Source organism: Neoarius graeffei, chromosome 13, assembly GCF_027579695.1.
Source record: "Neoarius graeffei isolate fNeoGra1 chromosome 13, fNeoGra1.pri, whole genome shotgun sequence".
Classification (NCBI taxonomy): Eukaryota; Metazoa; Chordata; class Actinopteri; order Siluriformes; family Ariidae; genus Neoarius; species Neoarius graeffei.
The window spans coordinates 57,461,300-57,589,199 of NC_083581.1; the positions used below are offsets into that span (position 1 = coordinate 57,461,300).

Genomic DNA, 127,900 nt, shown 5'->3' on the forward strand with positions numbered 1-127,900 from the left:
ATTATTATTATTGTTGTTGCTGCTGCTGCTTCCATGTTGTTTTTGCTTCGATATTCACGCCAAGGTTTATGCAAACGTAGCGACGTAACTGATGTATACAACGACTTAATGACATGGCTTCCCTTAGCACCGCGAGCTATGGAAAAGCAAACTGGTTCTCAGCTGGCTCGCAAGTTGAACGAGTTGTGAACCAGCACCAGCCCCGAACCAGCCCTGGAACTGATTTGGTGGAAAAGGGGTATATAGACAAACATTCACACCTACGGTCAATTTAGAGTCACCAGTTATCCTAACCTGAATGTCTTTGGACTGTGGGGGAAACCAGTGCACCTGGAGGAAACCCAAGCGGACACGGGGAGAACATGCAAACTCCAAACAGAAAGGCCCTCGCCGGCCGCTGGGCTCGAACCCGGACCTTCTTGCTGGGAGGCGACAGCGCTAACCACTACACCACCGTGCCGCCCTATTCGGGACCAATTTCATTTTTTTTCATCTCATCTCATCTCATTATCTCTAGCCGCTTTATCCTGTTCTACAGGGTCGCAGGCAAGCTGGAGCCTATCCCAGCTGACTACGGGCGAAAGGCGGGGTACACCCTGGACAAGTCGCCAGGTCATCACAGGGCTGACACATAGACACAGACAATCATTCACATTCACACCTACGGTCAATTTAGAGTCACCAGTTAACCTAACCTGCATGTCTTTGGACTGTGGGGGAAACCGGAGCACCCGGAGGAAACCCACGCGGACACGGGGAGAACATGCAAACTCCGCACAGAAAGGCCCTCGCCGGCCACGGGGCTCAAACCCGGACCTTCTTGCTGTGAGGCGACAGCGCTAACCACTACACCACCGTGCCGCCCTCGTTTTTTATATATATATATATATATATATATATATATATATATATATATGAAAGTATGTCCCTTTATACACTCGTCCAGAAGGGTAATTTTGCACAAGGCCATCTGTCTACAGCAGAAAAAAATAAAATAAGAAAACGCGTCTGGAAAAATCCCAAGGGAGCCTGGAGCCAGATTGATCCAGATTCGTGACCTCACGTGCGGCTCTGCCAGCAGGCTGAGACACCCTGCATGGACACTTTTTGTGTGTGTGTGTGAATAAATAACATTATCCGTGTACCACACAAACACAGGAGCACCTAATTTAGAGTGTGGTCTCTCTTATTTCTTACCCTGGCAACAGTCAACTTGTGAATTGCCGATTTTCTTGGTCTTTTTCTCGGCTCTGCTTGGTCCTCGGCTTCGAGGGCCTCAGTGGATATGACACTTCGCCTTCTGTCAGGGAAGACGAACACCTTTGGTGATGCTGACACAGATGGAGACGGGGTTGCTTTGGGCGTTCTAACAGATGGAACTGCGTCTTTTTTCAGATCAAGTTGCTTCTTGAAGCCCATTTCCCACTGCAAATAATGCTCAAAGTTGTCGGGCTTTATGAAGGTAGCCCTACATATGATGCTGTGGTCTGTTGCATGTTGCCAGTTTTTCCGTGTGCCTCGCACGAAGCGCTCCCATTTCTCTCTCATTGTCCGGTCTTTTGGAAAACAGTGAGTGCTAATCCCATCAAGATTGGTGTTGCTACACCCTCCTACGATACATCTGTTAACTATTTTAATAATTACATGATAACATTGAAAAAGGCGGCACGGTAGTTAGCGCTGTCGCCTCACAGCAAGAAGGTCCTGGGTTCGAGCCCAGCGGCCGGCGAGGGCCTTTCTGTGCGGAGTTTGCATGTTCTCCCCGTGTCCGCGTGGGTTTCCTCCGGGTGCTCCGGTTTCCCCCACAGTCCAAAGACATGCAGGTTAGGTTAACTGGTGACTCTAACTTGACCGTAGGTGTGAGTGTGAATGGTTGTCTGTGTCTATGTGTCAGCCCTGTGATGACCTGGCGACTTGTCCAGGGTGTACCCCGCCTTTCGCCCGTAGTCAGCTGGGATAGGCTCCAGCTTGCCTGCGACCCTGTAGAAGGATAAAGCGGCTAGAGATAATGAGATGAGATGAGATAACATTGAAAAAATTTGCAGAAAACCACCAGGTCGTTTTCTCATAAACAAACCAGAGCTGACCTGGGATTCAGAGGGAGGCGTCCCACACATGACGTCACGAAAATCAATGTTTGCCGGGAAATCCAAATGCCAAGTTTTTTCAGAGGCGGGCCAATTCACCTCAAATGGCTTGATTTCAACTGAATTTTTCTGGTATTGCGCAAGGTAAAAATATTGCACAAAATGCAAAATGTGACAAATTTTACCAAAGTTTAATATAAAATAAGAGAATTACATTGATCCTGCTCCTAAATATACCCAATATGTGCATTTTAAGCTTCTTTCAGGGACTCTCCCATTCAAAGTGATTTGGCGTCCTATAAGGACTGGAACTGTTCATGCACAGTGGTGCTTGAAAGTTTGTGAATGCTTTAGAATTTTCTCTATTTCTACATAAATGTGACCAAAAACATCATCAGATTTTCACACAAGTCCTAAAAGTAGATAAAGAGAACCCAGTTAAACAAATAAGACAAAAATATTATACTCGGTCATTTATTTATTGAGGAAAATGATCCAATATTACATATCTGTGAGTGGCAAAAGAATGTGAACCTTTGCTTTCAGTATCTGATGTGACCCCCTTGTGCAGCAATAACTGCAACTAAACGTTTCCGGTAACTGTTGATCAGTCCTGCACACCGGCTTGGAGGAATTTTAGCCCATTCCTCCGTACAGAACAGCTTCAACTCTGGGAAGTTGGTGGGTTTCCTCATATGAACTGCTTGCTTCAGGTCCGTCCACAACATTTTGATTGGATTAAGGTCAGGACTTTGACTTGGCCATTCCTAAACATTAACTTTATTCTTCTTTAATCATTCTTTGGTAGAATGACTTGTGTGCTTAGGGTCGTTGTCTTGCAGCATGACCCACCTTCTCTTGAGATTCAGTTCATGGACAGATGTCCAGACATTTGCCTTTAGAATTCGCTGGTATAATTCAGAATTCATTGTTCCATCAATAATGGCAAGCCGTCCTGGCCCAGATGCAGCAAAACAGGCCCAAACCATGATACTACCACCACCATGTTTCACAGATGGGATAAGGTTCTTATGCTGGAATGCAGTGTTTTCCTTTCTCCAAACATAACGCTTCTCATTTAAACCAAAAAGTTCTATTTTGGTCTCATCCGTCCACAAAACATTTTTCCAATAGCCTTCTGGCTTGTCCACATGATCTTTAGCAAACTGCAGACAAGCAGCAGTGTTCTTTTTGGAGAGCAGTGGCTTTCTCCTTGCAACCCTGCTATGCACACCATTGTTGTTCGGTGTTCTCCTGATGGTGGACTCATGAACATTAACATTAGCCAATGTGAGAGAGGCCTTCAGTTGCTTAGAAGTTACCCTGGGGTCCTTTGTGACCTTGCTAACTATTAAATGCCTTGCTCTTGGAGTGATCTTTGTTGGTCAATCACTCCTGGGGAGGGTAACAATGGTCTTGAATTTCCTCCATTTGTACACGATCTGTCTGACTGTGGATTGGTGGAGTCCAAACTCTTTAGAGATGGTTTTGTAACCTTTTCCAGCCTGATAAGCATCAACAACGCTTTTTCTGAGGTCCTCAGAAATCTCCTTTCTTCGTGCCATGATACACTTCCACAAAAGTGTTGTGAAGATCAGACTTTGATAGATCCCTGTTCTTTAAATAAAACAGGGTGCCCACTCACACCTGATTGTCATCCCATTGATTGAAAACACCCGACTCTAATTTCACCTTCAAATTAACTGCTAATCCTAGAGGTTCACATACTTTTGCCACTCACAGATATGTAATATTGGATCATTTTCCTCAATAAATAAATAACCATGTATAATGTTTTTGTCTCATTTGTTTAACTGGGTTCTCTTTATCTACTTTTAGGACTTGTGTGAAAATCTGATGTTGTTTTAGGTCATATTTATGCAGAAATATAGAAAATTCTAAAGGGTTCACAAACTTTCAAGCACCACTGTATTGTGACCAAGCACACAGACATTAAATATGAGTTTCTTTTTTTTCAAAATTAAATTTTTATTTTTTTTCAATAATAAACTTATAAATGTCATCATAAAATTCTTTATGTAAAAGGAAATTTTTAATATTAATTTCTAGTTGTTTATTTCTCATTTTTTGAACAATTTTATCATGAAAGTCTGGATATTTGATACAATCTAGAAGCATTTTATTTGACACCACAAGTTATACATTGATTGGAGGTTATTTTAAGAAATTTTGTATCATTAAGTAGACATTTTCCAAAACTAAGTCTTGTAATTATCCTTTGTTTGTTTCTGTTTTTGTCAGAATATGTGGTATGTGTTGTAATCTTTGGTTCAAGTTGATAGAAGAATCTACCAGTTTGGGAATTTTCCCATCTGTCTTGCCATATTGTAAAAACAACATCTTTTGATATGTTTTGTGATATCAGAAGTGGTAAAAGGGTAATAAATACCATAACAGGTTTTATTTACTGATCTTTTGGCCAATTTATCAGCTATTTCATTTCCTTTAATACCCACATGAGCTGGAATCCAACAAAAAACAACCTTACCACCCATAAGATAAAGCTGGTACATACGATATCGGAAATCTAATAATTCTATGTAATTATCTTCCTTTTGAATTTTTTGTAAGACAGACAAGGAATCAGAAAATATCACACTTTGAAAGGGAGGTTTATCAATAAGAAGTTCCAAAGCCTTTGTAATTGCTAGTAACTCAGCTCTAAAAATAGTACCATTTGAGATTTTATAATCTTTTTGAATGTTTAGACTTGGAATTACAATGCCAGATGCACAATCAAAATCTTTTTTTGAACCATCAGTAAATACCATATATGTACAGTGGGGCAAAAAAGTATTTAGTCAGCCACCAATTGTGGAAGTTCTCCCACTTAAAAAGATGAGAGAGGCCTGTAATTTTCATCATAGGTACACTTCAACTATGAGAGACAGAATGGGGGGAAAGAATCCAGGAAATCACATTGTAGGATTTTTAATGAATTAATTGGTAAATTCCTCGGTAAAATAAGTATTTGGTCACCTACAAACAAGCAAGATTTCTGGCTCTCACAGACCTGTAACTTCTTCTTTAAGAGGCTCCTCTGTCCTCCACTCATTACCTGTATTAATGGCACCTGTTTGAACTCGTTATCAGTATAAAAGACACCTGTCCACAACCTCAAACAGTCACACTCCAAACTCCACTATGGCCAAGACCAAAGAGCTGTCAAAGGACACCAGAAACAAAATTGTAGACCTGCACCAGGCTGGGAAGACTGAATCTGCAATAGGTAAGCAGCTTGGTGTAAAGAAATCAACTGTGGGAGCAATTATTAGAAAATGGAAGACATACAAGACCACTGATAATCTCCCTCGATCTGGGGCTCCACGCAAGATCTCACCCCGTGGGGTCAAAATGATCACAAGAACGGTGAGCAAAAATCCCAGAACCACACGGGGGGACCTAGTGAATGACCTGCAGAGAGCTGGGACCAAAGTAACAAAGGCTACCATCAGTAACACACTACACCGCCAGGGACTCAAATCCTGCAGTGCCAGACGTGTCCCCCTGCTTAAGCCAGTACATGTCCAGGCCCGTCTGAAGTTTGCTAGAGAGCATTTGGATGATCCAGAAGAGGATTGGGAGAATGTCATATGGTCAGATGAAACCAAAATAGAACTTTTTGGTAAAAACTCAACTTGTCATGTTTGGAGGAGAAAGAATGCTGAGTTGCATCCAAAGAACACCATACCTACTGTGAAGCATGGGGGTGGAAACATCATGCTTTGGGGCTGTTTTTCTGCAAAGGGACCAGGACGACTGATCCGTGTAAAGGAAAGAATGAATGGGGCCATGTATCGTGAGATTTTGAGTGAAAACCTCCTTCCATCAGCAAGGGCATTGAAGATGAAATGTGGCTGGGTCTTTCAGCATGACAATAATCCCAAACACACCGCCCGGGCAACGAAGGAGTGGCTTCGTAAGAAGCATTTCAAGGTCCTGGAGTGGCCTAGCCAGTCTCCAGATCTCAACCCCATAGAAAATCTTTGGAGGGAGTTGAAAGTCCGTGTTGCCCAGCGACAGCCCCAAAACATCATTGCTCTAGAGGAGATCTGCATGGAGGAATGGGCCAAAATACCAGCAACAGTGTGTGAAAACCTTGTGAAGACTTACAGAAAACGTTTGACCTCTGTCATTGCCAACAAAGGGAATGTAACAAAGTATTAAGATGAACTTTTGTTATTGACCAAATACTTATTTTCCACCATAATTTGCAAATAAATTCTTTAAAAATCAGACAATGTGATTTTCTGGATTTTTTTTTTCTCATTTTGTCTCTCATAGTTGAAGTATACCTATGATGAAAATTACAGGCCTCTCTCATCTTTTTAAGTGGGAGAACTTGCACAATTGGTGACTGACTAAATACTTTTTTGCCCCACTGTAAGTGTTGATTGTATTTGAGTTGAATGTGTTCTAATGCCGACTGCAACATGTAGCAACTACTATCCTCTTGTTTAGAGATTTTAGGGACTAAATCAAAACCAATACACTACATGTTTCCCTTCACTAACTTTCCATCATCATGATTAACATTGTACAATATCTTGTATTATTATACATACAGGACACTTTTTTGATGGAATAAAAACATGTATTCTTTTCCCTTCGAGCAGGTTTCATTCATTTAGTTTGATAGAAGAAACCTTTATTTGTCATATGCACACTCCAGCCATCCGCTTATCCTCTTCTACAGGGTTGCAGGCAAGCTGGAGCCTATCCCAGCTGACTATGGGCGAGAGGTGGGGTACACCCTGGACAAGTCACCAGGTTGTCACAGGGCTGACACAAAGACAAACAACCATTCACACCTACGGTCAATTTAGAGCCACCAATTAACCTAACCTGCATTTCTTTGGACGGTGGGGGAAACCAGAGCAAACCCATGCAGACATTGGGAGAAAATGCAAACTCTGGGCTCGAATCTGGACCTTCTTGCTGTGAGGTAACAGTGCTAACCACTACACCACTGTGCTGCCCTCATATGCACACTCAAGCACAGTGAAATTCTTCCTGTGCATTTAACCTATCTGAAGCAGTACACACACACACACACACACACACACACACACACACACACACACACAGAGCAGTGGGCAGCTATGCTACAGCACCCAGGGAGCAGTTGGAGGTTAGGTGCCTTGCTCAAGGGCACTTCAGCCCAAGGCTGGCCCATGTTAACCTACCCACATGTCTTTGAACTGTGGGGGAAACCGGAGCACCCATGCAGACACGGGGAGAACATGCAAACTCCACACACAAGAGCCTGTTGGCTGCTGGGCTCGAACCCAGAACCATCTTGCTGTGAGGCGACAGTGCTGAGAGCATGTAATACTGTTAGCATATCGCTTATCCTACATGTATTACGTCACTCTACTCTACCCAGTGGAGAATGAGCATTGAATACGGTTTACGATTTTGCATGGTTGTCAAACCAACATGACGTCACACGTCGGAGCTGATGCAAATATTCAATGAGAGTTTTCTGCTGCGCATGCGCAGAAGCCTTTCTGTGTTCACTGGCGGCGCCTGCAGTAAACTGTCGCAGTGAATTGAAAATGCCAAAAGATACATATTACGCGTAAAATTTCCACGCTAGCGAGCAACTGTGACAATTTGTATACCCTGTTATTTTTTTGTAAAATCTATAATTTTTCCATCGAATGTGTATTATAATAATAATAATAATAATAATAATAATAATAAAATGTACTGTTTTTTGTGGTATATCAGATATATTCCATTCAGCTAGCATGATACTGAACTTGTCTTCAACTCGTTCAATAACATGTGAGCTGTATGGAATATATCTGATATACCACGAAAAAAGCCAGCCAATATTATTTTAATATTCTGAAAGCTGTGATAAAATACACAAATTCCTTACTGTTCTAAAAGTCTTGTTAAAGTATACCTAAAGTATAGGCAAACCTTGTGGCCGACCAGGTCCTTTCTGTGTGGTGTTTGCATGTTCTCTCTGCGCCTGCGTGGGTTTCTTCCAGGTGCTCCGGTTTCCTCCCACAGTCCAGAGACATGCGAATTAGATCAACTGGCTACTCTAAATTGCCCATAGGTGTGAATGTGAATGGTTGTTTGTCTCTGTGTTAGCCCTGTGGTAGACTGGTGACCTGCCCAGGGTGTACCCCTGTGATAGATTGGCTCCAGGTTCTCCCATGACCCTGACATTTAAGCAGTATAGTCTTGAATGTATGTATGGATGGATAAAGTATAGGCTAGCTATGAGACTACTCGGTGATTGACACATACAATTCATGCATACTCCATTCATACAATGTGCTTGTGTTGAGAATGTAATCAGGATATGTGTGTGTGTGTGTGTGTGTGTGTATGAGAGGAGAGCATCTCTGTGGTCATATGCACATTCGGGGAAGTTTAGAGGTGTGCTTTAGGTGTTTCCATGATAGCATGAGTTTGGGTCAGTTTTAGTATAGGTATCTAGGTATAAGTGTATGTAAACTATTTCAATGTGAAAATAATCCACCCTGAACTAATTGCATATTAATCTTTATAATTGACATCTGCTCTTCAGTTGTGTCCAAGATGCCTTAATTTATTATAATTCATTCATTTTCTATACCACTTATCCATTGTGAGGTGGGGCACACCCTAGGCAGGTTGCCAGATTATCACAGGGATCACACAGAGAGACAGCCATTCACACCTACTGTATGAGCAATTTAGAGTAACCACTTGACTTAATCCACATGTTTTTGGACTGTGGGAGGAAACCCATGCAAAATCCACACAGAAACGCCCCACTCGACCAGCAGGTTTGACCCTGGAACATGCTTGCTGTGAGGTGACAGTGCTAACCCCTGCACCATCCTGCCACCCCAAGAAGATTTATTTCATAATTTCATTCTGAGTTGACTTTTGTAGTTTCAATGTGTTTCATTGACATGTCGGTCTGTTTACTTTGGTTAATGGTTTCTCACATGACCAACAATATCATTCAAATGCCCACTTATTCTTGTTCTGTATTCGACTAGATGGTAACTTGGATATTTCCAAAGAAAAAAGTCCCCTCAACTCAGAAAGCTGAGAAGATCTCATCTACTCATTCAATGCACTTTGTTCAGACACAACGGGTATCAACTTTCATGCTAATACAGCTGTTCACTATCAGGCTTCTAATCTCATAGATTGCTCAGTCGCTGAATCTCTGCTGTAACTTGGTGTATAGCTGCATTGTATTCTGTAACTTTGAATTCAATATTTACTCTTTCTATGTTGGATTTCTTATTAATATGATATTAAACATCCCTACTGAAAATCACTGGTGAGTAAAGAAGATCATGCTCTTTTGTTTTTAGGAGCTAACAGTCAAATCTGACCATTATGATTTATGTTTGAAATTGTAATTCCCTCTGATTAAACTCCATTGTAACTTCACTGGCAATGTCCCTGTGTGACATCAGCGCAGCACAACCACTAACTTCTCACTGAAATAATAAAAAATACAGCACTAACAAGCACCAGAATTGGCAAGCACATCACAAACACTTCAACATAAACACATGTAATGTGTGTCAGGAAGTGCATTTCCTTTAAAATTGAGACCTTGGAATTATAAAGTTCATCCAGCCATCATCTGTAGCCACTTATCCTGTTCTGACAAGTCGCCAGGTCATTGCAGGGCCGACACAGAGACAAACAACCATTCACACTCACATTCACACCTACGGTCAATTCAGAGCCACCAATTAACCTAACTTGCATGTCTTTGGACTGTGAGGGAAACCGGAGCACTTGGAGGAAACCCACGCAGACACGGGGAGAACGTGCAAACTCCACACAGAAAGGTCCTCGTTGGCCGCTGGGCTCTCACTCAGGACCTTCTTGCTGTGAGGCGACAAGTGCTAACCACCACATACCCTTATAAAGGTCATGTCTTTTTTTTTTAATTTGTTGTATGTTATGTACATGCCACTGAATATATGCAATGTATTTTACTCCAGGTTATTTCTTAAAAGTTTAAAACATTTACAGTTCGTGGTAGAAAAGTTGCCTATTTTTTGACCTTACAGAGAGTTAAAACTTTATAATAAACATCACAGAATTGTCTGGTATAACTTTATCCCGCAATGTTATACTACAGATAAATAATTAATCAAATGGATACACAACGCCCAACACCCAAACCGAGGCAACAGTTCAAAGGTCTTTGACGTGAAATCTACATACATGGCAACACGTCCTCACACACACCGCCACAGAGCTACTGCGCTGCTCATGACGTCACGCGCACCCAGGAAACGACCAGAAGCGCGCTCCCGCAGCCACAACACCCAACACGCAGACTGAAGTCCAAATATCTCCAGATTTGATATATAATTAACTAGCTGTGGTATTTATACACTATATGCGTAGTGCACATATACAAGAGAGTATGTTTCTTTTATTCATTAGCAAGCTAAACTTTTTACAGCATATTTCATGAGCCTTAAAAGACGCAGTTAGAGTTGTAGGAAGTTTATCCATAGGCTATAACTCAAAAGACTTCTACACTGATTTTTTTGTCCTTTAAATTCCAGTGATACAACAAGACTTATCCAAATAGCAACCTTATGTAAATATGTAAAAATAAATGTCAAAACTGTTAGGAGTTAAAGTAGAACATTAATTTTAGATTTGTGTTCAAAAATACAAGTAGCTGGATTTGAAAGTTTACACACGAATAAAAGTAGTGATGGAGGGGCGCCATCTTGTGGTAAACCTTGAGTATTAACGCGCTTCAGTCCCTCCAGTCCGAAAGGGGGCGCCAAAGTGCTGTTTTAAGAAAACACGTCCCAGTGGTGTCCATGGGAAGTGTTATATTCAACATTATAAGCAGGGTTGCTACACTTCAGCTGAATCTAACATAAAGGTCTTAGATGTACTGCAAGCTCAGGCTTTGAGGATCTGTAGTGGATCCTTTAAAACATCCCCTGTACCTGCAATGCAGGTGGAAATGGGTGAGATGCCACTAAGGATTAGAAGAATACAACTTATGTTAACATACTGGGTTAACCTTAGAGGGCAATAGATCATCCAGCCAAAATTATTTTAAATAACTGTTGGGAGCATAACAAGGCCAACTTTCGAAGCTTTGGGTGGATAGGTGATGCTAAAGCAGAGAGTGTAGGGCTGCATCAGTTGCAGTACAGTCCTGTTGTACCTTTATCCTCTATTCAGCCATGGTTTTTCCCATTACCTTCTGTAGACCTGGAAAGAAACCAAAAGAGATGGCAGTAGAAACCATAGTGCAGAATTATTTAGAGTTACATTTTTCATGCGGGTGGCACGGTGGTGTAGTGGTTAGCGCTGTCGCCTCACAGCAAGAAGGTCGTGGGTTTGAGCCCCGGGGCCGGCGAGGGCCTTTCTGTGTGGAGTTTGCATGTTCTCCCCGTGTCCGCGTGGGTTTCCTCCAGGTGCTCCGGTTTCCCCCACAGTCCAAAGACATGCAGGTTAGGTTAACTGGTGACTCTAAATTGACCGTAGGTGTGAATGTGGATGGTTGTCTGTGTCTATGTGTCAGCCCTGTGATGACCTGGCGACTTGTCCAGGGTGTACCCCGCCTTTCGCCCGTAGTCAGCTGGGATAGGCTCCAGCTTGCCTGCGACCCTGTAGAAGGATAAAGTGGCTAGAGATAATGAGATGAGAGATGAGACATTTTTCATGCCATACATTCATATTCACAGATGGATCAAAAGATCCAGAAAGAGAGTGTGCTGGTTCAGCAGTACACATTCCAGCAAATGGTGTGAGCATTTTGAAAAGAATAGATGGCAACGTATCTGTTTACACTACAGAGTTAGTAGCGATCTGGTTGGCCCTGGAATGGATAAAAGAAAACAAAATTCACAATACTGTTATCGTCTCAGATAGTTATTCAGCTCTACAAAGCATACAGTCAGATAGCTCATTCAGGGGCGACCTCATCAATGAAGTATACAGTACATTATTCCATCTAGAAGCAGTAGGAATAGTAACTAATTTTCTTTGGGTACCGGCACATGCTGGTGTTGAGGGTAATGAGCAGGTGGACAAGTTAGTCAAACAAACACTCAAGCATAAAGAGGTAGATTTACTAATCCCTGTGAGTAAGGCGGAGGCTAAGGTCCTTATAAAGAATCATGCCAAATCAATCTGGCAGGATTACTGGGATGACAATGAAAAGGGCAGACTTCTGTACAACATCCAAAAACAGGTGGACAAAGGAAGAATGGAAGGTAGAAGTAGGAAAGATGAGAGCATGAGAACCCGTCTAAGAACTGGTCACACAGGGCTTAACGGTACACTAAAAATAATAAGTAAACATCACACAGGAAACTGTGATTACTGTAGCCAGCTGGAAACAGTAGAGCATGTTTTATTTCACTGCAAACAGTATGAGGAAGAAAGAAGAAACCTTTGTCAGTCATTAAGCACAGTGAAACACAGCAGTTTTAATCTACTTGGCATCTTGGGTAAGGCATCTAGCTATATATATCATTTTGTTCTCAGATTTCTTAAAGAAACTGGGCTAGCCCAGAGGATATAAGTTTTTTTTTTTTTTAAATCCAATATCTACCTGCTCCACACTCCAGCCCAGTTGGTGGCGGTAATGCTCCTTTAAGTTGGTTGCCAACCGCCATAAAACCCTAAAGAAGAAGAAGGGTTGCTGCATGGTGACTAGCTACACAGCTTTATCAACTATTAGTAGGTAATTTGGATGAACAAGCATATTATTCTGCGTGCATAAATGGGTTCCATTCGAGGCACAGATACAGTGCTGAAAATGGGACTGGTAAATGGAAATGTTTAGCGAAATGTCTGTTGAACATAGCAACTCTTAGCTAAACAACTTTTTTTTTTTAATATTTATTCCTCGGGATTTCCTCATGTCTTCTCTTCGCGCATTAACAAAAGTTTCCTATCAAATCCTGTGTGCACTTATATTTAAAATTTCACGCATTAATATCCCTTGGTTAATAGGTTTTCTCTCTTTAGGTCTCTTTATAAATCATTTATGGCCACGGAAACTAATACAGAAGAACAAGTGATGAGTGAAACCTCATGGATATCAGTGAGTCCTAGTGGTCTTTGGGAGGTACACAGAAGGTGGAAGGGGGAAAGAAAGCGAGGAGACGACACTCCTCTATTAGGGTCTATATGCAAAATCAGAGTGCGTCTCAAGAACTCCACAGAAGTTAATATCCAGCCTCTGAGTTCGAATGAAACCGAGCCGGCAGTGAGTGACGGTCCTGTGCAGGTTACAGAGTATCCTCGCTCACAGGAGTCAGTGCTGCAGGTTCCACTGGACACGTGGATGATGCTGCGTATGGGAGAGGGACAGTGTGACATTATAGAGGGCTGTTTGGAGGGAATGAGGGCTGGAGAAACCTGTGAGGTAAGTGTCAGGTTGCAGTTTGTCTCTCTCAGTGAATAATTCTCACCATTTTTTCTTCTCAGTTGCTTGCACATGCATTCATTGACGAACATCTCATGTAACCACTTTTTAAGTTACAGTATATAGCAGACCACTAAAGTTTTTAATGCTGTTAGTACAGTAAACTTTTTTTGTTCATTCATTCATTCATTCATTCATTCGTCTAAGTATTTTATCCTGGTCAGGGTCATAGTGGTTTTGGGGCCTCTCCCAGGAACACTGGGCATGAGGCAGGAATATATCTTCAGGTTGGTACATTTTATAATTTATTTGACATCAAAAAGAGTTCAGAATCAAACCAGGTGGTGCAGTAGGTAGCTTTAGTGCCTCAGAAATCCAGGGTCTTGTACGGTGGCAAAGTTGCTCTGCTGCATCATGATCTCATCTCATTATCTGTAGCCGCTTTATCCTGTTCTACAGGGTCGCAGGCAAGCTGGAGCCTATCCCAGCTGACTACGGGCGAAAGGCGGGGTACACCCTGGACAAGTCGCCAGGTCATCACAGGGCTCTGCATCATGTTGTCTAAAACTAATTTTACTTTCGCCATTTAACACTAAATTAACTATAAATGTATCTTTTGCTTGTTTACTATTTATGTAAAGAGAATTTGAGAATTGTGCTCGTGCAGGCAAAAGAGAATTTTAAAAAGTCATGCAATTCTAAAAGTATTAATAATTGGTTATATTGTATACTTTATTGTGATAACACTAAAATACAGAAATAATCACTTAATATGCAGACAGAATAGTTTGTGGAGATATTATTTAATAGAAACTTTAGAAAATTCAGTAGGTATAGCTCAGTTTTATACTTAGGGCTCTAATAAGAGTAGTGCTTTTTTGTAATTACAAATTATACTAGAAGAAAACTGCATTAAAAAAAATCGACACCTATTCCACTAACAGTGTGTATATATATATATATATATATATATATATATATATATATATATATATATATATATATAAAGTAATACATTGATACTTCATAATGCTGAATCTGTTTCCTTTAGTTCACAGTAAGGCCTCATCAACAGCATCTGAAAATGGCATCCAGTGATATTCATGCTGCCCAGTTAGAGAGAACAGGAGAGGAGAAACAGGTGAAAAGTGAGTGTTTTTCTCTGCAGCTCCACTCCTTCACTCCAGGGAAGGAGTCCTGGCAGATGCTCCCTGCAGAGAAGTGGATCTGGGTGCTGTCTCATAAGCAGCGAGGCAGCCAGCGGTTCAGCAAGGGAGACATTTGGGGAGCAATGCATTCTTACTGTTGTGCTGTTAAGCTGCTCATCACTTTAAAAGGACAAACCAGAGGGAAAGATGGGGTTCCGAACGTTGATGGAAGCAGGGCCTGTGATAAGGAAAGGGACTTTGAAACACAAGCAGTAAATAGAGAGACAGAAACCAAAAGCACTCGCATCCAAACTGAAGCGGAGTATAGAACTATGAAAGCTGAACTCCACTCTAATCTTTCACTGTGCCAACTCAGGCTTGGCCAGCCAGCAAAAGCCAAGGACAGCAGCAGCAAAGCCACTGCACTGGATCCAGCGAACATTAAAGCCTGGTATCGCTTTGGCCAGGCCTGCCTGCAGTTGGAAGACTTTGTAGAAGCACGCCAAGCTTTTGGCAAAGTCTTAGAACTCCAACCAAGTTCTGCCTCTGCCCAAAATGCCTTGAAACAAGTAAATGCAAAAGCAAAAGAGTTTGATAGTAAGCTTGGACAAAGGCTAAGCAAAATGTTTACCTAAGAATTTGCAGACAAACCAGGATCTGCATAAGTGTGAATATGAATCAATATATTAAAGATAATTAGGAATATATTAACAGCCCACAGCACTTAAATGTAGCTTATCAAAAATATTCAACATTACAAGAGCCCATGAAGCTTGTGTGGTAATGTGAAACTGTTAACAGGGGATTATAATATAAGAAATATTGTTGTTTGCATGGTGGTGGTGGTATTGTGGTTGTATGCTGAACAAATGCCAATAAAACTACTTATAAACATGAAATGCTGTTACTGTGTTTTTGCATTGTTTTAAATATTTAAAACAAAGTGAACTGAAAAATGGTGCATAGCCACTTTATTTCTCTAGTATATCTAACAATGTGAGAATTATGTAGAGCATCTTATATATTAATTTAAATTTTACTACTAATAAGAGGAGGAAGAAAAGGTCCTTAGAAAACTCATTATGGTTTAGCAATTCAAATTTAAGTCGAACATGCGTCTAATATACGTAAGAAAAATTGGCTTAGAACCGTTCTTTGAGTTACTGACTAGAAAATTGAACAGTAGCTAATTGAGTCCATTTAACATTTTACAATAATGACTCAATGTGGTTCCATATACTGACATTAGTTGAACTTGTGCGCATAAATTCATAATGCGAATAGCGTGTCTGGCTGTTTGTTTCTATTGTAGTCATAGTTCTCATCATAATTTACTTAAATTCAGGCTTCTGTTGTTTCCAGACGATATAATCTGATGAGATTTTAGTCTTGGTTTTATATCAAACAAAACTGTCAGATCAAGTATTTGTCCAGATTGTTTTGTTTAGACCCAGTGTGCGTTTTTTGACCAGTAGATGGTACGATTTCTTTATTTGGTACTCTGTGGCAGTCTAAACATCAAATTGTCCATAGCACAACCTTGTTATACAAGTCTCTGTGGCGCAATCGGTTAGCGCGTTCGGCTGTTAACCGAAAGGTTGGTGGTTCGAGCCCACCCAGGGACGAATCTTTTTTTTTTTTCCACTGGACAAACACATGTATTTGAAAAATATACAAGTCGCATTCATTTTCACTGAATAAATTATGCTGCTCAACATGGTAGAAGGTTTAAGTAATGTCACAGCCAATCGCTACACTTCTCTCCAATCTCTCAATGTGCTTTATCTGATAGTCTGTTTCTATGAGTCCAATCTCTCCAATGTCACAGCCAATCGCTACGCTTCTCTCTAATCTCACAAGCCAATCGCTACGCTTCTCTCCAATCTCACATTGGATTCTCCAATCTCACAAGCCAATCGCTACGCTTCTCTCCAATCTCACATTGGATTCTCCAATCTCACAAGCCAATCGCTACACTTCTCTCCAATCTCTCAATGTGCTTTATCTGATAGTCTGTTTCTATGAGTCCAATCTCTCCAATGTCACAGCCAATCGCTACGCTTCTCTCTAATCTCACAAGCCAATCGCTACGCTTCTCTCCAATCTCACATTGGATTCTCCAATCTCACAAGCCAATCGCTACGCTTCTCTCCAATCTCACATTGGATTCTCCAATCTCACAAGCCAATCGCTACGCTTCTCTCCAATCTCACATTGGATTGTGCGTACCTTGCAACGGAGAGTCTTCGCTCAGTTCACTTTTTTCAGCGGCTGTCGTCATCAATCCAGCAATACTAAAAGTAAGACCATATTATGAATAAAAGTTTTCTGTAAAAACTTTGTGTAAATTCAGCAACGAACAAACGATTGTCAGATAAGTTTACTGTCTTGCTAACGTTTAATACCTGTGGAAAATGATCATATATCAATTCAATGGCATGTCAGCGTTTTTGCGAAATTACTGTTATTGACGTAAAGAAAGCAAATATGATGATCAAAAGGCATAGATTTACATATGAATGATGTTAGCATAATATTAACGTAAGGATGGACATTATATTTAACCTATGCTACGATGATAATTTTGTGGTTGGACATTAACTTCTGCCACGATGGTAATATGATGGTTGATTATAAACGTGCGTTAGGCTATTTATCTTGACTCAGTGTTGATATTCAATGATAAACCAACAATAGTTTGAATTTGTTTAGCATTTTGTTTGTTAGCATTCTCTTGTAATGTTACCTCAATATGGCTTGTTTACAGTAAGTGTGCACCAGTCCCAGCATTAGTGTAAGAATATGGCTTGTTTACAGTAAGTGTGCACCAGTCCCAGCATCAGTGTAAGAATAAAGGGTGTTAATGTGTGTATCCAAGCTATTTCTCTATCGTTATATACATGGAAATTGTGATCACTGTCTTTATTTTTACGTTTTCTTCATTCAGATGAGTAAGAGCCATAAAGGCATGGGGGAGGGGGAGTGGATGGCGAGATTGAGAACTTTTGCCTCCAGTGGAGTTTGGCCCTCTGGCTCTGGTAACAGACCAGCGCTAAGGCAAAAAAAATGGCACGACCTCTATCAAAAGGTAAAGTAGGAAGACAGTACTGACTGCTTAACAGAGATTAGTATGTTGAACACTGAGTAACTCATTCTTGACTGAGCGATAATGATGTCATTGTAGATAGAGAAATGCCCCCTCCAGACACGTGGGCAGGCAACACTTTTTGGTGGGCCCACAGGCTGCACTTGTGGTTTCCATACCACAAAGGTGAGCTATGTTATGTGCTGACTGATTCTTCAAGCTTTTGTGGTACTAAAACATGCTCATCTGCTGCTAACTATCTCTTCCCATTCTGTAATTCCATTTTAGCAGCCTGCCACACAGTCATCAGCGGCAGGAGAGCCAGCGCCAGCCAGTCAGGGATCTGTGGCCCCTGCAGCTGCTCAGAAGACTTTCTTGCGGCCTCCTCCAAGCCTGTCAGCGGTGAATATGATTTATACTGATTGCTTTGAATGATGCCGTCCCACTTGAGCTTTAAGTGTTCTGTGTCTGTTTTCATTGAAGTCTTACTGAATGTTAACTGCTTTCAGTTCACCAAGCAACGTTTTGGCGGGGTGCAGTCAGCCTCTTTGAAGCCACATCTAGTGGCCAGAAGGACCCCAAGCCCCACTCCTCTTCCTCCCTCTGCTACATCCTCCGTGAGGACCCCAAGCCCTGCTCCCTCTGCTGCATCCTCCGTGAGGACCCCAAGCCCTGCTCCCTCTGCTGCATCCTCCGTGAGGACCCCAAGCCCTGCTCCCTCTGCTGCATCCTCCGTGAGGACCCCAAGCCCTGCTCCTCTTCCCTCCTCCTGCATGTCCACATGGCGATACCCACACCAGCAGCCTGGCAGGAATAACACACTACAGAAGTCACACAGATTACTTGAGTGTGTCTGTGTGTGTGTGTGTGTGTTTATGTGTGCATGCATATGTGTGTGTCTGCATTTTATTTGCTGAGTTTTAACTTGTATTCATGCATAAAACTAATTCTTATTTTATCTTCAACCTATCAGGATGAAGCAGGAGATGGAGCTTCATTTTGGCTGCCAGGGGAGTTGAAGAAGACGATCCCCACACAGGACCAGCGCTGGATTGCCAACACCATATTCCAGTCTGGCAGACTACGAGCGGATCTGAAGTTGTGGTATGAGCCCCCAGTCCCAGCACTCATTTACCACCAGACCCCAACTCCAGACCGCTTTTTCACACACAGGCTGATGGTGTGGATGCCCTACCACCTGTGGAAAGTGAGAGTTTTCTGCCTCTCCTGTGGAAAGCAGCTGACTGGATATGGTGTCCATAAAAGGGCCCGTAAAGTCCTGGACATTGACAGGTATTACCTGATGCTGACCGAAACCCTCAGGTGCACGGTCTGTTCCCTGAATTACTTGTCGACCAGTCAAGCTGTCCGGGAGCAGCTGGACGTGCCGCACGCCCAGATGTTCAGGCTTATCCTGACCCGCAAGTGAGTAAAGCTGAAGCAAACTGGTGAATGCTGTTCATTAATTGTGAATATTACAGTGCCATTAATTCACTGTTTAATTATATGAATTAAAAAAAGTGTAGGACTCCTCCTTAAAGGTACAGTCTGTGATTTGTTGTTCTTGTTTGGGGGCAGGCTGCAGACTGTTTGTTTGCACTAGAGAGGAGCTGTTGTTGTTTTGAATGTGTAAATATGTTCTGTTATTTTTTGGGGGGACACGCTGCCCCAACTCTTTGTGTGATCTTGAATAAATGTGAAATATGTTTCTATGAATAAATGTGAAATAAATTTTTTTGAAATATATCAAAATGGGTCTTTTTGTGACTTAAGCACTTTCATATATATATATATATATATATATTTTTTTTAAATTAAGGTTTTTATAATAAGGATTCTACAAAAGCTCCATCCAGTGGGAATAATTGTGGCAATAATATAATACAATCTTTGAAGAATATACCTTTAACACCACATGGATAGCAAAAACACTTTGGATGAAAATATGAGGCAAATGTCTATTTTAATCAGTGTTAACATGTTATATAACGTAATCTGATGTGATTCAGAAGACACTTGTCAGTCTTTACACTAGCTGTCACTCAATCAAAAACCTTTAACAACCAAAAACCTTAAAAAAAAGCCAACAGTACTTGATGGAACATGTTTAATATCAATATTAATAAAAGATGATGAAATATTACAATTGTACTGAATGTCAAATTGTTTCGCCGGAGGTGGGATTCGAACCGGCGATGCCAAAGTCAAATATATTTATGGGAAAATAGAAAAATTATTTTTTTAAATTATTCACAAATAATGTTTACCATGGTTCAATACTTAAAAATCATAAAAATTATAAGCTGAGCCCTTAATAATCTTTTCTCTTCCCTTTCCCTCTTTTTTTCCCTCCTTTCTTCCCCCTTCCCTCCTTTCTTCCCCCCCCCCTTAACAGACTAGTCTGTTTCTATGAGTCCAATCTCTCCAATGTCACAGCCAATCGCTACGCTTCTCTCCAATCTCACAAGCCAATCGCTACGCTTCTCTCCAATCTCACAAGCCAATCGCTACGCTTCTCTCCAATCTCACATTGGATTCTCCAATCTCACAAGCCAATCGCTACGCTTCTCTCCAATCTCACATTGGATTGTGCGTACCTTGCAACGGAGAGTCTTCGCTCAGTTCACTTTTTTCAGCGGCTGTCATCAATCCAGCAATACTAAAAGTAAGACCATATTATGAATAAAAGTTTTCTGTAAAAACTTTCTGTGTAAATTCAGCAACGAACAAACGATTGTCAGAACAGATAATTGTGTAGACGCCTTATATTTTTATTCGTCATATATCATCATAACGTCAGATAAGTTTACTGTCTTGCTAACGTTTAATACCTGTGGAAAATGATCATATATCAATTCAATGGCATGTCAGCGTTTGCAAAATTACTGGTATTGACGTAAAGAAAGCAAATATGATGATCAAAAGGCATAGATTTACATATGAATGATATTAGCTTTCTGGAACGTAAGGATGGACATTATATTTAACCTATGCTACGATGGTAATTTTGTGGTTGGACATTAAGTTTAACTTCTGCCAGGATGGTAATATGATGGTTGATTAGGTACGCAGGCAGAAGCTAGCAACGCAATCCAATGTGAGATTGGAAAGCAGCGTAGCGATTGGCTTGTGAGACTGGACAGAAGCGTAGCGATTGGCTTGTGAGATTGGACAGAAGCGTAGTGATTGGCTTGTGAGACTGGACAGAAGCGTAGCGATTGGCTGTGACATTGGAGAGATTGGAGTTTGAGATTGGACCCAGAGACTTTCACGCACGATAAAAGTAAAATGACGTAATTTTAGAACGCTACGACCACCTACATTGTTTGATCACAGATTTGCTTAAATTGGTCAAATGTCTCACCCGAGCCAACAAGCCACTTCAGATGTATATTCTTTGCTGCTTTTGCAGTTTTACAGACGCTGGGATATTTGGTCATGTGATAACCAACGTGAGCAAAATGGAATTTTCCCATTCAACCTTAGATGCTGCACAGCCGGCTGCAATGACACTGTTGCGCCTGTAGGGGGACTCATTTACCAAGGCTTACCTTCAGAACTTCATTTGGTTTACTACATTGAAAGAAGTACATCTCTGGACAGTTTGAAAAATAGTATGTGTACACTTTATTTTTAAATAAATAAATAAAATTCTGAAGCCTTGGTAAATGAGTCCCTCTACAGGCGCAATAGGATCATTGCAGTCAGCTGTGGAGCATTTAAGGTGGACCAAAAAAATTAAACAAGGCAATGCAGAGAAGGAGCTTTCAGCTTTGTATACTCAAGAATAGCTGAAACTAATAGAGCTGAATTTAAAACAAAAACAAAACACAGAACGGTTGCGGCGGAAATTTGGGATGAAATTGAGGACTGAATGTGGCGGGTCTTCAGTATTATGCTGTATGCAAATTATGTTTTGAAACATATAATAGCTACTGTATATTGTGAAAAATAACGCGAAAATTAGAAATGAACAAAAAGAGCTTAGTGAGGAAAATAAATGGATCGCCCAACGTGGGGCTCGAACCCACGACCCTGAGATTAAGAGTCTCATGCTCTACCGACTGAGCTAGCCGGGCTTGTCTTAAATTGTATTTATTAGCTATTCAAAAAGTATACGTACATATAATGGTAAAATTATCTTTGTATCGTACATAGTTACTTCGCTAAAACAGGTTTTTATTTTTAATTTTTTTTTTGGTGGAGGGTGTTTTGTTTTATAGGGCAGCGTTTCATTGTCTTCATGGAGAGTCTTGAGCAGGGGTGGGCAATTATTTTTTCCATGGGGCCACATGAGAAACAGAAAATTTTGTGGAGGGCCGGACCAAAAGGCTGAACTAAATTCTGCAAATATTAATTGTATTTCTTTATATAAAGCAATAAATAACATTGTTTTTACAAGCTGCTAAGACTGGTAAGAGTATGGAAAAAACGAGGTTGCCTTACAAAAAGTAATTTATTCAATCAAATTTCCCAAAACAATGGTTAACAAAATGTGAGCGTTTGTACCATTTTTTTTTAGTCACATTCACCCCAAAACACAATAAAGACATCACAATATTGTCTTTCTACTCCAAATATCAAGCAAGATACATCCTATTATAATAATGATGCCCACATTTGTAGTCTAATCACCTCATTTGGTGTTTTTCGGTTTTTTATTTGTTCAGTGAGAGAAATCTAGTCTCTGTTGGTCTTTAATGAGTGCATCAGAGTCAGGTTGAATGTCTGAGGTGGAGATGCGAAGCACAGCTGACAGATGATCATCAGTCGATTCGGTGTAGGAATCAGATCTTTTTTTTTAAATTAAATTCAAACATAAACAGAATTATTTTATATTACAACATAAAATCACACCTCCTCTGAAAATACAATCTAAAAAGAAAACTTATAAAATACATATATTTACAATATATGTAAAATGGAAAAAAACAAGGGGTTTATTAAAGGTTAACTTCTGCTATGAATGTGTACAGTATATTTGCATGAGGATTGTTTATATATTTCAGACATTTTTGTAACAAGGACAGTTCATTCTTAAGAGCAGGCCATGAAGGGGGGGATTTGGCATATCGACACTTGTGTATGTAATGTTTTGTAAAAATAATGAGATTATTCACCAAAAAGTAGGAATCGGATCTACAGATGGGCTCCGGCGCCTGCTGGTGACGTCACACTATGTGATTGGCTGGACCGTTTGAAGGATGACGTGCAGGTTTGTGGTTGGTCTGGACAAATTACGGAAGTAGTTATCGCGGAATTAGGTTTCGTGGGATTTCATGTCATGTTCATGTCGCGCGCATTGCGTTTTTGTTGAGCACAACTTCAAAATAAAAGCAATGCACATTCAGTCCATGCATGAGGTAAAATTAGAAAATACGTTTATTTTGTAATTTCTAATTAACCTTACGCGGGCCGGTCAGAATGAACCAAAGGGCCGGATGCGGCCGGCGGGCCGTAAAATGCCCAGGTCTGGTGAGGGTTGTATTCTCCAGAAAAGGCTTACACTTTGGGGCATGAATAACAAAAGGAATGTCTTGCTAAACTCAAACTACGTTAAAACCCTTTAAGGTTCTGCGCAACCATTTGGTCGACCACACTTTGAGTCACAATATCTCATTGAAAAATGCATTCAGCTTAACTCAACCTGAATGAGCCATCTCTGCCACTTGGTTTAGTTGTGCTATGCTAAAAAAATCCACTAGAAGGCACTGTGTCTTTCAGCAATATGCTTTGTCAGCATTCCTTCAAACAGGAAGTGAAACCGAGAAAATAGCATCGTCACATGAGGACAGATTTTAGCAGAATTTTCAAAGGTAAGAATTTTTTTTTGACACATTATCATTTCAGAGATGTTATTAAACAGAATTATGCAACTTAATGCTGCAAAAGTAAGTCTTATAAGAGTCAAATAATTTTTTAAAAACGTGCTCTACCAAATGGTTGAAATGTCATTTTATGCTAATGTCATATGTCATAAATGTCATATGACTAATAGCACATGTCATATAAATCATTTTCTTTCTGCTTTACACATGATAGATGGACACCAAATCATTCTATGGTGCACGACCACGCACTTTTCTGGCCCTTGTGCCTGAAAATCCCCAGGATTCAGACGCAGACCTTAGTGATGATGACCCTACGAATGATCCAGATTATCTGCCCATACCAGCAGATGATAGTGCGGACACTTCTTTCGATTCTATGGATGAGGAGGACATTGCCTCAACGAGCTCATCCTCTAAACCACCATCCAAGAAGAGGAGAAAGGGGAAAAACTCCCTCAAAACAGTTTCCTTGGCAGAGCTAGGGGACAAGCCTGACCCTAAATCACCCCCACGTACAAAGGAAGGCGCAAGAAGACTGTGGCGTTATGAAGACATTGAGGCATTCCAGGTTCCAGGCTCAAGTTTTAACCCCCCCGATGCCATAAAGACACCCTTTCAGTATTTCAAAACACTCTTCACTGATGAGATGATTGAACATATCTCTCGGCACACAAATCTTTACTCTGCCCAGAAACTGGGTGATCCAATCAAGACCAGCCCTGAAGAGATTGAAAAGTTCCTGTCTATCTTACTTTTCATGGGAGTTTTCAACTTCCCAGCCATGGATGACTATTGGCACCATGAATCACGGTTCAGTGTGATAGCTGATATAATGCCAAGGAGAAGATTCAAGCTGTTACGCCGGTTCCTTCACTTCAATGATAATCAGCAGTGCCATGGCAGTCCAGACCGGTTCTACAAAATTCGCCCCCTTTTTGATATGCTTCGTCAGCAGTGTCTTCTGATCCCATCCACTTACCAGCACAGTGTGGATGAGGTCATGGTAGCATATAAAGGCACAAGAGCTGGCTCTCTCCGCCAGTACATCGCCAACAAGCCAGACAAGGGCCAGTTCATCTGGCATCATTCATGACCTGCTGCTGTATCAGGGTGCGTCCACATTCTTCAACATTACTCTAACTGAGCAGGAGGAGGCGCTACGTCTCGGGGCCAAACTGGTGACAACGTTGTGCAAAACTATAACACTGCCACGTCTTTCAGTTGTCTACTGTGACAACTACTTCACCAGTTTTGACTTGATCCAGAACCTGCATGAAAACCTGGGTGTCAGGTGCATTGGCACTGTCCGACCAAACCGCATGGGTGGAGCAACCTTGAAGACGGACAAAGAGCTGATGAAGGAAGGACGTGGAGCTTTTGACTACCGGTCTGCTGAAGGGCTGTTAGCAGTGAAATGGTTTGACAATAAATGTGTTAACCTGCTTAGCAATGCCTGTGGGATCGCACCCCTTTCCTCTGTCAAACAGTGGAGCAAAGAGGCCAACACAAAGATTGCCATCCCGTGCCCATCACTCATCCCTGCCTACAATCAGCATATGGGAGGCATTGATCTCTCTGACATGCTGGTGCACATGTACAAGACCCCAGTCAAATCAAGGCGATGGTACTTTCCCCTTTTTGGATACATTCTTGACCTTTGCATCTCAAATGCCTGGCTCATCTACAAGAGGGACTGCGGCCTCCTGAACGAAACACCGCAGCCTCTCAAAAGGTTCCGTCTGGCAGTCGCCCACACTTTGGCACAAGTCAACAAGCCACCATCCAAAGTTGGCCGACCACCATCGTCCTCTCCACCATGCATGCCATCTCAGAAAAAATCAAACACCCCAAGACCCTCACAGCCACAACCAGATGTGAAATATGACAACTGTGGACATTGGCCGCATCATTCTGACAAGCGGGGGAGGTGCACCCTCTGTCCAAAGGGAGTATCGAGATGGAAATGCCAGAAATGCAATGTATTCCTGTGTTTGAATGGAAAACAGGAATGCTTCACAACATACCATCAGAAATAATAAAAGAAGAAAAGTACTGTTGCACCCCTGACCATAATCATTAGTGCGGTTGCAAAAAGGTCAAAAGCCATTTGTGCTGTTGCACAACCTTCAAAAACATTTGTAGTGTTGCCATTAATGGCATTGGCAAATTATATTCATTTGTTGAAAGAAATTAGCAGTTTATTTGACTTGTTCTCAATGTTTTTTGTATGCATAAAGATATCTGACACGTTTACTATGAACAGACTTCTCAACTGTTTGGTAGAGGCCTATATCTAAAAAACTGCAGGGTCTGATTTTTGGAAAACAATTGATTTTTGTTATTGCTATCCTAAGTAATTAAAAAATGCAAAAAAATAATTTTTCCATTGCTTTTTCCTTGGTGTGGACCTTAAAGGGTTTAAAGTGACCACATAGAATGCACTTCAATACTTCAAAGTGATTTGACCATCATGAATATAATCTTTTTTTTTTTTTTGGGGGGGGGGGCTGTAGTTCTTGGTCTTCATAAAGTGTAGTTTGCAAAAGATTTTCACTTTGGCAGCATTTAACAATAAATTTCAAAAACCGTGCGTCAAACTGCCTCCCATTACTCATTTATTTATGTTCTCCGTACCATACATTTCCTATGAACATAATAAATCAATCGGTTAGCGCGTTTGGCTATTAACCGAAAGGTTGGTCGTTCGAGCCCACCCAGGGACGAAGACTTTTCAGGGTTTTTTTTTGTATTTAAAGAAAATTTTTTTGGTTATGTTTACATTAAGTATGATAATCATGAGGAAGCTAAGCTACTATGTACATATCTCCGGAGATCATAATTCCCTAGAGAGACATGTCCAAGAAGGAGGAGGTGAAGACAGATGCTCCAGAGGCAGACAAAGGCTAACACAAATGGATAACATCTGGAAGTGGACTGGCCTCGCTCCACAAGAGGCAAAAAGAAAGACAGCTGACAGGTCTAAATGGAGGAAAACAGTCTCCGAAGCTTGAGAAGAGATGATGAGGTTATGTTTACTTGCAAAGTGTCTGCAGCAGTCGTCCCAGTCCAAGTAATAATAGTGGTATGTTTTTGTTGTAAACTATTTCTTAATTAGGGATTTGCTTTTCTCTGAATAAGTTTACTTCACTTAAAGGTTGGCTTTCTCTCTCTTTTTTTCGCTGTGAGATGAAGATACCTCAACAAAAGGTGGATTTTTTTCTAACCCTTTTGACTAATCTTTAGAAGGGATGCCAATAATTGTGGAGCGCACTGTATTTATGCGCGTCTGTGTGTAAAAAATATATAAATTTTACACACACACAGACACACACACTGATCAGCCATAACATTATGACCACTGACAGGTGAAGTGAATAACGGATTATCTCATTACAATGGCACCTGTCACGGGGTGGGATATATTAGGCAGTAAAAGAACAGTCAGTTCTTGAAGCTGATGTGTTGGAAGCAGGAAAAATGGGCAAGCGTACGGCTATGGTCACACTACAGCTCACGATGCTTTGTGATGGGTTATTGATGAAAATGAGCCGTTTGGTGGTGATGCTACCCCGAGCTGAGACCTTTCTGTTTTAGCCAGCATCAATCTTTTCGGCAGTTTGTGCTACAGTAGCTCTTCTGTGGGATTTGGACCATACGGGCTAGCCTTCGTTCCCCATGCGAATCAATGAGCCTTTGAGACCTATGACCCTGTTATCGGTTCACTGGTTGTCCTTCCTTGGCCCACTTTTGGAAGGTTCTAACCACTGCATACCAGGAACACCTCACAAGATATACCATTTTGGAGATGCTCAGACCCAGTCTAGCCATCACAATTTGGCCCTTATCAAAGCTGCTCAGATACTTACGCGTGCCCACTTTTCCTGCTTCCTTACCCATCTTTCTTGCTGACTAATATATCCCACCCCTGACAAGTGCCACTGTAATGAGATGTTATTACCTCACCTGGGACAGATTCCACCAGGGGGCGAGGTATTGTTTTCAGTGGGGTTTCTTTGTTTTTTTGTTAACAATATTACGGGAAAGGCTGGACCAATCTTCATGAAATGTTCAGGATAGATGGGCATTGGTCTCAAATAGAACCTCCAACATTTTGAGGGTCATCTGGTCAAGGTCACCAAAAAGGTCAAAATCATTTTTGTTGTGGCTACTGCCTCATATAGAGGCGCTAGCCACTATGTCATCGTGCTGTAAGAATGTAAGAGTGTAACAATCGCACACTGCACATCCACGTGTTCCAATTAAAATGGCCTAAAATTGCACATACAATCTGGTTCACCATTTGAAATAAATGGACTAAAGGAATCGCTTTCAGACATGTTTATGCTTATTACAGAGGAAAAGTGCGTTCCACTGAGCTCTAGCACTGGGCCATTTCTGGGAAATAAGAGTTTGGGTCATGGCGACAGCGTGCTTATGTCAGCCTTAGCTTGGAGGTTTCAGTTCTGAAAACTGTTAAGAGGTAAGAATAGAATAATATAAAGTACAGACACTTAGTATATTTTACTTCCAGGCCTTGGTTCGCCGTGGGTGATGCCTGTGCTCCTAGCAATGGACTGCAGTGAGCTCATTGCTCATTTTAACATTGTGGTTGTCCAGTGCTCTGTGCTTTAGTGCTTGGCGTGGTGTTCCGAGCGATGTTGCTCGGTAGCGTCGCAGCGGCTGTGCAGGGAGTTTGGGACGTACCAACGCTCTGCGAGGCGGTGCTTCTGTGCTTGCTTTGTGGATCCATGGCGTGGTGTTCCGAGTGATGTTGCCTGGTGGCGGCTGTGCTGGCGGTGTGGGACTTGTTTTCGTGCGCCTTTTGGTGGGACTGTAGCTGCTACACCATTGGAATGACATCCTGGCCTCTATTTGGTGGACTTTCTTTCTTTCCTATAACTGTAAAGCCACCTTGGGTTTTCTGAAAGGCCCTATATAAATTGAAATTATTATTATTATTTATCTTTCAAAAACCAAGGGTTACATTAATAATAATAGAAAATGAATGCTAAATGAGTAATGCCAATTATTTATAGATAGACTATTGGACTTATTCTTAATGAAACGCTTCAAAATGCCGAAACCCGGGATCGAACCAGGGACCTTTAGATCTTCAGTCTAACGCTCTCCCAACTGAGCTATTTCGGCGATGGACAATAATTCAAAGGCACGCCTCTAGTCCTTAGCCAAAGGGCTCTGTTACTACATTGGGCACCATATTCACAGTAACTCACCTATAAAATCATTTTCCATGTCATTTTACATCTACCTTACCATCTATGCAAAATAACATGGAAAAAAAACCCCGTGATTTTAAAGTCAACAACAAGACTCCTTCTCACTAACACACAAATAATTTCCCAAACAGCTATCACTTAGTTGCCCTTCCACACTACACCTTTCACAACTATTTTCTTTGCTCGCATACTAATGTTTTTAAAGGCCTAGAACCATTAACCTTTAACAGTACTGCAATATTCAGCAGAAACTCAACTGATACACGTTACCTCAGTGTTCTGTCGCTTGATGCAGGAAATGGGCTCTGAATGTCATTTACGCCTTATTTCTTCCTTTCTTCTTCTTTTTTTACACTGTGAAAAGGTTTGTCCCTCTGGGGTGCTTTGTTACAGGTTATGTGTAAAGCCCATATCGCAGTGTCCTTTAGAAAGCTCTGAATGAAGAAAAATATTTGTACGTGTCTATCTCTTAATCCTGTTTTTAAAGCAACACAACATCCGAATCCCTGACTCTCTCACACACACACGACTGCTCAGATTGTATAAATTGAATTAAATTCCCAATAATTTACACCTAAGAGCATATAAAGTGACAGTTGTTATTACGGTTTATTAACAGAGACTTCCGCCTCCATTTGTAAGGTTACATGAGGCGTTCATGAAGAAATAAGGCGAAAATTAAGACTATATGCCTACAGGGCCTCTGGTTAATGTTAGCTGTTGAGCTAACGGTTAGCTGATTAGAAGTCGCAAATTGCAATTAAAATTTATGCCTCATTTATTCAGGTCACACACAGCATTTCCAGTAATAGTTAAATTTTGGAGATTTATGTTCGTTCCAGTACAGAAGTTAAAAAGTTAAAACAAATGAGCAGAGGGTTAACATAAGACAGTTTAACTTGGAAGTTACAGAATAGCTAACAAGCTAACGGGCTAAGCTAGTGCATGCAAGTCATTTAACCATGCATAAACGAAGGTACAAGTATTATATTATCGTGTAGTTATTGTGAAATTCAATCCGGTATATATCATTTGCTCACTTTCGGGATGAAAACGTGAAATTTTCCATCTTTCACCTTCAACTCACCACCACACTTCACTGCTCTGTGTGGAAAATACTCATTATGGCGGCTCGTTTCGGTGAATCAAATCCCAAACCGATTTACCTCCCTTTTCTTTTTTTTCCGTTTATTTATTTTATTTTATTTTTTTGCACTGGGCTTTTATTAAGAAAAATAAAACAGCACACATCTGATCAAATACTGTGAGCACGACAGCATTCATTAATGGAAATGTTTTGACCTGAAAACGTTGAAATCATGAAATTGCTAAAAGCAAGAATTGCTAACTATTTAATTTATGCTGATCCATTCACTGATTTCCCAAAAAAACATTCAAAGTTCTCAAACTTTTTGCATCCAGGAACCCCTTTTTACTGTTAAAGAAAAAAAAATCCACAGCACAAATATATTTTATGAGTTATTATATAAACATTAAGCTCTTTATGCACATGGACACAATAATATACTTGCAAGTTATCAGTTTTCTCTTCCTGAAACTTCCACCAGGTCCAGGTTGACATTTATAGGCCTATTTATTACCACTTAAGAAAAATACCTTTGCTATAAGAACTCAGTAATACATACAACTCTGATAACAGTGAGTTGTGATTTACACCACCATCACAGACCCACTTTGAGAACCAGTGCACTACACATTGGAACTGTACATCTGTGATAAAGTGCAGTTACACAACAGTCATAACTCACCATTGTGTTTGGTGTGTTAGTGTAGTCAAGGGATTTTCCTTGCAAAAATGTAGCTGAAATAAATAAATAAATAACTTTTACGCTTGATAAATGACAGTTGTGCTATGTACTGTATTCCAGTGATCACATATATGATGGTTCTTTTCCTGCTGGATGATGCAAAGTTGGGCTACCAAAGTGTTGGCATACAGTTAGAAATGGTGTTACTGTCTACAAACAGCAAATATATGGTAGAAGTATCTGATGAAAAGGCCAGTAAGTGTACATGCAAGGCAGGTGTACTCAATGAAGTGATTAAGGGTTTACCTTGAGAAAAGGTACCTTTTTAGTACCGGTGTGTGTGTGTGTGTGTGTGTGTGTTTTTAAGTACTTATTGTAAGTAACTCTTTTCATAGTTATTTGTGTACATTGTTTAGGCTAGGAGGAATGGTATTTCATTCGACTGTACAAAAGTGTGGGAAATAATGACAAACATATCTTCAATTTTGAATCTTAGGAAAAAGTATTTGGCATGATGACTACAGTATTTGGAACTATTTAGAGGCTGTCAATTCATTACGGTCTCCTTTTCAAAATGGCACATTAAATATTTTTCTACTATCATTTATTTAAAAACAAACAAACAAAAAAAAAAACCCAACCCTTTGATCGCCAAAACAGGTTAGTGTTTTTTTTTTTTTTTTAATATGAAAGAACACTTAAAAACACCACTCCATGCAGGTGAAAGAAAATTTAGGTTTAATCTTATGAAAGCAAAAAATCCAACTAAACACTTTGTAGGGTTGTGTATACCTATAGTGTTATGAATAAGATAAAATAACCACAATTACTGTACATTCAAATGTCACCAGAACGGTGCACAGTAATTTATTACCTTTTCTAAACTTTCTTCCCCAGCTATTTCATCTTTTGTTTGGGAACTGTTTTGTCTGCCAAAGCTTGGGTGCTACTCAACTGGAACCAGGAGTCCATAATAAGAATAAAAGGGATCACAATCCATAGGACGTTCATGAAGACAAAGTAGAACCAGAAATAGATGGGGTGTCCATACTCGCTGTGCATATACCCATCTCTGTGCTCAGTGAAGAAGTAGAGCACTGCTCCATACAGCTGCCCTATGGACAGAGAAGATTGTTCATCAGGGCTGATATAATTATTCAAACCAAGTTTCTCATTTGACATAAATAATTCAAAAAAACATGATTAAAACGACACTATAGTTAAACACTGTTGTACGTATGTTTATACCCAAGATTCCTCAAAAACTACCACTTCATCTTGAGTTCATCTGTCAGATTTCTTATCCAACACTGGTGTATTACTTTGTTTCTTCTGTCTAGTTTGGCATATTTAGATTGTACAGGGCCAAGTTCAGGGAAGGCAAGGTCATTATTTTAAGTTTTAAACTGTACACCTTCACAAGACAACTTACTGTATCTACTTACGTATAAAGTATGATGTTGAAATATCAGTGCTTCTAATATTGTCTACAGTTAATAAATAGTTTTACAAACATTTGTTGAGAATTAATCCATTTTATGATCCTGAGGTACAACTTTCTTCACTTCATTTCATGATCTTTGCCACAGCAAATATAACATTTAAAAAGTTGTGATTTGACTTGAATATTTAAGTAATCATAATCATCATCATCTCCATCATCGCCTCCTTTAGGTCATGTGCTTCATGCATTCTTACCAATAAGTGATGACAAAAAAAAAAGAAAAAAAAGTCACTGTGTTATAAACATTTTGATCTTTTGTGTGTCTTCAGATTCAAACTTAGATGCCCTTGCTCTGGGTGATAATTGTATAGGATTTCTATTGAAATCCAACTAAATTAAAAAAGATCACATGTCTATATAACCCTATACATATAACATATATGTTTATATACATGTTAGGAGTAAGAAAACATCTCACCTAAAGATACAATAAGCTGCAAAACTAATCTGTAGGAATGATTATACAAGAAAGCCACAACAATCCAGAGACTGAAAGGTCCCCACAGACACGCAGTCACTGTCTCCATGCACACAGTGAAATTATCTGCTCTAGGAAAAAAAAAAAAGATACATGATGAAAATTGTGAAAAAGATGCACCTGGCATGAACAGCACAACATACATAACACCACAAGTTATATTTACAACTTACATGACATATCTGCTGTCACCTTTTGAATATTCCTTCCCTGTGGAAGAAAAAGGAAGTGAATACAGACAGGAAGTACAATATTATCTGAGTACACAGAACCTCATTCTCATCTCATTATCTCTAGCCGCTTTATCCTTCTACAGGGTCGCAGGCAAGCTGGAGCCTATCCCAGCTGACTACGGGCGAAAGGCGGGGTACACCCTGGACAAGTCGCCAGGTCATCACAGAGTACACAGAACCACTGTTGCGAAATTTCTTTAGGTAAATTCATCATTTCTAGCTAAAAATTACAAGTTCACAGGCCATAATGGGTGGGGGGGGGGGAGGAGTGAGGTACAGACTGAAATTTGTTTAAGAGGAGGTTTTCCACAGTCTCAACACAACTACGCTGCATGCCTGAGCTTTTTTTTTTTTAAGTCACTATCTTAAACACACCTAGTATTAACATGTGTCCTGGGTGTTCAGGCAGCTCTAAGTACAGGTGTGAATGGGGTCAAATGTACATTGGGATCTGATCACTCAGCCCACATGCTGAAGTGGTCCAGTCCACCTATGGCAGACATGAATATGTCCTGGGCCACATGAAGGACTGCCTACTCAACATAATCATTCAGCACAAACTGCATTATTTTAAATTACAATACAGATAACATCAACAGGCAAAATGGATCCTCAGCGCGCATAAGCTGGCTTTGTCCATGACCTCTGAAAATTTTGAAACGCTCATACAGCTATATTACAAAGTTCAAACATCTTGGGTAATTTGGTTTGATTGGAACACAGCAAGTTTTGAGTTGTTCTTTTCATTTCCAGCACACTAGGCACGGGAAGTACAATTAAAAATGTTGCCGCATTTGGTCTTTGCAAACAAACAAATGTACATGTTTATTTACATAGAGAGTAAGAAAGACTTTTGCACTCCTTGTATGTCACTCTGGATAAGAACATCTGCTTAAATGCCACGTAATGTAATGAAAGTGAGATACAAATCACCAGTGGTCATTCAAAACATGTGGAGACACAATAAATGCCAGGTGTGAACTTAGAGCTGTCCTGTTCACCCAGGACACATGATAATACCAGGTGTGAACAGGACCAAAGGTACTGATTATCTATTAATGTTTGTTGGAGTCATTCTTTAAGACTTTGCCTTAAATGGATTACCTGGATGGTCATAAGGATCACAAGCAATCAAAGGGAACACTACAACCAAGCAGATCCCATTATATACAGTTCAATTCCAATTTAGAACGCAAAACAATGAGGGTCCTGAACCATTGAATCCAGAGGCAACAAGCCATATATCATTGAGTGTCTAGTGCAGGGGTTTCCAAATTAGGGGTCAATTTATAAATAGGATTGTGACAGAAACTTACATTACAGGTATTTAGCAGACACTCTTATCTAGAGTGACATACAACTTACCCAGAGCAGCCTGGGGAGCATTTGAGAGTTAGATGCCTTGCTCAAGGGCACTTCAGCCATTCCTGCTTGTCCAGGGAACCAAATCAGCAACCTTGAGCCCAAAGCTACATCTCTAACCATTAAGCCATGGCTTCCACAATGTTTTGTTTTATTCATTATTTTACAAATTAATGGACCAATTAACTATGAAAAAGTCTTCTCACTGTCCTGACATGCAGCAATAGCAACAGAATTCAGTGATAAATTAGACAAATTTCTCTCTCCATCTACACCTGCTAAACAAACTAGCCTTGTGTCTCAAATTGCCTACTTAGTGTTCCCGTTACCATAATGAAGTCATGAAACCGCTAAACATTTTACAGTTCGCCTTGGAAAAGATGGACAGGAATGTTTTTTCTTCTGACATTTTAACTACAGAGGATGTGGCTTTTTTCCAGATGTGTAAAAGTTAAGCAGGTTAGTGTCTAAACAATGATCCTTGTGCTACTGCTTCTGGACACAAACTCAAAGTCATACTTTGTGTCTGGCTCTATCACACCACCCTGGTGTGGATTATTTTTCCATAACACACCCATCTTTTTTTTCCTTATGCATCATTCAAAGCTGGATGTGACAGCAAAAAGCTGGAGAGAGAAATATGTGAAAAACACCTCTCCTGACTTTCTGAAAAGCCATCAAAGTTAACACTTCCCACTAGATGGTAAGCCAGCTCAAGTAACATTCCTCTGGTTTTTAGTTACTTACGTTGCCCATATGTTACTGACAATAGTATATTCAAATGTTACAGCAGTTCCAAATTGTAGGCTACAATTGCTGGAAGGTGGTCAAGGCTTGGGTTTGCAGAACATATAGGAAGCCCTGGTCTCATTGCAATAAGCCAAAGCCATCTAGACTCAGGCTTTAAAGTGCCATTCCACCATTGGATGTATTCTTTGGCATAAAATACAATATATTTTATGACAACATGACTAGACAGAGAAATCTTTTAGCTTCAAAATGATATATCAAACAATTTTTTGACAACGACAAGTATATTAATTTTGCGACCAAAGTCACCTACCCTTTTAATTTCCGCGCTGTAGTGAAACGTGATGTCATCGGCAGGTTCCCCTTCTTGTGTACCACGTGTCGGTCTATTTTTAGACCAGGAAACCCCCAAAGTGAGAGAGTCATTTCTCCTCGTATATGGGGGCCAAAAAAATTGCGAAAAATTTTGAGTTAATCTTTCAGTTAGCTAGATTTATTGGTATTAGCTAGATTTATTGGTATTATTTTTATCGCGCTCTATCCACCATTGCTGATAATATGTGCCACATCACACGTCACGTGGTACACAAGAAGGGGAACCTGCCGATGACATCACGCGCGGAAATTAAAAGGGTAGGTGACTTTGGTCGCAAAATTAATATACTTGTCGTTGTCAAAAAATTATGTTTGATATATCATTTTGAAGCTAAAAGATTTCTCTATCTAGTGACACCATTTATATATGTTGTCAAAATATATTGTATTTTATGCCAAAGAATACATCCAGTGGTGGAATGGCACTTTAAGATATTTTTCCAGTCATCTGCAGGGATTCTTTGGTCCTGAACTTTCCGATCATTAGTTTATAATCCCTGTTGATTACATGGCCACTTTACACTGAATGTGTAAAAGACTATTAATGCTTTAATGTTCACTCACAAAGTTGAGAAAGGAAGCTCTGGTCTGCTGGAATGATGGTGTAGTAGAGAGAGAACCAGCCCTCGATGACACCATGGATGAAGCCACAGACAGTAAACCAGCAAAGTGCTAACCTTCTCCAGATGCTCAGTCTTCCTCCTCCAACGTTCTTTCCCGTCAGAGTCCAGGCAAACATCATCAACAGTCCCGACACAGAGAACAGGAAAGTGACAATCTCCAACATGGAGCGCTCATTTTCTGTGTAGTTTGGGATGGACAGGTTTCTGGGCCAGTATGGGTGACTTACAGGTTCAGCTGCCACCTTTGACATCTACAAAGGCACAGAGTCTCTCAATCTCAGTGCAACAGCAACTGTACACCAGTCACAAATGCACAAAATAAACAGAGGTGAAAAGGGAAAATAAATGAACACTCCTGTTATTTAGCTAGTCATGATATTCAGCTATATACAAAAATTACACAAGTAAGTTAACTATTAAACAAAGAAGACCATGTTGCCTGTATGCAGGACAAGCATACATTTGTTTTCTAAAGAAGCATTAATTTGCATATAGATAACAAATTATTTAATGGTCACCTTTTTTTTTGAAAGTCGGTCCAATTGTTTCTCCTTACCTTGAATTATAAAGAGGAATATTAAATTGTTTCTCCTTACCTTGAATTATAAAGAGGAATATTAGCCTGCAAACATGCACAAAAGAGATAAAGAGAAAGCAGACTAAAAATAATGAAAACACTAAAGGAAATAAGGGAATGTCCCCTGACCGCAAAACAAACTTTATTAACTGAGCATGCCATAAATGACAGCAAACCTATAAAACCACATCGCACGACAAAGTTCCATCCCACCCCAACACCACATGACCAATAACCACTCCTGACGCCATGCAGCCAGCCAGCCTCAAGAAGCGCACTCACCATTTTACTGGGCGGTAAACTCGGAACACGGCTGACGTCACTCGCAACGGAGAAACGTGATTGGCTGTAAACCCACAGACCGGGCAATGCTGAAGTAATGAACCCTGGAAGCTTTCTTCCCCCAAGTTAAGTTGTGAAAAGCACTTACTGTAAATTTTACTTTACTTTTTAAAACATTCGACGGACACCTTGTTTGTGCTGTTTTTACCCGACCTCATCAAAATGTCCCACTGTATTGCGCATGTATACGTCATTAAAAGTCAATACTGCCAAATAGTACGGTATCTCAGTCTTATCACTGAGAGCTTTTAACCCTTTGATGCAAAACATGGGTCAAAAGTGACCCGGCTGAGTTTTTATCTTCTATATCTTTGCAATAAATTAATTCCATCATTCAGTATTCAAGGTATTCCTCAATTAACGTGTTTTTGATCATCATACATCCTTATTTTTTTCCTTTCTTACTTTTTGAATAAAAACCCTTTTTGTATCACTACCCTTCTAATGCACATGGGTCAAAAACGACCTGCATTCATTTTCCAGGTTATTTCATGTATGGCTGAGTGTTTCTGTGATATACTTTTGAAATAAATTCATTTTGTCATTTACTTTTCCAAATATGCAGTAAATATCTTGTTTTTGTTTAGCACAAATCATCATTTTTATTTTTCCTTTCTTAAGTTATGAACAAGCACAGCTTTTGTAATTCTACATCAAGTTTACACACATGGGTCAGAAACGACCCGCATGCATTTACTCCAGCGTTTGGTGGGAACTGTGAATTGTGCTTGTGTCAGACATTTCATAGCTCAGCACAGCGCCCTTTACCCATCTAATACATGTAAGTAATGTTTTTCAATTGTTCTAACATTACCTTAGAAAAAAATTGATTATGTTACCTTGAGAGTGAGTAGATTACTTGTCAGAAAGTTACAAGTAATTAATATTAGCTACCTAGCTGTTGACATATTCTACTTTAGTTAGCTTAGCTAACTACATAGTTAATAAATAAATAACTGGCCCCATTCACTGCTAAAGTAATTACTTGAAACAAATTATTATTATAGTATTAAGACATTTAATTTTAAATCACACTTGGATGACCCATGTGTAGTAATATAAAAAGTATTTTTGTTCATAAAGTAGGAAAGAAAAAATTAAATTAATGATTTGTGGTAATTAAAAACAAGATATTTAAAGAATACTGGGAATATTCAATCATAAAATAAATTGATTTCAAAATAGAGCAAAGAGAAACTCAGTCAGCATGAAATAACCTGGAAAATGCATGCGGGTCATTTTTGACCCATGTTGTGCATTAGAAGGGGTGTGCATATGTTTTGCATCAAAGGGTTAAAATAAGGCTTCAGCTAGAGATGGTCAAATGAAGATTACTGAACCACTGAAATGTTGCCATTTGTGTTGAGAAGTGGTTAATTTCCCGAGGCTTCACTTGCTCACTAGTGACACCTGCTGGTCAAATGAATAATCGTAATCATACATAGGTTGGTGCACAACAGGTCATCAAACCCGTGTTATATAAATAATAAATTTGTAAATATATTCTAAATATTTATATTCTGAATATAACTTAGAAATTCAATTAGTATATCCAATATATTTTAGCATATAGAATTAGTATATGGCAGCATGGTGGTGTAGTGGTTAGTGCTGTCGCCTCACAGCAAGAAGGTCCTGGGTTTGAGCCCCGGGGCTGGCGAGGGCCTTTCTGTGTGGACTTTGCATGTTCTCCCCGTGTCTGCGTGGGTTTCCTCCGGGTGCTCCGGTTTCCCCCAAAGACATGCAGGTTAGGTTAACTGGTGACTCTAAATTGACCGTAGGTGTGAATGGTTGTCTGTGTCTATGTGTCAGCCCTGTGATGACCTGGCGACTTGTCCAGGGTGTACCCCGCCTTTCGCCCGTAGTCGGCTGGGATGGGCTCCAGCTTGCCTGTGACCCTGTAGAGGGATAAAGCGGCTGGAGATAATGAGATGAGATGAGAATTAGTACATTTCATATATTTCAAAGTTTTGTCATATTAAGCAACGTAATAAATCATAATGGTATTGCTGTGCTTAGTGAGTAGTAGGAAGCAATGTGCTTGTGGGGTTGCTGTTTTTGGGACTTATGTGCTTGTGGGACTGATAATTATGTTGGATTTATGTGCTTGTGGGACTGGACTGAAAAATCGTATTAAGGAATATGATTTGTTTTACAGTGTTGAGGTTAAGACATTTAAAAAAAAAACTTCATCCGTGGTGGCACGATGATGTAGTGGTTAGCACTGTCACCTCCCAGCGAGCAGGTTCCAGGTTTGAGCCCAGTGGCCAATGGGGGCCTTTCTGTGTGGAGTTTGTATGTTCTCCCTGTGTCTACATGGGTTTCCTCCAGGTACTCTGGTTTCCCCCACAGTTCAAAGACATGTAGTTAGGTTAACAAGGGCTGAAGTGCCCTTGAGCAAGGCACCTAACCCCCAACTGCTCCCTGGGCATTGTAGCATAGCTGCCCACTCTGGATGTGTGTATGCTCATTGCTCACTTGTGTGCGTGCATGCGTGTGTTCACTGCTTTAGATGGATTAAATGCAGAGGATGAATTTCACTGTGCTTGAGTGTGACAAATAAAGTCTTCTCTCTCTGAGTGTGTATGTTCATGGCTTCAGATTGAGTTAAATGCAGAGGAGGAATTTTGCTGTGTTTAAGTTTACATGAGACAACAATAAAAAAAAAAGGCTTCCTCTTAATTTACCCACAAATGTATTTATTTATTCCCCTTGAAAAGTGTATGGCAAAGCACCTACTGGATCTGGGAAACTATTAGCCTGGCTAACGCAACAAAGCTCTCCGAGCTATTGGTCTGGCCAAGATATTAAGCCCAACCGTTTCCCAGAGCCCGTGGTTGACCCGCCTCCCTGAAATGCCTCAGTTTGCTACTGGTCGAAGCCAGAAAAGGCTGTGACGAAGCTTAAACCAATCACATCACTCTTTCCTCTGACGTATACGACGTGACGGGGCTAACTGGTAGATTAAACTCTTACCGAAGCCGGTCGGGAGCAAGGCGAAAACGTCCTTCCTTTCAATAAATACCTCCAGGGCTGCTCTTTGCTCCGTTTTCAATGAGAACTTCCCGTTGAATGCTTTCAATACAGCATCTATGCGTAATAGATGCGGAAGCGTGAATGAAGCGCTTCCGGCATAGATTCTGTAAACAATCTATGGCTTCCGGTCGCAGTTCTACTACGTCAGTGCCTTGAACACGCCTCTACCCAGGGCCGTTGGAGATGCTCAAAGTTGATTGGTTCCCGATTTTTCGGGAGCTTGGAAGAGCTGTAGATAGCTTGCCTGGCCAGACTAGGAAACTATGACATCCTGAACTATTTAGTATTTGGGACTTCTAAATACACCAGAGATGCTAAAGGCAGACAAAAGTACAGATGCCTACTAATATTTCTAGGCAGGTTTCGTGCATGCTGGGTTGTTATGGGAAATTCCCAATAAAGAAAAATACCTTATTATGACAAAGACAAGCTCAAACATGGACTTCTATTAGTAATAAACAAGGCAGGGCCTAGATCTAGCATATTTTATGGTGTTTGTCCTTGTCTACATTATCAGTACATAACAAACATGCTGCTTGCTGAGCCAAGCATTAGGTCTAATAAAATATATTGCATGCCCACATCCAAAGCCCACATCTAGATATACATTTTAACGTTGCACAGAGCTTTCACATTAACCTGATGTAAAATGTTCTCCACACACACAGGAATACTTTGTTGGCATCTAATCTTCCTGTTTAACTGCAGTTCACCATTTTTCTGATCTTTCTGGGTTTGCCGGGAAGCGATGAAAAGTTAAACCAGGCTTATCTCCACTTCTGTTATTACATCCAAAAGCACTACAGGTCTCTGGCATTATTCTTTTAGCTGTAACTTCTATAAGTTTATCTGTAGATGTTTACTGAATTGGGCTTACAATCACTCGTGTACACTTGTGCTGGTTGTTGTCAAACACAAAGCATGGCTGGATAAACAAATCCGCAGTTACAATGACGTCATGTGAAAGGCCTCATAACTCCATACTTGCTACGTGGAGCTGAGCCCATGCATCCTAAGGCTAAGATAGCTAAGCACTAGCTAGAATGATTTAGTTATCTGTCCAGAAAAATGACATGTTGCACTCACTAGGCAGACTTTCCTTTTCTTTTCCACTGGCTTTTAGCATGCGGGAGAGCAGAGTCCGCCATGTTTGTCCATGCCAACTTGTTTTGGTTAAAAGTAGGTCAAACACGCCCCATGGTGGTAACATGATATTGCTGCTCGCTTGCGTCGGCAATTTTCAGAATCGTAAAATGCGGGATGCATTTTATCTTGACAAAACAGTGACACATAGGGTACATGGTGTGTGCAGCATCACAACATCTCGAAACTCCAACAGCTATAGCCATAGAATACTTTGCCGAGAATTCAACTTTACAGTCAGCACCTTTAAGTAGTCCAAGTAATAAACATTGCATTTTTTAAATATTCAATTCTAATAAATTGTAAATAAATAAAACAGCTGAATATACTGCTGTGGCAAATAAACTATTTGATGTAGGTTTCCACTTTTTTCCTATGGTAAAAAGCATTTGAAAGCCTCTGTAAATATATATTTAATCAGGTGGAGTAAACAGTAGATCCCAAATGAAACTACTGACTGCATGGGAAGGTGTCTCATACTTTGACCATTTACTTTTTCTTGTTTAAATAAATTTCAGTGATTGTATGGGGAAGGAGAAGGGGAAAAAAACCTGGCTCCGGCTCTATAAAATGGCGTCCAGGTGTTAACTTTGGCCCCTATAGAGTGCACTGCTCGCAGCTCACTGTAAATGGAGGAGCCTTCAGAGAGAATAGAGCATAATTTTTATGATCACTGAAGTCAGAAGCTTTGCTTTGATTTTTTAGTATCCAAATGCAAACGTTGTCCCAACGAAATGTGATACGGCAGTGAAAATATATACTTAAGTTTTAATAAAAGTGTGTAGAAAAAAGAAAAGAACTCGCCCCTTTTATTTTTGCCGTGACCCGGATTCGAACCGGGGTTGCTGCGGCCACAACGCAGAGTACTAACCACTATACGATCACGGCAAGCTACAGAGGCGCTGAGAAAAAACTTGAAGGTTCCCCTAAAGAGCACGTCGACTAGCTCTGTCCTCTAGTTATTGTTTCTGATTTAATTGACAGTTAATGTACATTATTTGTGTATTTATTTGCATATTTCTGTGTGTAAACGCGAGCTAAACCGGAATTTCTCTCCTCCACTATCCTGCACAATGTCAAGTTTCCCAGCTCAAAAACACACCAGATAAAATTTATTATAGAGGGCTTGATAATCAGCTCAATTTCAAGATAACATATGGAGCTAATGATTTTCTAACTTAATGTAAAGTTTTCCCCGCTCCAAACATACTAGAACTGAATCAGGAGCTGAGAAATCCCGAGCTAGAAGAAAATGTCCGGGTTCCTGCTGCACATTTTACTACTTTTCCTACTATAACACGCCAAAGTTAACTAAAGAAGGTTTGTTTAATTACCTGTTTAGTTGAATGAGGCGTGTTGGAATCAGGGAAAAGATAAAATGTTCAGAATAGCGGGTTGGGACCCTGTGAGCGAAGGTGAAAAATAGTTAATAGCTAGATCCTCGAAACTAGAACGTTATTTGTGTAAATTACGTTTTAGCAAACGAAAAATTTACTATTCATTTCACAATTAACAGGAACATGCGTGCCAGATCATATCATTATAAGAACAAACGTGAAGTGTGCTCTCAAGTCCCATATGGTCTAGCGGTTAGGATTCCTGGTTTTCACCCAGGCGGCCCGGGTTCGACTCCCGGTATGGGAATATAGCTTTTATTATTATTTCTTTACCTGTAATATTAACATTTATACATTCATTTAATTTTGGTGTAAGAACGCTTTGTAAAAAGAAATAGTGCCCAATAGAGAACATGCGTACGTTGTATTTACACTTTACCATGTAGCAAATATACAGTTCACTAACATTCAGTTTTAGTTGAAATCGATGACGTGCATATAAATGACGTTTAGTCTAACACTAGAAAATCAGACACGATCGAATCTAATACCTTGTCAAGTCACTGGATAGTGGTTTACTGTATGTCCAAGATAACATCTTTTGTATGGTTGACTTGTTTTAAATAGTCTGTAAACGTAGCCACAGTTCACAGACACAGAAACCCGGAAATGTCATCATCAGCTATCAGCTGACTCTTACTGACGGGGTAGAAGGAAACGAGGACGTCGACATATTGGCAAACAGTTCCTCTGCAAATCCCATCATGTAAAGCTGAGACATAAACCATCATTAAAAGTCAAACAGAAAAAGTATAGCAGGAGTACTGGGACACCAGTGATACAGGAAGACATCTCTACAATATACAAAAGCATGTGGGTGTTGGGAGAAAGGTGGGAAGAAACAGAAGAGAAGAAACCATCATCACTCGTCTAAGAATAGGCCATACAGCACTCAACAAGACACTTCATATAACAGGAAAACATCCAACTGGGTTATGCAGACATTGCAATCAGCCAGAATCAGTGCAGCATGTGATTTATATAAGAAGAAGAAACCTTTATTTGTCACATGCACACTTCAAGCACAGTGAAATTCATCCTCTGGATTTAACTCAGCTGAAGCAGCAAGCACCCACCCAGTGGGCAGCCAGGGAGTAGTTAGGTACCTTGCTCAAGGGCACTTCAGCCCAAGACCACCCCACATTAACACAGTCTTTGGAGGAAACCAGAGCAGAACATACAAACTCCACACAGAAAGGCCCTCACCAACCACTGGATTCAAACCAGAACCTTCTTGGTGGAAGGCACCCATGCTAACCACTACACCACCATGTAGCCCGGAGGTGGGCATAGATAGATAGATTCTTTATTGTCATTGCACATTACTATACAACGAAACACTGTTTGAGGGCTCAGATCACAGCAACATATCAATAAATAAATTATATATAACCTTTTAAAAAGCAGCATAATGGCATATAAGCAGCAGTATAAATTGCAGTATGTGATTATTCAATGAAACACAGTAAAGTGCAGAGTGTGAGTCCAAGTCCGGGTCAGGCCTCCAGCAGAGCTTTTACAGCCCTGGGGAAGAAGCTATTTTGGTGTCTTGCTGTTTGTGACTTTCTGACCCTAAGCCTGCCAGAGGGAAGGGTGTCAAAAAGACATTGTCTGGGGTGAGTGCAGTCAGTCCTAATCTTTGTGGCTCTGTTTCTCAGCCTGGCAGAGTAGATCTGTTCCAGGGATTGGACCGGGGTACCAATAATTTTTGATGCAGTCCTGATGATCTGCTGCATATCTTTCCTCTTCTTTGAGGTGCAGTTAGAGAACCACTGCATCCATAGCTCAGAACACTTTAAGGAAGAGAGAAAGAAACTAAGTGAAGTACTTCAAGAAATAAAGTTTAACTTCACACTGCAGAACCTCTTAGGTAAGGCATTAGGACACATATATGGCCAACTAATAACATTTTTAAAAGAAACAGGTATAATAGAGGAAATTTAGGGTTGTTTTTTCCCCCCTGCCAATCTTCTGTTCCACACTCCAATCCAGTAGGTGGCGGTAATGCACCTTTAAGTTGGCATGCCAACCACCATTAAACCCAAAAGAAGAAGAAGAAGACGTGCTGTCATATGACCTACGACGGCGAAGCAGTGAATGGAGAGGCTTACATGCAATAAAGGCGCACAAATATCGACGCTTTATCACAGTCTTTGAGTCATTGTGTTATATTGCACGACGCTGATTGTGTCTGTTTGAAAAATATTGATTTTTGTTGCGCCTCAGCTGTGAATCACACGTGTAGAAGAAATGGGTCTAGATCCTGCTTCTCTACACTTAGACCAACAGTTACTTCATTTTATGGATCAGCTTGAGATTTTGGAGGAGAAAAGACAAAAACTTAACATGCTCATAGAAGAGGTAAGAAATTATAACTGGTACTGTGAATGTATTTTAGTTGAATACACTTTGTGTTCTCTTGATCGTTTTAAAACAGTCTGATTTGTCTTTCCACAGGGATGGTTTAACATTTCCAAGGCCCGTTACTCAATGGGGAACAAGCAGGTCTCAGCCCTGCAGTATGCCAGTGAGATGGAGGCACTTGTACATGTTTATGCCAGGTGCTTCTACGTATTTCTGAAGTTACTGCATTGTACTTAAGTAATGTGGGAAAATGTGGAATGGGACTTTGTTTGTTTGTTTGTTTGTGGTAGAAAAAAATTAAGATGCAAATTGCTTCATGAAGTGAAGGTCCTAAGCATAGGACTTCACATACTGGTACAGTGGATGAAGCATTTTTAATTTTTTTTAAATTTGGAAAGTCTGTGTGTTGGCTGTCGTTATTTACAACCACTCTATATGCATTATATACACTGCTATTTACCTTTTATAGGATTTAGTTTGAGTTTTACAGTATGAAAAGTAATTACAGTAATTGAGAGCATTTTGTCCTTCAATACTTACTTGTATACATCTGTGTTAATCTGAAATGCAGCTGGTCAGAAAATGGTGAGGTGGAGTTCAAATGTAAGCGAATAGATGATGAAGCAGAAGAACTAAAAGAAAGTAATACAGTAGAGACCATAGGACCAACAGAGGGAGGTAGGGCGAGTAAATGGATCATAAATCAGAATAATAGTGCATGCTCTTTCTAAAAATTATGAAATGTACAGAAAGTTGAATTTTAACAACAGTGGACTTTTTTTTCCAGTCACATTTAAAAAAAAAAAAAAAGCAAAACACTCTTATTTGCAGGCCTCAGAAGGCGAGTGACTGTTAAAAAGAAAGAAAATGAGGAAGAAAAAGACATTTCCAAAGACCAATGTGAGAAGGAACCTCAATTTAATTCTAAGAGTGAGAAATCTCCAAGTCAGCACCAAGATCCACTGAAATGGTTTGGGATCCTTGTCCCACAAAACCTTAAGCAAACTCAGGCAGCTTTTAAAGAAGGTAAGTGTAAAACTCAAGTCTATACAACCATAGTGGCCTGCAAATGCATGTCTGCTTTTTTAATGAAAACAATTTGTTTAAATTTGGTGTTTAATTGGCTGTTTTTACTTATTTGTTAGGCATTATAGGCATGTTTTTGAAAATCTTAGGTGGTTGTTATAATTATTTTAAATCAGGTTAGGCAAACTTATTAGGTTATGAGGCATTCTTTGAACAGTGCACTTGTCTGTATTCCATACGTAATATGTAATATAAACTACAATCCAGTGTTTTATTGCTCCTGGACATTACTTTTGCTCGATATAGAGGTTGTTTGTTTTTTTTTTTTTTTTGGTAAAGGTGTTTAAACCTTCACTTTTTCAGCAGCTTTTTAACCACTTTGTTTTATTGTGTTGGGGTCAATATGAACAAGATGTTTATACAAATTTTCGAAAAACTGGAGTAAATGGTAAACTGTGCTTTGACACAGCTATTTTTTTTAACCTTTTTATATAATAAATTTCACATTGTGGAACAATCTCATTCATCTCATTATCTCTAGCTGCTTTATCCTGTTCTACAGGGTCATAGGCAAGCTGGAGCCTATCCCAGCTGACTACAGGCGAGGTACACCCTGGACAAGTCACCAGGTCATCGCAGGGCTGACACATAGACACAGACAACCATTCACGGTCAATTTAGAGTCACCAGTTAACCTAACCTGCATGTCTTTGGACTGTGGGGGAAACCCACGCAGACAACATGCAAACTCCGCACAGAAAGGCCCTCGCCGGCCACAGGGCTCGAACCCAGACCTTCTTGCTGTGAGGCGACAGCGCTAACCACTACACCACCGTGCTGCCCATTGTGGAACAATGTTTTCTCAAAATCTTTCTTTATTTGTTAATTCTTGAGAAATTCTAAACCTTTTTAACTCATCTTTAGGTTATTTTATTCTTTAAAATAGCAGCATAGTGGTTAGCACTGTCGCCTCACGGCAAGAAGGTCCTGGGTTTGAGCCCAGTGGCTGACAGGGGGCCTTTCTGTATGGAGTTGACATGTTCTCCCCATGTCTGCGTGGGTTTCCTCCGGGTGCTCCAGTTTCCCCCACATTTCAAAGACCATGCAGTTAGGTTGACATGGGGTGGCCTTGGGCTGAAGTGCCCTTGAGCAAGGTACCTAACTCCTAACTGCTCCCCGGGTGCTGTAGTATGGCTGCCTATTGCTCTGGGTGTGTGTGTGTGTTCGTGTTAACTGCAGAGGATGAGTTTCACTGTGCTTGAGTGTGCATGTGACGAATAAAGGCTGCTTCTTTAATAATGATTGCATGCAGATGCAATAGTTTTATTGTGATTATGATGAGCTTTTTATCTGGTAAATGGCTGATGTGCATTTGGAAGTAGAGTATTGAGTTTTCTGCTTCTTTTATTTTCCACTGAAACACATTTAGACAGATTCTGTTTTATGAAGCCAACCAATTAAAGAAAATCCATGCCCAGCATTTTGTATTGTTCTAGTACTGTGGCCTTACTTATTTATTATTATTTTTTAAATGTAATCATCTGAACAATGTTCTTTCTTGAAGCAAAGATGAAGGGACAAAATTCTGTAAGAAATGAACTTATGGGATTTTTTTTTTTGGTGGTCCATTTGTAAAATTATTAATGCTAATGTTTTTTTATTTCTATTTTTCTGCGCATTCATATTAACTTAAGTTTTATTTTTGTTGTTTTGCAGTCATTACTCTAGCAGCTGAGATCTCAACCCTGCAGAGCGCAATTGTGAAAACGAGATCAGAGATGCAGACTCAGATGAAGGATAAACAGAAGATTGTCTCTGAATTGAAAGAATAATGCATCACACATGAGTGTTTGTTTAGATTTTTCTGAACTTTATTTATTTCTCTGATGTTGTACCAGTCCATTTTATATACTACAATGTGAGTGATTCTTAACTCAGGAGTAAATAAAATGGTTATAAATGGTGTGGTTAACAAATGCATGTTTCCACAGCACTGAAAAATAATAATAAATCTCAAGTTCATACATTTTTTTTTTCATATTTAATTTTGCTAATTGTTACATATTAAATGAGGGTTTCTAAAATGTTCCTAACCTGTTGGATATTTCTATATGGAATTTCTGGCAAATGGCCAAAAAATTATTTATAGTTGAGTTCTCACTGTATATAACGTGAAAAGATTTACTATTAAATGGTGTTTAAACTTGTCTAGGCTTGCTTTAGGAACAAGTTCCAGAATTTGAGTAGTAAAAACCACTTACATGGCTAACAGAAACTTTGCTAGCAAACCTTAGGTAAAGGCCAAGTCTGTCAATCTTTTTTTACTTTAAATATTTGCTTGACAAAAATTTTAGAAATTACTGCAAACTACAGTAATTCTTTTAGATGCTGTTTAATTTTAGCTGTTAAAATATAGAATGCTTATATTTTTAAAGACGGATAGTTATTTTATCAGTGTTTTGATTAATAAAAGTAAAATGATTATTAGTGTTATTAAAGACAATGAAATATTGGTTTTCTGGTCAGGAGAAAAATCATGACTATGATTGGAGATCACTTAAACACTTGAAGTCGAATCGTGTTAAAAAAATTAACAGTAGAACTCATGGCTATGTTTAGTAGTGAAAGTAAGAGCATTTCTACATGCACAATGGGATGAGAACTTACGATTGGGACTAAACAGCTGTATGGCCCTACAAACCTTACTTGGTAGTAAGGCTAATCAGAAGAAAAGGCTTCAATTTTCTCGGAAGCAATGGAAAAAGGTCATGTGGTCTGATGAGTCCAGATTTACCCTATTTCAGAGTGATGGGCATGTCAGAGTAAGAAGGGAAGTGCATGAAAGCATGTGAAGTGGCCACTGTACAAGCCTCTGGAGGCAGTGTTATGATCTGGGGTTGCTTCAGGTGGTCAGGTCTGGGCTCAGAAACATTGTGGCAATAAAATGTCAGCTGAATGAAAGAAAGCACAACTTTATTCATCACACACTTGGGAAATTCCTCTCTGCATTTAACCCATCTGAAGCAGTGAACACACACATGTGCACACACGTGAGCAGTGAGCACACACACCCAGAGCAGTGGGCAGCCATGCGAAAAGTGCCCGGGGAGCAGTTGGGAGTTAGGTGCCTCGCTCAAGGGCACCTCAGCCCAAGGCCGTACCATATTAACCTAAACGCATGTGTTTGGACTGTGGGGGAAGCCCACGCAGACACGGGGAGAACATGCAAACTCCACACAGAAAGGCCCTCGCCAGCCACTGGGCTCGAACCCAGAACCTTCTTGCTGTGACCAGATTATACCATCAAAGGATTCGTTCTTCCCTGATGGCACAGGCATAAACTGTGAAAGAGTAATTCAGGAAGCATGAGGAATCATTTTCACACAGAGTCCTGACCCAATTGAAAGTCCTTGGGATGTGCCGGAGAAGACTTTACTGAGTCGTTTACCTCTCCTGTCACCAAGACAAGATCTCAGTGAAAAATTAATGTAACTCTGGACGGAAATAAACATTGTGATATTGCATAAGGTTGTTAAAACAGTGCCACATTACAGTGTGCGACTCTTTTTAGTGGGCAGCATGGTGGTGTAATGGTTAGCGCTGTCGCCTCACAGCAAGAAAGTCTGGGTTCGAGCCCTGTGGCTGGTGAGGGCTTTTCTGTGTGGAGTTGGCATGTTGTCTGGGTGTTCTGGTTTCCCCCACAGTACAAAGACATGCAGGTTAGGTTAACTAGTGACTCGAATTGACTGTAGGTGTGAATGGTTGTCTGTGTCTATGTGTCAGCCCTGTGATGACCTGGCGACTTGTCCATGGTGTACCCTGCCTTTTGCCCGTAGTCAACTGAGATAGGCTTGCCTGTGACCCTGTAGAACAGGAAAAAGCGGCTAGAGATGATGAGATGAGATGAGACTCTTTTTGGCCAGGCAGTGTATGTAAAACGTTTCAGGGTGGACTTTCCCTTTAACTTCCCTTATTGACTTTATGCTGCCCAATCATAATGGCAGGCCTGTTGTCCATTGTCCAATCAGAACAATCTATCCTAAAGAAAGCCCACCCTTCATATACATGTTGAAACAAGAAGTCCTTCAATAAATCTACAAACTTTCACCAATAAACAATTAATTAAAAACAAGTGAAATGCGTTATCAGCTATTTTTGTTTGTTTAGTTAATGAGTTGAAGGATAGAAATATAAGGATTTCACGTAACGTTTTCCGTTTTGCACTTTTGTTTAAAATGTGAACCTGACAGTGTGTATTTCTATTTCAGCGGCTTCACAGGACAAAAACAACGAGCTAGAAAAGTTAGGTTGTTGTTTTTTTTAACGTAATGATAATGGATAAGTTTCTTAAGTGAACGAAAACTAATTACCAAGAGAACCGTTTAGCCACACAATATCGTAAAGAAAACTGTTTTTAAAAATAATAAAACCCGAGTCAAATACATTTTACATCTTGAATGCATCTCTTTCCCCCCCCTCCTGTAGGTGGAAGTGGAAATGGCGGAGTGGGTGGGAGGAGGAACCCTCCCCTTTATCCTGGGTACTTCCTGCTATCCAAAACACTCGCGAGACAGCGTATAGACGCACGTTAGCCTTGGCGTGTTTATTGATTTTGGTACTGGACCGTGAACACAGCGTTTTGTAGGCTAACTGCATACATTTTGCCATAATGCGTAAATGATACGTTTACTGTAACGTCAGCACTTGCAGATGACAAGCGTGTTGTGATGTAGGACAACAGTGAAGATACAGAAGAGCAGCAGCAGCAGCAGAATCATCACAGGCTATTGAACCGGAACGCCATCAGGAATTGTGCACAGCAGATAGCTATCGACTGGTGAAGGTGTAAAGGTGTCTCTTTGCTTCAGTCTTGGAGGATTTCACATTCACAGATGGCGTCAAATTCTCGAGTGTCTATTCTGGATTACTTCAATATTGTCTTCGAGGGCGAAAATGGCAAAATTGAATCTAACTGCAAAGCTTGTGGCACAAGAATACAGGCAAAGCGAACAGTTACCTCTAACTTCGTTACACATTTAAAGGTATCTGACTTAGTGTCTGCATTTCCTGGGCTTTATTCAATTTGGTCAGATGCTTATTAGAAAATGTTATAGGCCTGTATTCAGACGTGTTTTTGCAGTTGCATTCCCTTTATAAGAACATATATAGAACAGTTTTTGTCTGTTTAGATGTGGTGTAGCTGTGGTTTGTCTTGTCTTATGTGTTTTATTGTAATGTAATTTTTTAGCCGCCTATCTTGGCCAGGACTCCCTGGAAGAAGAGTTATTGTAACTCAATGGGACCATTCTTAAAGAAAGGTTAAAAAAAAAAAAAATATATATATATATACTTCAAATCCAGCTGTAGGATGTGTTTACTTTTACTGTCCGACAGGCACTGTGGATCTTTTGATGCAATGTGTTTTGGACTTCAAATAATAATCGTGAAGGGGATTTAGTACTCCTATATTTAGGTTGATCCATCCATCCATCCATCCATCTCTCTTCCTTGTAGCCACTTTATCCTGGTCAGAGTGGGAGTGGATCCAGGCCTGATCTTGAGAACACTGGGTGTGAGGTGGGAACTTGGCTGAATGGGAAACCAGACTATCACAGGGCAGGATTTATACCAGCCTTTCTCAACCAGGGTGCCATCTGGCTTCGTTAGGGGTGCCGTCAAAAAATTATATATTCTAACATTGAAATAAATAAATAAATACAGAGCGGCACGGTGGTGTAGTGGTTAGCGCTGTCGCCTCACAGCAAGAAGGTCCGGGTTCGAGCCCCGTGGCCGACGGGGGCCTTTCTGTGCGGAGTTTGCGTGTTGTCCGCGTGGGTTTCCTCCGGGTGCTCCGGTTTCCCCCACAGTCCAAAGACATGCAGGTTAGGTTAAATGGTGACTCTAAATTGACCGTAGGTGTGAATGGTTGTCTGTGTCTATGTGTCAGCCCTGTGATGACCTGGCGACTTGTCCAGGGTGTACCCCGCCTTTCGCCCGTAGTCAGCTGGGATAGGCTCCAGCTTGCCTGCGACCCTGTAGAACAGGATAAAGCGGCTAGAGATAATGAGATGAGATGAAATAAATAAAATGAATTAAAACGATAGTTACGCTAATGCAGATCATCGCTGCCTCATGCATCATCAAAATTTGTCTCACGGCCCCCTTTCCCATGTCACAATGTCACTGCTGGGGTGATCGTACGGTCAGCGTGACTGCGTGTATTTTATATGGGGGGTGCCTTGAGAATTTGCATACTTCTGAAGGGTGCCGTGACTGAAAAAAGGTTGAGAAACGCTGATTTATACAATCATTTACACCTAAGAGCAATTTTCCATGGCCAGTCCAACTACTGGCATGTTTTTGAAAGGTGGGAGGAAACCCATATGACACTGGGAGAACTCCATACAGACAGTAACCAGAGACCCTGGTGTTTTGAGGCAGCACTTAAAGGGCATATCACGGGTAAATTCAGGAGCAAGATCAATGTAATTCTCCTATTTTATATTAAACTTTAATATCTGTAACATTCTGCATTCTCTGCAATTTTTTGTACCTTGTGCAATACCAGAAAAATTCAGTTGAAATCAAGCCATTTGAGGCGAATTGGTCCGTCTCTGAAAAGCTTTGCATTTGAATTTCCTGGGAAACATTGATTTTCGTGATGTCATGTGAGGGACGCCTCCCTCTGAATCCTACATCAGCGCTGGTTTGTTTATGAGAAAGCGACCTGGTGGTTTTCTGCAAATTTCTTCAACGTTATCATGCAATTATTAAAGTGGTTAACAGATGTATTGTAGGAGGGTGTAGCAACACCAATCATGATGGGATTAGTACTCATCGTTTTCCAAAAGGCCGGACAATGAGAGAGAAATGGGAGCGCTTTGTCTACACAGGCTGTGTACTGAAACTGCGCAAGCTCGCGCGGCCTGCTGGCACTTCTGCAGATAACGTCACGATTCTGGCTCCAGACTCCCTTGGGGTTTTTCAGACACATTTTTTATTTTTTTCTGCTGTAGACAGATGGCCTTGTGCAAAATTACCCTTCTGGATGAGTGTGTAAAGGGACATACTTTTCATATTCAAAAAAAAAAAAACGAAATTGGTCCAGAATATGCCCTTTTAAATTTGATTTCTTCTTTTTCTGCCTGAAGGGATATTTGGATTTTTGGCAGGGTGGAAGAGTTTGTGATAAACAACAACATAAGTGACCCTGATACAAACTGGCATCAAGTTCATAGGCTTGGGGTTGGAGGTTTCCAAGTCCAGTTCAGTGTACTAAAAGCTTCCTGATGACCAGTCAAGTTTAACATTAAAACCACACTGTTTCCCTAAATAACTGATTCCCAAAGGATCCCAAAATGTTCTCTTATTACTACATATATTGCCATAAAATCTCTCAAGTGGTCTGCCCTTTGGCAGGTCCTGTACATGAGTATAGTTGCCATTGTTGCCTATTCTGGGCCCTCCTCTTTACTGAGTGGAAGCTCCTCCCTTTCCTGATATCATCCAGCATCATGATTCTTCTTCTCCCTATTGGTCACTTCCCCTCCATTTTACCTTCAATCACATCAATTAACAACCCTTCTCCTCTCATAACCTGTCCAATCCATTTTGCTTTTCTCTTCCAGATGGTATTCATTAGCGTCCTCTTCTCTCCAACTCTTCTAAGCACCTCTTCATTACTGATCATCTCTGTCCAACTGATCTTCTCCATACGTCTCCAAAACCACATCTCACAACTTTCCAGTCTCTTCCTGTCAGTCTTCATTGTCCAAGTTTCTGAGCCATACAGGAGCACACTCCAAACCAGACTCTTGACTAGTTTCTTCTTCAATCTCCTGTTCAATCCTTTTGTGAGCAGCATTTTGTGTTTGTTGAAAGCATCTTTTGCCATGGTAATTCTTGTTCTTATTTCTTTTTCACTTTTCCATCGTCCGTTATTAGGTTTCCCAGGTACTTAAATTGGTAGACTTGTTCCAATTCAGCTCCATTGATGGCAATATGGAGTCTGTCTTGGTTGTTCCTTCCAATTTTCATTACAATAAATGCCATAAATATCTTTGTTAAAATGAGTAAACCAAAACAATGATAATAGCTTCAGTGAACATAGTCTGTTGTTTTGTTTCCTGTATTTCATTTATTGCAGTGACCTACCTTTTTTCTACTGATACACCATTTCACCGGTCACTGCCGAGTTTCCCCAAAAGCATCATAGTACAAAGATCATTGTTAAACGGTAGAGCGAGCAGCACAATGAACGCACACACTCCTAGTTAAGAGGCTTTTGGGAAACCCAGCCCACGTCCCTACATTTAATCATAATCATAGCCCACATGCATGTGTAATAGAATATGCAATTGTGGTGTACATAGAATAAAATCCTCCACTTTACCTAGTTTGCAGGGGAGAACTGTCAGTTGTGCACAGGCATTGTTTTTCTTCAGTATCATACACACGCATTTCATTGACGGGGCCACATTGTTGTTTTATGAAAATACAAAAGCACACAGGATTGCAACAGAGTTATTTTTGGACGAGTTGCAATGTAAGGAAGAAAACACAATATCACACAAAGGAATTGCTCTTACTTTTTCAATTTTTCTGAATCGTTTCTGATAAGATATTGAAAATGAAATGTCAAATGGACTTGGATTTTATATTTTGGCAGCCATTATACATTATGCAAAAATGCAAATGCATGTTTTGCAATTGAATTTGAATAATGACTCAAATTATGCAGCACGTTAATAAGGGCAATGCAACTGCAGATACATGTTTGAATTAGCATTCTGTAATTAGCACTTGAATGAAGTCTGGAAATGCTGTCATAGTGATGGACAATTGATTTATATAAATTTAAAAGGGTTGTTGGTTTTCTGTAGCAGAAAGGGTTCAAATTAGAACCTCTATATGGAGTAAGATTCCGTTTGTGTACTTTTAAGCAGTGTCTATTACAAAACTCAGGCTTTAAACTTTTTAAATAACTAGCACACCTTTCATGATTAAGAGCTTTGAAACACAGTTTGAATGGAGTCTAAAAATTAAGCCCTTAACTATTCAAAGAACCCATGAGGAATCTTTTGTATATGTACACATAAAGGAATATACTTTGTCTTTATTATAGCAGGGAATGATGAGCAACAAAGAACACATTTGGTGTTTTTATTTGAAAATGTTCAACAAACACTAACAGCCATCCTCTTTCCCACTTTCAGCGTAAACATCAAGCAATGTACAATGAGTTTTTGAGGAAAAAAGATGTCAAAAGAGAGGCCTATTCTTCTGCGGCGGTGCAGTCTTACACACCCATAAGCGGGGCCAGTCGAATAGCTTCTCACAGTGCAGCAGGAACAACCAAATTTGACCGGAGTGATCCACGACAGTCCCTCATTTCTGAAACAATTGCCAAAATGATCATCCGTGACCTGCAACCTGTGCAAATTGTAGAGAATGAGGGCTTCTGTGAGCTACTTAAGCTCCTTGAGCCTCGTTATGTCCCAGAGCCAAGCCATTACATACAACAGCAGCTTCTCCCGGCTTACAGCTACCAAGTACAGCTAGCGACCAAGCTGGCGCTCTCAGGAGTTGAGTCCTGCAGTATCACCTTGGACCTGTGTAGGAGCAATGCTGTGTCTGTCAACAACTGTTCTGGCTACCTGGGAGTGACATGCCATTTCATAACCCCAGACTGGCAGATCAAATCCACGCTGTTATCATGTATTCCTCTCCAAAATGTTAAGGACACTCAGCGCATGCTCACGGAGTTTGATGAGATTTGTCATGTTCATGATATCTCCGGTAAGGTGTTTCGCATTGTTGTTGATCCCTCCCCTTGTGAAAGCCGATCTACCTTCCGCCTGCCTGGTTTTTATCTCCATGATAATGGTGTTGTGGAAGACGAGGAGGAAGATTGTAGCGATGAAGAAATTCGTGCAGGCGAAGGTAAGGATACTGTTGGTGGAGAAGAAGAGCAGAATTCTTTAAATCAGTGCCTGGGTCAGTGTAGGATAGACTGCTTTGCCCATTCATTGGGTCGGTGCATACGAGAAGGGATCTGTTCTTCCTCTCAGCTATCCATAACCCTCACTAAAGTGGCTTGCTTTTACAACTATGTTGTTGCTACAGTGAGTCCTGAAAAACTTAGTAAAGTGTTTGGTCCTGGCAGAGTAGGAAATGGACAGCGTCCATCAGCTTTGGACGGGCACTGGAACACCCAACTAAAGACAATGCGACAAATGCTTGAATCCTTGGATTTTTTGGAGGACATTGTGGACAGAAATGACTTGGCTCTCAACAGTGTTGAAAAAGCAACACTGCAAGAACTGGTTGAGATCTTGGAACCTTTTGAGGAAGCTACAGATATGGTCCAGGGAGACAAACATGTGTCTATCAGTCTTGCTCTCCCCAGCGTCCTGGGCCTACGTAAGCATCTGGCAGAAGTTGTGACACATCAGTGTGCAGGACTGGTAACAGGATTGACTTATGCACTGGACCAGAAATTATCTGGCATCCTGGAAGATCCTCTATTTGTGACAGCCACTACCCTGGACCCTCAGTTCAAGCTTTCTTGGAGCAGTGACCGGGACTGGCACAAGCAGGTTCTCCTGGAAGAGATGGGAAAGCACACCCAGGCTGTGAGTCCACCAGAGCCCAATTCAGATGCTCAGCCATCCCCATCTAAACGCAGCAGACTATTCTCTTTCATCAAAGAAAGGCCATCCACACAGGCCAAGAGTATGGAACAGGAGCTGGCTGCATACCTGCATGAGGAGCCCACAGATGAAGATCCCCTGCAGTACTGGAAGCGCAAGTCTATTGATTTTCCTTTACTTTCACTAGTGGCCAAGAAAGTGTTTACAGTGCCAGCTACAAGAACAGCAGTGGAAAGGATATTCTGCTTTGTGGGCAAAACCGTAAGACCCAAACACTGCCGACTCCTTCCAAAAAACCTAGATACACTGATTTATTTGAAGGCCAACTACAGCATATTGTGGTCTTAACTGCTTTAAAAAGGCGTATTTACAGGACACTGGCAGAAGCTTTAGAGTACATGGTGTTTTTTTTTTTTTTTTTTTTTTTAAATCAAAGGATGCCTCAAACCCTGACTCTACCCCAAATTAACTGCAGAATCACCCAAAGTAACGTTAACTCCTTTAGTCTGTATACAGGTACTGAGACATTTACTGAATCAATCAAATAGCATGTTTCACACATGTAACCCCTTGTTATTTCTACTTGGCTTTTACATGAATTGTATTTACGTTTACATTTCTTTCATTTATCAGATTCTCACGCAGAGTAATCCATGCATGGAGTTGAGCAGTTGAGGAATGTGAACTTAATCAGGGACACAACAGTGGCCCTCTTGCAGTCCTGAAAGTGAACACTTGCTAGTTCAGAACCTTAGCTGACCTATGACGACCCCTGCTATCAAATCCAAATAATTGATTGAACTTAACAACAATAATAAAGTTCCTCCTTGATACAATTGATTCTTAATAGACATGAAAACGCAGAATCTGGGCTCCCATGTGGTACAGTATTAGTATTATGCCCTATCATCAGGACATAATGAGTTTGAATTCTGACCATGCCATAGCCATATGTGGTAAAGTTGGGGAGGAAATGGGGGAAAAAAATGAAGAAAATACAACCCCGATTCCAAAAAAGTTGGGACAAAGTACAAATTGTAAATAAAAACGGAATGCAATAATTTACAAATCTCAAAAACTGATATTGTATTCACAATAGAACATAGACAACATATCAAATGTCGAAAGTGAGACATTTTGAAATTTCATGCCAAATATTGGCTCATTTGAAATTTCATGATAGCAACACATCTCAAAGTTGGGACAGGGGCAATAAGAGGCTGGAAAAGTTAAAGGTACAAAAAAGGAACAGCTGGAGGACCAAATTGCAACTCATTAGGTCAATTGGCAATAGGTCATTAACATGACTGGGTATAAAAAGAGCATCTTGGAGTGGCAGCGGCTCTCAGAAGTAAAGATGGGAAGAGGATCACCAATCCCCCTAATTCTGCGCCGACAAATAGTGGAGCAATATCAGAAAAGAGTTCGACAGTGTAAAACTGCAAAGAGTTTGAACAGATCATCATCTACAGTGCATAATATCATCAAAAGATTCAGAGAATCTGGAAGAATCTCTGTGCGTAAGGGTCAAGGCCAGAAAACCATACTGGGTGCCCGTGATCTTCGGGCCCTTAGACGGCACTGCATCACAAACAGGCATGCTTCTGTATTGGAAATCACAAAATGGGCTCAGGAATATTTCCAGAGAACATCATCTGTGAACACAATTCACCGTGCCATCCGCCGTTGCCAGCTAAAACTCTATAGTTCAAAGAAGAAGCCGTATCTAAACATGATCCAGAAGCGCAGACGTCTTCTCTGGGCCAAGGCTCATTTAAAATGGACTGTGGCAAAGTGGAAAACTGGTCTGTGGTCAGACGAATCAAAATTTGAAGTTCTTTATGGAAATCAGGGACGCCGTGTCATTCGGACGAAAGAGGAGAAGGACAACCCAAGTTGTTATCAGCGCTCAGTTCAGAAGCCTGCATCTCTGATAGTATGGGGTTGCATTAGTGCGTGTGGCATGGGCAGCTTCCACATCTGGAAAGACACCATCAATGCTGAAAGGTATATCCAGGTTCTAGAGCAACATATGCTCCCATCCAGACGACGTCTCTTTCAGGGAAGACCTTGCATTTTCCAACATGACAATGCCAAACCACATACTGCATCAATTACAGCATCACGGCTGCGTAGAAGAAGGGTCCGGGTACTGAACTGGCCAGCCTGCAGTCCAGATCTTTCACCCATAGAAAACATTTGGCGCATCATAAAACGGAAGATACGACAAAAAAGACCTAAGACAGTTGAGCAACTAGAATCCTACATTAGACAAGAATGGGTTAACATTCCTATCCCTAAACTTGAGCAACTTGTCTCCTCAGTCCCCAGACGTTTACAGACTGTTGTAAAGAGAAAAGGGGATGTCTCACAGTGGTAAACATGGCCTTGTCCCAACTTTTTTGAGATGTGTTGTTGTCATGAAATTTAAACTCACCTAATTTTTCTCTTTAAATGATACATTTTCTCAGTTTAAACATTTGATATGTCATCTATGTTCTATTCTGAATAAAATATGGAATTTTGTAACTTCCACATCATTGCATTCCGCTTTTATTTACAATTTGTACTTTGTCCCAACTTTTTTGGAATCGGGGTTGTATAAAATCTGGTTTCCAAAGACACAACCTAGTTCTTAAAGCTCTAAAATGTCTTCAATTTCACATAATTTATCACCTATGGCTTAAGATGCCGTCGCACAGTGGAATATTGATGGACGTAAAAATGGCGACTCACTACTTGGCGCAGAGGCTTCTGGGAAGGGTGAGCCGGTCCCTTTAATCTAATTCATGCTGGATGTCTGTCACAAACAGCAGTTATGGTTTATACTTGATGGGTCCATGTGGCCAAATGTACAACATTGACAGAAATGCTCCCGTGTGAGGACTCCATGCTGCTGTCGATGTTGTGCAGTGTTAACGTGAACAGGACAGGGCAAAAATAGACTTTTGAAACATTCTGGTGGTGTTATCATTCATCCATGAGAGAACAATAAGATTACATCTATATGGTGCATTGGCATTGCATAAAAAGTTATACTTTCCTGTCTCTCACTTCCCTTTTCTCTGTTTTCCCCCATAAAAGTAACATACAATACAACTCAATTAATTCCTTGATGCAGTCCATAACTACATTATCATGGTCAGACTCGTGATGGACCCAGAGCCTGTCCTGGGAACACAGGGCACAAGGTGGGAATGTATCTTGGGTGGGATGCCACAGCTATCCGTGGCCAGGAGCCAAGGTAGCAAAACTGACCATGTTGCCTGGGAATATTCTCTCTTTTGTCAATCACAGCGACACTAGTCAATTGTTAGTAGATTTAGCACTTTCCTTACTGCCATAGAGCAAGTATATGGCAACATGTTTTTCAAATTCATACACTAATTAGGAAATGCTCATTCAAACGTGTGCACAATTTAAGACGTAATTCAGATTCATTTGCAAAACATGTTTTAAGAACAATGTACACTGGCTGCCAAAATTCAAATGCAAAGCTTATTTGACATTTCATTTTTAGTATTTAACAAGGTGTGGTGCCATCTTATTAAAAACAGTACTTTCTGTTTGCACTTTTGGTGAGGACACATCACTTGAAACTGAATTTCTCATGTTTCAGGCTAAAGTGATCCTTGACTGACTGAGAGTATGTGTGACTGTCATGAAAAATATTAATGAAGTTGTCTGTGGGTGTTGGGTGGAAAAATGCCGGGGCATCCAGAGGACCAGGATGCTCGCTCATGTGCCCACTCGCTCATTCATTTTCATATCTGCTTTATCCTGGTCAGGGTCATGGTAGATCCATAGCCTATCCCAGAAACAGTGGGTGTAAAGCCAGAGCACACTCCACATGGGATGCCAGTAAATCACAAAGCACCATGCACACATCAATTCAATTTTATTTGTACAGTATATCACTTTTAACAATGCAGCTTTGGAGAAATATATCAATTCTATCTACAGTACCAGTCAAAAGATTGAACAAGCCTTCGAATTCAATGTTTTGGATTTTTTGTTAATTAAAAGACACTTCATGTATTAAAGTAATGATGGATGTCGTTTCTGTTTACTTAGTTGAGCAGTTTTTGACATGGATTATTACAGTTGTGGAATAGGGCTATTTACTGCATTTTTATTATTTACTATTTACTGTTTGATCTCAAATGCATTAAGAAGGCAAGAAATTGCACTAATTAACTTTTGACAAGGCACACCTGTTAATTGAAAAGCATTCCAGGTGACTACCTCATGAAGCTGGTTAAGATAATGCCAATAGTGTACAAAGCGTCATCAAGGTAAATAGTGGCTCCCTTGAAGAATCTAAAATATGAAACTTTTTTAAACATTTTTTGTTTACCACATAATTCCATTTATTATATAGACATGAGTGTTTAACTGGGAAATACACCACTCGTGTTTTCATATGAACTACATCCAGGACATTGAGTAACATATTTAGATAATATTGGCTGGCTTCGGGGTGGCATGGTGGTGTAGTGGTTAGCACTGTTGCCTCACAGCAAGAAGGTCCTAGGTTCGAGCCCAGCGGCCGGCGAGGGCCTTTCTGTGTGGAGTTTGCATGCTCTCCCCGTGTCTGCGTGGGTTTCCTCCGGGTGCTCCGGTTTCCCCCACAGTCCAAAGGCATGCAGGTTAGGCTAATTGGTGGCTCTAAATTGACCGTAGGTGTGAGGTGTGAATGGTTGTTTGTGTCTATGTGTTAGCCTGGCGACTTGTCCAGGGTGTATCCTGCTTCTCGCCCATAGTCAGCGATAGGATCCAGCTTGCCTGCGACTCTGTAGGACAGGATAAGCGGCTACAGATAATGGATGGCTTTGAGTGGTCTATCAGATATATTCCATTCAGCTAGCATGATATTGAATGAGTCGAAGACAAGTTCAGTATCATGCTAGCTGAATGGAATATATCTGATAGACCACGAAAAAAAGCCAGCCAATATTATTATTATACATACACGCTCTTCATATCAACATTCTCAAAGGCCGACGCTAGCATACCCACAACTCGGTGCTGTTAGCGTGGCAGTCCGGTTAGCTTCCAGCCAGCGTAGCAGTAGCGTTAGCGAAGGCCGATGTGAGCTTATTCGTAACTCGGTGCTGTTAGCCTGGCAGTCCAGTTACCTTCTAGCTGGTGTAGTGTTACCGCAGGCCAATGCTAGCGCAGTCAAGCCAAATATTATTATTATTTTCCCTGTGTAATTTACTTAGTTACTTTTAAAATCAACATTGACAACTACACACAACAGAGCAACCTGGCAGCCAAACTTCTCTCAAAATCTTCCACTTTTAAAGAAGCAAACCTCGCAGCCATGTTTGTTTACAAACTGTCACAGTCACTTGCTAGCGTGGCAATGTTACATCTCCGACGTGTCTCTTTTCCAGTTTTTCGATGTCCGTTGGCATGTTTTTCTCTTGTAAATATGCGTGAAGAATATATAATGATGTTTTGATAGCATTTCGGGTGTTCAGCGCATCCTTAGTTTCAGTTTATTTATTTAGTGCTTAAACCAAGTACTGGATTAGCCTCGTCTTTCCTCTTTCCCGGCTGCCAAAGAAATGATTCTATGCATGTGCAGCAGAAAAGTTTTGTCATTGGATCTTCGCATGAGCTCTGACGTGTGACATCGAGTTGTCTTGACAATGTGCAATATTATAATAATATTGCACGCTCATTCTCCATTGGGGAGAGTAGCGTAATACATGGACGATAAGCGATACAAGAACAATATCGCATGCCATTAATAAACTTACTAGAATGGAATAGAATACATCTTTTTATTCCATGGAAAAAGTGGCCTGTATGTATAATAATTAAATAATATTGGCTGGCATTGAGTGGTATATCAGATATATTCCTTTCAGCTAGCATGATATTGCACAAGTCGAAGATGAGTCAAAAGCTTGTTATTCGAAGACCTGCTCAGTTCTAATAGTTGTAACTATTAGAATTGAGCAGGTCTTCGGAGTTAACCATGCATAGAAGACTGGATGAGCATGGAGTAAGGTAGGTTAAACAACAATCAAATATTTTTTACTGGTGCAAACAGATTTTTTTTTCTTTTGTGAATACAACCTACCAGTTAACTTCTATTTAGTCAAAAGCAAAACATTTTGACAGCTAATTAATGAACTGTCCACTCTTGTACCGATGGTTTGCTCAAACTTTTGAATTAGCATCTTTTAATTAGTCTTTGAATTTGTCTAACATGCTGCTATATTTCTCAATTTTGAACACTTTTTAAAAATGGCAGCCACTGTTCACATTGTGTGTCTGCTGACGAATGTATAAATAAGATGAAATAAAAAAAAGAACAGCGAAAAGGCAAAGACTGTACATAATATGCATGTTTCCTGTGAACTTAATACATATAGTGTATAACCTAGGCTACATGTGTATTTGATACAGGCTTCGATGTACCTTGTCTCGACTATCAGTGAAAGCAGCCAGCAAATAGAGACATTGAAAAGACCGCTGTCAAGTCGAATAATTTCTTCCTTTATTTTTAAATTTAATATTTCAGCCCCTATGGCCAATGGGGGCCTTTCTGTGTGGAGTTTGCATGTTCTCCCCGTGTCTGCGTGGGTTTCCTCCCACAATCCAAAGACGTGGTTAGGTTAACATGGGGCAGCCATGGCCTGAAGGTTGGGCTGAAGTGCCCTTGAGCAAAGCCCAACTGCTCCCCGGGCACTGTAGCAATGGCTGCCCACTGCTCTGGGTACGTGTGTGTGCTCATTGCTCACTTGTGTGTGCATGTGTGTGTTCATTGCTTCAGATGGGTTAAATTCAGAGGAGGAATTTCATTGTGCTTAGGTGCTGTGTTGTATACATTGTGCTGTACTTGTGATAAATAAAGGCTTCAGCAGGTCGAAAACACGTGACAGACTGGTTTCACATGTCTTGGTGGAAGCTTGTGTTGGCATTCACCCTGCCCAGGTGGTGGTAGTTGTATGATAGAGGAGAGGTGGGTGGGAATTGGCAGGTTTCTTTGTTCAAAAGTTTAACAATGAAAAATACACTACCGTTCAAAAGTTTGGGGTCACTTTGAAATTTCCTTATTTTTGAAAGAAAAGCACTGTTCTTTTCAATGAAGCTCACTTTAAACTAATCAGAAATACACTCTATAAATTGCTAATGTGGTAAATTACTATTCTAGCTAAATTCTACTAAATGTCTGGTTTTTGGTGCAATATCTCCATAGGTGTATAGAGGCCCATTTCCAGCAACTCTCACTCCAGTGTTCTAATGGTACAATGTGTTTGCTCATTGCCTCAGAAGGCTAATGGATGATTAGAAAACCCTTGTACAATCATGTTAGCACAGCTGAAAACAGTTTAGCTCTTTAGAGAAGCTATAAAACTGACCTTCCTTTGAGCAGATTGAGTTTCTGGAGCATCACATTTGTGGGGTCGATTAAATGCTCAAAATGGCCAGAAAAATGTCTTGACTATATTTTCTATTCATTTTACAACTTATGGTGGTAAATAAAAGTGTGACTTTTCATGGAAAACACAAAATTGTCTGGGTGACCCCAAACTTTTGAACGGTAGTGTATTCTTGATCAAATTCCCTGAACAGTTGAAGAAAATAAATGGGATAGGAGACACTGGGAGAAGGAATTAAAATGAAGCACTCTTACATTTATAAATGCAACTTGTTGCATGAAGGAGCCTATAGAAGTGGTTCTTCAAATTCAATTTCCCTCTGCTCACTGAGTAATTTCCAAGTCAGTGGCAGCAGGTGGGCAATTTCTAACCTAACTGAATAATGATGAGTCATTGTGTTGTTTTGATGTTCCTCCCAACCAGAAAATCTCCAGCAAAGGTTGTGCTGTATACATACACAAAATCTGATATGCTCATGGTTACAGATTTATGCTACCCTTAAAATAACACCATGTGTGATGAACTTAACTATAATAATTTTCCTCCATTAAAATATCAAAAGAAAAAAAATCCCTGAGGTTACATTAGCACTTTTTCTCTGCATGTCATTTGAAAAAAAAAAGTTTATGGTTATATTTTACCTTGATTGAAACAAATAGATGTGATGGAATGAGCAATGTTGACAAAGCAGTTTCACTAAACACAGCTTGTTGCCATGTTGCTGAGTGGGAGATTATCTTCCATTAACACCACATTATAAAACTGCTTGGTGATCCTGCAGTGCAGCAAATGCATTATAACAGAACCAAGGCTTTTATCCTGTATGTATAATAATTACTGTACCTAATGCACGCAATGATTTATTGAAGAGAAAGCTAGAATACCTGTTAAGGAAGAAGACTGTTCTGATAATAATATTTATTTTCTGTTTAAAATGTATCATGGATACTTGATTTGGCTTGACTAATGTACCCCACTTCCAGGACTTCACTGACCTTTAGTTGGCCTTGATATGGGGCCATGATGGCTTAGAGTTTAGTATGTGGCAGTATCTGAAGGGACTGACTCACACTGGACACACTGCCAAAAATGTTTATTAATAAACTGAGTTGTTGGTGTGTAGACAAGTTTAACATCCAGCAGAATGGGGGAGTCAAACACATATGTCTGATTACGTACAAGTATACTATGAAGAACAACAACCTCATCTTTGAATTTCAATTGAAAAAGAAAGAAAGGGCTAGAAATGACACTTATTCACAGAAATAATGTCACTGGTACTGATCCCATTGACGTGGAGGGTTCAAAATAACAGAATGTATGTCAACCTACCCTCCGTATTATCCTAGGTTCTTTTTATAGCATGTGAACAGGAGAGAGCAGCTGCCCCTCTATTTCCTGAGGACATTCACTTGCTCCATGCTCTCTGTAGACTGAGCTCGCCTCGACGCACTCCCTCCCAGACTTTAGTCCCTATAGCTCTCTCCCTGGCTTACTGACATAAATTACACTCCTGCATTCTCCGACCTCAGCTAGGTACTGATCTCAGTCATGGCAGACAGAAAGGCCACCAGCAGGGTAAGCACAGTAAAAAGGAAAGAGAAGAGCATGGAGAGCAAGGCTGAAAAAGAGATGGAGAGAAAATTGGAAAAGAACGCAGAGACCGACAAACAGAAGGAAAAAGAAGAAGTGAAAAAGAAGCCAGAGTCAGAGGATGAGAAGCCAAAGGGAAATGGGGAGACAGTCCAAGGGGCTCAAGGAGGTGATGAGGATGGAGAATTTCAACTGGAGCCTATTGAGCTGCCTCCATTTGAGATCATTGTAGGGTAAGTGTAAGTCACATAATTAATCCAGTCACTTTTGCTATGCTCTTTAATCATTGATTAATTAATTAATCTCAAGGGTGTTTTTTTTTCCTACACAAAAATATAGAACTACCGATATTTATCGTAGCATACAAGTCACCTTCGTTTTATAAGGTTCTGTTTGGGTTAAGACCAAGTGGAAGGTCATATGAATTTACAAAGTCTGCTGCTTAATACTTGGCTTATAATTATGTAAAAGCCAATAATAGATAAAGTAGGTTCTATTTCAGGAGTTGTGTGGTAAAGTAGAATACTGTTTGGTATAACGTAATGTGACATGATTAATATAACATATGATTTACTGAAATACCTGCTTCCATCACAGCTTGTAGGCTTGACTTATGACACTTCATCCAGTGTTGCTTTATTTCAGGTTTTGCACATCATTCTCAAAAGTTCACCAATGTTGTTTAATGAGGTTAGAGCTTAAATTAACGAGTACAGCATAAGCATTTGTTCACTGCCAGTGTAACCATAATAGGCATATTAAACTTTCATTTTTTGCAGTAAATATGAAACCATTTACCGTACCAGGGTTTATAAACACTAATATCTAATTATTACCTTTATCCTTTTTACTTTATAAAAACAAAATTAATGTGTCAGCTGACTAGCTATCTAGTTAGAATGTTACATATTTTGCCTGACAGGTCGCATTAGATCTGCAAGCTTCATTTATGCAAATGACTTCTGGCAATTTACAAAGAACAATCTCATCTCGCAGGCAAGCTGGAGCCTATCCCAGCTGACTACGGGCGAAAGGCGGGGTACACCCTGGACAAGTTGCCAGGTCATCACAGGGCTGACACAGACACAGACAACCATTCACACTCACACCTATGGTCAATTTAGAGTCGCCAGTTAACCTAACCTGCATGTCTTTGGACTGTGGGGGAAACCGGAGCACCCGGAGGAAACCCACGCGGACACGGGGAGAACATGCAAACTCCACACAGAAAGGCCCTCGCCGGCCACGAGGCTCGAACCCGGACCTTCTTGCTGTGAGGCGACAGCGCTAACCACTACACCACCGTGCCGCCCACAAAGAACAATATTACTTAATATAATAGACAATAAAATATTAGCTCACTTGTCCAGGGTGTACCCCACCTCTCGCCCATAGTCAGCTGGGATAGGCTCCAGCTTATCTGCAACCCTGTACAGGATAAGCGGCTACAGATAATGGATGGATGGATGTTAGCTCCAAGTCAGGTGGGTAAACTACATTTGTAAACATCATTCAAGTCAGTGAGAGACCTGTCCAACATGTCTTTTCAAAATCTTATTGAACATTGAAATGATTTTGCTGAGGATATCTTCAATATTGTTCAAAATAAGATACCTGTGAAGACTGGTTACAAAACCAAAGTTGAACATGATTACCTCAAGTAGGACAGGTTCCTGGATTAACATCCCTTTGTCATCAGTGTGAACCTGTTCTTCTGCTCAAACCTTAGCTACTTGAAAATTCCCTCCAGAACACACCACTCGCAAAGCTATTGCCTGGCTCTGGATTTCCATTTCTAAAATTAAGCAAAACTTGGTTTTGTTTTTGAAAAATATTGAAACATTGGTAATATATGGTGGCAGTCAACCCTTTAACCCCAAAGAAGCATTCTTTTTTTTTTTGAAGATTTTTTTGGGGCTTTTTTCACCTTTATTGGATAGGACAGTGTAGAGACAGGAAATGAGCGGGAGAGAGAGACGGGGAGGGATCGGGAAATGACCTCGGGTTGGAATAGAACCCGCGTCCCTGGATTTATGGTATGGCACCCTATCCCTCCAAAGAAGCATTCTTAGTAGCCAGTATACATAGTGCACTAATGTAGGTAGGCATGAATACAAAATACAAATACAGTGGTCCTCGTTTAAACTAATAATAAAATTGATGAAACATATATACTTTCAGTGAATCAAGGATTTTGTCCAATGTACATGAACTGAAATGCAGAGCAACGCAATAGCTTCCTGTTTGGAAATTGATCAATACATCTACAGAGTTTTTTTTCAAGCATCCCAGGAGTGGAAGAAGGAGGAGGCACACTGATGAATTCAGATGACTGTGACTGTTTTAAATACATATTGCTTCAGGAAGAACATAGGATGTTGATGCTCTACTTGAAGAAATCACTGCTAGCAGAATGAACATCTTTTAATTTTGGCAGGATGAAAATCAGTGATAATATTTTCCATCACATGAACAATTTAGAAAAGTCATATAATCATATATAACTGATTATGCTGTAAAGTGAAGAATTGTGGATTACCATTCTTATCTTTACCGTCCCAGAGATCGTCTTAACCCATCCTTCTTCAAGTTCCAGTTCAAAAATGTGGAGTACTCTTCAGGCCGAAACAAGACCTTCCTGTGCTATCAAGTGGACATAAAGGGCGATGCAGCACAACCTGATAGTCTTCAAGGGTACTTAGAGGACGAGCACTCAGGTGCTCATGCTGAGGAGGCCTTCTTCCAGCAGGTGTTACCGCAATATAACAAATCGCTGCAATACACAGTCACCTGGTATATATCAGCCAGTCCCTGTGTGGCATGCGCCGCTAAATTAGGAGAGATCCTGAAGGCCCGAAAAACGCTGCGCCTCAACCTTCACTGCTCCCGCCTCTTCCTTTGGGAGGAGCCTGAAATACAGGCAGGGCTAAAAGCTTTGGCAAAAGCAGGGTGCAAACTACGGATGATGAGGCCAGTGGACTTCAGCTACGTATGGTCCACTTTTGTGGAAAATGAGGAAGACAGTTTTACACCATGGGAGGACTGTCAAGAAAGCTATGAGTACTACGATGAGAAGCTGACCAACATTCTGCAGTAGGGTAGGTGCATCATTGAACAAGTAATCAGGAGCTGTGCCTGGTCTCTCATAGCCAAGAGTGCATAAAAGCTTGATGTCAGTTTCAAAACTAGTCATCACTTAATGCTTGCTCAAATCTGAAGTAGAATTTTTCCCAGACAAAGGGTGTTTCAGTAGCACTAGTGGATTCAACCTGAGCCAGATTTTTTATTAGAATTCTGTCATTTTTCTTCATTCACTGAAACTTCCAAAAACTAAACAACTTTTCTTTTTTCACCCTAGGATTGAACTCTTAAAGGATTGCATCTGCACCTTTTATCTGCTAGAATCCACTGTCTGTCCAACACAGAACCACAATTATGTATCGGAATTGTCCTTAAACTTTATGGATAGTAATGGAGTACAAATAACATCTGGCTGTAATTAACTACTACCTTCTATTGTTTGTATATTACTCTATTATTTACACTTTGGGAATTGTACTCTTATTTACATTAAATGGAATTTAATTTAGACAGTACATTGTAACATTAATGAATTCATATGTTGTACATTTTAAAGATTAATTTACACAATTCATTTAAGGGACATTACATATAGTATAAACATTACACATTTGCTTTTGATACTAAATAGATATAAATACGCTAACATTTTAACAAAGGTGCATATTTGATTGTCATAACTTAGTTTTCAGGGAGTTTCTGAGGTTATTAAAATTATTCATGCGAATTAATTCTTTCACCACTGAGCCAATCCGTGTGAAATCGCTGGAGGCTCCCTGATTGACCACCTCAGCTTGCGAAAAATTTCAGGCATGTATCTGCATTAGCTTCTGACATATAAGGGCTTTAAATGGGAGGTGTGGCCCCAAAACAAGTATAACGGAAAAAGTTACAACAAAAGTCGTTACTTTTCATTCATACACTAGATTTTTCTGCTTTGGCCCTCTCTATCACCACAATAGATGATAAATCAGGTAACAATTTTCATGTCTATTACTTACTATTACATATACTTCTTTTTTTTATAGGAAGTATATGTTTGAAGGAAATTAAACTCTCTTATTTATAAGCTGTTAAAAATGAAAAATTTGCATCTATATTTCTAATGCATTACCACTCAAAAGAGCATGTTTTAATGAGCAAAGGCACAAAATATGAAGTTGGTACCTTGAAAATTATATTAAGGTGTTTTACTACAAATGGAAATGCTGTTTTAAGGCATATACTATGGGACTACCTGTCTGTCTATAAAATGTATATAAATTAAACCTAGTAATGCAAACTCCATTTCCAGAAAAGTTGGAATATTTTTCAAAATGCAGTAAAAACAAAAATCTTTGATTTGTTAATTCTTATTCCAAAAAATGTTCAGGCCACCTTCCGGTGTATTATTGAACTTGCATTTGGTGCAGGTTAATTATCAAAATTTATTTTTTTCGCGGTCCAAATCCTGCGCTCTGTTTGGCTGGCGAGAAGGTCTGTATCCTACGGTACGGACCCCGGTTATGGACCTCTGGCGACTCGCTTGTTCACAACAAACATAGTAGCATTTTTTTGTCAACATTTATCTTTTTTTAATGAGATTTATTTATAAAATTATCAAAAATCTTATACATTTTTGCCAGCATTTCTCAGGAGAATAGCATTAATTTTACAGCATGGATAGCGATAATGACAGTGTGCACAGCGAAAGCGAGTTTTACTACCCTGAGGAAGAAGAAATAAAATTAAAGCCGCAAGCGGCCTCGACGGGCCCTCGCGCCAGCGGCCAAGGGGGGCGGGGGCATGCGTCCCCGCGAAAGACTTTCCACAGCTTCCTCGGCAAGAGACATTACTCCCACAATGGCGACAAAGCACAGAATTGGACACATGGCAACAATAGGGTCTCGCACTGTACGGTGCTCGGGGCCTAATAATAAAAATAATAATAATAATCCTTCAAAAACAATAGGGTCTTGCACTGGACGGTGCTCGGGCCCTAATAATAATAATAATAACTAGAAACTATATGCCAAGCAGGCACTTTAATGCGAGAGGCAAAAATCACAACACGTTAGGGGGCGCTATAGAGGCCCTGAGGCCCGCCTGGATCTGGGCTTCTGGTTCTCAGTAGCGGTGGCAGTCTAAGAAAAAGGAGCCAAATCTCGTGCGTTGTCGACCATGGCAAGCGCCCCAATAAGGGTCTTGTAAAGAGTTTGCTTGCCAAGTTTGACAAATCAGAAGCTGCAATATCATTTTTGCCATAACCAGCACCCCCAGGGGCGAAAGTGCACAAAATTTGGCGTATATGTCAGGTGAGCTATGAAGAGTTTGCGTATGAAGTTTGATGACAAGTGAGTAAATAGAAGATGAGATATAGATTTTTCAAGAATAAATATTTTGGTTTTTCCCATGTCAGTAGGTGGCGCTATGCTGTACATGAGTGATTATGAGTTGGAAAAATAAGTGTCTACAACAGCAACGTACTATCACAAGGTAGTGGTGTGAAGGAAAAGAGGAAAGATTGGATTTTTTTCCCAAAAATAGCGCCCCCAGTGGCGAAATATCACAGAAATTGGGTAACATGTCAGAAGCCCAATGAGGGATTTGCGTGTGAAGTATGAGCAGTTTTGAACAATTCGAAGATTTGTTATGAATTGTTAAGCATGTAAAATTTTGCATTGAAAGTTGATTGACGTATAACTTCTGAACGGTTTATGCTACGTGAAACGTATTAAGTACCTTTTGGCAGCCATGCCTGTAGATGATGTGTATCAATTTTGGTGACATTCCTATGAACGGTCTAGGAGGAGTTGCGCCGTCTTCGTGGCCATGCATTTCGCACAAGAGTGAAATTACCTCACTTCCTGTTGGGCGTGGCTAATGCATTGGCATTACATTTTTGTCCGGCTTAGTGAGATACATATGCGTACCAAATGGCATGCCACTACTACAAACTACATGGCAACCAGGCACCTTAATGCGGGAGGCCAAAATCACAACGAGTTAGGGGGCGCTATAGAGGCCCTGAGGCCCGCCTGGATCTGGGCTTCTGGTTCTCAGTAGCGGTGGCAGTCTAAGAAAAAGGAGCCAAATTTCGTGCGTTGTCGACCATGGCAAGCGCCCCAATAAGGGTCTTGTAAAGAGTTTGCTTGCCAAGTTTGACAAATCAGAAGCTGCAATATTATTTCTGCCATAACCAGCACCCCCAGGGGCGAAAGTGCACAAAATTTGGCGTACATGTCAGGTGAGCTATGAAGAGTTTGCGTATGAAATTTGATGACAATTGAGTAAATAGAAGATGAGATATAGATTTTTGAAGAATAAATGTTTTGGTTTTTCCCATGTCAGAAGGTGGCGCTATGCTGTACATGAGCGATTATGAGTTGGAAAAATAAGCGTCTACAACAGCAACGTACTATCACAAGGTAGTGGTGTGAAGGAAAAGCATTATGGAATTATTTACCAAAAACCCGTTTTGCAGCAATTGCGTCGGCCAAAAACAGCGCCCCCCATGGACGAAAATTCCCAAAATGTGGTATACATGACATGGGAGGTAGTAAGAGGGTGGCCGTGAAGTTTGACCAAATTTGAGGAAAGATTGGATTTTTTGCCCAAAAATAGCGCCCCCAGTGGCGAAATATCACAGATATTGGGTAACATGTCAGAAGCCCAATGAGTGATTTGCGTGTGAAGTATGAGCAGTTTTGAGCAATCAGAAGATTTGTTATGAATTTTTAAGCATGTAAAATTTTGCATCGAAAATTGATTGACGTATAACTTCTGAACGGTTTATCCAACGTGAAACGTATTTAGTAACTTTTGTCAGCCATGTCTGTAGATGATGTGTATCAATTTTGGTGACATTCCTATGAACGGTCTAGGAGGAGTTGCGCCGTCTTCGTGGCCATGCATTTCGCACAAAAGTGAAAGTACCTCACTTCCTGTTGGGCGTGGCTAATGCAGTGGCATTACATTTTTGTCCGGCTTAGTGAGATACATATGCGTACCAAATGGCATGCCACTACTACTAACTACATGGCAACCAGGCACCTTAATGCGGGAGACCAAAATCACAACGACTTAGGGGGCGCTATAGAGGCCCTGAGCCCCGGACAAGTTTGGGCTTTTGGGGCTGAGTAGCGGTGGCAATTCTCGGAACTGGCGCCAAATTTCGTGCGTTTTCGCCCATGGCAAGTGCCCCGAAAATGGCCCAACAGCGGAGAAAAATAAAGAAGACGGAAGAATAATTAAAGCCGCAAGCGGCCTCGACGGGCCCTCGCGCCAGCGGCCAAGGGGGGCGGGGGCATGCGTCCCCGCGAAATAACTTCCACAGCTTCTTCGGCAAGACACATTACTCCCACAATGGCGACAAAGCACAGAATTGGACACATGGCAACAATAGGGTCTCGCACTGTACGGTGCTCGGGGGGCGCTATATAGGCCCTGAGGCCCGCCTGGATCTGGGCTTCTGGTTCTCAGTAGCGGTGGCAGTCTAAGAAGAAGGAGCCAAATTTCGTGCGTTGTCGACCATGGCAAGCGCCCCAATAAGGGTCTTGTAAAGAGTTTGCTTGCCAAGTTTGACAAATCAGAAGCTGCAATATCGTTTTGCCATAACCAGCACCCCCAGGGGCGAAAGTGCACAAAATTTGGCGTATATGTCAGGTGAGCTATGAAGAGTTTGCGTATGAAGTTTGATGACAATTGAGTAAATAGAAGATGAGATATAGATTTTTGAAGAATACATTTTAGGGTTTTCCCATGTCAGTAGGCGGCGCTATGCTGTACATGAGCGATTATGAGTTGGAAAAATAAGTGTCTACAACAGCAATGCACTATCACAAGGTAGTGGTGTGAAGGAAAAGCATTATGGAATAATTTACCAAAAACCCGTTTTGGAGCAATTGCGTCGGCCAAAAACAGCGCCCCCCATGGACGAAAATTCCCAAAATGTGGTATACATGACATGGGAGGAAGTGAGAGGGTGGCCGTGAAGTTTGACCAAATTTGAGGAAAGATTGGATTTTTTGCCCAAAAATAGCGCCCCCAGTGGCGAAAGTGCACAAAATTTGGCGTATATGTCAGGTGAGCTATGAAGAGTTTGCGTATCAAGTTTGATGACAATTGAGTAAATAGAAGATGAGATATAGATTTTTGAAGAATAAATTTTTTGGTTTTTCCCATGTCAGTAGGTGGCGCAATGCTGTACATGAGCGATTAAGAGTTGGAAAAACAAGTGTCTACAACAGCAACGTACTTTCACAAGGAAGTGGTGTGAAGGAAAAGCATTATGGAATAATTTACCAAAAACCCGTTTTGGAGCAATTTCGTCGGCCAAAAACAGCGCCCCCCATGGACGAAAATTCCCAAAATGTGGTATACATGACATGGGAGGCAGTAAGAGGGTGGCCGCGAAGTTTGACCAAATTTGAGGAAAGATTGGATTTTTTGCCCAAAAATAGCGCCCCCAGTGGCGAAAAATCACAGAAATTGGGTAACATGTCAGAAGCCCAATGAGTGATTTGCGTGTGAAGAATGAGCAGTTTTGAGCAATCAGAAGATTTGTTATGAATTTTTAAGCATGTAAAATTTTGAAGTGAAAATTGATTGACGTACAACTTATGAACGGTTTAACCTACGTGAAACGTATTTAGCAACATTTGTCAGCCATGTCTGTAGATGATGTGTATCAATTTTGGTGATGTTCCTATGAACGGTCTAGGAGGAGTTGCGCCGTCTTCGTGGCCATGCATTTCGCACAAAAGTGAAATTACCTCACTTCCTGTTGGGCGTGGCTAATGCATTGGCATTACATTTTTGTCCGGCTTAGTGAGATACATATGCGTACCAAAGGGCATGCCACTACTACAAACTACATGGCAACCAGGCACCTTAAAGCGAGAGGCAAAAATCACAACACGTTAGGGGGCGCTATAGAGGCCCCGAGGCCCGGCTGGATCTGGGCTTCTGGTTCTCAGTAGCGGTGGCAGTCCAAGAAAAAGGGGCAAAATTTTGAGCGTTGTCGACCATGGCAAGCGCCCCAATAAGGGTCTTGTAAAGAGTGTGCCTGCCAAGTTTGACAAATCAGAAGCTGCAATATCATTTTTGCCATAACCAGCACCCCCAGTGGCGAAAGTGCACAAAATTTGGCGTATATGTCAGGTGAGCTATGAAGAGTTTGCGTATGAAGTTTGATGACAATTGAGCAAATAGAAGATGAGATATAGATTTTTGAAGAATAAATTTTTTGGTTTTTCCCATGTCAGTAGGTGGCGCTATGCTGTACATGAGCGATTATGAGATGGAAAAATAAGTGTTCACAACAGCAACGTACTATCACAAGGTAGTGGTGTGAAGGAAAAGCATTATGGAATTATTTACCAAAAACCCGTTTTGGAGAAATTGCGTCGGCAAAAAACAGCGCCCCCCATGGACGAAAATTCCCAAAATGTGGTATACATGACATGGGAGGTAGTAAGAGGGTGGCCGTGAAGTTTGACCAAATTTGAGGAAAGATTGGATTTTTTGCCCAAAAATAGCGCCCCCAGTGGCGAAATATCACAGAAATTGGGTAACATGTCAGAAGCCCAATGAGTGATTAGCGTGTGAAGTATGAGCAGTGTTGAGCAATTAGAAGATTTGTTATGAATTTTTAAGCATGTAAAATTTTGAAGTGAAAATTGATTGACGTATAACTTCTGAACGGTTTATGCTACGTGAAACGTATTTAGTAACTTTTGTCAGCCATGTCTGTAGATGATGTGTATCAATTTTGGTGACATTCCCATGAACGGTCTAGGAGGAGTTGCGCCATCTTCGTGGCCATGCATTTCGCACAAAAGTGAAATTACCTCACTTCCTGTTGGGCGTGGCTAATGCATTGGCATTACATTTTTGTCTGGCTTAGTGAGATACATATGCATACCAAATGGCATGCCACGACTACAAACTATATGGCAACCAGGCACCTTAATGCGGGAGGCCAAAATCACAACGACTTAGGGGGCGCTATAGAGGCCCTGAGCCCCGGCCAAGTTTGGGCTTGTGGTTCTGAGTAGCGGTGGCAATTCTCGGAACTGGCGCCAAATTTCGTGCGTTTTCGCCCATGGCAAGCGCCCCGAAAATGGCCCAACAGCGGAGAAAAATAAAGAAGAAGAAGAAGAAGAAGACGGAAGAATAATAATAGTGAACTCTTACAAGAACAATAGGGCCTTCGCCCTATAGGGCTCGGGCCCTAATAATAGTGAACTCTTACAAGAACAATAGGGCCTTCGCCCATAGGGCTCGGGCCCTAATAAAACATTTCAGGAGAAAGCTTAAAAACCTGTAATTTGCTAACACCGAGCAAAAACATGGCTGAATCCTGAATGACTCAATTTTGTATAAATAGGGGACTACATAGGCGGCAAAATGTAGTTTTTTTTCCTGCCATGGAAGTGCACTTGTATACCGAGGAGGAAACAATTTGCATTACAGCCGTGAATGAGGATTCAAAATAGCACTGATTTTACAGCATGGATAGCGATAACGACAGTGTTCACAGCGAAAGCGGGTTTTACTACTCTGAGGAAGAAGAAATAAAATTAAAGCCGCAAGCGGCCTCGACGGGCCCTCGCGCCAGCGGCCAAGGGGGGCGGGGGCATGCGTCCCCGCGAAATACCTTCCACAGCTTCTTCGGCAAGAGACATTACTCCCGCAATGGCGACAAAGAACAGAATTGGACACATGGCAACGATAGGGTCTCGCACTGTATGGTGCTCGGGCCCTAATAATAATAGCGCCCTAATAAGGGTCTTGTAAAGAGTTTGCTTGCCAAGTTTGACAAATCAGAAGCTGCAATATCATTTTTGCCATAACCAGCACCCCCAGGGGCGAAAGTGCACAAAATTAGGCGTACATGTCAGGTGAGCTATGAAGAGTTTGCGTATGAAGTTTGATGACAATTGAGTAAATAGAAGATGAGATATAGATTTTTGAAGAATAAAATTTTTGGTTTTTCCCATGTCAGTAGGTGTCGCTATGCTGTACATGAGCGATTATGAGTTGGAAAAATAAGTGTCTACAACAGCAACGCACTATCACAAGGTAGTGGTGTGAAGGAAAAGCATTATGGAATAAGTTACCAAAAACCCGTTTTGGAGCAATTGCGTCGGCCAAAAACAGCGCCCCCCATGGACGAAAATTCCCAAAATGTGGTATACATGACATGGGAGGTAGGAAGAGGGTGGCCGTGAAGTTTGACCAAATTTGAGGAAAGACTGGAATTTTTGCCCAAAAATAGCGCCCCCAGTGGCAAAATATCACAGAAAGTGGGTAACATGTCAGATGCCCAATGAGTGATCTGCGTGTGAAGTATGAGCAGTTTTGAGCAAGTAGAAGATTTGTTATGAATTTTTAAGCATGTAAAATGTTGCACTGAAAATTGATTGACGTATAACTTCTGAACGGTTTATGCTACGTGAAACGTATTTAGTAACTTTTGTCAGCCATGTCTGTAGATGATGTGTATCAATTTTGGTGACATTCCTATGAACGGTCTAGGAGGAGTTGCGCCGTCTTCGTGGCCATGCATTTCGCACAAAAGTGAAATTACCTCACTTCCTGTTGGGCGTGGCTAATGCATTGGCATTACATTTTTGTCCGGCTTAGTGAGATACATAAGCGTACCAAATGGAATGCCACTACTACAAACTACATGGCAACCAGGCACCTTAATGCGGGTGGCCAAAATCACAACGAGTAAGGGGGCGCTATAGAGGCCCTGAGGCCCGCCTGGATCTGGGCTTCTGGTTCTCAGTAGCGGTGGCAGTCTAAGAAAAAGGAGCCAAATTTCGTGCGTTGTCGACCATGGCAAGCGCCCCAATAAGGGTCTTGTAAAGAGTTTGCTTGGCAAGTTTGACAAATCAGAAGCTGCAATATCATTTTTGCCATAACCAGCACCCCCAGGGGCGAAAGTGCACAAAATTTGGCGTTGAAGTCAGGTGAGCTATGAAGAGTGTGCGTATGAAGTTTGATGACAATTGAGTAAATAGAAGATGAGATATAGATTTTTGAAGAATAAATTTTTTGGTTTTTCCCATGTCAGTAGGTGGCGCTATGCTGTACATGAGCGATTATGAGTTGGAAAAATAAGTGTCTACAACAGCAACGTACTATCACGAGGAAGTGGTGTGAAGGAAAAGCATTATGGAATTATTTACCAAAAACCCGTTTTGGAGCAATTGCGTCGGACAAAAACAGCGTCCCCCATGGACGAAAATTTCCAAAACGTGGTATACATGACATGGGAGGTAGTAAGAGGGGGGCCGTGAAGTTTGACCAAAATTGAGGAAAGATTGGAATTTTTGCCCAAAAATAGCGCCCCCAGTGGCGAAACATCACAGAAATTGGGTCACATGTCAGAAGCCCAATGAGTGATTTGCGTGTGAAGTATGAGCAGTTTTGAGCAATCAGAAGATTTGTTATGAATTTTTAAGCATGTAAAATTTTGCATCGAAAATTGATTGACGCATAACCTCTGAACGGTTAATCCTACGTGAAACGTATTTAGTAACTTTTGTCAGCCATGCCTTAAGATGATGTGTATCAATTTTGGTGACATTCCTATGAACAGTCTAGGAGGAGTTGCGCCGTCTTCGTGGCCATGCATTTCGCACAAAAGTGAAATTACCTCACTTCCTGTTGGGCGTGGCTAATGCATTGGCATTACATTTTTGTCCGGCTTAGTGAGATACATATGCGTACCAAATTGCATGCCACTACTACAAACTATATGGCAACCAGGCACCTTAATGTGGGAGGCCAAAATCACAACAACTTAGGGGGCGCTATGGAGGCCCTGAGCCCCGGCCAAGTTTGGGCTTCTGGTTCTGAGTAGCGGTGGCAATTCTCGGAACTGGTGCCAAATTTCGTGCGTTTTCGCCCATGGCAAGCGCCCCGAAAATGGCCCAACAGCGGAGAAAAATAAAGAAGAAGAAGAAGACGGAAGAAGAAGAAGAAGACGGAAGAATAATTAAAGCCGCAAGCGGCCTCGACGGGCCCTCGCGCCAGCGGCCAAGGGGGGCGGGGGCATGCGTCCCCGCGAAATACCTTCCACAGCTTCTTCGGCAAGAGACATTACTCCCGCAATGGCGACAAAGAACAGAATTGGACACATGGCAACGATAGGGTCTCGCACTGTACGGTGCTCGGGCCCTAATAATAATAGCGCCCTAATAAGGGTCTTGTAAAGAGTTTGCTTGCCAAGTTTGACAAATCAGAAGCTGCAATATCATTTCTGCCATAACCAGCACCCCCAGGGGCGAAAGTGCACAAAATTAGGCGTACATGTCAGGTGAGCTATGAAGAGTTTGCGTATGAAGTTTGATGACAATTGAGTAAATAGAAGATGAGATGTAGATTTTTGAAGAATAAAATTTGTGGTTTTTCCCATGTCAGTAGGTGGCGCTATGCTGTACATGAGCGATTATGAGTTGGAAAAATAAGTGTCTACAACAGCAACGCACTATCACAAGGTAGAGGTGTGAAGGAAAAGCATTATGGAATTATTTACCAAAAACCCGTTTTGGAGCAATTGCGTCGGCCAAAAACAGCGCCCCCCATGGACGAAAATTCCCAAAATGTGGAATACATGACATGGGAGGTAGTAAGAGGGTGGCCGTGAAGTGTGACCAAATTTGAGGAAAGACTGGAATTTTTGCCCAAAAATAGTGCCCCCAGTGGCGAAATATCACAGAAAGTGGGTAACAAGTCAGAAGCCCAATGAGTGATCTGCGTGTGAAGGATGAGGAGTTTTGAGCAAGTAGAAGATTTGTTATGAATTTTTAAGCATGTAAAATGTTGCATTGAAAATTGATTGACATATAACTCCTGAACGGTTTATGCTACGTGAAACCTATTTAGTAACTTTTGTCAGCCATGTCTGTAGATGATGTGTATCAATTTTGGTGACATTCCTATGAACGGTCTAGGAGGAGTTGCGCCGTCTTCGTGGCCATGCATTTCGCACAAAAGTGAAATTACCTCACTTCCTGTTGGGCGTGGCTAATGCATTGGCATTACATTTTTGTCCGGCTTAGTGAGATATATATGCGTACCAAATGGCATGCCACTACTACAAACTACATGGCAACCAGGCACCTTAAAGCGGGAGGCCAAAATCACAACGAGTTAGGGGGCGCTATAGAGGCCCTGAGGCCCGCCTGGATCTGGGCTTCTGGTTCTCAGAAGCGGTGGCAGTCTAAGAAAAAGGAGCCAAATTTCGTGCGTTGTCGACCATGGCAAGCGCCCCAATAAGGGTCTTGTAAAGAGTTTGCTTGGCAAGTTTGACAAATCAGAAGCTGCAATATCATTTTTGCCATAACCAGCACCCCCAGGGGCGAAAGTGCACAAAATTTGGCATAGACGTCAGGTGAGCTATGAAGAGTTTGCGTATGAAGTTTGATGACAATTGAGTAAATAGAAGGTGAGATATAGATTTTTGAAGAATAAATTTTTTGGTTTTTCCCATGTCAGTAGGTGGCGCTATGCTGTACATGAGCGATTATGAGTTGGAAAAATAAGTGTCTACAACAGCAACGTACTATCACAAGGTAGTGGTGTGAAGGAAAAGCATTATGGAATTATTAACCAAAAACCCGTTTTGGAGCAAATGCGTCGGCCAAAAACAGCGCCCCCCATGGACGAAAATTTCCAAAACGAGGTATACATGACATGGGAGGTAGTAAGAGGGTGGCCGTGAAGTTTGACCAAATTTGAGGAAAGATTGGAATTTTTGCCCAAAAATAGCGCCCCCAGTGGCGAAATATCACAGAAATTGGGTAACATGTCAGAAGCCCAATGAGTGATTTGCGTGTGAAGTATGAGCAGTTTTGAGCAATCAGAAGATTTGTTATGAATTTTTAAGAATGTAAAATTTTGCATCGAAAATTGATTGACGTATAACTTCTGAACGGTTTATCCTACGTGAAACGTATTTAGTAACTTTTGTCAGCCATGTCTGTAGATGATGTGTACCAATTTTGGTGACATACCTATGAACGGTCTAGGAGGAGTTGCGCCGTCTTCGTGGCCAAGCATCTCGCACAAAAGTGAAATTACCTCACTTCCTGTTGGGCGTGGCTAATGCATTGGCATTACATTTTTGTCCGGCTTAGTGAGATACATATGCGTACCAAATGGCATGCCAGTACTACAAACTACATGGCACCCAGGCACCTTAATGCGGGAGGCCAAAATCACAACGACTTAGGGGGCGCTATAGAGGCCCTGAGCCCCGGCCAAGTTTGGGCTTCTGGTTCTGAGTAGCGGTGGCAATTCTCGGAACTGGTGCCAAATTTCGTGCGTTTTCGCCCATGGCAAGTGCCCCGAAAATGGCCCAACAGCGGAGAAAAATAAAGAAGAAGAAGAAGACGGAAGAAGAAGAAGAAGAAGACGGAAGAATAATAATAGTGAACTCTTACAAGAACAATAGGGCCTTCGCCCATAGGGCTCGGGCCCTAATAATAGTGAACTCTTACAAGAACAATAGGGCCTTCGCCCATAGGGCTCGGGCCCTAATAAAACATTTCAGGAGAAAGCTAAAAACCTCTAACTGTTGCTAACACCGAACAAAAACATGGCAGAATCCCGAATGACTCAATTTTGTATAAATAGGGGACTACATAGGCGGCAAAATGTAGTTTTTTTCCTGCCATGGAAGTGCACTTGTATACCGAGGAGGAAGCAATTTGCATTACAGCCGTGAATGAGGATTCAAAATGGCGGCTCGGCTCGTTTTCTGTTAGAATTTGGTAAAGAAAAAAATAAATATATTATTTACCAGCTTAAGGTCGGTCCATATGGTGAAATACCGTGACCTCGGTCTTGAATACTGACCTCGGCTCAGAGGGCCTCGCTCAGTACTTTCAAGACCTCGGTCACGGTATTTCACTATACGGACCTCCCAGCTGGCAAATAACATAGGTATGCGCAGGTTTAAAACCAGTCAATATATACAGATAAAAACATTTAAAATGAATTAATTCACGTGAACGTTTATTTAACTGACAAAAGTACAAAGAAAAGATTTTCAATAGTTTTACTGACCAACTTAATTTATATTACAAAATACAGTTAAGTTAGAATTTGATGCCTGCAAAATACACACACAAAAAAAATTGGGACAAAGGCAAAATAAGACTGAAAAGTTTTATTGAATATTATATTCAAGTAGCACCATTTTGAAAGATTCCACAATAATCAGGTTAATTGGTAACAGATGAGAGCATCATGATTGGGTATAAAAGGAGCATGTATTAAAGGTTCAGTCTTTGCAAGCAAGGATGGGTCATGACTCACCCCTTTGTGCCAAAATTCATGAGAGAATTGTTAGCAAATTCAAAAAGAACATTTCTCTACATATGATTGTAGCAAATTTTAGTCTTTCAAAATCTATGGTACATAATATTGTGAAAAGATTTAAGGAATTCAGAGATCTGTGTGTAAAGGCCAAGGTTGGAAACCACTGTTAAATGTGTGCGACCTGAAAGTTCTCAGGTGGCACAGCCTGAGAAATCATGATGTTAATGTGACAAATATAGCCACATGGGCTCATGAGTACTTCAGAAAACCGTTGTCACTTAACACAATCCGTCGCTGCATCCAGAAATGCAACCTGAAAACCGTATTACGCAAGGAAGAAGCCATTCATCAATTTAATGCAGAAATAGTGGCAATTTCTTTGGGCCCAAACTAATCTAAAATGGACCAAGAGACAGTGGAAGTATGTGCTGTGATCAGATGAGTCCACATTTCAGCTTGTTTTTGGGAAAACTGGATGTTGAGCTCTCTATGCCAAAGGTGAACACGAGCATAAAGTTGGTTACCAGAGAAAGGTGCAAAAGCCAGCATCTGTGATGGCATGGGTGAGTTGCATGGGTGTGAAGGTACCATTGATGTGGAAGTGTATATTGGGATTTTAGAGAGACACATGTTGCCATTAAGGCGACGTCTCTCAGGACAGGTGCAGGACAATTAGATTAGATTCACCTTATTCATCCCACATTGGGGAACAATGCCAGGCCTCATTCTGCATGGGCAACAATAGCGTGGATTCGTAGACACAGAGTTCATGTGCTTGACTGGCCTGCTGCCAGTCCAGATCTGTCTCCTCTTGAGAACGTATGGCGCATCATGAAGACGAGAATCAGATGATGGTGACCACAGACCGTTGAGCAATTGAAGTCTTGTATCAAGCAAGAATGGACAAAAATTCCAATTTCAAAATTGCAACAATTAGTATCCTCAGATCCCCTATGATTAAAAAGTGTTATTAATAGGAAAGGTGATATAACACAAAGGTAATAATGCCTCTGTCCCGATTTTTTTTTTTTGAGTGTGTTGCAGGCATGTGCTCACTGTTTACGTGTTCACTGCTTCCATGATCAGGCTTTTTATTTTTTTAATTTATTTTTACACCCAACCGCTTGACACTCGGTCTTATTCAGGGTTGTTTACAACAATTGTGCAAAAGGACTAGCTTTGTGCTAAAAGATGTGTGTGAAAAGACTTTTGTGCTAAATGACTGTATGCCACAGGCATCAAATTCTAGCTTTGTTTCTATTTACAAGATACAAATAACTTGGTCAGTCAAACAAATATTTTCTTTGTACTTGTGTCAGTGAAATAAAAGTTCACGTGAATTAACAAATAACAGATTTTTGTTTTTATTGCACTTTGGAAATTATCCCAACTTTTATGCAAATGGGGTCAGTAAATATGTACTAAAACACAGCATATTTGATATCTTAATACAGATTGGTTCCATGTACCAACTCATTTTGTGCATTGTGCTAATTCCTCTATTAAATAATTCAGAGATACAAAAAAAACCCGATTTGCCCAGGAAAAAAAGCTTGGTGACTTCCATTTGAAAATGAAGGAATGGAGAAATAAATAGCAAATAATACAATATGGTTTAAATACAGTTGCATGTTTATTTTATAAAGCATTGTGCAGGTTTAGTAATCACAGTTTTACTTAATCTGGCACTGGAAGAAAGTGAACAGCCAGCGTAAGATCACCTAAATCCAATCTAAATAATACCACCATTCAGTGGTGAACATGCATAATCATCTGAACTTGAACAGCTCTGAGAACAGAATCTGAATACTGAACACACTGTGAAAAGTCAACACTAACCTTCCAAGAAACCGTTCTTTAGACTTGAGAATTATAAGCTAGCAGTGTTGTGTTGTCCTTAAGCCAAGAACAGACCTGTAGGTGCTATAATTCAAAGATGATCCAGGCACTGATAGTGTAAATCTTCTTGCTGGACTGTTGCAGCCTATAGTGAATATACAGTTACGGCTACATCTGTGGGCTGGAAGACTTCTTCAACGATCACAGACACATTGTCCCAAGTTAGCCGGTCCAAACCACAGCCAATCCTAAAGTCGCAAATATATATTCAAAAGTATAATATATTAAAAAATTAGTTGTTCTCTAATTCCTTGTAAATAAATTTGGTGTCACAATCAAATTTAACATTTAAAAAAAAATCCAAATGTTGAGGATATTCTGTGATATGTAGGTTTAATGTGAGCTTGTACAATACAAAAAAACACTCCATACCGTGGTATTGATAGCTTGGTGACACCATTTTCTACGCAGTGTACTTTCATTGCTTCCAAACTTTGCCTGAGAGTTTCATACGTAGGTTTCTGGTTGTACTTTTGCTTTGTGATCTGTTTTGGGTGCAAGTGATAAAGTTTAATTAAAAAGTGCAAACAGTACAAACAAACTGGTTAAATGCTCTTTACATAAAGAATAAAAGATGATGAGGTGTGCTGTTATAGGAATTTAGTATAAATATGCAGGTGATTATAGGAAATCGCGTGCACTGATTATTGAGAAATAGTCTGAATTTCTCGACCAAATCACCTCGAGTGACTCAGCAAAACGGCTGCCAATTGCGTCGTCACCGTAAGTGAGGAAAAATTTCAAATTATGAAAGAAAATGCTGTTCCTACAAAGCTGCGACAAAGTTTGGTCTAAAATTATTCAAAGGTAAAGTGGAATTGTGATTTACAACCCCAGTTCTATAAATTTGGGACACTGTAAAACGTAAATAAAAAACTAAAAGATGACTTGCAAATCTTGGAAACCCTATATTTCACTGAAAATAGTACAGAGACAACATATCAAATGCTGAAACTGAGAATATATATTTAAATATATGCTCATTTCTCAACTTCATCTTGGCTATTATTTACCAATATTCACCTCATCCTTACTGAATAACAGTTAAATAATTGACTACAGCGTGCGCCATTTTATGAAAATAATCAGTGATGCAGTGTTTTGTTATAGGAAGTTAATTAATGACAGGGTGGTTACCAACACAAAGTTGAATATTTTCCAATAACATCCCTCAGTGTTTTATTCCTCTTATAGCAGATTCTACCGTAACTGGATCCATTAACCACTTGCCCACAAAATAAGAAATTTTTCTTGTCCTTTTTTCAGCGAGGTAATATTTTCAAGATTGAAAATATGGTATTTGGTCTTCTAAAACAGCACGTCATTTAAAAATACACTGAGTATATCAATAAAAGATTTTTAAAGAATAAAGTTCTATTTCTTTGACATATCTGATAGACATAACTCCCATTTTAAAAATCACTTTCATTATCCCTGTTGCTATCGTCAGTGAATTTCTGTCAGATGACCTGACGATAGACTCGGCCATTATGGATCTTTGGTAGTTATCGTGTGGAAGCAGGCTTTATAATTTTTGGGTGTCAACAGATAGAGTTGAAATAGATTAACAGCGAAAAAACTATTTCGTTCACGAGAGAAGCCCACAGTTATTTTTAAAAAATGCTATCGTCAGTCTGTCAGTCTAATGCACCTGACGATAGCAAAATTCAAGCCCTCACCACGCACATATTGACTGACTCAAAGAGGAAATTCTACTGCGCATGATTTTTGTGACAGCAGACATTTACTTCCGGGCAAGACTTGGAGTTCTGACAGCTAGATTTCATCAAATAAATCAAGGTAAGATTTTCAGTCAGCTATCCTGACGATAGAAATTTTTGACGATAGAAACATTGAGAATATATTTGTGCATTCATATTAAAATTTTTCTGGAGGAAAACTATCGTAAGTTGAGATAAATCAGAGCCACTTGTGACCCTTTCAGCCGACAGGCCATTTCAATGTGTTATTTCCCCGCGAAAGTGACACAGTCGTGTCTATCGTCACTGTTCTGACAGACTATGAGATTGCTATCGTTGGTATATGACCAACAGGTGTGCTATCGTCACAAAAATGACAGACCTTGTAAAGTGTGATAGCACACACCTGTCGGTCATATACTAACGATAGCAATCTCATAGGCCAAGTTTACATTAGACCGTATCTGTCTCGTTTTCTTCACGGATGCACTGTCCGTTTACATTAAACCGCTTGGAAACGCCGGGAAACGGGAATCCGCCAGCGTCCACGTATTCAATCCAGACTATGAGATTGCTATCGTTAGTATATGACCGACAGGTGTGTGCTATCACACTTTACAAGGTCTGTCATTTTTGTGACGATAGCACACACCTGTTGGTCATATACCAACGATAGCAATCTCATAGTCTGTCAGAACAGTGACAATAGACACGACTGTGTCACTTTCGCGGGGAAATAACACATTGAAATGGCCTGTCGGCTGAAAGGGTCGCAAGTAGGGTTGCCAACCGTCCCGATTTTTAGGTGAATTTAATTTGTCCCGTGAGGAACAGCTCCCGTCCCATATTCCAATCGCAGTCGCAGTCTTTGATGAAATATGGATGAAATATTTTGTCCAATAGTAGCAGACTGGTGATTGATGACACATTGAACCCTTCAACTAAACCGTCCGTCTGTGGGTGATGCACGCTGGTGCGGATCGGTTTAATCCCTAATAACCTATACAGTTCGTTCAGTGTCCGTGACATAAACGAGGTGCCTTGATCAGTCAGAATCTCTTTTGATAATCAGTAGAGTTACCCACATTAAATATCCAAAACGAGAAAAGAATTTCAAAGGAAGAAGGAATGGTTGGAAATTTAATTTAGCCACATTTTGTATGAATGAATTCTGTTATGTATAATAATATAGCCTTGTATAAGGCCTGTATTTTTATGCTACAAACAATTTTTGTTTTGCCTTTCTCCTGTATAAACAGTAATTATTGAGTTTTAAAATTTTTCCTTGTATAAACCATTTCATTTTCCAGGGAAATGAGAGGTGTCAGTAATTAGCAAACAATAAAGGTTACGGTCAGTGAATTATGGAATCAACGGTCCCCTCACAGTCTAAATAGATCATAATGGAAAGGTTTATGAAAGGAAAAATTTTACAACTCAATAATTACTGTTTATACTGTCCCTTTTTTTCAAATTGTTCTTAAAAATCATATAGAATTTTTTTCCACATTTTATCTTAGGGGGATTTTTTCCTAGGGCTTTATTTCCATGGGGTTATTTTCCTAGGGGTTTATTTCCATCGGGGTTTTTTCCTAGGGGTTTATTACCTATGATCCATCATCATAGGCCTTACTACCATCAATATCATGCCTTCACAGTCATGGATAAAGCATTAGACCTACCAGAGTACACTGCACTAAATACTGTATATAGGCCTATCTATTATAGCCATACCAAATAATATGTCAACTTATGTCATTATTTTGTTTTGCAACTAAGTTGACTTAAAGTTAAATAGAAAATAATGCCGCTTTTCCACTACCAACGCGGCTGAGTTGGGCTGAGCCGTGCCGTGCTGAGTTGGGCTGAGTCGAGCTGAGTGCGGCTGTTGGAGTTGCATTTCGACTACAACCGCGCTGAACCGTGCTGGCTGGAAGTGGGTGGACACATTGGGTGGAGTTAGCGAAAGTGGGTGGACGTCACGTGATGTCGTTAGGCAGCACAAACAGTGACATCAGTGACCTTTTAAGCGGTAGTCTCACGACCCGGATAGTAAACAATAAACATGGAGTCGTTAGTGTTGCTGGTCTTGGTGCTGTGGCTTGTTGTCACCGACAATGCCAACAGATACTGGCAAGAGCGTATAGATGAGGCGAGGCGCATAAGGCTTCAGAAATTCTCGTAATTCGTAATTCTTCTTCTTCCGGGTTTACGGTGTTTACAGATCCCAGCGTGCTCACGGGGCGTGTGTGGGCGTGTGAGGACACTCCTCCTCACCAATCAGTGCACAGGGGAGTGTCTCCTCATGCCCCTAGCCCCACTCGGCTCGGTTTGGCTCGCTTCAGCCCCACTCCAAAACCGTGCGAGTTTTGGGTGCTGAGTAGGGCTGAAGCGAGCTGAGTCGCGCCGCTCTGAGGTAGTCGAAACGCAAGCCGTGTCGGGCTGAAGTGAGCTGAAAAAGGGTAGTGGAAAAGGGACATAATATGACAAAAAAGGTAAAAAAAAATTAATAATAGATTTTTAAAACTACTTTAGCATGTCATCTCGAAGTAGCAAATATCGACAAAAACTTAAAGAAAAATACCCAGAGAAAAACCAACAGTACCTTGAGGACCAGAAACTTAGAAACAAAAGAGCAAGGGAAAAGCTGAAAGAACTACTGAAAAAGAAAAGGCCTCCTAAGACAGCTTTGGAAAAACTCGAAAAGCAGAGAGAACAAGGACGTGCCAGACAGAAGAAGTATGTTGACCGTTTGACTGCAGGAGGAATATCACCAGCATCCACTCATCATAAGTCTGATGTTAAGGTGCTTACTCGAAAGCAGCAAGAGACTCGAAGGGAACGAAATAACCGATATAAACAGAAAGAAAGAGCAAACCAGACCACTCAGAAGAAAGCTTGGATCAGAAAAAAAGACAGGGAAAACAAATCCCTTAAGAGATTACAGGCTAAGAAGCAAAATCAAAGTGAAACCTCAACTCCAAAGGTGGCAACAGGATTCAAGGCCAGGAAACCTGAGTGGAATGCAACATCAAAGTTAAGGAACTGATGGAATTATAGTGATATTGATGTATGTAATTACATGTATACAATGTACTGTTAATAATACACTCAATAAGTATTAACTGCATAAGCGTCTGAATTAAAACGATAATTACGCTAATGCAGATCATCGCTGCCTCATGCATCATCAAAATTTGTCTCACGGCCCCCTTTCCCATGTCACAACGTCACTGCTGGGGTGATCGTACGGTCAGCGTGACTGCGTGTATTTTATATGGGGGGTGCCTTGAGAATTTGCATACTTCTGAAGGGTGCCGTGACTGAAAAAAGGTTGAGAAACGCTGATTTATACAATCATTTACACCTAAGGGCAATTTTCCATGGCCAGTCCAACTACTGGCATGTTTTTGAAAGGTGGGAGGAAACCCATATGACACTGGGAGAACTCCATACAGACAGTAACCAGAGACCCTGGTGTTTTGAGGCAGCACTTAAAGGGCATATCACGGGTAAATTCAGGAGCAAGATCAATGTAATTCTCCTATTTTATATTAAACTTTGGTCAAATATCTGTAACATTCTGCATTCTCTGCAATTTTTTGTACCTTGTGCAATACCAGAAAAATTCAGTTGAAATCAAGCCATTTGAGGCGAATTGGTCCGTCTCTGAAAAGCTTTGCATTTGAATTTCCTGGGAAACATTGATTTTCGTGATGTCACGTGCGGGATGCCTCCCTCTGAATCCTACGTCAGCGCTGGTTTGTTTATGAGAAAACGACCTGGTGGTTTTCTGCAAATTTCTTCAACGTTATCGCGTAATTATTAAAATGGTTAACGGCTGTATAGTAGGAGGGTGTAGCAACACCAATCCTGATGGGATTAGTACTCATCGTTTCCCACATTGCGTTCAGGTGACAATTCCATATTTCAATGCAAAATCGCTAGCTGCTAAACTTGGTCTACACAGGCTGTGCACTGAAACCGTGCAAGCTCTCGCAGCCTGCTGGTGCTTCCGCAGGTGACGTCACGATTCTGGCTCCAGACTCCCTTGGGATTTTTCCAGACGTATTTTGTTATTTTATTTTTTTCTGCTGTAGACAGATGGCCTTGTGCAAAATTACCCTTCTGGATGAGTGTGTAAAGGGACATTCTTTCATATAAACCCCCCCCGAAACTGGTCCAGAATATGCACTTTAAGCCTTTAACAGCACTGTGGTATAACAGTGAACAGTAATGACCCAATCAGCCATGATAATGATCTCACCAGGTAGTACACAAATCGTTCACCTCTTTTCAGCACAGCACACTCTCCTGGTTTCCTCTCTGTTTGAAGACAGGGAAGATTACCAGTCAGTTGTGAGATTTATATTTAAAGTCAAGATCAGTGTAAATACTGACGCAGGCAAATGCTCTTTCTTTGACACTCACGTTGTGCCAGGAGTTCCTCAACACCTCCAAACTTCTTTTTAAAGAGTACAGCAATGCCTGCACCCATCTTGCAGTCCATGCTAATGCAGTGAGCGAGAGAGTGTGTGCTGGGACAGGAGAACAGATCTCCTTTCACATACCGCAGTTTACTTCCCATCCTAGCTCACCAAACGCAGCTCTTTCAGTCAAGGTCTGATAATACAATCCTGGAACACACAAACGACATTCTACTTGAAACTGTGCATATAAGATTGTTTTAGTTCGACTAAACTATATGCTAGATATGTATAGATAGGTTCTGTATGAGTAATGATTTGTAAAAACTTCAAGCAACAGATTTACTTTCCTTTTCACTCATATTAAACTACTTACAGATAGCAACTCACTAGCATTTAGCTTTGCTTCCCTACAAGACAACCAGAAATACTCTCCAACACGGAAGTGCATGGAGGCGGAAGTGCGGATAGCCAATCAGCGTGCATCTGGCGAGCCGGGGCGGGCCAAACGAAACTACAGTCCCGCCCATTGTCCCCTTTGTAGCTTTACTGCAACAGAGAGGAAATTTAGAGTCTTTTCAGTGATTCGAGTCTTTTGAGACAACTTGTTAAATGATTCAGATTCGTTCACCAATGCGTTCATACAACGTATGGTTTGCTCAAATGTACAGTCTGATTATACTAATGTCTATGTGTTTGTATATTCTTTTATTGTACACTACCGTTCAAAAGTTTGGGGTCACCCAGACAATTTTGTGTTTTCCATGAAAAGTCACACTTTTATTTACCACCATAAGTTGTAAAATGAATAGAAAATATAGTCAAGACATTTTTCTGGCCATTTTGAGCATTTAATCGACCCCACAAATGTGATGCTCCAGAAACTCAATCTGCTCAAAGGAAGGTCAGTTTTATAGCTTCTCTAAAGAGCTCAACTGTTTTCAGCTGTGCTAACATGATTGTACAAGGGTTTTCTAATCATCCATTAGCCTTCTGAGGCAATGAGCAAACACATTGTACCATTAGAACACTGGAGTGAGAGTTGCTGGAAATGGGCCTCTATACACCTATGGAGATATTGCACCAAAAACCAGACATTTGCAGCTAGAATAGTCATTTACCACATTAGCAATGTATAGAGTGGATTTCTGATTAGTTTAAAGTGATCTTCATTGAAAAGAACAGTGCTTTTCTTTCAAAAATAAGGACATTTCAAAGTGACCCCAAACTTTTGAACGGTAGTGTATATTCATAACAACAATCAAACACAATGCAGTGTGCTGTTATAGGATTTATTTATTTATTTATTTATTTATTTTATTGTTTTTTTTTAATGAATTTTAAACCTTTAGTTATCATATGTACATTAGAGCAAGGTGAAATTCTTTCTCTGCATTTGACCCATCTGGGGATGTGAGCACACACATACACAAAGCAGTCCCCAGGGAGCAGTTGGGGGTTAGGTGCCTTGCTCAAGGGCACTTCAGCTATGGATGTCGAAAGTGCTGTTCATTCACTCCCCCCATTTTTCTGCTGGTCCAAGGAATCAAATCAGCAACCTTTTGGTCCCCAAGCTGCTTCTCTGACCTTTAGGTCATGGCTTCCTCCAACAAGGGGGAATAATCAGTGAGGAGTGATGCCCAATACCAGCATGTTCCATGGTGTTTTATTAATCTCATCTCATTATCTCTAGCTGCTTTATCCTGTTCTACAGGGTCACAGGCAAGCTGGAGCCTATCCCAGCTGACTATGGGCGAAAGGCGGGGTACACCCTGGACAAGTTGCCAGGTCATCACAGGGCTGACACATAGACACAGACAACCATTCACACTCACATTCACACCTACGGTCAATTTAGAGTCACCAGTTAACCTAACCTGCATGTCTTTGGACTGTGGGGGAAACCGGAACACCCGGAGGAAACCCACGCAGACACGGGGAGAACATGCAAACTCCGCACAGAAAGGCCCTCGTCGGCCACGGGGCTCGAACCTGGACCTTCTTGCTGTGAGGCGATAGCGCTAACCACTACACCACCGTACCGCCCCTAGAGACTGTTGTATGTGAAAATCCCAGATTAGCTGTTTATGAAATATTCAAACCAGATATTCTGACAGCAACATCCATGCCATGATCAGTCACAGAGATAACACTTTTTCTTCATTCTGATGTTTGATGTGAACATTAACTGAAAGTGTTGATCAATATCTGTTTGATTTTATGCATTATACAGCTGCCACATGATTGGCTGATTAGATAACTGTATGAATGTGTAAGTGTACAGGTGTTCCCAAAAAAGTGAACAGTGAGTGTACATTTTGCGTTTATAACCTAGTTTACACTGTAAGAGTTCAGACTGGGGTGGCATGGTGGTGTAGTGGTTAGCACTGTCGTCTCCCTGCAAGAAGGTCCTGGGTTCGAGTCCAGTGGCCGGCGAGGGCCTTTCTGTGTGGAGTTTGCATGTTCTCCCTGTGTCTGTGTGGGTTTCCTCTGGGTGCTCTGGTTTCCTCCACAGACGTGCAAGTTAGGTTAATTGGTGGCTCTAAATTGACCGTAGGTATGAATGTGAGTATATGTTGTCTCTGTGTCAGCCCTGCGATGACCTGGTGACTTGTCCAGGGTGTACCCCGCCTCTCGCCCATAGTCAGCCTGGGATAGGCTCCCGCTTGCCTGCAAACCTGTAGAACATGCTACACTGCCAGCAGCCAGCAGATGGCAGTAGTGGCATACAGAGAGCGGCATATAAGGACTTCAGAACGGCTGTGTGGGGGAATTCAGAATTCTCCAGTCTGATTAACCTGGATTGCCTGCATCTGCCATGCAAGATAGCTTACGTAAGGCTAAGATTGGCCTCCAGCACCTTTAAAGACCCCGCACAACCTGGACACTCCCTGTTCACAGTGGCATAGTGGTTAGCACTGTCGCCTCACAGCAAGAAGGTTCTGGGTTTGTGGCCAGTAGGGGCCTTTCTGTATGGAGTTTGCATGTTCTCCCCATGTCTGCATGGGTTTCCTCTGGGTGTTCCAGTTTCCCCCACAGTCCAAAGACATGCAGTTAGGTTAACTAGCTACACTAAATTGTGTGTGTGTGTGTATGAATGGTTGTTTCCCAAGTCTGGAAATAGGAGGGGTGTGGCAAGAAGGGCATCCAGCATAAAACTATGCTCCAATTAATATGACATGACTAAATAGGGTCCACATGGCAGTGACCTCACACACATAAGTGGGACTGGGACAAGCTGGAAGATGTGAGTGAGCTTCTGTTCCCGTTCACCATTTTCCAGCAATGTTCAATGTCATGTTAATGAGAAATCCAATGTAGATTTAGTGCAAGCATTTGATTCAAAGTTCCAGAATGCAATGCAGCTATACAACACAGGACTGAGTTTCCCCAAAGCATCACAGCATAAAGATCATTGTTAAATGGTAGAGCAAGCAGCACAGTGAACACCCTTTCTCCTAGGTAAGACAATCTTAACTTTACCATGTTTTGGGAAACTCAGTCCAGCGCTGTTACAGCAGAAACTTGTCTATTCTGGTTGGCAATCTAGAAGATGACAAGCACAATGACATTGATGGCAGTATTAACATAAAAGTTGACATTTTGGAACCTCATCACTTTGAACAGAGTGTACTGATGAGGTGAGAGTGACAGACTGAAGGACTAAAGCGCTGCTGCATCATTTTCTTTAGGTAGAGATGAAACAAAGACCATTTCCATAGTGTCGGTATCAGTGGGTAGTCTAACAGCATTGTGGGTAATGTAGGAAACTTAACCAAAGTAAAAATAGACCAACATGCCAATAAAAGCAACTGACACTTAAAAAGTCACTTCAGAATTTCAATATAAAATATATTTTGGATAGCATTGATCATATATTAATGAATATGCAATTCATTCGAAATTTTTCTTGAACTATATTTCGTGTCGGCGGCACGGTGGTGTAGTGGTTAGCGCTGTCGCCTCACAGCAAGAAGGTCCTGGGTTCGAGCCCCGGGGCCGGCGAGGGCCTTTCTGTGCGGAGTTTGCATATTCTCCCCGTGTCCGCGTGGGTTTCCTCCGGGTGCTCCGGTTTCCCCCACAGTCCAAAGACATGCAGGTTAGGTTAACTGGTGACTCTAAATTGACCGTAGGTGTGAATGTGAGTGTGAATGGTTGTCTGTGTCTATGTGTCAGCCCTGTGATGACCTGGCGACTTGTCCAGGGTGTACCCCGCCTTTCGCCCGTAGTCAGCTGGGATAGGCTCCAGCTTGCCTGCGACCCTGTAGAAGGATAAAGCGGCTAGAGATAATGAGATGAGATGAGATATTTCGTGTCATGAAGTGCTAGCATTACTACTTTTGTACACCAAGTGGCTTGTAAATAGTGAAAGTAAAGCTTCTGCATCCATTCTGACCCTGATCAGGATAAAGTTGTTACAGAAGATGAATAAATAAATTAATGCATATTTTTTCCCTATATGTACAATATATTTCAGTTAGATATGAATTTCGGGCGGCACGGTGGTGTAGTGGTTAGCGCTGTCGCCTCACAGCAAGAAGGTCTGGGTTCGAGCCCCGTGGCCGGCGAGGGCCTTTCTGTGTGGAGTTTGCATGTTCTCCCTGTGTCCGCGTGGGTTTCCTCCGGGTGCTCCGGTTTCCGCCACAGTCCAAAGACATGCAGGTTAAGTTAACTGGTGACTCTAAATTGACCGTAGGTGTGAATGTGAGTGTGAATGGTTGTCTGTGTCTATGTGTCAGCCCTGTGATGACCTGGCGACTTGTCCAGGGTGTACCCCGCCTTTCGCCCGTAGTCAGCTGGGATAGGCTCCAGCTTGCCTGCGACCCTGTAGAAGGATAAAACGGCTAGAGATGATGAGATATGAATTTCTTTTTCTTTCACTCAAATCTTTCTGAGACTGTAGTAAAAAAAGAACCTGAACTGGTATTTAGTATTTTTAGTATGAATGCAATGGGCAGCACGGTGATGTAGTGGTTAGCACTGTTGCCTCACAGCAAGAAGGTTCCAGGTTTGAACCCCATGGCTGATGGGGGCCTTTCTGTATGGAGTTTGCATGTTCTCCCCTGTGCCTGTGCTGGTTTCCTCCCACAGTTCAAAGACATGTAGATTAGGTAAAATACCCAGCCACTGGGGTTGCACAAGCCAGTGCATACTTAGTGCTGGTCCCAAGCCTGAATAAACTGGGCAAGGTTGTGTCAGGAAGGGTATCCGGTGTAAAACCTATGCCAAATCAAATATGCAGAACAGATCTGCTGTGGTGACCCCTAATGGGAGCAACTGGAAGAAGAAGAAGAGTATGAATGCCTTAATTCATCTTAATGTTCAATTTGTTTAAGTGGGTATTAAATAAACTCTTCACACAGATACACACACAAACACATACACACACTAATTTGGTAAGGAAAATTGCAGGTAAACTGTCGAGTGCCTTGACACCTTTTTTTTCGTTCTTGGCTGATTTTAAGACAATTCTGTTTTTCTTATAAAGGTGGCTCCATAGTGATGACTCAGAGTCTGACATCTGGCAGAATTTTTATTAAATGTGTTCATCTTCACTGAGTACACAAGTACTCAATTCCAAGGGGCTTATCTCAACTTTTCTTTTTGCACCCTCAACAAAACGCAAACTCAATTCTGGCTCAATCACTGTCAGATTGCAGTGGGAAATCATTTGCCACATTTCAAAGAAACATATAAAAAAGTAAAAGAAATGTAATCTTTCTTGAACAGCAGAATTCTTTGTGTAAGCACAGTTCACAAGCCTGCCATCTTGTAAAATGCAAAGATTTTTCGATTGTGTGAATAATGCTAAGAACTGGCCCACTGTTGTACTTTTGCAACAGTCACAAAAATTACCTCACATTTGTGTATGTCCACACCTTATTTATAAGCTATAAACATGTTAACACCCACTGGAAAGATTTATTCCAAAATGTACAATGGAATGATAAGATCTACTTAATTTACTGAAAATAAAACCTATTTTAAAATTGAAATACGCCTCATCTGTGTTGGATTAATTTCCATTCTTAACCCAAGCCATGTAAAATTTAATAGAAAAATACATGCAAATTTTAATATAAATAATGTTGCATTTGAAGTATTACAGATGAACAGGAATGCAGAGCAAAAAAAAATGAAAAGGAAAAAAAATAAAACAACTAAACATTTGGCATTTCCCTTATGCATATCTCTGTGCCATTTGAAAGGTTGACTTTTGCTTCGGGAAAAGGTTGCCTCGCTGCATAGTCTTTATTCACAGAACTAATAGTGTTTATGGTCGATTGTAAAGCATGAACAGACTGTGTGAAATCTTGGCTGAGGAGGCATTTGGATTCTGGATTAACTGCTCTAGAAATTGGCGCTCCTCCGCCGCTGCTCATTGATCCACTCTCCTGGGTTCACATCCATCTGCAGCATCTTCATGACCCACTTGTCACGCCGTGCGCCATCAATGAACTCATCCAGTGACAGCTCCCCTATGTAAAGAGAGAACAAGCTCAACATCACTCCTTTTTAAACCACTCTTTAAAGATTAATGTGGATTGTTTAAAAAATATGAGCTCTTTAGTTTTTGTCATTAACCCTGGCATATATCCAAATATATCCACAGTTATTATCCAGATTAACCAGGGTTCTCACGCCATAATAAAGGGAAACTGACAGAGTGATCTTGCATTTGACTTTGTGATGAACTGTGAAGCAAAATACTTCATCACATTCATTCTTAATCTTTTTTTTTTAAGGCGGCATGGCCTGTTGCAATTTTTAACACTTGCATATGTCTATGTCTAAGCTGTCTAAGACCTTTTCTAACATAGATCCTTCATGCACCAAATGTAAAGAAGCCCCTGGTACCTTGTTCCATTCCTTTGGTCGCTTCCTGTTTTGGAGTCATATTGAGGATCCATATTTGAACAATATATATGCAACTGGCAAATTTAGCATTTGATCCTTTGGTGTAGTAACTTGTCCAAGTCATACATCATAGCCTATACCTCTTGCCAGGCATTTAATCCTCCTGCACTGGAAAAATGATCTACTCCCAAAGTTTGGTGGCTCTATGATGCAAGGAAGTTTCTAACACTGAAAAAATGTACAATGCGAGGATCAAGTCACAATTTATTTACTGACTGGGATCAATTTATTTCATAAGGAGAAGGTCTGACAATGTCTCCTCTCTCAAGCTTAACTTTGGAGTGTTTTTGATCTATTTTCTATACAGTGAAGTTAATGTTTTTGGGTTTTTCATGTGCTTATTTAGTGGAGTCGTTCTTTTCCTACACTGCCTTTTGTAAAAGACAGGCAAAACAACAACAACAACAACAACATGATCTAACCATCTCCATTCTCGTCCACCAGCTCAAATATTCGGTCCACCACTTGGTCTGGGGTGAGTAGGTTACACTCTTCATCCAGCTCTCCATGGCAGGCCTTCTTCATTCGGTAGATTGACTAAAAAAATCAGGCTAAATATTACAAAGTGAAGCAGCTTAAGAGCAGTAAGGATTATCAATTTATATTTTTCATAGATATGAAACAATTTGTAACAAACTGATCTCAATTTTTTTTTAATTAGAATTAGGGAACTCTATTTAATCTATGTTTACTTGATTGTATTTTCAAGTGTATGTGTGTGAGTAACACGCTTTATAAGTACCATAACTGTGAGAGCTAATGGGTCTTTCAGAAGTCTCATCTCATCTCATTATCTCTAGCCGCTTTATCCTGTTCTACAGGGTCGCAGGCAAGCTGGAGCCTATCCCAGCTGACTACGGGCGAAAGGCGGGGTACACCCTGGACAAGTCGCCAGGTCATCACAGGGCTGACACATAGACACAGACAACCATTCACACTCACATTCACACCTACGGTCAATTTAGAGTCACCAGTTAACCTAACCTGCATGTCTTTGGACTGTGGGGGAAACCGGAGCACCCGGAGGAAACCCACATGGACACGGGGAGAACATGCAAACTCCACACAGAAAGGCCCTCGCCGGCCACAGGGCTCGAACCCGGACCTTCTTGCTGTGAGGCGACAGCGCTAACCACTACACCACCATGCCGCTGCCTTTCAGGAGTCAAACTGAAATTAGGCTTCAGTATTCTCTAACTCTTAAATGAAATATGGTACATAACTAGCGTCATTGCATTCATCATGCTTTTAACGTTGAACTTGGTCTGAATAAAGAATGAGCCAGAGGCAGGAGGTGATTACCTCCACAATCTCCTTTAGCTCTGTTTTGTCAATACACCCACTGCCATCCTTATCATACATTTTAAAAGTCCATTTCAGCTTATGCTCCAGCTTGCCTCGCAGTACCAAGTTCAAGGCTGCAACATATTCCAGAAAATCAATAGTGTTGTCCTATGAAAAACAGAAAAAAAGAATACTATTGAAAACCAATATAAAATAATACTGAAATCATATATCTTTTAAGGCCAGAGGGAGACATCATTAGTCTCATTGTTACAATAAATCCAATAAAATCAAAAACAGTGCAGTAAAACGACTCATTGCATCACTCACCCCATTTTTATCAAAAGCACGGAACATGTTCTCAATATAGTCTGCAGCTTCCTGGTTGTCGGTTACGCCGAAGAAGCTCTTGAACTCGTGCTTGAAAAGGGTACCGCTTGGGCATTCCACCACAAACTTTTTATACCACTCCTGCAGTTCTGCAACATCAATCTCCTTATCGTCCGTCTCCTCACTGAGTCTCTGACCCATCGTGTAAATGGGTTTGAAAAGCTCTTATTCAGCTTCTCAAGCAAAAATGTTCATGCTTACATTTCAACTTTTCTCAATCAGAACATCCCCTACAGTATTAGTGCAGATTAGTAGCTTGAAACTTATATCTACTTAACAAATACATGCATGACTAAAAAAAAAACTTATTTTGAAAAGAACTCAACATAGAAAAAAAGCAGTTAGAGTTCCTTTGACCTCGTGCTTATACCCTACTGTTTTGGGATCCAGTACAAGGATTGTTTTGGATCACATGACAGCAGGATTATTCATATCAACATGCCTCATTCAATTAGTTCAGAAGGAGATCAAGAGAAGCTATCCTATAGTTTATCATTTAGAACATACTATTCCCAGAGGACATTTGGGGGGTTGTAGGAGGAGTACACAATACTCTATATGTGCATCATAAGGTAATACATAATTAACCATTTTTCATGATGGTAGCTTGATCTCTGTGTCAGCTCATGGTCAGAAATGTCTTTATCATTATCTAAAGACTGAGCAGAACATTAACTCGTACAGGGATATATGTATTATTTAGTGCAGAAACCTGATCAATATGATTTAAGATAGCCATGTTATACAATTCCAAAAACAGAGCTATGGATTTTAATCCTTTGACCCACAGACAATTCATAAGCTCAGTTTACATCTACAGTGCTCAGCGTAAATGAGTACACCCCCTTTGAAAAGTAACATTTTAAACAATATCTCAATGAACACAATTTCCAAAATGTTGAAAAGACAAAATTTAATATAACATCTGTTTAACTTATAACGTGAAAGTAAGGTTAATAATATAAACTTAGATTACACATTTTTCAGTTTTACTCAAATCAGGGTGGTGCAAAAATGAGTACACCCCACAACAAAAACTACTACATCTAGTACTTTGTATGGCCTCCATGATTTTTAATGACAGCACAAAGTCTTCTAGGCATGGAATGAACAAGTTGGCGACATTTTGCAACATCAATCTTTTTCCATTCTTCAACAATGACCTCTTTTAGTGACTGGATGCTGGATGGAGAGTGATGCTCAACTTGTCTCTTCAGAATTCCCCATAGGTGTTCGATTGGGTTCAGATCAGGAGACATACTTGGCCACTGAATCACTTTCACCCTGTTCTTCTTCAGAAATCCAACAGTGGCCTTAGATGTGTGTTTAGGATCATTGTCACGTCGGAAAAGTGCACGACGACCAAGGGCACAGAGTGATGGTAGCATCTTGTCTTTCAGTATAGAGCAATACATCTGTGAATTCATGATGCCATCAATGAAATGCAGCTCCCCGACACCAGCAGCACTCATGCAGCCCCACATAAGGACACTGCCACCACCATGTTTTACTGTAGGCACCATGCATTTTTCTTTGTATTCCTCACCTTTGCGACGCCATATAGTTTTTAAGCCATCAGTTCCAAAAACATTTATCTTGGTCTCGTCACTCCAGAGTATAGAGTCCCAGTAGTCTTCATCTTTGTCAGCATGGGCCCTGGCAAACTCTAGGCGGGCTTTTTTGTGCCTGGGCTTTAGGAAAGGCTTCTTTCGTGGACGGCATCCATGCATGCCATTCCTCTGCAGTGTACGCCGTATTGTGTCATGGGAAATAGTCACCCCAGTTTGGCTTTCTACTTCTTTCTACTTGCATGCTGATTTTCTTCAACCCTTCTCATCAGAAGACGCTCCTGTCGAGGTGTTAACTTCCGTGGACGACCTGGACGTCTCTGTGAGATGGTTGCAGTTCCATCTTTCTTAAATTTTTGTACCACTTTTGCTACAGTATTCTGACTGATAAGTAAACCTTTGCTGATCTTCTTGTAGCCTTCACCTTTGTGGTGTAAAGAAATTATTTTCTTTGGGGAATTCTGAAGAGACAAGTTGAGCATCACTCTCCATCCAGCATCCAGTCACTAAAAGAGGTCATTGTTGAAAAATGGAAAAAGATTGATGTTGCGAAATGTCGCCAACATGCTCATTTCATGCCTAGAAGACTTGGTGCTGTCATTAAAAATCATGGAGGCCATACAAAGTACTAGATGTAGTAGTTTTTGTTGTGGGGTGTACTCATTTTTGCACCACCCTAATTTGAGTAAAACTGAAAAATGTGTAATCTAAGTTATATTATTAGCCTTACTTTCACGTTATAAGTTAAACAGATGTTATATTAAACTTTGTCTTGTCAACATTTTGGAAATTGTTTGTGTTCATTGAGATATTGTTTAAAATGTTACTTTTCAAAGGGGGTGTACTCATTTACGCTGAGCACTATATGTTTGAACAGCTAGGTCTACAAAGGATTTATTTTTTTCCTGCATTGTTTCGTACATTAATTAACCTTACTTTTTGGAATGCTTTTTTGAGACGTGCTCAGTATTGAGTCAAGATTTGTTTTGCTATCTAAGCCCTGTGTTGATAAGGTGTCTGAAAAAATTAATAATAATAATAATAATAATAATAATAATAATAATAATAATAATAAAGCTACGTTGTTGTTAATTTGTGAAAATGTCTGAGTATAACTTAGAACAGGTAATATGTACATCTTAGCATATACATATATATGTAACTAGCATTTATGAGGTATACCCTGAGGCTTGTGAACTTCCGTGGCCTATTCCAATATGCTGACTGTATATTTCATGAGGATAAGCTCTCTTACCCTAGAAGTGTCAAGGCAATCATGGGCATTAAGGAAGGTCCTTATTGGATTACCACCCATCCCAGTGGCAGAAAAGAGGGAGAGAAGCAGGCCACAATATATCAGATGAAAAATGCTGAATTTTTTTTCTGTATCATATGTGGGTGATATCACACCTTGCTGAAATTGTGAAAATGTTATTTGGAACTAATGAAAATTTCCTGGTGTGTTACATAAGTATAAAAGGTGGAGCAATTCAGTGACTTTAAAAATAATTTTGCCTCCTCATCAGGGTGGAGTAATCAGGTTTGCAGGATAGCTAAGGAATCAGTCGGTGTATTTCCTTTCTGAAATGGCTCTGATGAATAATTTGCATTCATAAGTGAATTTGAATCCCTCTGTTTTTAGGGGTGTGTTAAGCTAGAAGAAGCTAGTCTTTGCATATTAACTACACACCACTGATGAATAGAATTAATGCTCCATTGTAATTCTTTCAACTGCAATCAAGAGTATTGAGATATATGTGTAAATACAGGCATTCAAATTCAATAATGTTTGTGGGGTTTTTTTTTGAGCAAATGAATTTTTAATATCAGTCCATCTTGATTTTCACCCATGGTGCAATATTTGAAAGTGTCCCTAGATGTCAGTACTTCATAGGCTCCCTTGTGGCACAGCATGTTATTGGTTGCTAGGTCTGGGCTGGTGTGATCTCCTTGACGACCTTTGTAAAAGAGTAATAACCATATGCAATTTGATATGGAAGTGACACGGAATACATATCTAAGAGATAATCGAAAATTGTAACATACACTATATTGGAGGAAACGAGCCACTTAATATTATGTGTACCCATCAGTAAAGCCATGTAACATTTTATGCTTATATCTGAAGGTTTACGTCTATTCTTTACCCTGTTACTCATCCCTTCAAGACAGGGTCTGACATGGCATAAATGAGAACTCAGTAAGGGCAAAAACCCATAACAGCATGTTCTATTCAGGATAGGAAATCTCTCAAAATGTCAGGGCTAGTTGCCAGGGTAGCGGATACAGAAGTGCCATTTTCTCTCTATCTTTCTCATGCACAATATCAGAATAAAGAACGAATGTTAAGAAGCCCACAGTTTATTCCCCATGATTGACAGTTTATGACTCCTAATAGTCCAGCTTATTACCGTCTAATAAAGAGGAAAAAAATCCAAAAAAAAAAAAAGATGTACTGTAAATGTAATAGCTGGTCCTGTTTACCTAGACGAGACTAATATTCTGAAAAGGTCAGACCTTGATAGCAGAACAAGTATGAATCTAGCAGACAAGCACATACTTTTGGCACTCTTTATACTGTACTCTGTACTGAATTTATTGAAATTAACAAAATGGAATAAAGGCCAATGTAAAAAAAAAAAAAAACACCAAACAAAACCAAACAAAAAAACAAACCCTCCACTATAAAACTACTTCTATGCATAGTAAACCAGATAATCTGTAATATAATATGACCCTCAACCGACAAGCTGTTGAATGTGGAATAAATAAATTGAAGCAATAACAGGCAAGGCCAGAAAATCATTTGCACCTCTTGTACAAGAGCCCATGGCAACCTTTGAAGATGTTCTGGTGGCTTCGACTTCATCTATAATGAATGGCTGTGACATTTGAGCACAATCCATTTGTCACATTTTCTGTGTGCTGGCCAGATGTATTCATGGTCTGGGGCATGCGATGGGGCTATTGCCACGATCAGCTGAAATTAGGCAGAAGGAATGAGGTAAAATAGTACACACACAGGCACATAGTAAAACAGTATTGGACAGCAATGGTCAAATCTTTTATTAGAGGAGTCATAGTAGAGGCACTATCTCACATATATAGGCACTGAACTACTGGACTGGAGCCGCTGGCACAAACTTGCACGAAACCGTGTTATCCCAGAGCACTGTCAGCAACTATGCCAGTCTGAGTGAAAGTTTATGTATGATATGCTTTTACAATATGCACTGGAAAACGGAGGGATTAATTAGGTGGTCTGTCATTAATAAGGAATTAGGTTCACTTAAATACTGTAGGACAATGCTGTATGTGATTGTTACATTCAAGTTTGTTTTTTTTTTGTGTGTGTGTGTGTGTGTGTGTGTGTGTGTGTGATGCCACTTTGAGACAGAAATTTAGTTCAGAAATGACCATCAATCTCCATGGACTCATAGGTGATGCACTACAATGGATTAGAAAGAATATCGAACACTAGGTCACTTCTCTACAATGTGAATTTGCTACTCTTCAAACTGTGATTCTGAACATCTTGACATCATCATGAAGCTGCCTATTATAGCTTCTCCACATAACGTTAGTAGTGTGATCAATCAAACTTGCCACATGTGCCACAGCCGCAGTCATAGTCTTCATTAACTGCCAGAGCATAGACAAGTGTTGCCTTTTTACTCAAGTACAAATGAAAGCTTCTGGCTGAATAAGTTTGATGAGTTTAATAAGTCTTTAAAAAAGTCAAGATTGAAGCCAGTTTAGATGGTTGCCTTTAAAATTGCTTCAGATTGATTGTCAGAAGAGTATGAGCATGTTCGAAATATGATTTAGGATTAGGGATGTTAGTGCTCCTACTCCTATACCAATAATGTTCATTCATATTCATAATTTATATTAGAAAAAGCTCTGAAAAGAATGTTCTGTGATTTAATAGGTCTGTTACAATGAAGTTGAGTGTGCAGGTTTAACCTGCAGGGTTAACAGTCCTGCTAATGAAAGCAGCATAACACTACAAACACACTGGCCCTTATTCATCAAAGTTGCAAAGAAACGAGCAGAGATTTGAGATTCGCTCAAACAAATCTGAGTTTGATTCACACAACTGTTGTATGACATCAAAAGTAAAGTGATTTGAGGACAAATGATGACAACCTCAGCCGATGAATCAATACTCAGCTGTGTAAAATGCCCAAGTTTTTTTCAGGGGTTGTGATAGTGAGCCAATAAAAGGGAAAGCATTCAGCTGGCTAGAATCAAGAAAAGCACAGCGAGGAGGAAATATTTTTAAGTGAAGTTGAGTTAGCAATGCTTGTGTCCAAGGTTGGTGCCGGTATCCTCAAAAATGGCACGGAACATGTGCTCAAAATTAAAACTTGAAATGAAGTAAACATGGTTTCAGAAGAAGAAATCATGGTCCAATATATTCATCTTTTGTATTAATTTATTTTTACTGAAATTAATATGTGTATATAGAATTATAGACAGAGGTGTGTGTTTAAAATAAATATTAACTTTTTAATTTAGGTATTAGGTAAATTGGACCATTTCGGAACTTTCCTACCAACTCTGTTTATGGCTAGGTTTTTATTCATTTTAGTACTTAAATAGGTTGGGTTTAATCGACGTCTGAAAATTCAAATCATTGTTTCATTCAAGCAAATTGTGTACAGAAATGAATAAAACTCAAACTACCAAATATGAATAAAATCATGTTTGGCAAGTTTTAGTCTTGAAATGAAATTACATAACCTCTAGTAATATGTGGTGATATATGAGGGTACTTCAAAAAGTTCTCGGCCTCACCCAGAAAATGTCATAGGAGAAAGATTTTTCTTGCATTATTTTTCAACATAGTCTCTGTGGCAGCGGGGGCGTGGTCAAGCATCGGTCTGTGACAGGAGGGCGGAGTCAGGGAAGGTAAGTGGCAGAATCACTACACCTGTTGTTAATTAATGTGTTTGTGTGTCTTCCCAGTGACCGCGCCCTATTTAAGGAGAGAGAGCGAGAGCAGAGGGGGCTCTCTCCTCAACCAGATGACTGATGTGTGTGTGTGTGTTTGTGTGTGTGTCTGGGTGTGTGTGAGAGAGTGCATAGGCTGAAAAGCTGAATAAAGCGAGTTTTGTGAACTCAGTTCTATCCTGCCATCCTTCTGTGCTCCACCCACCTACACAAGCTGTCACAGTGGTGCCGAAACCCGGGAGCCGAGCACGGAAGAGAACAGCCCCATGGAGTCCTCCACCTTCGCCGACCTGATCCACCCCCTCACCATGGCCCAACAGAGCCAGCACCAGGCGCTGCTCGCCCTCCGAAAGGAGCAAGAACAACGGTTCGAGGCCCTGGTGCTGGCACAACAGGAAGATTGTCGGCCGTTCCGGCACCTCCTCGCATCGGCAGGGTCCACCATCTCCACCGCCGCGGGCCCTTCCCCCCTCACCCTCACGAAGATGGGCCCGCAGAACGACCCCGAGGCATTCATCACGCTCTTTGAGCAGGTAGCGGAGACCTCGGGGTGGCCGGTGGAACAGCACGCGGCGCGCCTCCTCCCCCTGCTAACGAGAGAAGCGCAGCTGGCCGCGCTACAGCTCCCCGCCGACTGCCGGCTGGCCTACACAGACCTTCACTGGGCCGTCCTCCAGTGTGTGGGATGCACCCCTGAGCAACATCAGCGTTTCCACGCTTTGCGCTTGGAGGAAGTCGGCCGGCCGTTCGCGTTTGGCCAGCAACTCCGGGACGCCTGCTGGCAGTGGTTGAGGGCTGACAACCGCAACGCCGAGGGACTCATCGACCAGGTGGTACTGGAGCAGTTCGTTGCGCGCTTACCAGCGGGAACCGCAGAGTGGGTCCAGTGCCACCGCCCAGCATTGCTGGATCAGGCAATCGAGCTGGTGGAGGACCATTTGGCGGCTGTCCCGACGGCAGGACAGCAGACGACCTCTTCTCTTCTCTCTCTCTCTCTCCCCTCCTCATGTGTCTCCTCCTCACCCCATTCCCCCACTGCAGAGGTGGGGGCCAGCGCCACCTCAGCCGGCCCACCGCACCCGCGGTGCCCTCCTGTGTCTCCCCTCTGTGTCTGTCTCTCCCCCCCCCTCAGGTGAGTGAGCCCCAGAGCACTAGTGCAGAGAGGAAGCCTGGGCCGGTTTGCTGGCGCTGCGGGGAACCGGGCCACCTCCAACAGCAGTGCTCGGTAATGGAGGTGGGTGCGGTGGTTTGGATCCCCGATGCTCCAGGAGCCGCCCTCAATCGGGCCAGAGCATATCGCATACCGGTGAGTATCCAAGCGGATACATATCAGGCGTTGGTGGATTCTGGCTGTAATCGGACCTCAATCCACCAAAGCCTGGTGCAAGACGAGGCATTGGGGGGTGCACAGGGGGTGAAGGTGTTGTGTGTGCACGGGGATGTTCACAGCTACCCTTTGGTGTCGGTCCACGTTTTCTTCAGAGGGGAAAAATTTAGAGTAAAGGCGGCGGTTAATCCTCGCCTCACCCACTCGATAATTTTGGGGACTGATTGGCCGGGATTTCGGGATTTAATGACACATTTAGTGAAGAGTGGGTCCTGCCATTTAACAGGGGGAGGTCCCGGTGTCACGTTGGCGGGAGCAGCTGTCACAGAGCCGTCTATGTCAGCTCCGCGTCAGAGTGAGGAGCCGCCGGCTCCTCCTCTCTCTGTTGGAGAATCCCTCGCGGATTTTCCATTAGAGCAGTCGCGAGACGAGACTCTGCGGCATGCGTTTGACCAAGTGAGAGTAATTGATGGTCAAATGCTCCAGCCAAATGCCACCCCGTCCTTCCCCTACTTCGCAATTATGAAGGATAGATTATACCGAGTGACGCAGGACACTCAGACTAAAGAGTGAGTCACGCAGCTTTTAATTCCGAAGAGCCGCCGGGAATTGGTATTCCAGGCGGCTCACTTTAATCCCATGGCTGGACACTTAGGGCAGGATATTGGCCAGGGATTCGCGGCGATGTCCGTAGGTGGTGTACGGCGTGCCGCGAATGCCAGTTAGTAAATCCAGCGGCCATTCCAAAAGCGCCTTTACGCCCTCTACCGTTAATCGAGACCCCGTTCGAAAGAATTGGGATGGATCTCATCAGGCCATTAGATTGGTCAACACGAGGGTACTGCTTTATATTAGTTCTGGTGGACTATGCAACACGATACCCGGAAGCAATGCCTCTTCGCAATATCTCAGCACGCAGTATTGCGGAGGCACTCTTCCGCGTTATCTCCCGAGTTGGAATCCCGAAAGAGATTCTGACTGACCAAGGCACCTCGTTTATGTCACGTACACTGAACGAACTGTATGGGTTGTTGGGTATTAAGCCGATCCGCCTCAGTGTGTATCACCCACAAACGGACGGTTTAGTTGAACGGTTCAATCGCACCCTCAAGAACATAATTAAAACATTTGTAAGTGAGGATGCACGTAATTGGGATAAATGGCTCGAACCCTTGCTCTTTGCAGTGCGAGAGGTCCCCCAAGCCTCCACGGGGTTCTCCCCATTTGAATTGTTATACGGGCGTAAGCCGCACGGCATTCTAGATATGCTGCGGGAAAATTGGGAGGAGGGACCTTCACCAAGTAAAAACGAAATCCAATACGTTATTGACCTGCGCGCAAAACTCCACACACTCACACACCTAACTCAGGAGAATTTGCGGCAGGCCCAAGAACGACAGACCCGCCTGTACGACAAGGGTACGCGCCTTAGGGAGTTCGCACCGGGAGATAAAGTTTTCATACTGTTGCCCACATCGAGCTCCAAATTGGTCGCCAAGTGGCAAGGACCCTTTGAGGTCACACGGCGAGTCGGGGATGTTGACTATGAGGTGAGGCGAATGGATAGGGGTGGGGCGCTACAGATTTACCACTTCAACCTGCTCAAACTCTGGAATGAGGAGGTCCCCGTGGCGTTGGTGTCGGTGGTTCCGGAGAAGGCGGAGCTGGGGCCGGAGGTTCAAAAGGGAACATTGGCATCATGTACCTATCCGGTCCCCTGTGGAGACCACCTCTCCCCGACCTAACTCGCGGAGGTTGCCCAGTTGCAGACCGAGTTTTCGGACGTGTTCTCGCCCCTGCCCGGCCGCACCAACCTCATAGAGCACCACATTGAGATGCCCCCGGGGGTGGTAGTGTGTAGCAGCCTTTACAGATTACCCGAGCACAAGAAAAAAGTGGTTCGGGAAGAACTCGAGGCCATGCTCGAAATGGGCATCGTCGAGGAGTCCCACAGTGACTGGAGCAGCCCGGTGGTCTTGGTACCCAAGGCCGACGGGTCGGTCCGGTTCTGTGTGGACTATAGAAAAGTCAACACGGTGTCTAAATTCGATGTGTACCCAATGCCTCGTATTGATGAGTTGCTCGATTGGCTAGGCACGGCTCGTTTTTACTCGACACTGGATTTAACAAAGGGTTATTGGCAGATCCCCTTGACTCCATTATCCAGGAAAAAAACGGCCTTTTCCACACCGTTTGGCTTACACCAATTCGTCACACTTCCTTTTGGGCCGTTTGGGGCACCTGCTACGTTTCAGCGACTGATGGACAGGGTCCTCCACCCCCACGCCACCTATGCGGCCGCCTACCTCGATGACATTATTATCTATAGCAATGACTGGCCGAGGCACCTCGAACATCTGAGGGCCGTCCTTAGGTCGCTGAGGCGAGCGGGTCTCACAGCCAACCCGAAGAAGTGTGCGATTGGGCGGGTGGAAGTACAGTATCTGGGCTTCCACTTGGGCAACGGGCAGGTGCGTCCCCAAATTAACAAGACAGCAGCAATTGCGGCCTGCCCGAAGCCCAAGACCAAAAAGGGGGTGAGACAGTTCCTGGGGCTGGCTGGCTATTATCGTAGGTTTATACCTAATTATTCGGATGTCATCAGCCCGCTGACTGATCTGACTAAAAAGGGGGCACCAGATCCGGTCCAGTGGACGAAGCAATGCCAGCGGGCTTTTTCTAAGGTAAAGGCTGCACTGTGTGGGGGGCCACTTTTACACTCCCCTGACTTTTCTCTCCCCTTTATGTTGCAGACGGATGCGTCGGACAGAGGGCTGGGGTCCGTTTTGTCCCAGCAGGTGGAGGGGGAGGATTGCCCAGTCTTATACATTAGTCGCAAGCTGTCAGTGCGTGAGGGGCGCTACAGCACCATTGAGAAAGAGTGCCTGGCGATCAAGTGGGCGGTCCTCGCCCTCCGGTACTACCTGCTGGGACGCCCTTTCACCCTCTGTTTGGACCACGCGCCCCTCCAGTGGCTCCACCGCATGAAGGATGCCAACGCGTGAATCACCCGTTGGTATCTGGCACTCCAACCCTTTAACTTCAAGGTGATCCACAGGCTGGGGGCGCAGATGGTCGTGGCGGACTTCCTCTCCCGTCAAGGGGGCGGGGGGAGTCGGCTGCGGGCCGGACGGCCGCCTGGCCTGAGTCGGGCGGTGGGGGTATGTGGCAGCGGGGGCGTGGTCAAGTATCGGTCTGTGACAGGAGGGCGGAGTCAGGGAAGGTAAGTGGCAGAATCACTACACCTGTCATTGATTAATGTGTTTGTGTGTCTTCCCAGTGACCGCACCCTATTTAAGGAGAGAGAGCAAGAGCAGAGGGGGCTCTCTCCTCAACCAGATGACTGATGTGTGTGCGTGTGAGAGAGTGCATAGGCTGAAAAGCTGAATAAAGCCAGTTTTGTGAACTCAGTTCTGTCCTGCCGTCCTTCTGTGCTCCACCCACCTACACAAACTGTCACAGTCTCCTTTAACTTCAATGCACTTTGTCCACCGATGTTCAAGCTTCACTACCCCTTCACGGAAGAAGGTCACATCTTGAGCCTCCAGATACTCCTCAACAGCATCACTCTGAAAATGGCGACCACACAAGTGGGAGTTCAGTTTGGGAAAGACAGAAGTCAGACGGTACCAGGTTGGGTGAGTAAGGTGCATGGGGCAACAGTTCAAAGCCACATTTGGCTGCTTCTACCACTGCCACTTGTGCTGTGTGGATGGACACATTGTCCTGGAGCAAAAGCATGCCAGCTCAAAGCTTTCCTCTCCATTTTTCTTTGATTGCTTCCTTCATTTGAGTTTTTGTGGACAGTGATATAAGGCTTTATAGTATCCAGTTATGCCCCAAAATGGGAGTTACGCCCCTTGCTTCCAGGTAAGGCTGAGAACTTTTTGAAGTACCCTTGTACAGTCACTGGCTTCTGAAATGGGAAGACCTATACCCCTGCTTGTTAATGCAGTTATCCAAATCAGTCAATACTGTAGCACCACAATGCATAAAATCATACAGACACAGGGCAGGAGGTTCAGTTCATGTGAAAGCATAATAATAGGGGAAAATCTGATCATAGTGACAATGAATACAGCATGATGGTTGGTACTAAAAACAGGAATCTGAGGCTACAGTGGGCTCAGGCTCATAGAAACTGCACAGTTCTTGTGTTTCCTCTTCTTGGCTGACGGGAGTAGATTCCTATATGGACTTCTGCTGTTATAGCCCATTTGCCTCAAGGTCCAATGTCTTGTGCATTATGAGGTCCTTTTCTGCTCTCCACAGCCACTAATCGGATGTTGTTGTTGTTGTTGTTGTTGTTTTTTTTCCCCACACACCATTCTGTGCAAACTCTGAACTGTTCTGCTTAAAAATACCAGGAGATCAGAAATTTCTGAAATACTCAAACCTATCCATTTTGCATGAATAAACATGCCACTGTCATGATCGCTGAAATCACATTTTTCATGTGAACATCAACCGAAGCTCTTGAACTGTATCTGCATGATTTAACGTATTGTGCTACTGGAACAAGATGCGCTCATGCACAACTGTGATTATGAATATTATTTTATTTTTACTGTTATTACTTATGTTGCAGCCCTGCGATGACCTGGCGACTTGTCCAGGGTGTACCCCGCCTCTCGCCCATAGTCAGCTGGGATAGGCTCCAGCTTGCCTGCGACCCTGTAGAACAGGATAAGCGGCTACAGATAATGGATGGATGGATACTTATGTTGCTCCACTATACTGTACTTGCTGCTGACAATTTAACTGCAAATCAAGCCTTTTTCAGGTTGTTAAATTATCGCTCTCAAATGTACACACACTCTGAGCAGACGAGAGTTTCGTACAGATGCACCAAACTGATGAAAAAGGAATTTGCGTGGAGAGGTTGGAATTTGCGTTCTCATTTTATGATTAGTTATACAACTTTGGTGAATAAGGACTAACATCTGTCTTCTTCTTCTTAATTGTACTCTATCTGTTGTGTACTGTAGACTTTCATTATTTCTGATGTAAACACAGTGAAAGCCTGTCACAGGCACAGATGTGGAGATACAAAACTGTTCTTGATTGGGCAATTGTAACTGCACATTTTACACACTCTTTCACGATACACTATACACTATATATCCTCTAGACAGTTTTTTTTTATAGTGGCATTTTCTTTGTTCTTTGATTGAGGTCCTCTTTGGCAGGTTTTCTGAATAGGAGGTACATACTCAGCTGTGCTCTGGAACGTGGTACCAGAATGTCATGTCAGACACCATCAGCACCCATCAGCTTGCACAACCTGCATTTACACACCAAATACAAATGTCAGAACACAGCATCATCGAGAAAAGGACAGACCCAGCACCACAAGTCTTCAGAAAAGGGTGAACAATGACAACTTTTCACATCACAGATGAACAAAACAAACATGTAGACCAACCAAACACAAAGCACTGGGAAAACTGACTTAAAATCACTGGTTCAAACTGGAGATTCACCACAGGGAAATATGTATGACAAAGAAAACCTGGTCAAAATCACAGCAACACTGCTACTCAAGATCAAGGTTATCTTTACACCTTGCGTTGCTTGTTAGAAATTCAACGGGCTGATATATTCAAGCTCAGTGAGATCACCTAGTAAAATAAAATTGTCTAATTCATTTATATCACTACCACTGGGCTCTCTAAAACCTGATGGTTCAGAAAGAAAGCCATATTGCTCCTACTTGGGCTGTAATGTTAATGTATGTGTGTTCAGAATAGAGGACTATAGCACACTGCACTAATGGGTCATGTATAAAAAAAAAGAGGTATATCTCTTTCAACATCAAATTAATACACTCATACATCCCCTGCCTGTACAGAGCCCAGAGGCTGTCACAGTCTGTCAAAACCTTATTCAAGCCTTCAGGCCACACACAATGCACAATGCTCGAAGCATGCTTTGAGTTTGTAGTGCAGTAGAGCTTGCGATGGTGTAGTGGGACGACAAAAATAAGCCGTCCTTTTCTAGAAGCAGCACTTCTTCTTGTGCATGTATTCTCATGTGTTTCCATGTGATCTCTGCACAGGCACTGTGTCAAGTGTCATCATGAGCTATCAAATGTCTACTGTGACATGCGGCAAAAGACTACAACCTGCAAATGATCACAGTTGTCTCATTAGGGCCGTGTAAATCTAAACAAACAAGAAGCACTTGGTAAGAGTGGGTGTGTACATGTGTGCATGGACCATATGCGCATGGTCCTTTGATCATCACGTTCGCCAGCAGGCCATGTGTCACTCGAATGCTGGAGGTAAATGAATGTCTTCGTCATCCACACAGCATTCATGTGAGACAGTTAACCCTTCCTTAGAGACAGATATGACTGTGAGGCAGCAGCAAACCCTAGAGACAGTCTAAATATGACTGTGTGACTATATACGTGCCTCATTATCAGGTACCAGGCATCTTGTTAAGAGCAGACTGTGAGAAAAGCCTGGGGTATTATAATGCCTCAGGGTTCATACTGGCAGCTGACTGTGACTTGTAGATTTGCTGTATCCCTATTGTCAGTGTCCATTCTAAGAAACAGAAGTGAAAGGAAAGCAAGGACACAGAAGACAAAGCATCTCAGCTCCTGCTCATCAGCTGTCGCTAGCTATACTTTTGTAATTAAATGGCACTGTTTACATACCAAGGAAGCTGTTTCACAGTCGCATGCTATGTCCCCAACTACATAATCCTGCACTAAATAGTATGTCAAAGTATATAGTACACCACTATTGATACTGATAACACACTGATACTATTTTGACATGCTATTTAAAACAGTTGGAAGCAATTTGGAACATAGGTTTGTTTGTTTTGTCTTTAAAATGACAAATTTGGACTACTGCTGGGGCGGCATGGTGGTGCAGTGGTTAGCACTGTCGCCTCACAGCAAGAAGGTCCTGGGCTCGAGCCCAGCGGCCGGCGAGGGCCTTTCTGTGTGGACTTGACATGCTCTCCCCATGTCTGTGTGGGTTTCCTCCGGGTGCTCCGGTTTCCCCCACAGTCCAAAGACATGCAGGTTAGGCTAATTGGTGGCTCTAAATTGACCGTAGGTGTGAATGGTTGTTTGTGTCTATGTGTCCGCCCTGCGATGACCTGGTGACTTGTCCAGGGTGTACCCCACCTCTCGCCCATAGTCAGCTGGGATAGGCTCCAGCTTGCCTGCGACCCTGTAGGACAGGATAAGTGGCTACGGATAATGGATGGATGAATGGATGGATGGGCCAGAACACATGTGCATTCCAGCTGTAGCTTTTATCGTATGCGTGACTGCAAATTGTGGATCAGACAGTCATCTGTCAGCCTTGGTATTTTAGGGCTCTTAGTCCACCACTGCCACCACTATTTAAACCTCTTTCTCCTATACGCATAATACAGGGTGTTTCAAAAAAAAATTGATATTATTTGAGATGTAAATATCCCAGAAACTACATAGTCTAGGCTAATGAAAGTGAACAGGCTTAATGTTGAGCAATACAATATTTATTCCTCAAAATTTGAATGATAAATTCAAAGGTATGCGGATTCCATGAACGAGTTCACAAATTTTCAATATGCGTGCCGCCTGAGACACAGCACTCTAACACGCAAAACGCCTTTTCTTTTCCATTGAATGGCATTTCTATACCTAAAAAGATAAAAACAAAATACATTAAACACAAAAGTCTGACCTGTTTCCACACATGCTGTTAAAATTTGAGGTCAATTGAACGAGGATTGACAAAGTTTTTAGATTGTGAAATGATATCAAATTTTTTTTTGAAACACCCTGTATACCTGCACATTAGCTTTCTGCCATTTTCAATTAATTCATGGTGAAATACACAAAAGCACCAGTGATGTATATACCACATATGTGCAATAATGTGATGTACGTGTTTGTGTGTATATTACCTGACAGGATTGGGTTTTGATCTGAGCATCCACATGACAACCTTAGTTCGATTTTGTTGTTTTTTCCAAATAGCTTCTATTTTCCATTAAGACCAACCATAGGCATGACATGACACCAGCATGATGCTGCTCACTTCTATACTTTTAGAAAACTGCTTTGAAGATGTTACTTATATTCCTCTCACTAAAACCATCAGCTGGCATGCCAAGCGCTCAATTAGGGAGTATTATAGATACGCTAAATGTGGCAATTTTGAAGTTCTAAATGCATTATTCGGGGCTCTGTCACTTCCTCGAAAACACACGCTACTGCTGTCTAATCTTGATTCACTCTGTCTCCATTACTGCCTGAAACCGTCCCACAACATGCTACAGTGCAGGCATCGAGTATTAACCGTTAGTGGCATGTTCTTCTCGCTCTAAGAATAATAGTGCTGAATTTCACACATGCATGGCTGTGAAGGTACAAACACACACACACACACATACACACACATACGCCTCCACTCCTGCAGAGAGAGATCCACTCCGTTTTTGCTTTTTCTCTAATGCAATAGAAAAAGTGCTAAACGTGCTACTGCAGGTGAACTCTGCAGCAGCATGGTGGATATGGCCCTAAGTTCCTTTTGAGTTTATCCAGAAAAGTACCCTGCTTTGATTGTGAAAAAAAAACAAAACATTACAGTTCAAAGGTATCTGGACCTCTGCCTGTGTAGTTGTGTGTACATAGAGATTTTTTTGCTTGCTTGTCTGAGACTTCAAAGTCTTTAGTCCAGCCAGAGATTCATGTTGCTGTCCAGACTCCTGTAGATTGTCTCCACTGAAGTGTCAGATGTGCATGGGAGGAGGACTCGGGCAGAGCAGGACTCATCTGCATGTCTCTTATTCCTGCAGAGTCCAGCACAAATCCTTCATAGGTACAAGAGACGGGTTGATGTGTCAGACACTTTCTTGCAGACAAAGGGCCTCCACTGCATTGCTGGGACCCTGTGATACACCTCCAATTAGGAATAGCATGTTCGTGGTCTGTAGAGGGGTACAGGAGCAGCGCGGGGTGGGCATTGGAGCCACAGCCTCCCATCTCCTCTTCACATGATTATAACTCTCTACAGAGGCCAGCGGCGAAGGCTGATTACCTGAGTCAACACAAACACGCATGTTAGCACAAGTGTGAAGAGATTTGTGCAGACAATTTTTTGTGCATAATTATATAAAACTCATACTTTAATTGCAGAGGTGGACAATAACGAAGTACATTTACTTGAGTACTGTACTTAAGTACACTTTTTGAGTATCTGTACTTTACTTGAGTATAAATTTTTTTGGCAACTTATGACTTTAACTTCACTACATTTGAAAGACAAATATCGTACTTTTTACTCCACTACATTTCTATCAGCGTCCTCATTACTATGAAGTGGCTTTGAAATTGGATGTTTTTTTCTTTTCTAACACATGATTGGTTTTTTCACAGGTGACACTGAGCTTATAAGTAATCACTAGGGTCATGTCACGTCCATAGACTGGATCAAGATCAATGGCTTCTCCGCAGCATTATTTAACATGATCAGTTGATTGCAGAATGGAAGGAGGCAGTTCTTCTGGGGAATACACGCACCCATAGCTATAGCTAGAACCCATGTTACAGTTTTCTGAAAGGAATAAAGAGATGTTTCGTTTTAAATGTTTGCAGCCTACAAAAACTCGCCGCCCGACCTGCGGAAGCATATTGAAGTATGTAAACATTTAATTCCAAGAGAAAGCTTGCAATGAAGTTTTATGTGCTTTTAGAGCTAGCGATAATGTTGCAATAGCTATGTAGTCTGGTTAGTCAAATAACTTTCTATGGATTTGCCTGCCAAGTTGTCATCGCCTTGTCCACGGCTAACGTTAACACATAGCTAGTTAACTTGGACACTGTTGGTTAGCATGTAAAAACGGAGTTACGCTAACATGAATAACATTAACTTATCTGAAGTCCTTTCAGAAATCTCATCTCATTATCTCTAGCTGCTTTATCCTGTTCTACAGGGTCGCAGGCAAGCTGGAGCCTATCCCAGCTGACTATGGGCGAAAGGCAGGGTACACCCTGGACAAGTCGCCAGGTCATCACAGGGCTGACACATAGACACAGACAACCATAAACACTCACACCTACGGTCAATTTAGAGTCACCAGTTAACCTAACCTGCATGTCTTTGGACTGTGGGGGAAACCGGAGCACCCGGAGGAAACCCACACGGACATGGGGAGAACATGCAAACTCCGCACAGAAAGGCCCTCGCTGGCCACGGGGTTCGAACCCGGACCTTCTTGCTGTGAGGCGACAGCGCTAACCACTACACCACCGTGCCGCCCCTTTCAGAAATGTTTTTGCATAATCTTGCCAAATAAACAAACTGTACAACCCCGATTCCAAAAAAGTTGGGACAAAGTACAAATTGTAAACAAAAATGGAATGCAATGATGTGGAAGTTTCAAAATTCCATATTTTATTCAGAATAGAACATAGATGACATATCAAATGTTTAAACTGAGAAAATGTATCATTTAAAGAGAAAAATTAGGTGATTTTAAATTTCATGACAACAACACATCTCAAAAAAGTTGGGACAAGGCCATGTTTACCACTGTGAGACATCCCCTTTTCTCTTTACAACAGTCTGTAAACGTCTGGGGACTGAGGAGACAAGTTGCTGAAGTTTAGGGAGAGGAATGTTAACCCAATCTTGTCTAATGTAGGATTCTAGTTGCTCAACTGTCTTGGGTCTTTTTTGTCGTATCTTCCGTTTTATGATGTGCCAAATGTTTTTGATGGGTGAAAGATCTGGACTGCAGCCTGGCCAGTTCAGTACCCGGACCCTTCTTCTACGCATCCATGATGCTGTAATTGATGCAGTATGTGGTTTGGCATTGTCATGTTGGAAAATGCAAGGTCTTCCCTGAAAGAGATGTCGTCTGGATGGGAGCATATGTTGCTCTAGAACCTGGATATACCTTTCAGCATTGATGGTGTCTTTCCAGATGTGTAAGCTGCCCATGCCACACGCACTAATGCAACCCCATACCATCAGAGATGCAGGCTTCTGAACTGAGCGCTGATAACAACTTGGGTCATCCTTCTCCTCTTTAGTCTGAATGACACGGCATCTCTGATTTCCATAAAGAACTTCACATTTTGATTTGTCTAACCACAGAACAGTTTTCCACTTTGCCAGAGTCCATTTTAAATGAGCCTTGGCCCAGAGAAGATGTCTGCGCTTCTGGATCATGTTTAGATACGGCTTCTTCTTTGAACTATAGAGTTTTAGCTGGCAACGGCGGATGGCACGGTGAATTGTGTTCACAGATAATGTTCTCTGGAAATATTCCTGAGCCCATTTTGTGATTTCCAATACAGAAGCATGCCTGTATGTGATGCAGTGCCGTCTAAGGGCCCGAAGATCATGGGCACCCAGTATGGTTTTCCGGCCTTGACCCTTATGCACAGAGATTCTTCCAGATTCTCTGAATCTTTTGCTATTATGATATATATATATATATATATATATATATATATATATACATAATATGATATTATAATATATTTTGATATCATGCACTGTAGATGATGATATGTTCAAACTCTTTGCAATTTTACACTGTCAAACTCCTTTCTGATATTGCTCTACTATTTGTCGGCGCAGAATTAGGGGGATTGGTGATCCTCTTCCCATCTTTACTTCTGAGAGCTGCTGCCACTCCAAGATGCTCTTTTTATACCCAGTCATGTTAATGACCTATTGCCAATTGACCTAATGAGTTGCAATTTGGTCCTCCAGCTGTTCCTTTTTTGTACCTTTACCTTTTCCAGCCTCTTATTGCCCCTGTTCCAACTTTTTTGAGATGTGTTGCTGTCAAGAAATTTCAAATGAGCCAATATTTGGCATGAAATTTCAAAATGTCTCACTTTCAACATTTGATATGTTGTCTATGTTCTATTGTGAATACAATATCAGTTTTTGAGATTTGTAAATTATTGCATTCCGTTTTTATTTACAATTTGTACTTTGTCCCAACTTTTTTGGAATTGGGGTTGTAGAAATATTTCTTTTCTAGTAACATTAGCTACCCAATATGAATTTGAGTTTGAAAAGATTTTGCTAGCATGTCAGGTGGAGTTTCACTGACTAGCTAGCTTAACAGTAAACCACCATGATTCCACAGGCAGATTCATATATGCATGAATACATACACATGCGTGCACACACACACGCGAGACCTGTGAGATGTGAGATGGACAGTATTGTACTAGTCAGTCACAACAAATTGTTGTAATTTTTTGTTTTGATGTTAGATGATGGTCTGGCATTTTTTTGTCTTGCTTAAAGCAGTGTTGCTGTTGGGCAGTTATTAAGCTAAAGGTGTGGATCTGGGTTTTAATCAGGTTGGATTGTCGTTTTTATTTTCTGAGCAAGCTGCATTTCACAGCTATTCCACTGTCTTCCTGATTAACATACACATGCATGTGTGCACACTGCCAGAGCCGGGTCAGAACACTACCATGCTGCTTTGTGGGGGTGGGGAGGAGTGTTACTCATCTCGTCTCGTCTCGTCTTCTTCCGCTTTATCCGGGACCGGGTCGCGGAGGCAGCAGTCTAAGCAGGGAAGCCCAAACTTCCCTTTCCCCAGACACATAGACTTACGTAATGAAGTTGGGTACTTTGTCCACCTCTGTTTAATTGTACTTGTACGTGGTTGGAAGAACCTGTGATAATTTTGTGATTTTGACTTTCCCATGAGGGGCGGCATGGTGGTGTAGTGGTTAGCACTGTCGCCTCACAGCAAGAAGGTCCTGGGTTTGAGCCCAGTGGCCGACAGGGGCCTTTCTGTGTGGAGTTTGCATGTTCTCCCCGTGTCCATGTGGGTTTCCTCCGGGTGCTCCGGTTTCCCCCACAGTCCAAAGGCATGCAAGTTAGGTTAATTGGTGGCTAATTGGTGGCGACTTGTCCAGGGTGTACCCCGCCTCTCGCCCATAGTCATCTGGAATAGGTTCCAGCTTGCCTGCGACCCTGTAGGACAGGATAAGCGGCTACAGATAATGGATGGATGGACTTTCCCATGAACAATAAACACATTTATATACTTAATAAAATAATAAGTAAGAATGAGAGTGTGGTTGATAGCATTCAATGTGTTTATTACTTCCTTTGCTCTGGAGGAAGAAGGAAGCAGCTTTTCTTCTGTGAGTTTCTCTTAGACAGATGCTCTGAGAACCCAGCACAGCCATATCATTAGCCTGTGTCTCCAGCTGCTCAATCAACATCACATCATCACAGCAGCCTTCCATCACCCCACTGCAGTCAGACACGCACACACAAATGACAGCGGATGTTTCTTTCAGACAGAACACCTGCCGCCTGGTGGGTTTGGGGGGCTAATGTGGATTTTGACAGGTGGCACCTTGCAGATATCTGGAAAAATTATGCAGCATGCACATAGATTCTGCCTCATAACCTCTTTGATGAGGCAAATCCTTGAAATGTGGGTAGTGCTTCACTGCTTTTTGCCCAATATAGATAATATAAAAGACCATCTCAGCCATGCCACTAAATATTTCTCAATTCTTGACAGAAGATATTTCCTCCATTTCCCAGGGAGAAGCACACCATGTAGAATGTTCTCTCTCTGTATTCATGAGGTCTGATGGTGAGACCAACATCACCACGCATCATGCCTAAGTTGTACCAGTTTCCATAGAGACTCAAACTGATGCACAGATGATGTGAGCATGTGCATGATGCTGGGGGTAACTTTTGTCATCATAATTTCTCAGAAGAACAAATGCAGGGCCACAGGAGCTCCTGCTGGAGGTAATCAGAAAACGACAATGTGACCATGGTGTCTGCAATCTGCACTACGATGAGTTGTGGCATGGCACACTATTTGAAAGCCCTCATTATTGTTCTGGGAATCTCAATATAGCTCCCATTTCTTGCATTATGCAGACTCTCTACTGTGAATGGGTTTTAAAAAAAATGCTTTTGGTATTCTACCAGCTGTGGATAGAATAAGCATGAATCTGTTTCATGCAGGGGAGGTGCTAAGGGTAGCATCCTAGAACTGATAAATCATGGCTCATTTAAATTTTGGAGGAGCAAGAGCAATTCAAAATTCATTCATGATGCAATTTTCAACGATCAGAAGATTCCCAACAGCTTGTTCATAAATAAGCCTGTTTCTATTTCATATGTCCATAGTTAAAAGCAAACAGGGCCCAGGGATCTGTCTGACTACACATTATGATCAGCTTCATGCTTACTATTAACAGTGTGTATGTAAGTGGGTGACTGTGGGTATCCTGCATTCATCTCATCTCATTATCTCTAGCCGCTTTATCCTGTCCTACAGGGTCGCAGGCAAGCTGGAGCCTATCCCAGCTGACTACGGGCGAAAGGCGGGGTACACCCTGGACAAGTCGCCAGGTCATCACAGGGCTGACACATAGACACAGACAACCATTCACACTCACATTCACACCTACGGTCAATTTAGAGTCACCAGTTAACCTAACCTGCATGTCTTTGGACTGTGGGGGAAACCGGAGCACCCGGAGGAAACCCACGCAGACACGGGGAGAACATGCAAACTCCGCACAGAAAGGCCCTCGCCGACCACGGGGCTCAAACCCGGACCTTCTTGCTGTGAGGGGACAGCGCTAACCACTACACCACCATGCAGCCCATCCTGCATTCATTCAATGCAAATGGTGCAGTACCAACTGAAACGGGGGGTACTGTCCATAACACCTGTTCACTGGTCCATAACAGATTGAACATACTTGAGGTGTGTCTCAAATTACATACAGTCAAAAGTCTGGACACCCCTACTCATTCATATGTTTATCTGTATTTTGACTATTTTATAAATTGTAGAACAATACTGAAGACATCAAAACTATGAAATAACACAAGGAACATATATGGAATTATGTGGTAAACAAAAAAGTGTTAAAAACAAAATATGTTTCATCTTTTAGATTGTTCAAAGTAGCCACCTTGATGATGCTTTGCACACTATTGGCATTATCTTAACCAGCTAAATGAGGTAGTCACCCGGAATGCTTTTCAATTGCCTCGTCAAAAGGTAGTTAGTGCGATTTCTTGCCTTCTTAATGTGTTTGAGATCAAACAGTAAATAGTAAATAATAAAAATACAGTAAATAACCCTATTCCACAACTGTAGTAATATATATTATGTCAAGAACTGCTTAACTAAGTAAAGAGAAACGACATCCATCATTACTTTAAGACATGAAGTGTCCAAACTTTTGACTGGTACCACAGTCATGACTGGCTTTATTTTGCCTACACTTTAATTAATTGGTTTCTTTCTGCGGCAATTCCCAGGCCAACACTCCCCCCTCTTTCTTCAGGAATCAAAGTTTCTGAATAATCTAACAGATTTAAGCAGTTTAACAATTCGTTAGGGGTTTTACATTTCCGGGGGGGCTGCATGGTGATGTAGTGGTTAGCACTGTCACCTCACAGCAAGAAGGTTCTGGGTTCGAGCCCAGTGGCTGATGGGGGCCTTTCTGTGTGGAGTTTGCATGTTCTCCTCGTGTCTGCATGGGTTTCCTCTGGGTGCTCCGGTTTCCCCCATAGTTCAAAGACATGTAGGTTAGGTTAATTGGTGGATCTAAATTGACCGTAGGTGTGAATGTGAGTGTGAATGGTTGTTTGTCTCTGTGTCAGCCCTGCGATGATTTGGCGACTTGTCCAGGGTGTACCCCGCCTCTCGCCCATAGTCAGCTGGGATAGGCTCCAGCTTGCCTGCGGCCCTGTAGAACAGGATAAGCGGCTATAGATAATGGATGGATGGACATTTCAAGGAAAAAGGAAACATCATTTCTTCCAAATAAACACACTTCCTATAATTGTGACATTGAACAGCATTTTGCCAAATGTTTGGCCCTTGTTTGATGTAACCCCCAAATACAAAGTCCACATACCACCAGTACATGACCTAAGCTGCCAAAACCAGGACAATCAGCTGACATTTGTGTCCTAAATTCTCAGTGGTAATTCTCAGTAATGAGAGATTGGTATTTTAGTGTTTTTGTACAGTATGATTCTTCTAAAAACAGATCAAAGGCACATGATATTTCAAACATTTTAACTTTTTTGGTCATTCTGAGAAATGGTAACAATGTCCAATGTATTTGCAATTCCAGTAAAAGTGTCCAAGGACAAAATAAACCATTCAGAAAGAACAGCAGTGTGTTTATAGGACTGCTCATCCTCTGAGTGTGTGGGATTTGTGCAGCTATCAGGTCTACAAATCTGTCAGATCTGGTAATATACAGTCCTTTAAGAGAGCTACAGTACATCTGTTCATGATATGGGTTACTGACTCTAAATATTGTGGAGGGTCATGCAGAAAACAAAGGGGTGAATGGGTGGAGGGAAACCACAATGCTAAGTTGTATTTAGTTGGGAGAACCTGCAGGCAAGCTTTGACGCAAAAGATACGGATCTCCTAACTGATGTGGCATTACTGTAAATGGTGTGTGATACGGAGTGGTCAGCAAACAGAAGCTTTGCCAGCTTTCCCTGGAGCTTTAGGCTGGACCAATAATGCAGGGTTTGAACTCTGAATCTCCAGAAGAGTCTGCTTTGATGTTCTAAGCTGGAGCAGGTGAGCGGTTTCATTTTAATGCAGCATTGCATCTACTGATCCTGATGAGTCCACGACCACTGCATCAGAGACCTCTTCTGATTAAGAGGATAAGATCCATTTTATTCCAGTGCCTGTTCTTCTGCATTGGTCAGTCTGACCACATACCAAACCCAAACCCCTGTGCTTGTTCATTCAATCCATCCCATTGGCTTTTTTTTTTTAGGAAATTTTTCCAGGAAATTTTCTTCTCCATTGCATGCACGTGGCACCTTCCATTTTTTGAAGTCTAGCAGTAAAGATGCTCTGACTATTTCCCTCACCTGTCATCACTATTCAACGTGTTGAGTAGGTGTGATTGTTGGGTCGCTGTATATGCCCATGTACAGTTTGGGACCCCAAGTCCTCCATCCTGTCATCTCTGGAAGATGAAACATTTAGTTGAGCGTGTATTTAGACAGAGCTATTTCCTCACCAGCTGTACAGTTCTGCTGTCCATTTCACTCAGCCCTTTTTGTGGAATGTGGACATTTGTAAATAGGTGTTGAATATTGGAAAAAGTTATGTCTCTTACTGCTTGCAGCTTCACGACAACAGGGAGAGGTGATGCATCAATATGATCCAGTCTAGTCATAAACTGATGTGCTATGTCTATCACAATGCTGATTTCATTCTCCAGCAATGGTAACTTAGTAACCCAAATAGCTGCAACTCTCATGTCTGGAGTCCACTCTGATCGGCTGGTCTAAGATGATAAAAGAAAACAGCTGATCAGTCTTTGATCTATATCACCAGTTGCCGGTTCTAGCAGTTTATGTGCTTTACACACATGGTATAATCCTGGTATAATCCAGGCATAATTCATTTTATGAGGTATGAGTTGGTCACAGCAGCTTTCAGTATAAGAGTACTCATATGAGAATCTGTCTGGTATTAATGCACTTAATGTAACTGATGTAATTAAAGAGTTTAAAATCAGCACCAAATTTTGGACCAACTTCAAATAAAAAGTAGTGCATTACAGTGTGAGGTTCAGTTTTTGTACAATTAGGTTATCTGGGTACAGTTAGCCTAGTGAAGAAGTTTTGTTTGTGTTGCAGTTGTTGGTTAATAGTCTTAAATTACTGGCTGTAATACTGTATGCTATTGTTTTAAAAACTCTACAAACATGATAATTTATTCTTAAAGGAGTAGGCTAAAACATGCAAACTATTTTGCTCATTTCTGGCATTATAGCTTGTTTTGCTACACCTGTTATGTGTTCCACCTTCCACCATAGCAGGCAAAATATTCTGCAGTCATGACTTTTTTAATGGATTTATTTTGGCTCCATTTAAATTAATTGTTTTCTTTCTACTGCAATTCCAGATCAACCCCCCCCCCACACACACACACACTTTTCTGTAATTCATTGTTTGGTTCTACTGCAATTCCCTGGCTAACAGATTCAAACACTCACATGTGGGCATGTGCACAAGCAGACTCATATTTGGACATGCTCGCTTGCTCACGTACAACTAAATCACTCAAGACCACCTGCAAAATGAGACTTGCTGCTTCTGCAAAACACAGCTGTAAAACATTTGACATTAACGTTCAATTTACCAAGGCTCTAGCTCATCATGCATACTGTGCCTGGTCTCGCCTACTAACTGTGTTCTGTGTGAGGTGCAAACTGCAGTTTCAAAGCTGATTTCAAATGGTGGAAATGATCAACCACTGAACCATCAAAAAGCTCAGGACTTCAGTGGAAACGCATCTTCGGTAATTATGAGATGTGTATTGATAAACAAAATACTTATTAAAATGAAGATTCATATCAGAACACATAAATGGTGTAGAACACATGGCATGGTGTATATGGCTGATATACCAGTTGGTTTTTACTCTTGAAAAGACTGCTGCAAATCTAATAATCAACTTTGCATAAAAGTATATAATTTACACTACCGTTCAAAAGTTTGGGGTCACCCAGACAATTTTGTTTTCCATGAAAAGTCACACTTTTATTTACCACCATAAGTTTTAAAATGAATAGAAAATATAGTCAAGACATTTTTCTGGCCATTTTGAGCATTTAATCGACCCCACAAATGTGATGCTCCAGAAACTCAATCTGCTCAAAGGAAGGTCAGTTTTATAGCTTCTCTAAAGAGCTCAACTGTTTTCAGCTGTGCTAACATGATTGTACAAGGGTTTTCTAATCATCCATTAGCCTTCTGAGGCAATGAGCAAACACATTGTACCATTAGAACACTGGAGTGAGAGTTGCTGGAAATGGGCCTCTATACACCTATGGAGATATTGCACCAAAAACCAGACATTTGCAGCTAGAATATCATTTACCACATTAGCAATGTATAGAGTGGATTTCTGATTAGTTTAAAGTGATCTTCATTGAAAAGAACAGTGCTTTTCTTTCAAAAATAAGGAAATTTCAAAGTGACCCCAAACTTTTGAATGGTAGTGTATCTGTATTTCATTTTATGCGGGTGACTGATATTCCTGCAACATTTACAAATGATCAATGTTAGAAAGTGCTGTAAGTGAGTTGAATTCCTTTGTTGGATGTGACAAATTCAATGTATGACCAAGGTTGCCAGATCTGCACAAAAGATACAAATGAGCACACAGTATTAAAACACAGTGTGTTAGAATAATTTTTTTCATAAAGGTCCTTTTTTGAAAAGGAATGAAAAAAAAATCAGCATACAAAAATATTCCAATTTGTAGGGAAAACCATGTACCTAGCCACACTATTGATACTGCTACGTCATCTGCTTTTGGGAAGCAGACGAAATGTGATCTAATGGTGTCCTAACTGGGCCTGAAAATGGGAACACACAATTTAGTACAGTTAGGTCCATAAATATTTGGACAGAGACAACATTTTTCTAATTTTGGTTCTGTACATTACCACAATGAATTTTGAACAAAACAATTCAGATGCAGTTGAAGTTCAGACTTTCAGCTTTAATTCAGTGGGTTGAACAAAATGATTGCATAAAAATGTGAGGAACTAAAGCATTTTTTACACACAATCCCTTCATTTTAGGGGCTCAAAAGTAATTGGACAAATTCAATAATTGTAAATAAAATGTTCATTTCTAATACTTGGTTGAAAACCCTTTGTTGGCAATGACTGCCTGAAGTCTTGAACTCATGGACATCACCAGACGCTGTGTTTCCTCCTTTTTAATGCTCTGCCAGGCCTTTACTGCAGCGGTTTTCAGTTGCTGTTTGTTTGTGGGCCTTTCTGTCTGAAGTTTAGTCTTTAACAAGTGAGATGCATGCTCAATTGGGTTGAGATCAGGTGACTGACTTAGCCATTCAAGAATATTCCACTTCTTTGCTTTAATAAACTCCTGGGTTGCTTTGGCTTTATGTTTTGGGTCATTGTCCATCTGTATTATGAAACGCCGACCAATCAGTTTGGCTGCATTTGAGCACACAGTATGTCTCTGAATACCTCAGAATTCATCCGGCTGCTTCTGTCCTGTGTCACATCATCAATAAACACTAGTGACCCAGTGCCACTAGCAGCCATGCATGCCCAAGCCATCACACTGCCTCCGCCGTGTTTTACAGATGATGTGGTATGCTTTGGATCATGAGCTGTACCATGCCTTCGCCATACTTTTTTCTTTCCATCATTCTGGTAGAGGTTGATCTTGGTTTCATCTGTCCAAAGAATGTTCTTCCAGAACTGTGCTGGCTTTTTTAGATGTTTTTTAGCAAAGTCCAATCTAGCCAATCCAATCTTTTTATTCTTGAGGCTTATGAGTGGCTTGCACTGTGCAGTGAACCCTCTGTATTTACTTTCATGCAATCTTCTCTTTATGGTAGATTTGGATATTGATACACCTACCTCCTGGAGAGTGTTGTTCACTTGGTTGGCTGTTGTGAAGGGGTTTCTCTTCACCATGGAAATTATTCTGCGATCATCCACCACTGTTGTCGTTTGTGAGTGTCCAGGTCTTTTTGCATTGATGAGTTCACCAGTGCTTTCTTTCTTTCTTTCTCAGGATGTACCAAACTGTAGATTTTGCCACTCCTAATATTGTAGCAATTTCTCGGATGTTTTTTTTCTGTTTTCGCAGTTTAAGGATGGCTTGTTTCACCTGCATGGAGAGCTCCTTTGACCGCATGTTTTCTTCACAGCAAAATATTCCAAATGCAAGCACTACACCTCAAATCAACTCCAGGCCTTTTATCTGCTTAATTGAGAATGACATAATGAAGGAATTTCCCACACCTGCCCATGAAATAGCCTTTGAATCACTTGTCCAATTACTTTTGGTCCCTTTAAAAACAGGGTGGCACATGTTAAGGAGTTGAAACTCCTAAACTCTTCATCCAATTTTAATGTGGATACCCTCAAATGAAAGCTGAAAGTATGGACTTTATGTCCATTATATAACTATAACTTGAATATGTTTCAGTAAACAGGTAAAAAACAAAAATTTGTGTCAGTGTCCAAATATATATGGACCTAATTGTATATCTGGCCCTCTTTCTTAATAATTATTAAAATAATCCAGTAATGGGCGGCACGATGGTGTAGTGGTTAGCGCTACACGGGGTTCGAGCCCCGTGGCCGGCGAGGGCCTTTCTGTGCGGAGTTTGCATGTTCTCCTCGTGTCCGCGTGGGTTTCCTCTGGGTGCTCCGGTTTCCCCCACAGTCCAAAGACATGCAGGTTAGGTTAACTGGTGACTCTAAATTGACCGTAGGTGTGAATGTGAGTGTGAATGGTTGTCTGTGTCTATGTGTCAGCCCTGTGATGACCTGGCGACTTGTCCAGGGTGTACCCCGCCTTTCACCCGTAGTCAGCTGGGATAGGCTCCAGCTTGCCTGCGACCCTGTAGAACAGGATAAAGCGGCTACAGACAATGAGATGAGATGAGATGAATCCAGTAATGCTCCAGTATATGCCAGTAGTTAAATAACACTATGCTGATATCTAACTCTAAAAGCAGCTACTGTACTTCAGTACACAATCAGAAGCTCCAACAGGAAAGAGGCATTTTTAGTTGTT

At 41.3% G+C, this 127,900-nt stretch overlaps 9 protein-coding genes and 5 non-coding genes across 23 annotated transcripts in view; 7 read left to right on the forward strand and 7 right to left on the reverse strand.

The window, feature by feature from the left end:
* The first annotated feature begins 12,753 nt into the window (after positions 1-12,753).
* On the forward strand, positions 12,754-15,547 carry fkbpl (FKBP prolyl isomerase like). Of its 2 annotated transcripts, none has more exons than XM_060936917.1 (3): positions 12,754-12,809; positions 13,101-13,500; positions 14,552-15,547. In XM_060936917.1, exons 2-3 carry the CDS (start codon positions 13,120-13,122, stop codon positions 15,281-15,283), a joined length of 1,113 nt encoding a protein of 370 aa, XP_060792900.1. In that variant the 5' UTR covers positions 12,754-12,809; positions 13,101-13,119; the 3' UTR covers positions 15,284-15,547. The 2 variants fall into 2 exon arrangements, with proteins under 2 accessions (XP_060792900.1, XP_060792899.1); XM_060936916.1 differs by having other exon boundaries at positions 12,760-12,813.
* A 652-nt stretch (positions 15,548-16,199) lies between these two features.
* trnan-guu (transfer RNA asparagine (anticodon GUU)) lies at positions 16,200-16,273 on the forward strand. Its single transcript has one exon. It is a non-coding gene; the product is annotated as a tRNA-Asn (tRNA).
* A 5,466-nt stretch (positions 16,274-21,739) lies between these two features.
* On the reverse strand, positions 21,740-21,812 carry trnak-cuu (transfer RNA lysine (anticodon CUU)). The gene has a single exon. It is a non-coding gene; the product is annotated as a tRNA-Lys (tRNA).
* Positions 21,813-23,039: 1,227 nt separating this feature from the next.
* On the forward strand, positions 23,040-24,657 carry LOC132896194 (piggyBac transposable element-derived protein 3-like). The gene is made up of 2 exons (XM_060936918.1): positions 23,040-23,549; positions 23,776-24,657. Exon 2 carries the CDS (start codon positions 23,776-23,778, stop codon positions 24,655-24,657), a length of 882 nt encoding a protein of 293 aa, XP_060792901.1. The 5' UTR covers positions 23,040-23,549.
* A 3,982-nt stretch (positions 24,658-28,639) lies between these two features.
* Positions 28,640-28,712, reverse strand: trnaf-gaa (transfer RNA phenylalanine (anticodon GAA)). Its single transcript has one exon. It is a non-coding gene; the product is annotated as a tRNA-Phe (tRNA).
* A 2,650-nt stretch (positions 28,713-31,362) lies between these two features.
* On the reverse strand, positions 31,363-36,608 carry ebp (EBP cholestenol delta-isomerase). 3 transcript variants are annotated; one of them, XM_060936919.1, is made up of 5 exons: positions 36,492-36,608; positions 35,837-36,146; positions 32,726-32,762; positions 32,493-32,623; positions 31,363-31,685 (listed from the first exon to the last, which is right to left on the reverse strand). In XM_060936919.1, the coding sequence occupies exons 2-5, from the start codon at positions 36,144-36,146 to the stop codon at positions 31,468-31,470; spliced, it is 696 nt and encodes a 231-aa protein (XP_060792902.1). In that variant the 5' UTR covers positions 36,492-36,608; the 3' UTR covers positions 31,363-31,467. The 3 variants fall into 3 exon arrangements, with proteins under 3 accessions (XP_060792902.1, XP_060792903.1, XP_060792904.1); XM_060936920.1 differs by having other exon boundaries at positions 35,837-36,187; XM_060936921.1 differs by lacking the exon at positions 36,492-36,608 and adding an exon at positions 36,452-36,472.
* Positions 36,609-41,809: 5,201 nt separating this feature from the next.
* trnah-gug (transfer RNA histidin (anticodon GUG)) lies at positions 41,810-41,881 on the reverse strand. Its single transcript has one exon. It is a non-coding gene; the product is annotated as a tRNA-His (tRNA).
* Positions 41,882-42,565: 684 nt separating this feature from the next.
* trnae-uuc (transfer RNA glutamic acid (anticodon UUC)) lies at positions 42,566-42,637 on the forward strand. Its single transcript has one exon. It is a non-coding gene; the product is annotated as a tRNA-Glu (tRNA).
* Positions 42,638-44,449: 1,812 nt separating this feature from the next.
* On the forward strand, positions 44,450-47,868 carry ccdc115 (coiled-coil domain containing 115). Its single transcript, XM_060936922.1, has 5 exons — positions 44,450-44,751; positions 44,848-44,951; positions 45,326-45,432; positions 45,586-45,780; positions 47,497-47,868. Exons 1-5 carry the CDS (start codon positions 44,641-44,643, stop codon positions 47,610-47,612), a joined length of 633 nt encoding a protein of 210 aa, XP_060792905.1. The 5' UTR covers positions 44,450-44,640; the 3' UTR covers positions 47,613-47,868.
* Positions 47,869-50,342: 2,474 nt separating this feature from the next.
* On the forward strand, positions 50,343-57,704 carry si:dkey-109j17.5 (uncharacterized). Of its 3 annotated transcripts, XR_009655965.1 has the most exons (4): positions 50,343-50,822; positions 53,409-53,675; positions 54,996-56,948; positions 57,066-57,704. XR_009655965.1 is itself a non-coding variant. In XM_060936923.1 (3 exons), the coding sequence occupies exons 1-3, from the start codon at positions 50,673-50,675 to the stop codon at positions 56,778-56,780; spliced, it is 2,202 nt and encodes a 733-aa protein (XP_060792906.1). In that variant the 5' UTR covers positions 50,343-50,672; the 3' UTR covers positions 56,781-57,704. The 3 variants fall into 3 exon arrangements, 2 of the variants coding, with proteins under 2 accessions (XP_060792906.1, XP_060792907.1); XM_060936923.1 differs by having other exon boundaries at positions 54,996-57,704; XM_060936924.1 differs by lacking the exon at positions 53,409-53,675 and having other exon boundaries at positions 54,996-57,704.
* Positions 57,705-64,465: 6,761 nt separating this feature from the next.
* On the forward strand, positions 64,466-68,995 carry apobec2b (apolipoprotein B mRNA editing enzyme, catalytic polypeptide-like 2b). Its single transcript, XM_060938141.1, has 3 exons — positions 64,466-65,658; positions 67,988-68,523; positions 68,784-68,995. Exons 1-2 carry the CDS (start codon positions 65,384-65,386, stop codon positions 68,520-68,522), a joined length of 810 nt encoding a protein of 269 aa, XP_060794124.1. The 5' UTR covers positions 64,466-65,383; the 3' UTR covers position 68,523; positions 68,784-68,995.
* Positions 68,996-83,437: 14,442 nt separating this feature from the next.
* oard1 (O-acyl-ADP-ribose deacylase 1) lies at positions 83,438-90,303 on the reverse strand. 4 transcript variants are annotated; one of them, XM_060938143.1, is made up of 6 exons: positions 90,243-90,303; positions 89,857-90,062; positions 89,716-89,751; positions 88,399-88,439; positions 84,098-84,210; positions 83,438-83,913 (listed from the first exon to the last, which is right to left on the reverse strand). In XM_060938143.1, the coding sequence occupies exons 2-6, from the start codon at positions 90,011-90,013 to the stop codon at positions 83,811-83,813; spliced, it is 450 nt and encodes a 149-aa protein (XP_060794126.1). In that variant the 5' UTR covers positions 90,014-90,062; positions 90,243-90,303; the 3' UTR covers positions 83,438-83,810. The 4 variants fall into 4 exon arrangements, with proteins under 4 accessions (XP_060794126.1, XP_060794127.1, XP_060794125.1 ...); XM_060938144.1 differs by having other exon boundaries at positions 88,405-88,439; positions 90,229-90,301; XM_060938142.1 differs by having other exon boundaries at positions 90,229-90,301.
* A 5,833-nt stretch (positions 90,304-96,136) lies between these two features.
* Positions 96,137-98,588, reverse strand: guca1b (guanylate cyclase activator 1B). The gene is made up of 4 exons (XM_060938148.1): positions 98,385-98,588; positions 98,073-98,222; positions 97,193-97,307; positions 96,137-96,331 (listed from the first exon to the last, which is right to left on the reverse strand). Exons 1-4 carry the CDS (start codon positions 98,583-98,585, stop codon positions 96,204-96,206), a joined length of 594 nt encoding a protein of 197 aa, XP_060794131.1. The 5' UTR covers positions 98,586-98,588; the 3' UTR covers positions 96,137-96,203.
* A 15,527-nt stretch (positions 98,589-114,115) lies between these two features.
* Positions 114,116-127,900, reverse strand: part of LOC132896951 (kelch domain-containing protein 8B-like) — a 314,670-nt gene continuing 300,885 nt past the window's right edge. For both annotated transcript variants that reach the window (XM_060938146.1, XM_060938147.1), the window contains exon 7: positions 114,116-115,345. In XM_060938146.1, the coding sequence (XP_060794129.1) occupies positions 115,149-115,345 (197 nt within the window). In that variant the 3' untranslated portion in view covers positions 114,116-115,148. The remainder of the gene's footprint in view (positions 115,346-127,900) is intronic.

Coding starts and splice junctions, on each gene's coding strand:
- oard1 (XM_060938143.1), bottom strand. CDS start 90,013: ATGGGAAGTAAACTGCGGTATGTGAAAGGAGATCTGTTCTCCTGTCCC. Junction 88,440..89,715: donor GTGTGCTGTGCTGAAAAGAG/GTGAACGATTTG, acceptor CATTCCACTCAG/GTTTCCTGGCCTTGAATCCT. Junction 83,914..84,097: donor ACCAAGCTATCAATACCACG/GTATGGAGTGTT, acceptor TTGCGACTTTAG/GATTGGCTGTGGTTTGGACC.
- fkbpl (XM_060936916.1), top strand. CDS start 12,776: ATGGTGACTAGCTACACAGCTTTATCAACTATTAGTAG. Junction 12,814..13,100: donor GCTTTATCAACTATTAGTAG/GTAATTTGGATG, acceptor TTCTCTCTTTAG/GTCTCTTTATAAATCATTTA. Junction 13,501..14,551: donor GGGCTGGAGAAACCTGTGAG/GTAAGTGTCAGG, acceptor TGTTTCCTTTAG/TTCACAGTAAGGCCTCATCA.
- ccdc115 (XM_060936922.1), top strand. CDS start 44,641: ATGGGTCTAGATCCTGCTTCTCTACACTTAGACCAACAGTTACTTCAT. Junction 44,752..44,847: donor TTAACATGCTCATAGAAGAG/GTAAGAAATTAT, acceptor GTCTTTCCACAG/GGATGGTTTAACATTTCCAA. Junction 44,952..45,325: donor CTTGTACATGTTTATGCCAG/GTGCTTCTACGT, acceptor TCTGAAATGCAG/CTGGTCAGAAAATGGTGAGG.
- apobec2b (XM_060938141.1), top strand. CDS start 65,384: ATGGCAGACAGAAAGGCCACCAGCAGGGTAAGCACAGTAAAAAGGAAA. Junction 65,659..67,987: donor CCATTTGAGATCATTGTAGG/GTAAGTGTAAGT, acceptor TTACCGTCCCAG/AGATCGTCTTAACCCATCCT.
- guca1b (XM_060938148.1), bottom strand. CDS start 98,585: ATGGGTCAGAGACTCAGTGAGGAGACGGACGATAAGGAGATTGATGTT. Junction 98,223..98,384: donor GTGCTTTTGATAAAAATGGG/GTGAGTGATGCA, acceptor TGTTTTTCATAG/GACAACACTATTGATTTTCT. Junction 97,308..98,072: donor AGCTAAAGGAGATTGTGGAG/GTAATCACCTCC, acceptor TGATTTTTTTAG/TCAATCTACCGAATGAAGAA.
- LOC132896194 (XM_060936918.1), top strand. CDS start 23,776: ATGGACACCAAATCATTCTATGGTGCACGACCACGCACTTTTCTGGCC.
- si:dkey-109j17.5 (XM_060936923.1), top strand. CDS start 50,673: ATGGCGTCAAATTCTCGAGTGTCTATTCTGGATTACTTCAATATTGTC. Junction 50,823..53,408: donor ACTTCGTTACACATTTAAAG/GTATCTGACTTA, acceptor TTTCTCTTCCAG/ATGGTATTCATTAGCGTCCT. Junction 53,676..54,995: donor TGAAAGCATCTTTTGCCATG/GTAATTCTTGTT, acceptor TCCCACTTTCAG/CGTAAACATCAAGCAATGTA.
- ebp (XM_060936919.1), bottom strand. CDS start 36,146: ATGTCAAAGGTGGCAGCTGAACCTGTAAGTCACCCATACTGGCCCAGA. Junction 32,624..32,725: donor GGTGACAGCAGATATGTCAT/GTAAGTTGTAAA, acceptor TTTTTTTCCTAG/AGCAGATAATTTCACTGTGT. Junction 31,686..32,492: donor GCAGCTTATTGTATCTTTAG/GTGAGATGTTTT, acceptor CTCTGTCCATAG/GGCAGCTGTATGGAGCAGTG.